Source organism: Cydia amplana, chromosome Z, assembly GCF_948474715.1.
Source record: "Cydia amplana chromosome Z, ilCydAmpl1.1, whole genome shotgun sequence".
Taxonomy (NCBI): domain Eukaryota; kingdom Metazoa; phylum Arthropoda; class Insecta; order Lepidoptera; family Tortricidae; genus Cydia; species Cydia amplana.
Genome location: NC_086096.1, coordinates 13740680 through 13884858, shown reverse-complemented (window position 1 = coordinate 13884858; position 144179 = coordinate 13740680). Strand labels below are relative to the sequence as shown.

At 39.3% G+C, this 144179-nt stretch overlaps 7 protein-coding genes across 9 annotated transcripts in view; 3 read left to right on the top strand and 4 right to left on the bottom strand.

Moving 5' to 3' along the window:
* The window catches only part of LOC134661817 (intraflagellar transport protein 122 homolog), a 25590-nt gene extending 18006 nt beyond the window's left edge, over positions 1-7584 (top strand). The window contains exons 17-23 of the mRNA XM_063518011.1: positions 620-764; positions 1629-1829; positions 2351-2459; positions 4810-4978; positions 5812-5993; positions 6329-6502; positions 7462-7584. Of these exons, the coding sequence (XP_063374081.1) occupies positions 620-764; positions 1629-1829; positions 2351-2459; positions 4810-4978; positions 5812-5993; positions 6329-6502; positions 7462-7584 (1103 nt within the window). The remainder of the gene's footprint in view (positions 1-619; positions 765-1628; positions 1830-2350; positions 2460-4809; positions 4979-5811; positions 5994-6328; positions 6503-7461) is intronic.
* Positions 7585-23460: 15876 nt separating this feature from the next.
* On the top strand, positions 23461-46782 carry LOC134660981 (protein scabrous). Its single transcript, XM_063516869.1, has 6 exons — positions 23461-23741; positions 32367-32532; positions 33879-34046; positions 44898-45359; positions 45443-45643; positions 45932-46782. The coding sequence occupies exons 1-6, from the start codon at positions 23560-23562 to the stop codon at positions 46643-46645; spliced, it is 1893 nt and encodes a 630-aa protein (XP_063372939.1). The 5' UTR covers positions 23461-23559; the 3' UTR covers positions 46646-46782.
* Positions 46783-48751: 1969 nt separating this feature from the next.
* LOC134661073 (trypsin epsilon-like) lies at positions 48752-57928 on the bottom strand. The gene is made up of 8 exons (XM_063516975.1): positions 57826-57928; positions 56430-56557; positions 55719-55852; positions 54622-54783; positions 53488-53620; positions 50548-50676; positions 49623-49825; positions 48752-49196 (listed from the first exon to the last, which is right to left on the bottom strand). Exons 1-8 carry the CDS (start codon positions 57860-57862, stop codon positions 48776-48778), a joined length of 1347 nt encoding a protein of 448 aa, XP_063373045.1. The 5' UTR covers positions 57863-57928; the 3' UTR covers positions 48752-48775.
* Positions 57929-60490: 2562 nt separating this feature from the next.
* LOC134661815 (solute carrier family 15 member 2-like) lies at positions 60491-91436 on the bottom strand. Its single transcript, XM_063518009.1, has 21 exons — positions 91239-91436; positions 89967-90052; positions 89486-89670; positions 87756-87866; positions 87362-87677; positions 87104-87248; positions 86695-86836; positions 85653-85766; positions 84560-84741; positions 74117-74201; positions 73100-73289; positions 71526-71608; positions 70563-70730; positions 65553-65789; positions 64422-64667; positions 64224-64327; positions 63683-63829; positions 62665-62905; positions 61570-61677; positions 60867-61010; positions 60491-60728 (listed from the first exon to the last, which is right to left on the bottom strand). The coding sequence occupies exons 1-21, from the start codon at positions 91394-91396 to the stop codon at positions 60552-60554; spliced, it is 3369 nt and encodes a 1122-aa protein (XP_063374079.1). The 5' UTR covers positions 91397-91436; the 3' UTR covers positions 60491-60551.
* Positions 91431-94792, bottom strand: LOC134661813 (uncharacterized). The gene is made up of 4 exons (XM_063518007.1): positions 94648-94792; positions 92328-92480; positions 91798-91858; positions 91431-91435 (listed from the first exon to the last, which is right to left on the bottom strand). Exons 1-4 carry the CDS (start codon positions 94771-94773, stop codon positions 91431-91433), a joined length of 345 nt encoding a protein of 114 aa, XP_063374077.1. The 5' UTR covers positions 94774-94792.
* Positions 94793-96127: 1335 nt separating this feature from the next.
* On the top strand, positions 96128-111057 carry LOC134661169 (sulfhydryl oxidase 1-like). Of its 2 annotated transcripts, XM_063517127.1 has the most exons (3): positions 96128-98038; positions 107489-107536; positions 110666-111057. In XM_063517127.1, exons 1-2 carry the CDS (start codon positions 96348-96350, stop codon positions 107529-107531), a joined length of 1734 nt encoding a protein of 577 aa, XP_063373197.1. In that variant the 5' UTR covers positions 96128-96347; the 3' UTR covers positions 107532-107536; positions 110666-111057. The 2 variants fall into 2 exon arrangements, with proteins under 2 accessions (XP_063373197.1, XP_063373198.1); XM_063517128.1 differs by lacking the exon at positions 107489-107536 and having other exon boundaries at positions 96129-98038.
* Positions 111058-113934: 2877 nt separating this feature from the next.
* LOC134661176 (flotillin-1) lies at positions 113935-136442 on the bottom strand. Of its 2 annotated transcripts, XM_063517138.1 has the most exons (11): positions 136250-136442; positions 132297-132463; positions 131547-131726; positions 131174-131257; positions 127966-128184; positions 127229-127389; positions 126539-126647; positions 125514-125639; positions 124671-124835; positions 116402-116513; positions 113935-114113 (listed from the first exon to the last, which is right to left on the bottom strand). In XM_063517138.1, exons 1-10 carry the CDS (start codon positions 136299-136301, stop codon positions 116439-116441), a joined length of 1338 nt encoding a protein of 445 aa, XP_063373208.1. In that variant the 5' UTR covers positions 136302-136442; the 3' UTR covers positions 113935-114113; positions 116402-116438. The 2 variants fall into 2 exon arrangements, with proteins under 2 accessions (XP_063373208.1, XP_063373209.1); XM_063517139.1 differs by lacking the exon at positions 116402-116513 and having other exon boundaries at positions 113936-114113.
* Positions 136443-144179: the final 7737 nt, after the last annotated feature.

Genomic DNA, 144179 nt, shown 5'->3' with positions numbered 1-144179 from the left:
GATTACTAGGAAAATATCCTATTGTGTTTTTAGGGTTCCGTAGCCAAATGGCAAAAAACGGAACCCTTATAGATTCGTCATGTCTGTCTGTCTGTCTGTCCGTCTGTCCGTCTGTCTGTCCGTCCGTATGTCACAGCCACTTTTCTCCAAAACTATAAGAACTATACTGTTGAAACTTGGTAAGTAGATGTATTCTGTGAACCGCATTAAGATTTTCAGACAAAAATAGAAAAAAAATAATAAATTTTTGGGGTTCCCCATACTTCGAACTGAAATTCAAAAATTTTTTTTTCATCAAACCCATACGTGTGGGGTATCTGTTGATAGGTCTTCAAAAATGATATTGAGGTTTCTAATATCATTTTTTTCTAAACTGAATAGTTTGCGCGAGAGACACTTCCAAAGTGGTAAAATGTGTGTCCCCCCCCTGTAACTTCTAAAATAAGAGAATGATAAAACTAAAAAAAATATATGATATACATTACCATGTAAACTTCCACCGAAAATTGGTTTCAACGAGATCTAGTAAGTAGTTTTTTTTTATACGTCATAAATCGCCTAAATGCGGAACCCTTCATGGGCGAGTCCGACTCGCACTTGGCCGCTTTTTTTTGTCCAGCGTACCACATGGGCGGCGAACTGGACACGGCGCGACGGGTGTTCTCCATACTGGTGAACAACGCCGTGGCCGAGGAGCGCTTCGGCGACGCGGGCTACCTGCACCGCCTGCTGGCTGCGCAGTGCCTCGAGACCGCCGGCGCCGCGCACGGCAGGTACACACACGTACAGTAGATACATCGCAGTGAACCGCGCCGTCGCCGAGGAGCGCTTCGGCGACGCGGGCTACCTGCACCACCTGCTGGCTGCGCAGTGCCTCGAGACCGCTGGCGCCGCGCACGGCAGGTACACACACGTACAGTAGATACATCGCAGTGAACCGCGCCGTCGCCGAGGAGCGCTTCGGCGACGCGGGCTACCTGCACCACCTGCTGGCTGCGCAGTGCCTCGAGACCGCCGGCGCCGCGCACGGCAGGTACACACACGTACAGTAGATACATCGCAGTGAACCGCGCCGTCGCCGAGGAGCGCTTCGGCGACGCGGGCTACCTGCACCACCTGCTGGCTGCGCAGTGCCTCGAGACCGCCGGCGCCGCGCACGGCAGGTACACACACGTACAGTAGCTACATCGCAGTGAACCGCGCCGTGGCCGAGGAGTGCTTCGGCGACGCGGGCTACCTGCACCACCTGCTGGCTGCGCAGTGCCTCGAGACCGCCGGCGCCGCGCACGGCAGGTACACACACGTACAGTAGATACATCACAGTGAACCGCGCTGTCGCCAAGGAGCGCTTCGGCGACGCGGGCTACCTGCACCACCTGCTGGCTGCGCAGTGCCTCGAGACCGCCGGCGCCGCGCACGGCAGGTACACGGCAGCTACATCGCAGTGAACCACGCCGTGGCCGAGGAGCGCTTCGGCGACGCAGTAGCCCGTATGACACGTTCTCTTTCTCGCTCATTAGACTATTGCTTAATTAGAATAGAATAGAGTGATATATTGATATGGATAGAGTTGGTCATTTGTACGTTGCGGCGCACTGCGTGATTAACGGAGCCGGTAACGATGATAAACCTGTTGACAGGGAGCGGGAGCGCAGCATGCGCGAGTACTCTCACAACTGGCGGCTGGCGCGCGTGTACCACGCGTACGAGGCGGTGCACCGCTGCGTGCACGAGCCGTTCTCGCTGAGCCAGCCCGACGCGCTGCTCAACGCGGCCCGCATGGTGCTCGCGTTCGTCGCCGACCAGCCACCGCCCGGCGTCTCTATGTTGTATCCGAAATTATAGGTGAACCAGGATCTATTGAGGGTGCGCCATGTTGCGGAATTTCACTGGAACTAATTTTTTCATACTACACTGAATTGTCACCCTATACGTGAGAATAACAGCGCCCTCTTGACAATTATCATATATTACTGGTCAGGCTATAAATCACCTTCCCACATTCATTCTATCACATATATGGACAAAAGCTTATAATGACGACGTTTTATGTATAACATGCGATTCACTTGTACAGTAGCCCTATTAGTTACCTTACTTCGATAATTTGGGAATTTCATCTCTTAATCGTCATGTCATCGACTGCAGTTTCTAGTTTTCCTCCTGACAATTCTAGTTTCTAGCCAGGTACGGAATTACTCTTAAGCTGATACCATACTAGGATATAACTATTTTAATTAAAGATATACACTGCCTGCCATAATTATCATACGAACACAGTAGCCCTATTAATACATATTACTAACTATACACAAAAGTGACTGTTTGATATTTTCCTTAATGGAACCAGCTGTTTATATTTATGTCTCGCTAAGCAAGCGAAGACCCTCAACGCCCATTCGCTCGCTCGGCAAATGTTGGACAAGATCTTGGCTCTGCAAATACCACAAAAATTTCAAGTAAGTTATTTATGCTATTGTTATGAGTGCCTTAGTTTTTTTTATATTTATTTACATTGTTCCTTAAAAGATCTATCTATTGCTGCCCGGTTTTATCTCATACAAATTTACTAATTCTTATCTTTGTTAAACGGTGTTTTGTATACTTTTTTCTAATTCAAAATGGCAAGTCACGGCTCACGATCATTGTTTCATTCCCACCGAAAAAAGGCACCAAAATAAAATAAACCTTTGTTTGTTTGGTTTGCTGCACTTTTTTCTTAATTTTTATCGTACATTGCTTACCTTTTTGCATAAGTAAAAAATATATACCTTAGCTAAGTATTCGAGGTCGACAGCTTTCTTCATACCTCTAACCTAAAACAATATTGATACCTATACATGTTGAGAGTTCAAGCACTGCTAACTCTCGCTCACATGGCGCGCCATCTGTTTGGCGACATGTTGACAGATTATTATTAGGTGATGGGATTTTGAATCGCAGATACCGAAGTAATAGCACAGTTGAATATACCCAGCAAGTGTACGTAGAGCGTTACGTATATTTTTAAGAATGATTGATCCCACCAAAAACATTTTCATGTAAAATGTTGCCAAGACGAAACCATAAGGCTCGCACTGACAAAAAGTTATCAGATCTCTTGTAGAGCCAAGCTTCTAACTCTACAAGCCCTAACTTCACAAACTCTACACCTTAGTCAAAATATGTGGCTTGACCGTTTCGCTACTGTCACATGGACGTAAGGTGAAAAATGTATTCACTATTCATTATTTTTTATAATACAATTGTTCTTGGAGTAACGAAACGGCCAAGCCACATATTTTGACTAAGGTGTAGAGTTTGTGAAGTTAGGGCTTGTAGAGTTAGAAGCTTGGCTCTACAAGAGATCTGATAACTTTTTGTCAGTGCGAGCCTTATGGTTTCGTCTTGGCAACATTTTACATGAAAATGTTTTTGGTGGGATTTCACTTCTTTTTGTAAGTTGCTTCCATCCCCTAATTTAAACGGTTGCACGTGTGATTTAAGGTACTATTAAAAATCCTGAAATACGTACCTCGGGGCATCTTTTATATAATGTGCTTTTTACTGATTCCCCATACAAACTTCAACCCACCTTTTCCCCTAACGCCCTTTTTCACCCCATTTTCACCCTTACGGGGTGATTTTGGGGTTGAAAACTATTCAATGCCATTCCCCATTACAAAAACTATCTACATACCAAATTTCAACTAAATCGGTTCAGCGGTTATTGATTTCCCATACAAAATTCCACCCCCCTTTTTCCCCCCTTAGGGGCAAAAAATTTCAAGTTTTTGAATTATTTTGTTGTTTGTGTACTAATACTATCTTACATACCAAATTTCAGCTTCCTAGGACTTCAGGAAGTACCCTAGAGGTTTTGATGATCAACAGTGAGTGAGTGAGTCTGTGACGAAATTGGGTTTTTTTAGATATGAATAAAATCTTAAGTATAAGAGCTATGCAATTGAATTTTTTTATGTTTAATAAGTCCACTATTGACATCATATCCCGAGAATTTTGTTTATCTGGTATAATCCAAACCCAAGTTATGAGGGTTCAAAAAAACGACGAAGCGCTTCGAGAAAAGGTAGGTAGTGCCCTTGCGCTTCGCTTTGCTCGTCTTGGCGGGGGCACTACCGTGCCCCCAGATTGTTATATTTTGAGAGGTAAAGTTTAAGCAAATAAGTGTTCCGTGAACAAAGTCTTGTGCCCCCTCTAGTCTGACAGCCGAATCAGACGGCGCTGTACTGCGCGCTGTACCGAAGTATGTTTTGTTGTCACTGATTAGTCATGGTTCAACTTTTGACAATCAAAGTAACCTTATGATTTACGGAGCCCTGTACGGCTCTCATCGCTATCGGCATCTCGTTTAGAATCATCTCAAATTCTAAACTCGAAATTTAATTGTCTTATTAGAATTTGCACATCTTACACATTCAATTGATCTTTGGTATTTTTAAAAATGTAGTTATATTTTGCACCGATTTTAAATGATTAAATATTACAGAACGTTATTAGGTACACAAATTGACTAAGCCTCAGGAGAAGCTCACTAAGGCCTGTATTGTGGGTACGCCTAGTCATGCCATACATTCTGTCGTCACTCCGTTAGAACAACTATGAATTAATAGTTATTGAATTCACTTTTAAATATTAAATAGAGAAACTAATAATGACCTTCAAAGTTATTTGTTTAAATTTGAACTTGGATAGCTGTCAATAGAGTAGAATTTACAACGGCCATATATGGAACAACATGCGGTAGGGTGAGTCGAGTGAGTAAGATTGCCTTTGAAACATGACAGCATTACTGCGATTGTTGTGCAGGAGAGCGTAGAGCTGTTGATACTGAAGAGCCGAGCGGGCGGGTCGGCGGACCGGCAGGACGACGACGTGGCGCCGCTGTGCTGGCGCTGCCGCCGCCACGCCGCGCCCACGCCCGCGCCGCGCTGTCTCCACTGCAAACACACACCTGCCTATTCGCTGCCTTCGCATGGTTAGCATTATTTACACCATTTGCAGCCCTAACGCCGTGTCGGAGCGCGTGTTCTGTGGCCCGCAGGCTCGTCTACACAATGCCCCAAGATTGGCGAGTACAGGCATGCCCGATTGTGTAGGGAGCATAAGCGTATGTAAGTGGCCATCATTGCCTGTAATCGTGAACAATCGGTGAATTGTTGGTACACCAAAGAAATGCGTGCCGATGATCTACACAGTCTACACAATCGCCAATAATCGGGCATTTTATTCGCCCATAATGGGTCACTGTGTAGACAAGCCAGAGTACCTTCAACTCGCAGGGGGATTTAAGCCGCTAATACGAGCGTATCCATCGAGTTTCATCCTATGTGATGTCTGTGTTTAGTCACTGTAATCAGTTTATTATTGTCAAATACATGGAATAGAAAGAAACGAAGCAAGCTCGGTTCTCCACACAAACGTAGTTACGCTTTCATATTAAAACGACTAGCTAGATTGTTCTTTTGACATACAAAAGGATAGAGTATATAATTAGTTTATGTAGCTTCAGATACCATAGTCAAAAAATACAGCGAATAAGTTTTTCATACAAAACTTGTTTTTGCTCTATTTCGTTTGTTTTATAAGCTGGAACTGTAACAACGAATTACACCTCATGTCATTGTGAAAAGTTTAATTATACCTAATCCAACCCGTACTTATAAATGAGAACGAAACTCTGTATACATCTAAGGGAAGGTGCTGAAATTCGGCCAAGCTTGCTGCGTCTCTTAAGTCATAATACAATATTTCCTGAATCAGAAAGTTCTCACATCATGCACATGGAATGAATGAACCTTGTGTTTGTAGATGTACTGCCCTTGGTGCAGTTCGTGCCCGCGGAAGGCATATCGTATGAAGAGGCTCTGGAGCTAATAGAGCGCACGTCGCTGCCCGATACCGACGCGCGAGAGGACACGGGCGGCGCCGACGTGCTCCGGATAAACCACGACGTCGACGAGTACGACCCGTTTCTTGACAAGTTCGATGAGGTCAGAACAATCGATTTTTGGAGTTAATTGAATATAGATTACTTTTTATAAACAAAAGAAGGGAGTAAAATAACTGATACAAATTCCATTTTTGTCCGCTGTGCCCCTGCCGGGGGCGCGGTGCGCGCAACTAGGCGGAACGAACAAGTACATAACTTATGCCACATTCGCCAAGCCCTAAGTATAAGTCGGCCGAAAGAGGCATTTTCTCACTCGGACGTTTATTTAGGTACCTCGTCAGAAAATGTCTGTCTTTCCATCCCTCGGCAACAATGTACTATTCTGTGTTATCTGCAAGATCTGCTTCCAAACATCGTACACTTTGTGTGTCGCAGGAAGAAGAGGGCGGGCCGGTGGTGTGCTCCCGCAGTGCACTTGTACGGCTCAGCCCGGCGAGCGTGGTGGTGGTGCGGGCCGGCGCGGGCGCGGGCGCGGGCCTGCCGCCGCCGCTACTCTACCGCAACATGCTGCCTGAGCTACCTGTCATACCGTGCCCGTACTGCGGCTCGGTTAGTTCATACTATTAAGCCCTTGCTACACGGTCGCCGACAAGCCCCCAGACCGCGTGGCCTTGGTCCGTCCCGGACCGTGTAGACAGTTGTTTCCAACAAAATTTGACCAAAACTGACCAAGGTCAGACGGTTAGTAGGCTTGTCGGCGACCGTGTAGCAAAGGCTTTATTGTTTAGAGTTTAGTTAGACCTAGAAGTCATTCGCAAGCCATTTTAAGATCACTTGTCATTCGGCATACTTATGCTTATTAGCGAAACTGTTTACGAACTTGGCATTCTTTCACATTTATGTTTTTGGTGGGATTAGAATATAGAACACTAGCGACCCGCCCCGGCTTCGCACGGGTTAACAACTTATACATAAACCTTCCTCTTGTATCACTCTATCTATTTAAAAAAAACCGCATCAAAATCCGTTGCGTAGTTTTAAGATCTAACTAAGCATACATACAGACAGACAGCGGGAAGCGACTTTGTTTTATACTATGTAGTGATGAATTAGATGGCTGTTGAAAGAAAAGTCGATGATTAAAACTTGTAACAAAAATGTAATTAACGAAAAAGTTAATATTGTGTTCGTATGTTTAGTGATAGAAGAAGCGCTGGTGGCCTAGCGGTAAGAGCGTGCGACTTGCAATCCGGAGGTCGCGGGTTCGAACCCCGGCTCGTACCAATGAGTTTTTCGGAACTTATGTACGAAATATCATTTGATATTTACCAGTCGCTTTTCGGTGAAGGAAAACATCGTGAGGAAATCGGACTAATCCCAATACGGGCCTAGTTTACCCTCTGGGTTGGAAGGTCAGATGGCAGTCGCTTTCGTAAAAACTAGTGCCCACGCCAATAACTGGGATTAGTTGCCAAGCGGACCCCAGGCTCCCATGAGCCGTGGCAAAATGCCGGGACAACGCGAGGAAGATGATGATGTTTAGTGATAGCATAATCATTCGCTTGCAGTTGTTCTACCTAGAGGACTATGAGGTGCTGCTGGTGACGAAGGGCCAGTGCCCGTTCTGCCGGCAGGCCGGCGAGCGCGGCGCGCGCGCGCCCGACTCCGCGCCCTCCACGCCGCCGGCCTAGACTCCTGGCGATAACATGCTGTAAACCTAGCTTCCCCCTCCTACTTGCCCCTAACTTACAGGTATTTCCTATTATTTCATCACTTGCCCAGGCCACTAAATCAGCAACGTACATTATTTTAAATGTTCACAGACAGGTACTATATCAATACCAAGTACTTATATAGTTTGTAGCTTTCTAGTAGAGCCCGAAGGCTTATCCTATTGTCTATTGTTCAGTAAAACCGCACGTGCTACTTGCCTGCAAAAAAGGGTCCTAATTATTCTATTTGGCACCTGAGCGCGGGCTAGTCCAACGCTCAAAAAACCAGTGTAGGTGCGCTCTCCGATAACGCGCCTTTGTTACGCATCTCGATGACACATTTTAGACTGGTTCTGTAGCGTTCGACTCGCCGGCACTCAGTAACCGAAGTACCGATTTTTTATGCAGGCGGTTGTGGCACGTGGCACGAGCGGTTTTACTTAACAATAGACAATAGGATTAGCCTTCGGGCTCTATTAGAAAGCTACAAACTATACTCGTATCTCGTCCCCGGATTATGAAAGTATTTCAAATACATTGTGAATTACCATTATTACTTTGGAACCGACATCTTATCTAGACAAAATCACATATGACTTGTGATTTTTTGTGACACGGCGGTCATTTATTCTTAGTCGACACGTTTCAGTTACTTAAGAACGTTTAGACGCATGAAACCTACAAGCTGTGCCCTGGCATATTAAGTTATTTTTTACCACCACATTTACGAGCCGCGATGTCCCATCAGTTTATTCCAGCTACATAGTTAAAAATGAAAACGAAGTGCCCAAAATTACCATAAACAACAAATTACATCTTTGACTGATATAGTAAAAAGGCCATTGCAATCAAGTGGAGTCCCCATCCCCACGTCAGAGGACTTTAGAATGTTGGCATCACTTTGGAGGTTTAATAATTACTCTAATCCGATAATGTGGCGCAGAATTATCAATTAGCATAGAACCAAGAACTTACGCACGAAAATAGAACCACCTTCATAGAAGTTGGTCAAAAACTAACACCCTAGTTTCCTAATACCGTAATTAGTATGCATGTATGACGAACCTATAATTTAATTATATTTATTTGACGTTATGTATGCTTACATTTGAGTTGATTAGACAAAAATAAAATCTAAGTATTTAAACACAAAGACATTAAGTTTCATAATTATGCTATATTTATACATATTTCAAAATGCTCGATTGTAAAGGTGATAATGTTATTGTGACAATACTTTTGTTTTCTTTATATGTATTTATTTCATGCTCATGAAACATACAGTCATACATGGTCTGTAAAGACTATGTTAACTGTGTACCGAAGCCATTTTGATGTAGATACCTGATTTTTTATTATAATTATATATTTTAAGTAAGACAATGTGATTTAGAATCCGTCCTAATTGTTATTTATTGCTCTCTATTTACAAGAGAATAAACAGATTGATGAGTACCTACTACCATATATGTACGAGTAAGTGCTCGATTACATGTGTTAATTTTGTAGCTAGTTGTTTTAGTGAGAAACATCTAGTGTTTACTAATATTACAATATTGATGAATTAAGTTTAGTTAACAAATCGATCAGTTTAGAGGGAATTAAGTGATAATCCCGAAAGGTAATAAATGGATAGCTCTATTGTACATACATGATTCCTCCGAAAATATGTAACTGTGTCCTACCTAAAAGTGCACTTGTCAATTCATAAAACTGTAGATATCTAGATATATACATAATAGGTATAAGTATTTAAGATTTTTATTGTAATTCAATGATCTCTATTTTATTATTAACACAAATAAATGTCCATGTCTGCATAATGCATAGTCTACCCACACTTACGTACAGTGATAAAACCACCGTCCAAACGAGAATGCATAAAATAAAAGTTGAAATCAAGTTTTAGATTTTTATTTGGTTTGTAGGATCTGTTAGTTTGCACCTGTCCCGGCGACTATTAATGATTCCAGCCTCGTCAGAGTGGCGGCGAGGCGAGCGGCGCGGTCGGGCCGCAACTGGCTGCGCCCGGCTTCCGCGTGGCCTTGGCGGGCTGCTGCACCCAACACGCGCATTCCACGCGTTCAAGTGCACTTATAAATAAATAAATAAAATAAATAAATATTATAGGACATTATTACACAAATTGACTAAGCCCCACGGTAAGCTCAAGAAAGCTTGTGTTGTGGGTACTCAGACAACGATATATATAATATACAAATACTTAAATACATAGAAAACAACCATGACTCAGGAACAAATATCTGTGCACATCACACAAATAAATGCCCTTACTGGGATTCGAACCCAGGACCGCGGCTTCACAGGCAGGGTCACTACCCACTAGGCCAGACCGGTCGTCAAACTTCGCGCCATGCCAATATTATCAAAAATACAAATGCCTCTAATTTTTTATTCACGGAAATTCGTAGAAAATTGGTAGAGCACATTGCATATGTCCGTGATACTGTGGGCATGTAGATGTGCTATGTCACGATATGCATAAAACATTGTATAATTGTACCGCAGTCTTGGTTTTTGCTTTGCAACGCGTGCCACCTGTTCAAGTGTTCATGGCCCACGGTCGCAATTATCTTCACACACTTCAAGAAATGGTATCAGTAAAGTGGGACCAAATTACCTGCGGTTTATAACTTGAAAGAAACTGGTGTTCACGGAAACTTTTACAAACGATTGCAACAGCTTTCTTAGTTACTTAGTTGTATAAATATATTTAATGGTAATTATGGAGTTTTAAAAACATGTGTTAAAAAAAAGTGACGGCAGTCTTGAGTCGCAAGTGGAAGGTTCCGTGTTTCTATACTAATAAAATCATACACCGGCCAAGAGCATGTCGGACCATACTCAGTGTAGGTTTCTGTAGTACCCGTCCGTCACAATATAGGCTGCCATAAACGAGGGCTATTTGTATGTAAGTATTATGCTCATAACAAGAAAAAGGGAGCTTCGCAGCGCTTTTAGTACCTACGTTTTTTTTTATTATGAAAGAAGACTGGCGATTCGCTATAGTTTCTGATTACTTTTATGATTAATTATGATTTATTTTTTTATTTTTTGGACCCAGGGTTCAATAGTTAGAGGGGGCTTATATATTTATTTTTCCTTCGGAGCGAATACCTATTTCCTAAAATATGAAATTGAACACCCTTATTCGTTTTGAAATACCTATCTAACGACACCCCACACCATAGGGTTGAAGCGAAAAAAAAAACATCTTCACTTTGTGTGTCACAAAAAAAATCTAGTTTTTTTTAACCGGCTTTTAGCGGTTCTCCGTTTAACTCGTATTTATGTTTGTCCGCGATTATCTCGCCTTAGGCTGAACAGATTTTGATGCGGTTTTCATAAAAGTGTTCGTTACATTCTGGAGGTTTTAGTATAGTTTTTCAAACCAACCATATACCTAATATGGTTGGTTTGAAAAACAATTGGACCCGGTAGGTGGCGCTGCTATCGGTATATCGTCAAACTTGATTTGCTGAAACCGATTTGGATTACATTTTGTATGTTAATACATTCACTGCCAGCGACCTGCTCCTCGGATTCTCTGTTCGTACGCGTTTTACGCTACACAGTGGAAAACCTGTGTTATCGGCTACACTCGTATCGCGTAGCTCGCTCTACCAGTGAATGTGTTGTTGGTTAAACGTATAATATCTTCTTATGGATTGTGGGCTATTCATAAAACGTTTCTTATCCAGTGGTTCGCGATGACATCCCCTCGAGCACTGCCCTCGAGTTCAGCAGTAGGTAAAATAAATAAAAAATAAAATATTTTTATTGACAAAAAACAAGTTACTAAGTGGGTTTTGAAGTCCCTGACTTCTGAGCTAGGTAAAGACCTGTGTTACAGAAGTCAGTGTCCTCTCCTAGACAATAGAAACTATATAAGGAACATCGAATCTAGTATGACTTATTTACTACATTTCCCATTTTGTTTTTATTTTATATTTAAAGCAATTAATTATAGGGCCTGTTTTGATACCAGAAAACAATGCCATTCTAATATGAGTGCATAGCAATTACATTATATATATATACATATTGTGTGTGTGTGTGTGTGTGTGTGTGTGTGTGTGCGTGCGTGCGCGCGCGTGTGTGTGTGTGTGTGTGTGTGTGTGTGTATTCTAATGTAGGATGCTTTCAGTTTGATCATAGTCTAATGCCAGTAACCAGGACTTAAGTTTTCTCTTACACTCATGTTTAGGTAGGTATATTGACAAGTGTATCGCTTTCACAATGGTATCCCAATCATATCACTTAAGCCCTTGTGACTCACAAGTTAGGGCACATCCTAATGAATGCAGGACTTGCAAGTCGATCGCTAAATATTGCAGGAGGTGCGAAAGTATTAAGCACCATCTGTGCATATCTGTGTAAGCACCAGATTAAATATGTACGTCACATATAAACAACCGAGCGTCGGCATCGGGAGGGGCAGGTGATCAATCCGACTCTTCGTTATATGAATCCGGGGACAGCTGAAACTTTTTTGATACAATGTGGAACCACAAACGCGTTTCTGAGCCCACTTAATATTTTAATTTGTAATTTGCATTAAATATGGCAAAACTTTCCAATGATGAAGTGTGAAGCCACTTTACTCGTCCCTCTCCTCTTTATATAGTTTGTCAAAGGACTGTCTCATTTCAAACATAGAGAGAATCATACTATTTTTGTCTTACACTAGTACTAGCAATCGAATTTAGACTGTTGTGAGACATTCTAAAGGCCCCAGTACACAATGGGCCATCGCCGGCCAGTCCAAGGGACGCAGCTATGCGGTAGAATGAGATAGTAATAATATCACTTGCTCCCTCTAACGCATAAATGCGTCCCTTGGAGTGGCCGGCGATGGCCCATTGTGTACTGGGGCCTCATTGAATAATTTTACGGTTTAGACTCACTTGTTTTAAGTCACTCGCGCGACATGTTTTGTTTGTGCTTGAGAAAGGAGACCTAGGCTCTCCGAAACAAGTCGCGCGAGTGACTTAAAAGTTAAAACAACTGAATCTAAACCGTTTATACGACAACGGTTTCACTCACTTGAATTTTTAGTCGCTATTGGCGACATGTTTCGTGCCTGAAGATGGACCCCCGAAGGGCCCGAAACATGTCGCCAATAGCGACTAAAAATTCAAGTGAGTGAAACCGCTGTCGTATAAACAGTTTAAAATATGTCTCACGAAAGTTTAATATCGATGAATCTAAACCGTAAAATTATTCAATACTAGTACTAGCACCCAAAAGAAAAGGAGTATATAGTTCTGGGGGCACGGCAGTGCCCCCGCCAAGTCGAGCGCGAAGCAAACACTGCCGTACCATCCTTTACTGGAACCATTTCGCCGCATTTTCAGGCCCCTATTTGAGAACCTCGGGATAAGACCAGAACGCAGAAATTTTCGTCATCCAGTAAGCTATAATCACATACTTAAAATCCAAAATTTCAAGGCTGTAGGTCATTTAGTTCCTAAGTTCAGCGAAAGCAAAGTTTCGCATTTATGACACTCACTCACTCATGATCATCAGCATACCTCGCAACCGAGCTAGCAAATCTGTAGCAGTTGTACGTCAGGGTTATCACTACTACGCATAAACTAAAGTACAAAAAATATATTTTCTTTGTTTTCAAACACACCAATATTATCAAGCAATAAAAATTCCATGTTAATATTTGAAATAAATGCGAAAAAAAAACGTGATTTTATAAACAAAATAACAGATACATTGAGACGCATCTAATATTGACATTGACCTGTTAATTTATATTATTTGACAGTAAATTGAACCGGGTTATATCGGAAGAGGGTCAACAAGGTTCTCGATCAATTTTATTAATCTTACATACAATAAAGTTAAAGCAAAATGTTTCATCATAATCGCCAACCCTGACACAAAACTGTCATATGCTACGGTTTTGCTAGCTCCGTTGCGGGGTATGATCATCAGAATGGAACTAGTACTCCCCATAAACTCAGAGAGCTGAAATTTGGTACAGAGTTAGGGTTTAATGGCCACATAAAGGGAAAACCTAAAAATATTGCAATATCAGTCACGTTTTAAAGATCTAAGAACTGCATAAGTAAGTTTGTAATCCCATATAAATATATGATATTACAAAGTTACTGTTGCAGTTCCTACAAATAGTAGGTAAAGTAAATTTAAGGTATACTACGATGTACGATGTGAGTATGAATGAAGATGTTTAGTTATGATATGTGTATACATAGTATGGGTATGAGTACCCGAAAAGAAGGACTACCTACAAAAAGAGATGAGATCCCATCAAAAACATTACATGTAAAAAGGTGCAAGTCTCGCAACGCTTTTACTACAAAAAAGTTTTGAGATGTAATGTGAAACCAAGTCGGTTATTTTAATCAGTGCCAGGGGGTGTTAAAACCGTATCAATAAGATATCTTTAATTTGTAATACATATAATGACTTGGCAATCGCACATAATGCTTTACTCGTACCGTACTCGTAAATATGTGTAATGCTCAAACTGCAATTAGCGCTAGCGTTATGTTCAATTAGAATTATTTTTAATAGGTGACGATGATCCTTTTGTCATACATACCTCGCAACCGAGCTAGCAAATCTGTAGCAGTTGTACGTCAGGGTTATCACTACTACGCATAAACTAAAGTACAACAAATATATTTTCTTTGTTTTCAAACACACCAACATTATCAAGCAATAAAAATTCCATGTTAATATTTGAAATAAATGCGAAAAAAAAAACGTGATTTTATAAACAAAATAACAGATACATTGAGACGCATCTAATATTGGCATTGACCTGTTAATTTATATTATTTGACAGTAAATTGAACCGGGTTATATCGGAAGAGGGTCAACAAGGTTCTCGATCAATTTTATTAATCTTACATACAATAAAGTTAAAGCAAAATGTTTCATCATAATCGCCAACCCTGACACAAAACTGTCATATGCTACGGTTTTGCTAGCTCCGTTGCGGGGTATAGTCATTATGCAGCCGTGCGATGGCCAAGTCATTATACGTATTACAAATTAAAGATACCTTATTGATACGGTTTTAACACCCCCTGGCACTGATTAAAATAACCGACTTGGTTTCACATTAGGGCTTGCAATATCGGATGGTTTCCAATTCCGGAAATGATTTTCGATATTGGTTTCCAATTCCGGAATTCTGGAACTGGTTCCGGAATTAGGATATTTTTGTTAGATTTTTTAGTAAAAAACAACAAAAAATGTGAAATTCTCATAATCTGATATTAAAGTTAAGTAGTATTTTAATTTGAAGTAGGTTTTTTTCACCTCTTATTTTACCACCTTATTAAAATGGTTACTTTTATTCGCTTCTATGATACGGGTTATTTATTAGGGGAGATTATAGTTGCTAGCAAACCATTTGATGCATAATTTTATAAAATAGTTAAATATAACAGCTTCCTACTCTTCCTAACCTAGTACGTAGTGGTGTTGTTTAAGAAGTGGAAGGTCTAAGTTTGGCTTTTTCCTTCCTAGTTCCTAATTATGATTCAAAATATCATATATTATATGCTTCTACAGGATCCGAAATCGTTGATAGAGAAAACCTCTTTCTCTCTGAATCGAAGATAAAGAGTCCAAATATTTTTAAATTTAAATCGAAAAATTTGCTTATGTAGGATTCAGAGTTTCAGACTATTCTGACTATCTTAAGCAAGTAAATCGCTTTGCTTTTTATTTTTGTTTATGATTATTATGAGCCCATATTGTCCTACTGCTTTAGCAAACGGAAAAGTAAAATATATCTATACTATAGTTCACTGAATGACTAAGAGGCACGTAATAACGACAAAAAACACCAGTATAATGTAGTTTCAATAACAATTTTCAATAACAAACGTATTAAAACCTAAAAAAAGTACTTAAATCCAATTCCGAAATTTTCGATATTCAGTGGCATCAATTCCGGAATTGTAATATCGGAAAATTTGTCCGAGATTCCGGAATGCAAGCCCTATTTCACATTACATCTCAAAACTTTTTTGTAGTAAAAGCGTTGCGAGACTTGCACCTTTTTACATGTAATGTTTTTGATGGGATTTTTATGTTCTTATTTACTGCCAAATTGGTTTGACCAACTGTATATTATAATTTTTTTTATGGTTCGTGTGATATACATATGTACCTATAGGTTACACCTTTATCTTTAACCGGCGGCTGCCACCTCCTTTTGGAAGTAGGTACATATATGTACAAAGTAAAAGGAACGGATAGGCTGCACCACGGGCGCAGCTGAAGAGGAGTAAGAAACCTCTTGTGCATCTGTGCCTAGAGTTGCAATCCGATCACGGCCTTCGGCCTATCGCGTTTATCGAATACTTTAATTTAAAGAACGTAAATGTCGAATATTATATTTTTTTAATTTTTTATCTATTGGGGTTTTTATTTTTCGTATCACACGAACACTTGAGTGGCCGGACATGCACTTGCCCCGTTTTTGAAGTACTTAATGCCGATAGAGATTGGCGTGATGTTTACATAAACGGGCCTAGATTAGTTGGGTAGTTTAGGTTATCGTATCGATAAACAGGAGTATCGATGCGGCAGGTGGGCGCGCGAGTGTTCGTTTTTGGCGAATCAGGGGCGGCAGGTGTGTGCGCAGGTGTCCTCCGTGATCTCGGCCGATATCGATATACAGCCTGCTTGCGATTGCCTTATAGTCGGACCAATAAGCCAACTCTGCACCTACGGCATTTGCAATGATAAAGCGTAGCAATCTCATCATGAATGCCAAATTTCTATGAAAATATGACGTATATAATGACACTCCTTAATATAATTTTTACGATAAAATTACCTTATGTTTTTGTTCAAGAGCGGACAAACTATATTATTCCAGCTATACCTATAAATTTTAATCTCATAAGTACCTACTTATTTAATGTACCTACCTACTACATGCACCAAAGCTCAAATCGTCAATTTGAAAGAGTATACAATGCCATAATCAACGCGAGACAAAATTTTATAGGTCATGTAATAATGATTATTGTATAAATCATGTACCCAGACCTATTGCAGACATGCATGAATAAAATACTATACCTACCTACCTATTACCTACATCTAGAGAGATATCTACAAACAAAATCTAATTTCCAGCATCATTTTATATTTATAGCCGTCAAGGCCTTAAAATGATTTGGCTATATACATAGATTAATAAATTCGCAACAAATTCAATATGCAGGTTGTAAGTGTTATTCCGTAGTTTCCTAAAGCTAATGATAAAGCACAAGCATATGAACGAAATTATGCAGTGCAATAAAAGGCGTACTATATAATAATATGCCCTTGAGATCAGCCTGTAGGTAGAGTAGGCGAGCACTACTATGTAGCGCGCGCGAGATCGGACAGATGCGCGCGGCACATGCGGCCCCCGGCGCGGTCGCTGCTGCTCCTCTCTCCTGCCTGGCCACACCGCCACATAGGTACATCGTGTTCGTGTGCCTTTGCTTTTCGGTTTCACTCTAGTGTTGTGAATAACGCTCATTTCGAGGCTAAAAGACTCGAACTCTTAAGACTCTCGAGGCTTAACGCCTCAAAGGCGGCAAAGACGATTTCTTACATCCCATACGCGTAAAATAAATAAATAAATACAATTCTCAAATATAGTCGAGTCTTCAAGACTTTACGAGTTACGACTTTAAGCCAAAAAATAAGCATTATTCACAACACTGTTTCACGCACATAATGAGCTTGGTTTTTACCAAATTCGAGGTTCAACAACTATTGATTCGGATCCTGATACAAATACAATTTATACTACCAAGTGGTTCTACATACAGAGCGTGCGACTTGCAATCCGGAGGTCGCGGGTTCAAACCCTGGCGCGAACCAATGAGTTTTTCGGAACTTATTTACGAAATATCATAAGATCTCGCTCCAGTCCAGTCGGACCAGTCGCTTTTCGGTGAAGGAAAACATCGTGAGGAAACCGGACTAATCCCAATAAGGATAAGGCCCAGTTTACCCTCTGGATTGGAAGGTCAGATGGCAGTCGCTTTCGTAAAAACTAGTGACCACGAAAAATTCCTGGGATTAGTTGCCAAGCGGACCCCAGGCTCCCATGTGCCGTGGCAATAATGCCGGGACAACGTGAGGAAGATGATGATGGCTCTGTGAGCTGTAGGTATACCTCGCGATAAGCTTTATAAGCTTAAAAAGTGTGAATAATAAAAAATACTTAATTCGTTGAGTCATTATCAAAGCGAACTCACAGTGGTCTTAAGTACCATAGACATTAATAATATGGCACTTACATTTACTCAAATGCCAATGCAAATGGAAATGATTTCTTTATGCAAATGAAAGTTTGTACGGAACCCTCGGTGCGCGAAATAAACGAACTCGTACTTGACCGGGTTTTTTTTAAACTCGCTTAGGTATAAGTATTTAGGTGCATACAGTTATTTTACAATTGTAGGGTAGGTAACGTGTGTTAAGCGGACGCGTGTTTTCGACCGTACATAAGTATGCGCAGTGCGCACGACTGGTGCCCTATTGACGGTTATATGATTACAGTCTAGGACTAATTAAAATATGAAGGAATGTAATAATTCACTTTAACTTATTTTATTTGGCTTGATAAAAAAAACAATAGGTTCAAAAACATTTTCATAAATATGTACTTTGGTATATATAGAGACATTTATGTGTGCGTACACGCTGCACGCATGTATATTAAGTAGGTACATACGTACCTAAATATATTAACTGGATAAACAGCTAGTTACCTAGTAATTCGCTCTTACCTACACAAATAAGATAGAGACTTACAACTAAATTCACTAAACAGGCCGCCACATAAATATTTATCGTACGATAAGATCAACAGTGGATGATAAAATAACTAATACAGTGAAACTTACTTAAATGTAAAGAAATAATTTTTTAAAGTCTAATTTTACCTTGGAATTGTCAAATTATTAACCAAGAAATTAGAAAAAAAGGCAGGTAGAGGTTTTTAGGGTTCCGTACCCAAAGGGTAAAAACGGGATCCTATTACTAAGACTCCGCTGTCCGTCCGTCCGTCCGTCCGTCTGTCACCAGGCTGTATCTCACGAACCGTGATAGCTAGACAGTTGAAATTTTCACAGATGATGTATTTCTGTTGCCGCTATAACAACAAATACTAAAAACAGAATAAAATAAAGATTTAAGTGGGGCTCCTATACAACAAACGTGATTTTTGACCGAAGTTAAGCAACGTCGGGCGGGGTCAGTACTTGGATGGGTGTCCGTTTTTTTGCTTGTTTTGCTCTATTTTTTGTTGGTGGTGTGGAACCCTCCGTGCGCGAGTCCGACTCGCACTTGGCCGGTTTTTTATATAAAGTTTGGTAGAGGTAGAGGCACATTGCAGCTGCCAGCAATACAATGCGATGGTCCGCAGCCCAAATGGACACGGGATGCACCGGGGGCACGCGCCCGCGCTTGCTTGCATTCCAATGGCTCTGCACGAGCGAGGGGGTGTCAAATTGTTACCAGAACCAGTGTAATTCGACCTAAAGATCCGTAACCACTCTGCGTGATTAAAAAGTTAATTTATACGGATTTCCATCGCGTCCTCGTTTCGCCCGATCTCAGTAAGCATCTGGAAGGACATATTATTGCGGCTGCCTGCGGTGCCGATGCTTGCCCCACCGTCCTAATTTTATTGCACTCACTTGAATAACACGGTACGGTATAATGGTCGGAATTTGCATGCTTCGTGTTTCAAAATAATCTTCAAATAAGTTTACTTTTTTGTCATTTGTATTTTCAGCTACAATTTCAAAGTGGCCAAAATATACGAGCCCTGTAGGGCACTGTCGCGGATACTGGAATTGTTAATGAAAGTTATATAGCTTTAAAAGTTTTTGATAAAACGGCTTGTCTTGCTAATTCATTTGCTAAGCGTTATCTACGTACCCTTATTCATTCTAGCCCCGGTCCCTCCCAATACGTTAATATTTTTTAAGTGTGATGTAGGTACTTACATATTTAATAACAAAATACGCACAAACATTGTTACACTATTGGTAACCTTAAAATACGTTATGTGAAACGGTTCCTTGTTTTCTTTGAATTGAAGTTTACTTAATTTATTTTATTTGTAGTTTTAGGAGAAATTTCATCTAAAACGGTTCAGCGGTTTATGTTTGAAGAGGTAAAAGACAGACAGCCACAGGTACTTTCTCATTTATAATATTACTAGGGATAGAAGGGATTGGTAAGGATTAATTATTTATACATAGAAAATAGCAGAAAGAACCAAATAATAAACCTTGGGTAATCGAAGGAGGAACCGATTAATTTAAATACGAAATTCGTTTATGGTAACAAATATTGACGTTTTTTTCCAAGTAATTTCTAATTGTATACAAAACAGCTTTTAATAATAAATGTATAAATCGAAATATTAAATATTTTTCATAGCCAGATAATTAATAATTATGGCTAAATTAGCATTGAAATATCCCTGACAAAGGTTTATATAATGTTCAAATCGCATGAATAGAGGGAACAGCTAACAACTTTGAGACCAACTCTTACGTATATAAATATTCGTTTCATTGATTGCATCTGCGCTGCTCTTCTAGTACCTACTACAGCCATTGAGTTATTATTAATTTATTACTATAGAGAAGCCATACCACACAATGATATTGTCGCAATCGCAACCTGCGATACCACGCGACCAAAATGTCGTAAGCGCCGTAAAAATACACGGCGCTTATGCGTTTAGGTCGCAAGATTCACGCTCGCATGGCGCAAAATACTTACTGGTTCTCTGTGCTGGTTCTATAAGTAGGTAGTTCAATAGTTCATTGACTACTGAGTAAAGTCTGTGCGAAAAGAGAAGAGTCGTGGAATGATGGTGAATACATTCCACGACTCTTCTGTTTCCGCACAGACTCTAGCTAATTATCAAGTTTAGGACACTTGTATCCGTGGAGTAACTGTAAGTACGTATTAAATTGAAATACTTATTAGTTAAAAGTACTTATTAGATTTTACAATCTATTTAAGACACGTTAACAGCGTTCGGAGATAGGTAGTAGGGTAGTACTCGTAGTCTAATAGTTCAAGCTTTTCTGTGCTTACACCACATCATACCCATGCCGAATTGTCTATGTTTTTCAAATGAATTCTTTTCCGGAGGGTGCTCGAGATTCATCATGGACGAAAACAAAAGGCTCATGACATGTACATATAATATGTGCATGGCTTGGGTTAGGTAAGTGTATGTATAGGTACCTAACCATATGCGAAACTCATCTGGTGAGTGCTGCAAAATCGGCAGCTTACAGTCTAGAACTCAGGTCCCACTAAATTTTACTTTTACAAACCTTGTTCTTTGCAGTATAGAGTTCATATCCAAATGGATGAGAGAAATTGCAAAAAGTAAGCAGTCAGAACACAAGACACGGCAAAGGGTCTTAGTAAGTAGGTCGTGAATATTGGACACACATTAAAGGAACGCTGCTGGCTTTGTTTCACTCCGGCTTGATTGGAAGAAGATTCAACCAATATATGTATAATATTGCTCCGCTTTCCGGTATTCACCCCTAGAAGAAGGAGGAGGTATATAGGTTATTAACTTATTATTCCCTACTAACGACTTCTACGTGGACGGAGTTCCATGCAGTTTTTTTTTAATACCTACTTATCGACTGCATTTTTTGAATTTTCACTTTTTTGCAAAAACGACATACCAAGGTGCTAATCTGTACATACAACTTATTCACAGGTTTTATCTTATTATAAACTTGTTTTTATTTATATAACCAGAAACGCAGTAAGTACATCGATTTATAGATATATTTAGTACTAGATCGATTTATCGCCCTCGAAAACCCCCATATACAGCAAATTTCATCGAAATCATTAGAGCCGAGCCGTTCAAGAATTGCTCATTTAAAGGTATAAGTAGATTTATATGTATTTATGAAACTGCTTTAAAACGGACTACGTTTGTGGGTAGTTTTCGATCTCATTTATTGAGTTAATAATCTTATAGGTGTATGCTGATGTTTGTACCTACCTTGCAGTTTTTTTTTTAAGTAACGATGTCGTGGTCCTTGGCCCATGTGTCATGCGTGTAATTAAGTGAAGTGAATAGAAGCACTCACGTGACTAGCTTCGCTTATGAGGAGAGATCACACGTGAAATCGGTAAAGTATTTAGACACAGTTGGGCCGTTGCTGTTATTTTATCAAAAACTTTAGCTACCACAATGTTTTGAACCCAATCCAACCCAATGTTTTGGCTTACCAATCTTTAAATAATATATTATTTGAATTCATGAATTCTGGATTAAAATATACTTATCTATTAAAGGTATTAGCCTTTAAACGAGCAATTCTTGCATATTTATTTATTTATATGTATATACAGTGTGTAAATCCAATACGGGCGAATATTTAAACGGTGGTTAGCATAGGACCTAAAAAGTATATTGAGATAGATTTTACTTAGAAATGCATTGAAAATTTTAACCATACAAAATAATTCGGCCCGCAATGTTACCACACAAGTTACGGGATACGAGCTTTTTAAAGTAACTGTCAACGCTTGTTGGCAGTGACTATAAAAAGCTCGTATCTAGTAATGTCATGTCATCTTCTGTTTCTTAATGTTTGCAGTACATTGCTGCTCGGTACATGTGGAAAAAATTAATCACGGGGTCATAATTAAGTGTAACTTAAAAAAACATTTTAATTAATGATAAGACGGGTAAATTCTATATGTGGTTTAATTTATTGCCCGTATTAGACTTACACACTGTATATTTCGGGGATCTCGGGAACAACGGCTCTAACGATTTCGGTGAAATTTGCTATATGGGGGTTTTTGGGGGCGAAAAATCGAGCTATGTATGTTTTGCATGTATGCTTTTTGTATGTTTTCCGAGCAAAGCTCGGTCTCCCAGATATTTTAAAATTAATAGAGAACGCCATTTTTACGCCAATGCTCGGGATTAGTTGCCAAGCGGACCCCAGGCTCCTATGAGCTGTGGCAAAGAGTCGGGATAACGCGAGGAAGATGATGAATAGAGAACTTTTATAAAATGGGTTTGTGTTCTCCATTATATATTTATAATTAAAAGTCCTCCATAAAAACTATGTAAGCATCTCGTAATCCACGAGAGCTTGTAACGTTGGAGCTTTTGAAAATACATATGTATTAAAAGTAACTGGACTAAAAGTTCGACCTAAAAGACGCTCGCAATATAACCCATTTTTGCTACTAGTAGCAACTTTGTTGTCAAACACATATGTAAGTACGTACGTTCACATGAAAAAATATTAGCTGCTTATATTAAATATTGGACTTAGACGAAAAGGGTTTCACTGGTTCATGTCGAACTTAAAATGCCGTACCTATCTACTTATTGATTATGTATTATTATCAATTATCAACTAGCGACCCGCCCCCGCTTCGCACGGGTTAACAAATTATACGTAATCTCTCTTGAATCACTCTACCTATTAAACCGCATCAATATCCTTTGCGTAGTTTTAAAGATCTAAGCATACATACAGACAGACAGACAGCGGGAAGCGACTTTGTTTTATACTACATATTACTTAGTGATAATTTTACGCAAAGCACTTGCGTTTATAGGGATTTGACAACGTCGAATCTACATAATCCAGAGCAAAGACGGAAGAGAAAACGTTTTTATTTCCCCAAGTGTCATTAAATAGCACAGAGTGCATGTTGTTTAATAACGTAAAAAACATTAGGTAGACTTATGGGATACAAAACAACTGTTGAACACATCTGCTCCACGCAGGGTGCAAGGTTTATTTAAGGGGATGCGGCGACCCGCGGGCCACTCTCGCGCCAACCGCCGGCCGCGTCGCTCGCTCGTTCAGTCCCGTCGCGCTACGAGAGCAACCACTTACGATGGTGAAAATGAAGTGCTTAACGATGTGTGCGGCTTTGACTTTATGTTGTATGATTGCCGTGGATGCAGCTGAATTTGACATGAAGAATGAAATGAAGGCGATGGCGGAGCAGATCGAGATTTTGAAAACTTTGCACCTAACAGACGTTACGCGACTCAAGCGTGAAATCGAAGAGTTAAAGTGAGTTTTTTTTTTTAAATTTTACTTATTTTATTGTAAACGTAAGTACATAATATATGGTCAACCTCTAAAGTAGCTGAACAACAGCACCATATTCTTTTTTATTGGCATACCTACCTATTAAGTCTGTGTACCATTTTATGCTTTACTGCGACCAAGTACTGAAATGTAGAGCAACTTTTGAGGTTGACTGTAAATTTAACTTTAGGCATTTTACTAACAACGTGGAAGAAGAAAAAATTGCAAAATATTTTGATGAAATGAAGCAAATCGTAACTTATTAACTAGTGTAATTATGTTTAATTACATAAGGTGCGTAATAAAGTAAATAATAATTAAAATATGACATAACACTTTACAGCTTAAAATATGATTTCTCATTACCTACTTATTGAATTTTTTGGGAGAGGTAAGAAATTAGATTTAAGCACTACTCATGTGCAATATGCAAAGTTAGTTTACACAAGTCCGCTTTGTGCGCCTTTTCCTATTTATTATGGGATAATGTACAGCCTCAATACAAACCTCAATAATCATCGTTTGTCTTAATCTGTCATTTTTTTTACTTACCTATGTATTTATATGGGTTTGTAAGAAAGGGATCAAATATAAATTAACCAAGTGAAACTTGTAGCGCGTTTATGAAAACGGGCGTTAGATTGTTGCATTAGTACGATAACGAAAACCCTACCCTACCAATCCTTCACGCTCCGTAGCGAACAAGACGCAACTGAGGGCCTACCGCGAACCACGTTCGACGTGTTGCCTCCCTGTCACACTTACGTACGAACTTACAAGTGCGACAGAGAGGCAACACGTCGAACGTGTTTCGCGGTAAGCCCTCTGCGCTTCGTTGTCGTAGCGCAAGCGATTGTCACCTTGGCTAGACACCCTGATCTGTTCGGCAGTAGGTATCTATATTATCCACGTTTTGAGCTTAGCCGGAGACAGACAAGAGTGCCCGGGGCCGATACCGATAATATTTATACGATTCGAATATTCACAACGAAAAATAGTTTTATAAAGCCAGCCTTGATTCATAAAACTTTAACGCTTTAGCGCACACTATATATATATAACTGAGAATGCTGAGTTATATACGTACTACTCTTGTGTTTTATAGTGTTTTTATACTTATACTTTCGGAAAGAATATTATTACTAACCCAGCTTCAGCACTGCGAATTAATGATTAGGTACTTATAATATGTGAATAAAAGCTCTGCGAATTTTATAAACTCTTAAATTGTAGGTATGCCTCTATTTGCTATACTTAAGTACGATATCTAAGTACCTACCTATTAGTTTCCTATGAACTTTCAGTGTAGCCTACTCGTATGTATTAAAAATGTGCCTTTATCAAATATTGCCAGATCTTGTTCCGACTTCGGTATCTACGACCAAGGCCCGTGGGGTTCCAATAAACAACGATAAGTAGGCTTCGTAACTTTTATTGCAAAAAGGCACCTCAGATATTATAAATCCCAGACACCGCTTACCGTAGGTGCTCAAGACATATCAACAAGTTCAACTACACACAACAGACATATTTAATTACGTAAGATAGAGATATAATTACGTAAGGGCTAAATTTCTTAGATTAGTCGCCCTGTTAATTTCTTTAAAACATATATTTGCCTTACGAGTTCAGTTTGTTTTGCCTGAGGTATCTCCTTGTTGCAAATTCCCTTCAGATTGAAGATTTTGCTTCAAGCTATTATTTACTTGCTAGACCAAGATAAACACAACTTTGCGGTTCGTTCGGTAAAAAGCCGTTAGCTAAAATTGGTCGTTCTTTTTTAAAATTCATTTTGAAAAGGCACGTGAAAAACTCCAAATTTGAACCACGTACACCAGCTGGTGTGGTTAAAACTGGGGACGTTTTTACCCTTTCGGTACGGACCAAAGGGTAAAAACGGGACCCTATTACTAAAACTCCGCTGTCCGTCCGTCCGTCCGTCTGTCACCAGGCTGTATCTGACGAACCGTGATAGCTAGACAGTTGAAATTTCACAGATGATGTATTTCTGTTGCCGCTATAACAACAAATACTAAAAACAGAATAAAATAAAGATTTAAGTGGGGCTGCCATACAACAAACGTGATTTTTGACCGAAGTTAAGCAACGTCGGGCGGCGTCAGTACTTGGATGGGTGACCGTTTTTTTTTGCTTGTTTTGCTCTATTTTTTGTTGATGGTGCGGAACCCTCTGTGCGCGAGTCCGACTCTCACTTGGCCGGTTTTTTGAACTTCGATCGCTCGATTTGGTCACTCGAAAATCGGTTGAAAACAGCGAAATGCTGATTTTTGAAATACGAGCTATAGAAATTGGGAACCTAGTGGTATTGACCACTCGTTTCACATCTATTAGTAGAATTTACATGCCTAGTAGTGGAGATATTACTGAACGAAATACACGAAATCCAGCGGTCGAATTTCAAAAATCGGCCCCCAGGTATCTACCAGGTATCTACACATATTACTTGTTATGTAGTTATATATTTTTATTTTCATCACCTTTTGGCCACCATATTGTAAACAAAAACCCTTGCAATTAGGCTTGAGTGTGCATATATTTAAGTCAAAGAGACGAGCTTAGAATATTATGTAAAGCATTCTTTATTGCCGTCGTCCTTGTTGTAACACTTGTAACTCGATTACCCAATATTGCGTAGCGGCTACGGCGCGCTACGGTGATGCCGGAACACAGAGCAATACATAACCGAGCAACACCTTCATATATTTTAGCTGATAAAGAACACTTTCCTCGTATCTTTTCCAAAATCTGATTTAAAACAAGCCCGATGTGATCCCATAAGTGTACCGCGAACAAAGTTTGTGCGGTACACTAAAAAGAATTAAAATAAATAAACCAAAAAATTTAACGCGAGGTAAATTTAATACTGACTGTAAAACACATAAAAAATCACAGCTTAAAAGTCAATACTACAAGTCAAGTCAATACTCAAAATTAGCATCAATTTAACTTACATCGCCCTTCTTGTGGATAAAATGCAACTTTATCAATTTAGGTGTTTGTTGTTGTTATAGAAAAAATATTGTGTGCAACGGTACATAACTAGGTCTTAAATTTTCGGTCCTATTTTCACAAAACTCGACTACGTAATCACGAGCGAGTCAACAGAGCCGCGCGTAAATGTTAGTGGACTCGCAGTTGTTTGTAGTTGTCGCTCTGTAAATTCCGTTTTCTGTGGCCGAGTGGGGCTACGCTCGTAATTCCGCTAACATCGACTTTCGTGCATTATTCTTTAATTTATGAGTAACAGTGTTTTTTCTTTACTCACGGTGTCAAAGTAAACCTCCATAATTTTCTTGTTTTGTAGACTTAAAGGTTAAGAAATCGAAGTCTCACATCTTTGTTAATCAGGGTTTAATCGCACCTTCGTTTTATGGTTTTGGCCGATCCGGCGGTATTAGTCTATTACATGTACAATAATTTGTTAAAGTGTGATAAAAAAATACATTTTTAAATTGATTATGCCGGTAGGCGTCTGATCACGGTTTAACTAAGTACATAAAAGAAATCAAAAAGACGCATAAATACTTGATTAATAAAAAATAATATAATTAAAAAAAGTTCCGCTATATTTAAGTAAAATGGCAGTACAAAACTAGGACACTTAATCTGGGCAGATTAAGTGTCCTGTATATGTGTGAACCCTGTATATAAAATAAGTACCTAAAGTGTCATTCAATAGAACTTGCGAACTATGTAAACAAAACTTACTAGTAATTTGACATTCAGTGTCAATTTTAGTATGGCGGTTTGTTTACATAGTTAGCAATTTCTATTGAATGACATTTTATGTTTTCAATTTCAAAGTTTGGTAACATCTCTAAATAACTATTCGTCGAAAAGCTTCAAAAAGCTTGCCAACATACATAGTTTCAGCGAATAGATAAATGAAATCGGGCTCGCGTTGAACGTTTCGCTTCGAGTGAGCCGTGAGGGCACGCGAGCGTGATATAAAGTCGTCGAGTGGCGTTCGAGAGCGCTGAAGGGGCACGAACCGGGGCATCAGATCCGCGCGCGCGCTGATGCCACTTAGGTCACCTATACTTACCTACCTACTTGTTACAAAGGTACAAAATACTGAGGCTGTATAGAAACTTTAGTAGGTAGGTATACGTAATGAATTGCAATACGAGTAGATCGTGTCATGGACATTTCTTTTTTTAATGCACAATTTCTCATAATCTAGATTTTTATTGCATAAAATATCGTGACAAAAAATATTACTATCTGTTACTCGTAAGTAGGTAGGTAGTGTAACTAGTGTAAGTTATCTAGGTTTGAGTGTGTGCTTTAGTTTATACAGAAGCTTTTGACTTATTGCAATTATTAATATTTATAATATCAAACAGATGGTCAAGATAATTGCGGTCCGACTTTATAGCAATTATTTGTATTACCGTAACACCCAGTGGGTCGATGCTAAAATAATGAGCCCTGAACCCGGCTACTGTTTGCGAGAATACCGTTTCCTGATGTAAATCCAGTTTCATCACATTACTCTTCTAATTGACACTTGATGATACTTAACAAAGTGTACGCCTATTTGTAATTTTGGAGAAACAATGCACCGAGCGATAACTAACTTTTTAAACTTAAGTAGTTTGTGAACATAGATAATATTTAGACCAGGGATGTTGCGAACATCCGCATCCGCAACCGCGGAACTTCCGCATTATTTTTAACATCCGTATCTGCATCCGCATCCGCATAAAATCGATGTGGAGCATATGCGGATGCGGATGTCGAACAAGTCGGTACAGAAACGTCTTAGCGGCGGCGTAAGTGCTAGGTAATTTCGTCATTACCTATAATGAAATCGTCTAGATCAAGTAAAGTCGGCCAAGTTACTGTTTATTAAATATAAACAGTAACTTGGCCTATATTCTTGCTCAAATACTAAACGGTTCGTTTTTTTTTAATACAAAAATACTAAAAATTTAATATTTGACGTTTTCTCAGTACCTAATCTTGACATCCGCATCCGCATCCGCGGATGTGAGCCTTTAAATATCCGCATCCGCGGATGTCAAAAAATCTGCATCCGCAACATCCCTGATTTAGACATGAAAAATAATTATTATAGCTACGCCGGTGTCCTCGTATGGTCGTGGCAGTAAAGTACAGCATGGTTCCGAGTGTTCAGACTCCGAGTGGGGAGCGCAACAGCGGCGCTGAACCAACTGGAAGTTGTCGTTAATGGCTCCAATAGGGGCAAACATCTGGCCATAACGTGATGTTTATTTATACCCCGTCCGGAAGTGATGGTCTCGAGCCCACATCCGGTATTAGCCAGCGAAATATAGCGCGTGTGTATCGCATACCATAACGCATAATTACGGAAAACAAAACCATCCAACATGTTTATACTTATCTAAAATAGTGGAAAATAATCTACTTATTATATTTTTTCAGATACATTTGCTTATTTTATTTTGTAATTTCGTAAAAACGGTTCGAAATCGAAATCGATCGATGAAATTTACAATATAGGGGCGTATGAAAACGACAGTTGGAACAAACTAGGTTACAAACAGCAACACTCCTAACTCTACATCGGTGGACCTTATTACAAAAGGCATAAGGTCCTGTCTTTAACAGTGTGGGCGATGATACATTTTAAAAATAATTAGTTTGCCTAAGTTTTCGCGGTAGCCCGGTGGGTATTAAATTATAAAGTAATGATTCGATTTAATTTTCAAACCGGAGGCTAACGAGGGTGAAAAATCGATATATACCTACCGTAAAATGGGGTGAGTAGGGTCAAAACTGAAATTCAAACCTCGATAACATTTTATTTTTACATATGAAAACTGAATGGTGTATATAATAAGTGTTCCGGACGTTTGTATTTTACTTTTTATTTTATTTTGGGTAGTACCATTTCATAACTTTGACCATAAAGAGGAAAACCCACCTCACCCCGTAGTGCCTCGTATTTGGGGTGAGAGGGGTTTTCATACAAAGGTGATTTTGGAAGATGGTTGGATCGTTTTTTTTTATTATGCGTATTACTATAGCTCCATTTTAAATTGGAATACATTATTTTTGTAGCAGTAGGCTTAAAATCCCTTCTCACCCCCCTCTCAAACCTTCTCTCCCCATTCATAACCCACCTCTCCCCGCGAAACCTACTCACCCCGTTTTACGGTACCTAGATTTTATTGTTGGTAAGATTCGCTTTTGAGTGTTTTCAAATAAAGAATTCAATACAGCATAAAAACTATGCTGTAAAGAGTGTAAAGTTTTATGAAAATTAATCTAAAGGGATTAATCGTTATGGTCAGCTCAGAAATAATGAAAATAGGGGCTCATGGGGGCAGCCTTCGGTCACTTTTTCGAATCATATTGGGCCCAAACTTCGTACGTGTGCTGGCACGCTAATACATCGTTGCATACTATAGTGTTGTCTATTATGTATCTACGAGGAAAATTTAAGCGGCACCTGCATAAAAATGATAATAAGACAATATAAATTATAAAAATGAAGTAGGTATTATAGCTACCGATAAAAGATGACCATGTGCAACATTGTAAGAGGGTTCGTAAAAAACAAGGCTTTGCTATTGAATTTATTAAAACACGTTTCTATTTAAGAACAAAATGGAATATCATTGTGGCCCACGAGAGTTAATGAGGATAAGGTTTAACATGGTGTATTTTTCTAACGGCCGCTTGGCACATGGCGGGTTTGCACCTGGCGTCGAAAAAAGTTTTAAAAGGCCCGAAACATGTTCAAAAGGCTCAATTTGCTGATAAAAGTTCTATTTGGGCCGGCACGCGGCTCTTTGGGGTGTGGGTGTGCTTAGAGATTAATCGAAGGTAACGTGCCGCCTCCGGCCGGCTGCGCTCCACATCTGTTCATTAATTACGTGTTCTAAACAAAACATTCTAATGCAGGCATAAGTTTTCCCGTACAACTTTATTGCATTCGTCGTGGTCTACGTGAAGTAGATGTTATTTTAATACTTAGCTAGCAGCAACTTAAATATGTTATATACCTAAATGCTACATCGATGGTTTCATTATTAATTTATTACAGAGCTCATCTGTTATATTTAGTCTCTTTGATGTTTGTAACTTATTTGAAAACGAGAACACGAACGTTTCTATACTAAACATTCTTAAATTTTATTCGATAACCCTTATTGTATTAAAAAAACATTTCTAATTAAACACATTAGTAAAAAGTAATTCCAAACTTGTCCCCAAGTTTTTAATTTCAATAATGCTACTGAAATTGGAGTCGCCCTCTCCTGAATTGGGATTATTGCTTCAATAAACCAGGCTGGGCTACCTGCGATTGCCCCCGCCTTATTACGTTCGAGAGCGAACAGGTTTTTGTATTTATTTTACTTAATCCAATGTCAGACAATTAGAATGTTGTTTTTACTCGAATCGAATAATATGGACCTACTTTAATGGAGCAATATTAAATGACGATGGGCTTTTGGCGTGGAGTCACATTTCCCAATTTCTATGTACATACTTAGTTACCGTAAAAAATTATATTGTAATACAAAAAACTTTTTACTTATTTTATCTTTAAAATCGGACTTGTGGTTCCTAACAACAAATTTAACTATCTCATGTGTCTTTAATTAAACCCCAGAAAATAAACGGCTTTTAAATAGATTATGAAATAGGTAAGTACCTACTTAACTATAGTATTAACACACCAAATGATAATTTTTACATTTTACAGCGGAAATAGTTATTTAGGTACTTCAATGTTTAGCTTAGCGGAAGTATTTTGGATATTGATAAACTTGTCTATGAATCGATGTGTGTGGACAATGATAACAATGTTTGGGTCGGCATTTTATTATTCACTTATATATTGTTTTTTTTTTCTTGACTGTACTCATATTACAAGTGAGTTTCGGATTCCTGTAGATATCTTTCTTATCAGTGTTGATAAGTAAGTACCTACGTACCTGTTTGACCAAAGGTTCCAAACGACTCCTATAAAAATTACTTACCGTAATGGTGATTTAATTATTAATTAAGTTCGTCGTGTAAATATACTTATATGTATATGATGGTAAATTAAAACAATAATAATGCGCGTAACGGAAGCGGAAGTCAGAAGCAGGAGACACGCTGGTGCGCGTGCGATGTTGCGGAACTACTGTGTCCTACGGCACCGGCCCGCGCCCGTGGCCATAGGTAAAAATATACGTTAGGACTTTTAGGACGCCCTTATACGCCTAAGCTGGAATACTTTTCTCAATTCAGTTACGACTAAAGTGACTACCCTGCGCTATATATACCACCAGGCGGTCTAGCATGAGCTTTGCGTTCTCGCGCGCGACTCCATACATCTGGCGCGACTTCAAGTATGGAGTCGCGTGCGAGAACGCAACTCATGCTAGACCGTCAGATAGACTAATCCTATATTTAACCAATTTTGGTTATAAATTTGAGTAACTACATAACTAACTATTACCTCACTATTTTTTTACCAAAAAATAATTTTAACAATCTTTAACCTGTAATTTAAGTACTTTGGAGTGACACTCGTACCGGTATTAGATACTTACTGTTTACTAATATTTGGCAACTATGATGTTAACAAATTGCTTCTCACAGGGAAACGTCATCGGCTTCCGCGCCGGGTAGCCAGCTACAGAACGAGCAAACGACTCTCCAGTGGGCGCGCGCGTCGCTGCAAGAGCTGCGCGGGCAGCTGCGCGAGCTGCGCGCTCAGCTCGACAACTCCGCACTGTTGCGACAACTGCACGTCATGCGCAATGAGGTTAGCACGTGTTCAGCTCTACCAAAGTTACAGAACGAACAAGACTCTCTAGTGGGCACGCGCGTCGCTGCAAGAGTTGCGCGGGCAGCTGCGCGCTCAGCTCGACAACTCCGCACTGTTGCGACAACTGCACGTCATGCTCATGCGCAATGAGGTTAGCACGTGTTCAGCTCTACCACAGTTACAGAACGAGCAAGACTCCAGTGGGCGCGCTTCTGCTTCCAAACTTATGTTGTTGATCTAGCGGCTAGATTCTAGCCTACAGTGACTGTGAATGAATGCTGGGGCCTGAGCTACCGCGAATCTCGAACGAAATGTTTGTTTTCGTTCGTTGTTCGAGGTAGGTCCTCTGGACTCTGATCACACTGTTACTTCTAAGCATTGGGTAAGTATTTACAATACGACTACTACAGCTCTGTGGCCTCGGCTACCTATCTAGTACCTACGTAATTTTTGTTAAACCCAAATGTTGAGTAGGTACCTACCTATTTACAAATTTGATATCAATCTATACTTGCCGCAAAACTAATTGTCGACTGAGATCATATATGTATAATGCTATCTCCTTTACCCTTGTTAAGATCAACCAAGACTCGCCACTTAGTTTCGCGGCATAAATTATTAGATTATAGTGCACTTCTTTTCGCATTTTTAAAATCTAAAATACATGTAGGTATGACATATACAGTCTCTTCATCTCTTGCTACTTCTATTTAGTGGTCGTGTAAATTCAATTTTATTTACACGGAATCTGCCAAAGAATGTGGAATGTCGTTTGAATAACGCATGCTCACTCATGTGCCTGTACCTGTACGCTGCCTGGCTACGTGGATGCCGATTTCACGGTGTCGTAGTAGTATTACCTAATAGTACCTAGTGTATATATGTGCAATCTATTAAATTGCGAATAAATGGGTGGTTTCTCGAAGGTCTAGTTGAAATTGAATTAAACACAATATTCAAAGGAGAAACTTTACCGCGCCAGCAGGATAGTTTGCCAAACAAATAGCTCATAACAATTCGCTGTTTTGTAAGTAATTAATTACTTACCTATTAGGTAGGTATAGCTACCTTAGTTAGTTAAAATTTTATTTAAGTACTTTATTTAACCACCTATTTAAGAAGAAGGATGTTGTTGTTTGGAAATTGTACTTAACGTACTTATTTAGGTAGATTATGTTGGTTCTCGTCAACGAATTTGCATCGCAATTTGTAAATGCGACTGAGGCAGTTTTCCAACTTGTTTTTCTATTTGTTCATGCTTGTCTATTTAAATTCAAAAATGCCTACTTATGTGAATCGCAACAAAGATCAGCGGGGTAAACATCGATTTTTTTTTGTTATAGCTGAAGCAAGCTTTGGTGGAGACGTCAGACCTGGGTCAGGTGGCGCGCACGCAGGAGGCGCGCGTGGACAAGCTGGACGGTGCGGTGGGCCGCCTGCAGTACGAGGCGCGCCAGGCGCGCGACGCCCGCGCCGAGCACCGGGCGCTCATCGCCTCCCTGTCCAAGGAGGTGAGTCACCATTCCATTCCTAACTATTCAAGTAATCCTAGCCGTGCCCTGGCATTCAATAGCATAGCATAGCTGTGCATTCAATTCAATATAAGGCCGACATTCGAAGCTGCGACCGAGCGCTTTGGCCTTGGTGTATCATAAGTTATTCTGTTTATTTTCTGACATGGACGGAAATTAATTACAATTTTTGCAAGAAATGGCGTAAGTACTAAAACCAGTCGAGTAACAACATATCAAAAATATATCTTTGTTTCTTTTATCTTAAACCTGACGAATATATTGTACTTATACGAGTATGTATATCATACATACTGCATACTGTGCATGACTTCTTTGGTTTTAAAGTAAGCTTTTAAGTACTTATCGGAAAAAACACCGTTGTACTTATACAAAGCCTTTGTCCGTCTGTTGTAGTGTCGAAACCACACTGCACGACAATGGGCAAAAGTTAATTGATGGCAAAGGATAATACGAATTTATGAATATGTAAATATTAAAGCATTGTGCATTTGTGCGACGTTGCGTTTGGCGTGCAGTCGGCGTGCAGTTCCCATACAAATGGCAATCGGGTTGCAGTCCGTCTGTCTGTATCGGCCCAGACTTGTCAAAAGCCGCACCTAAAATTTCGGGCCCTAGTTATAACGATAAACTTCAACCAGCAATTTAGTTTATTGTAACCCTAATAAAATTGTTTGCATAGTTTTTGACTGACTATTTAAAATTACTATGACGTCTTGTTAAGAGTTACCAATGCCTGTGCATGTGCCTATCGAAATTATATTTACCTATGTTACTTTGCCAACATCATTTATAAAACCATTTATCATAACTGCGAAAGCCTAATGCTCTGACCCTTTTTTAAATGTGTTCTCTAAAGATGAGCTTCAGTTCGTCCGTAGAGGACCCGTTGAACCCTCGTCAGCTTCCAATAGGGAATCGCATCTTATGAAGCGTAAATTGCGGCATGAATTTGATTTTTTACTAAGTAGATAGGTACCAGCTCAATACTAAGTGGTTTTGTCTAGTATAATACATATTTTCTTATTCTCGTGTTTTTATTTAGTTAGATTAAAATCCGTAATTACACTAATTACCTATTTTAATTTATTGTTGGACGGTAGGTTCTTACGCCCTTACCTACTTGTAGTCTCAAGATATCAAAATCAACGAAAGATTGCAACAGCCGCCAGTAGCGTAGGTATGATTGTAGATAGATCAACGACGATACTCATATACGAGAATAAATATTGTATTGCCTATGTTTATGTATATCGCCAAGTCTACTGCTTTCAATAGGATAGGTAAATTGGATGGGCTCTGGTGTAGTTTGTCGAAAATATGAAACGTTATGGAATAACGAAAATGTATAATCGAGCGATATCCTCGCGCGGGCTCGATGGGAGTTTATTTCTACCCTCCACATACATATACCTACTCGTACAGGATTCAGTTTTTCTGAAATTGACTGTGCGCTAAAGCAAATTTGTTTCCTGGCACAAGGGAAGTGGTGAATTTATGCGTGGGTGTAGACAGGCATAACAATTAAAAGTTGTAAAGAATTAGGATATGCCGTTTTGGTTTCTAACTGTCCAATTAAACATTCTAGGTAGTTTTCAGGTTCCGTGGTAAAATTGTTAATCATTCCTACTAAATGCTAATATATATCTCATCTCATGTTGAATTAGGGGTAAATATTTATTATAAAATTTATAAATTACTTAATGAGAATAGTTACTATTTAGGTACGTACTAACTCTTATTTTATTTTTAAAATGTTGAAATTATTTGAACTACATTGAAAGATACATATTTAGGTTTAGGACACTATTTGAATTATTTCCTCACACTTATCTTGGCAATATACTCTTACGTATAGGGAGTTCCTATAGGAACTGCAGTAATGAACTTGTAAAACCTGCTCTTATTACCTTAAACGAGAGTGAATTGTTATTCGCTTTCTGATTGAACGAGCTCAAAGTCACCCCGCCTAGTTCCTATTTACTTACTGTCTTATTAAAATATGCCATACATTATGAGTTCGAGTTTGTTTGATAACCTATAGCAATCATTATGCTACGAATTTAATTTTACTGTATCATGTGTATAAAGTCTATTATTGCTTGTCGAGGAGTTTTAATAACAGGTGTTATCCCTCTTCACGGTCCGTGATCGTAACCGTTGGCGACCGTTGCGTTCGTAATTGAGTACCTATTATAACTTGTTCAGAGTTTGAATATCGCCAAGTTCGTAAGTTCGTAAGGTCGCACGCACTGCGAAGCGGACTCTGGGGCTGGGCAGGCCCGGCCAATTGTTTGATGCAGGGATGTTGCGAACATCCGCATCCGCATCCGCAACCGCGGAACATCCGCGTTATTTTCAACATCCGCATCCGCATCCGCATCCGCATAAAATCGATGCGGAGCTTATGCGGATGCGGATGTCGAACAAGTCGGTACAGGAACGTCTTAGCGGCGGCGTAAGTGCTAGGTAATTTCGTCATTACCTATAACGAAATCGTCAAGATCCAGAAAAGTCGGCGAAGTTACTGTTTATTAAATATAACGCACCTATATTCTTGCTCAAATACTAAACGTTTGGTTTTTTTAATAAAAAAATACTAAAAATGTAATATTTGACGTTTTCTAAGTACCTAATCTTGACATCCGCATCCGCATCCGCATCCGCGGATGTGAGCCCTTAAAAATCCGCATCCGCATCCGCATCCGCATCCGCATCCGCGGATGTCAAAAAATCTGCATCCGCAACATCCCTGGTTTGATGAAGTGATGCGACTGATGCGAGCGTACTGTACTGTCTCCGAGTAATACATACATCGCGCTGCTAAACGCAATTACTGCGGCATGCTCTGTGACCGGTTTCATAATCGGATTAAGATCTTATCTTATCAACCAATGTCTAGAGGTGATTCGTGTATTCAATATACTTACACAAATTGTATAAGTATTTAGGTAGGTATGTACATACATGGCGGCTAACTTAAAAATTGATTGTTACGGATTGTTAAAAATTCCGAAACCGTTTGCTTACTCAGCAAAAACAAAGAAATACATTATCAGCTATAAATTAAATAACCTTGATTTCGCACAGGTGGACAGCTCCTTTCACAGATGGCTATTGAAGCGTCGCGAGAGCGATACAAAACGAAAAATAGGGTCAGCGAACCGGGCAGCGCCCGTCTACCTATATCAATACTCGACGCAATGCAATTACTCACTTTTATATGCGGCTGCTCGGCCCTAAATACACTCAATGGGCCCAAGCACTTACTAAGTAGGTACTACTAACATCCATTACTGCTATTAAAAGCAGGTTCCTGCCAAGTGGCGTAAGAGCTCGATTTAGAAGTAAGTAGGTATGACAATAAAACCATACCTAAGTAGGTACTTCTAAATAATTTAGTCCGCCATTATTAAATATCTTCAAAATCTGAACCGAAAAAGACTTCTTCAAGAAGATTAATAATAATTTAAATTTAATTATTGAAATTGCACACAAAATTCCAAAAAAAATTGTTGAGAAATGCTTGCTGTAGAGGAGAACATCCGGACATTTATGCCCAACTAGAAACGGAGACCTTTGCTTCACTCGGTCAATAAAAAAGTGTCCTAGTAACATAGTCTGACTATGACTATTATAGTCACTTAAATAAAACCAAAAAACAAAATCAAAGTGCAGACCATAAACGGTGATAAAATAAAACCATAAAGTAGGTATGACAATAAAACCATACCTAAGTAGGTACTTCTAAATAATTTAGTCCGCCATTATTAAATATCTTCAAAATCTGAACCGAAAAAGACTTCTTCAAGAAGATTAATAATAATTTAAATTTAATTATTGAAATTGCACACAAAATTCCAAAAAAAATTGTTGAGAAATGCTTGCTGTAGAGGAGAACATCCGGACATTTATGCCCAACTAGAAACGGAGACCTTTGCTTCACTCGGTCAATAAAAAAGTGTCCTAGTAACATAGTCTGACTATGACTATTATAGTCACTTAAATAAAACCAAAAAACAAAATCAAAGTGCAGACCATAAACGGTGATAAAATTATCGGCGCGTGGTAAAAGAGTCGCGATGATATTATCCTCTTTTAGTATATATTACACACTAGTATATAAATAGTATGAGCATGTGCAGGTTAACTCAGTCTCGAAATTGGAGCGTGTGAACGTACCGCCGAACGGCACTGCGAGGATTAAGCGAAGCTTGCATTGTCGGTAAATTAGGTCTATCGGCCCATTTGTGCAAAGTGGGGGGTAAGTAAAATTTTGCTAACGAGGTCTATAGATTCACGACAGCCGCAGGCTAGAGTGGATTATAGACTCGAGTTTGCAATAGTTGTACCCCCAGAGGTACACACAATCAGATTTGCAAAGAAAAAACTAAATTTGAAGCGTAATAATTCCTAAATACATTTTGTAATTTTAGAGGTTAATTGATTTTTAACAAGTATTTTACTTAGAACGTACTTGGTTCGTATGAGTGACATTAAAAAAATCTATAACTCCAGTGGGAGTAAACTGGACTTTATCTCCCGCTGCACATGCGTGAAGTCTTAGCACGCTTACTGTGCAAGTGTGATGAAGTCTTTTTTTCACGCTGTACGATGTTGTCATTTTCACTTGTCCTACCCTTCGGCACATGGCCAAATACAAGTGTTTAATTATGTATTTACTGCTTCACCTGAGCGCTCGACTCGACTGCGCATGCCAGGCGATGGGAACACACTGCCAGCCGGCCGTGTGTGTCTTGCTCTGAGCCTGCAAGAGTCTGCGGCTGGAGTCGTAAGAAAAATCTGATTACCTATCTGTAAGAATGTTGGCATCTTGGGAATTGACATTTGTTAAGCTATCTCATAATTTTTTTAGCCATCGCATAAGTAAACTTTATTTTGATATTGCTCCGCTGAAATACTTACTTCAGACGCAAGCAGATGATGCCAAAAACAAACGTTTATTTGTATTAAAACCACGGGAAATATTGAATAAATATACCGTTTGTTAACAATTTTTTCTCGTGCTACATGTCCTGTTTTCATTCACATGTACAGTGGCGTTTAAAAGTGCATGGATAGATGTAGACCGTAAGTTGAAACAGGTCCATGCACTTTTGAACGCCAGTGTACAATTAATTAATGCAGCCCGCATAGGATTATATTAGTAGTACATATATATAGTAAGTAAAGCAGCATTAATAATAAAACTGTAATTCAAGATTATGAGACAACTAGCTGACCAAGCACCTTTTATTACTATGTACTTTACAAGTCGTAAAGTCGTAGTCGATATACTTAAGTGAACGGGCCGTTTTATTTAAAGTTAACAATGCAATTCTACTTATACATGAGCTCTTTCGATTCTGATAGAAGAAAAAACGTGTAAAACTCAACATTTTATATTAAAGGAAAAAAATGGAAAAAGTTACGCTTCCGGCAGGACTTGAACCCGCATCCTCCACAATCCGTGTGTTTCTCTTAACCAATTGAGCTACGGAAGCAATCAATTGGTTAAGAGCAACACACGGATTGTGGAGGACGCGGGCTCAAGTCCTGCCGGAAGCGTAACTTTTTCCATTTTTTCCTTTAATATAAAATTTTGAATATCGCTCGCAGACGTATCTGCTAGTTAAAAAATTGGTGTAAAACTCAGATGTATAGAAGATAGGTTTACGAAATTCTGGTGTCATCTGACAGCAATGAATTGATACAGCCATATTTGTGTACTTACCATATAAAAACCCTATTTTTGAGGCCTTCGAGTGCCACTTAATCGTACTACATCATATAATCATTAGGTACATATCGATTCTTCAAACGGTAACCTCGTAAATACTTTGCATTTTTGTCTAAAATTAGTCTGAACGTACGTCATGTGACGTAAGTAACTAAATTGAACCAATTTTTATAAATGGGTTTAACGCCGATTGTTAATCATTTCGTTTCTTATAAGGTCACAGCAAAAAGGTTCACGATTATTTAAAAGCCCAATGTTAAGGGCTATCAAATAAAGTCTAATATAAGTATATAAATATATTCAACTCCTACTTTTTTTGTAAACCCGTTTGATAAAATCACTATTGTTCATACGAGTGTCAACTTATATAAATCTGTGTAAGACCCAAATGAGCATAGGTATAAGGGTTTTGTTGCTTTAGTTCTGTTAAAACATTTTGTTAAAGCATATTTTTGTTGACGACTGGTAATTTGTCATTCCAAACATCGTTCTAATCGGTCTCTGGAGTACTCCTCGACGAGATTACACGGTGGAGAGCGTAAAGTTCGCGCGTTATGTGTTTAGCTTAACAAAGTGAACTTTAGTCCCAGTCTTACTGCCACGACATCTCTCGACTTACCGCAAATAAATTCCTAACCAAAACTTACTCTTACTGAAACAATACTGATGTATTTTGAAAATACGTTTGTATTTAACACGAATATAACGATATTAGAAGTAGGTACCTATTTACACAATTTAGTGATTTTTTAAGTAATATGTAACTGCAAACTTAATCAACGTTTAGAATACTTTTGATACACGTATACACATTTTTTATTTAGTTATTTCGAATATGATGTACCTCATTAAGTAAATTCCATAAGTACTTTTCCTTTACCACTATACGTACTTACTTAATAGTTTATTGTTAATTGTCGCTTTTAAAATATGTTTTACCACTTCACAATAAACAGTGTTTAACTATAAAATTATATATGCGTAACTAAGTAAAAGTACTTCGATACAAAGTATAAAAATAGCTTGCATCTGCACTTGCAGCATAGACCCAGAGTGGACTTGCAGAACGTGCACGCAGCGAGCGATGCAGCCTGCGGAACGGGTCGAGCCTCGTGCCGCTGCCGCCATACCGCGGTCATCAACTACATATAGTTCTCGGCGAATCTTGTTAATGTTTTTTAAGGAACAGCAAATTTGTATCACTCTGTATAAGCGTACTCACTTATATTAGAAACTAGTAGTTCTGCCCGCAGCTTCGTGTACCTGGGATTTGATTTGTACTCGTATTAGTCACTTCCTCTTTGGTATTTTAAAAAATAAGGTAAGCATTGACCATCACCAGGGCTTTCTACCAATGCTATATCTCAACATTAGTTTAGTAATTTGCCGTGAAAATGTGACAGAAAAATAGATACAATGTGTATGTATAATTGTGTAAGTAAATAGGGAACACGACTTTACATATATGTATTATAAGTGCGTTGTTCATTCGCGCTAGTGGAATGTGCAGTCGCTGAACACCTGGCGCGAGTCATACGCTCATCGTGTCTTCAAAACAAAAATAAAAAGGTTTAAATTACGTAGGTACAGAGCGTACCAACCAATATAGTTTTAATATTCGGCGGTATAAGATTGAAATTAGCTTGCTGTTTACACCATATTAAAGCACTTTTTACTTAGAATGTTCATGTCCATACAGTATCTGTATGAAGTAAGCAGTGAGATATATAGTTTCCATCGCCATATTGTTGGAAAATAGAATAATAGTTTGGCGGAAGACTTCACTTCACCAGAAATACTGTTTGTGGAACACGTAAATAGTTTCCAGGTATCCCTTTGTGTGATGTACCTACTGCCCATTCATTTGCCATACGGCTACGTAGCTTTGGTAATAAATGAAAGTTTCAATCAAATGGAAACTTATTTACTCATATGCACAAGCGCAGTACATGTAATCTAATTAATTGAGAAATATGAGAGGTATTCTACATTTTATTCTATGTCGTCTGTGCCAATTGGAACAAATAAATCTTAAAACGTTTTCTAGCTGTCAAAAAAATATTGATCGATATTATAAATGACTCCCAAGATGTTTTCGACTGTGCCATGAATACCCTTAAATACTACTTACTCATTAATCGGTCCTCAAACGTTGTTGTTGCAACATGCACTGTATCGTACTGACAGAACGCCGGACGGCGCGCGAGCTGCCGGCGCGGCGCGGCGTGCAATGGAGACGCACGGGAATTGCTCCAGCCCAGCCTCATGCATCTTGGGTGAAACCCGTTCTCGCCGGTCCTAATTGCCGCGCCGGCGATTTAGGGCAGGTGGTCAGCTGGTAACGAACCACTCATTTGATATTATAATGGCGCCGTCAATACGGAACAAAAACTATTTACCTACTTACTTTTTCATTTATCAAGAGAACTAATACAATTAGCAGTAAGCAGTAGGTATTATTTAAATTTGATAATTATTAGTTACCTACTTATTAATTCATTATGAATATTTACCTACACAAAAAACCTGATATATATACATACCTTTTTTTTACAAAATATCTGAAATAGTCATTCAATAATAATAGACTACTGGGGGCCGATTTTTGAAATTCGAACGCTCGATTTCGTGTATTTCGCTCAGTAATACCTCCACTACTAGGCATATAAATTCTACTAAGTAATACAATTGAAAACGAGTGGTCATACCACTCGATTCCAAATTTCTATCACTCTTATTTCAAAAATTATCATTTCGCCGTTTTCCACCGATTTTCGAGTGACGAAATCGAGCGATCGAAATTCAAAAATCGGCCCCCTGTTGGGACACCAACGATGAATTCGGACTAGCTTAATTTGTCACAGGCCAGCACTACTACCACCAGTTTGACACTGTTATATACGCGAGCGTGTGCGTAATTTACTTTCTATGCATCTTGCTCATACACGCATACCTTGTCAGTTTGACACTGCTAAGGCTGCCGTGTTAAGGCTACAGTTGTAGGTAGGTACCTATAAAACGTAGTGGTTATATTGCCTTTGGTTACAGTTACTACCAAATTACTACCTCCACCATTTTCGCGCTTGTCATCTAATATAAGTATTTGTAGACATCATACTGAATGCATTGATACCAAATAAATATACCCATAACCGAGATGACTCGAACGAAACTCGATTTCTAGTAGACTTTTAGACAAAATTACACTCTATTATATGGCAATATACCGATACTCACATTCAATCGACGTATGGTTTTGTTTTTATTAAAAAAATATCGTGAACGCATCTATTTACCTAACACTCGCAGAACCTACCCTACCTAAGTATTCATGTATATGCGCAGCATGGAAATCATTCATGCGAAACATACAAAGCTGAAATTAGTCCGCGGAAATGAAAAGTGGAGCCATGGACGGGATGCATAGTCATTTCCTTGATGACAACTTGCCGTCACCCCTGCCTGTGGCATGCATATTCCCTTCTTGCTTTGTTGTTCGCGGTGTCGCAGTGTTACCACATGGCTTAGATAACGTTCTACGTTTCCATTTTCATATCGGAAAACTTTTCTAAATACCTTTTTTTTTCATTTGCGGAAATCCTTTATTTCATCTGTTTAATTTTATTTTTATATACCTATTACTTTTTATGATTCTTGAACAGTAGGTATACACGTGAGACGAATAGGCTAATTCGAACGTGCACCTGACATCAAATCAAACCAATACATAGGTATTTGAATACCATCAGTTAGGGCGCGTGTACACGGTGCCGCCTCCGCGCCGTTACCGCACCGCCGCCGCACGGGCTCGTGTACACTGTACCACCTCCGCGCCGACACCGCACCGCCGCCGCGGCGGGTTTTACGCTTCTCGTGTACTTACATAGCGCGAAGGTGCAGCGGCGGCGCGGTGGCAGGCTTTACGCGTCTCGTGTAAGTACATAGCGCGAAAGTGCAGCGGCGGCGCGGCGGCGGCACCGTGTACAGGCGCCCTTCGCCATCATTCGCGCGTTCACTTCGCTCAGCGGGTCTAGCATGAGTTGCGTTCTCGCGCGCGACTCATGCTAGACCCGCACAGCTCTCGCGCACGAGAACGCAACTCATGCTAGACCGCCTGACCTGTCTGTATACCTGTATACTTGCAATATGATTCAAATGTCGGTTTGATGTCAGGTGCACGTTCGAATTGGCCTGAAAATCAAGACGGCGAGTAGTGTCGGGTAACCAATTTATAATATAATAATAGGAGGAGATACAATACAAATAATAATAGTAGCACACAGTACGGCGACGGCCTAACAAAGAATAGTGTTTGTACCTACACAAGAGGGTTAACTACCTACCTCATCAGTTTCCATTTTATTGTGTTTCTGGATAAAGGAGTACCTGTAAGGATTAGTGTGTAAACCGTACGATATAGAACGTAGCCAAGTAGGTACTTAAGTTCTGTATTTTATACAGGTACCTATGTAACTTATATACTTAAACTATACTAATTTGATACTTCTCACCAATTAGTTATTTTAGCAAAACAAACCTGAAAATGAAAATGGCTTTCGTACAGTTTAGGTGGGTAGTATATTGTTACCTCTCCTCCTATATTGTTACCTCCTAAACATCGTGCGTTACGCGAGTATGTATAATTATGAGGCCGTTCTATCTCGGGGCGGGGATGCCGTCACCGGCTCGGCTGGCTGAGTGTGCATTATTCAACCTTAAACAGCGTCGCCCCGAAGAGTGCTCGCAGGACGGCGGCTCGGCATCCTGTGCAAACTTTTGTAGTGTACGGCGCTTTGTGCAAAGCGTACCTACTCGAACTACGAGGGAGCAGGCGGTTGAATTGAAAGGATTGCCGTGCCGAGACGATGATCTTTTTTTAAATTTTGTTTATGTAGGACTTTGTTTGTAGGAACTACTTAACTTTGATTGAATGTAAAAATATGGGTATTTGAGTACCTATAATATAATGATAGTTATAGTCATTTACTTACAATATTTTAAATGTTACACTTACAAGTTATTTAAAGCATTACCAAGTTGTATAACAACTATAAAAAAAATGGTTTTTAAAAGATGATGTTTGTTCCCAGATTAAAAGTAAGCAGATGGAGGAACTGAGCACTGCCAATTACAACGATGTGTACGATATCCACGAAGTGAAGGAAGGCGAGCCGAAGCCGGCCCACAGCCACAAGTACCGGCACAACAAGATGGTCCACGCGCAGATCTCTCGCCTGGCGCGCACCCAGGACCAGCTCGACGAGTTCCAGCAGAGCCTGCAGACACAGCTGCTCGACGTGCAGCGCCGCCTCGACCGCTTCGAGGAGCCCAACTGGTACCTTCTCTCTGCAAAAGTCGAATTCCTCGAACTGGACACTAAACACCTTAGGGATGAATTGAATAACATCACTCAAAGCGTATCCGATTTCGACAAAGTACACGCATCGATGTTAGAATTGCGTGAAGATGTTGAAAGCTTCGAGAATAAGGCTGATAAAACTATTCCGGAATTCAGGAAGGAGATTTCGAAACTGGACATTAGTTTTGCACAGGTAAGATCATCATAATAGTCGTCTCACTTATTTCTTGTATCTTGGTGGACTTGGTCGAATTTAATATGTTTTCCGTTGCACAGCTTACCGCTCAGTGTTCGTATCTTAAAGAAGACCAGGAGAACCTGCGACAGTCGGTGAAGGCGATCGCCGTGAGCGTGAGCAATGCCGTGGACCGCGCCGAGCTGGACCGCGTGCTGATCAAGCGCATCAACGACTCCGTCGCTGACCTCACCACCAGATCCAAGGAACATTACTATAGACTAAACGATCACATTCTTAAGGTTAGTAACTATACTTTCCACTTTATTTTACGATTATAATAATTCAAGTAAGTTTAAAATGCCTATCTATCTCCCTTATTCATAAAACTTTACGAGCCCGAATTAGTTCAATTATGTTTTACCCCTTTCTTATAAATAGGTACATAAAGTCAAAATGGCAGATATAGACCAACGGTTCATATTTAATTCAGTCATAGTTTTCCAGAATTCGAAAGTAGCATCACTATCTCACTCATGACAGAGAGCTTGTTTACCTACCTTTTAAATATCAATAACGTGTTGTTGCAGAGTGAGGCCAGCCATGACATGAATATCACCGATACCATTCCTCTGCCTGAACTGATGGGAGAGGTCAAAGAGCTACAGCCCGTACAACGAGAATATGAAGACTTAGTAAGCCAACTGCCAAAGGACTGTTCGAGTATATCCGGCCCGGCCGGCACCTATCTCATCCGCCCGGGCAGCTCGCCTCTGGACACATGGTGCGTTAACGGGAGCACTCTGCTGCAGCGACGATACAACGGCTCGATTGAATTTAACAGAAAATTCACAGAGTACGCCCACGGTTTCGGGGACCCGACTTCGGAATATTGGCTCGGACTTCAATCCATGCACCTGCTCACGGCCGATAATTGCTCCTCTATGAGGATCGACATGACCGATATCTACGGAGGGGTCTGGTATGCCCAGTACGAGCATTTCTCGGTGGGAAGCGCCGACACGGGTTACGTGTTGGAAGTTAGCGGGTTCAAGGGCAACGCGAGCGACGCGTTCGAGTACCAGAACCACATGGAGTTCTCGGCCATAGACCGCGACCGCGACATCTCGAACACGCACTGCGCCGGCAACTACGAGGGCGGCTGGTGGTTCTCGCACTGCCAGCACGTCAACATCAACGGCAAGTACACGCTGGGCCTCACGTGGTTCGACTCCTCGCGGAACGAGTGGATCGCCGTTGCCTCGAGCGAGATGCGGGTGTACCGCCGACCCGGCTGTACTTAAACTCGGCCGCTCCGAAACATAAATTATATTCATATTATTGTTAGACTAGTAAAAATCGCTAAGAATTGATATTGTTTATAATAATTTAAATGTTACCAAAGATAGCGCTAGTAGGAAAACAATGGCACTTACATAATTTCTCATATTCATATTCTCATTTACTTTTACTATATGAAGGCTTACATACATCTGTTTCTTAGCTGTTTTCTTCGTATTTGTGAACTAGAAGTATGGTAGGTACAAATTCTCAGAAGAGCAATGTTGTTATTAGCTTGATAATATTGTTTAGTAAAAATAATGGCATGATACTTAGGTACCAAACATAATCATCCTTTAATACCTAGTATTGTAATAAATTAATGTCTAATTTAAGAAAGTTATTTAAATATTATTAAGCCTTCTTTGTTAGTGCTGTCGCATTTATTATTGATTTAGGACGGGGTGGTCCACAAATTTGGAGGCTATCTGCCGATTCAAAAATATAATTTAGCATTACGCTTTAACGATGACAGACGGTTTGGTACAACCGAGCCTCAGGGGCCCATACCATATTTTGCACTACTTCAATCATCTTAGTACTAGTTAGGACGTGTGCTTCTCGTGAAGCCCAAACTCGTTTTTTAAAGCGCGGCTTATTTGGTCCACTTGACGGCACCAGGCATCATTTGTTTTATGTAAGTAATTTATTTTTCGTAACTGTTTATGTATTATCTATCACTACCTGTTTTTTTTCCTGGTAGTATTCGGGTAATTTTGGAAATTGGGTAATACTGAAAATCATTTTATAAATCACTCATATTCCGTTGTAATAAGGGCCCCTTTTCGGAATAATACACGCCACTTTTTTAGTATTTTTTCAGCTCGATCTCGGAATTAACCGAATAAACCTATTATAAAAATACTATATTATGTACTTAGTTGTTATTCCATTGTTCAGCAGTTGTAAATAATTAATTATGAATACTATCAAGAAAATTTTACTCGCACATAGTGGCGTCGATAGAAGATGGTTAGTACAAACAACTAAACTATGGTCTTTATGCCTTTTGTAATAAGGTTTACGAACGGTCAGTTAACAGTGTGGGCGATATTACAAGGTTAGTATCTACGTAGTCACTGAAATTTCAATGCATTCCATTAGTTGATTGATTTTAAGTAGTAAGTAGTTTAATTACTAAAGATAAAGATAAATTTTGATAGGTCCAAAGATATTGTATACATTTTTAATGTAGGTATATTCTCTAAATGGTAACCATTTCTTTATAAGTAATAAATAGGTACTTAAGTAAATTAGGGTACCTACCTACTAAATGTTGGTTCGAATTACTTTATTAAGGAAGTATGTAACAAGAGTCAAAGACTGCATGTCAAGCTGTCAAAAGATATATATATCGGTTAAAATGAAAGCTAGGCTTTTAATGTAGATAAGTGCAGGTAAAAAACTTAAGTACGAATAAAGCCCTAAAAAATATACGAGTATGCGTCTGTAAACAGTGCATTAATTATAATAAAGTGCAGTGCATAATACTAAACATCTATCCGAAAGCTAGAAGAGTGGTTTTGCTTAACTTTTTTACCTACAATCTATTTAAAGAAAGAAACTATACGTTTCTGAACGTTTCAATTCATTTACAGTACATATGGTGCTACTTTCCCGAACTAGCACCATATGTACTTTCCGTGCGTATGTCGAAAGCTTAAAGTGCCATATGTACTGTAAAACGTTTTACGATACACGTGCGAATAGGTAATTCGCACCTCGTGTCGATTTAAAACAATCCCTTCGGTCGTATTTTAATTTATCGCCACTCGTTCCGAATTTCCTCTTTTCCGCACTTGTATCGTAAATAACTATTTAGCATATACTCTTTCGTACCTATGTTTTTAAAATGCGAATGAACATTATTAATATCTTGACTTACTGAGCGCACGTACGTATTTAATTTTAGCGGATAAATTGATAATATGAATAAGTGTAGTACGAGTAGGTAAAAAAAATTCTGAGCATGTTTTTTGTCTGGACAAATTTTATGTCAATAATATTGAAATAAATAAAATACCAATGTATGTCTGTGTCAATGGCAAAAACCTGATAAAACAGTTAAAAATGGTTTATCTTTTATTTAAATGTTATCGTTTTTTCGTTCCGTTCACTGAAGTAGTATTTGAGTTTTTGATGAAACCGTAAAACTTCTTATTAAGGAATGATCTTAATGGTTCCACTTCTGAATAAAGATCTTCAGATATTTCCTTTAACCGTCGTTTTTCATCCGATTCCGCTCTGAGAGTTCGATACAACTCTGCTTTTTGTTCTCTAAGGACCCCTCCATAAGCATAATCTCTAAAATCAGTGATATTTCCTGTCAACTCAACCAGCTGAGTGTCGATATCTGCAGCTTGCAGCGCCTCCCGGCGGTGTGGGTGCGCCGAATGCTGGTCGCTCGTCTGCACCAGCCACTCTTGCATAAAGTAAGCCTTTGTAGCAATATACAGCTCTGATACTTGATTCGTGTTAAGACGGCCTAATATGTCTAAATTCCATTCTAACCACCTGAAAATAAAAACGTATTTATTAGGACAGGTGGGATAAGTTCGTCGGGGTAATAGTGTCTACTTTTCACAGAGATAAAATTTTTTTGAAAATCTTCAGCTTATTGGAAAGTATATTTTATTCAGTAGGTATCTTGCATTTTACTTGTTCGTCTGAAACAGTGGCACTTGTTCCGTGGTGAGAACTTGCGCCTTCTGGCCATTTAAATACATAATCATAATAACCTTCAAGTTTGAAATAATCTCCAAGTTTAACACGTTCTACTGCCAGGGATGCAATAAATGATTATGATTATGGTAATTCGCGGTGGTGGCGTCACCTAATACCTAATAAAAAAATACACTACCAGTGCATATGAGTTATTAATGTGAACACGAGTGGGGTAAGATTTGCGCTTTATGTAAGGAACACGGTAGGGAAACTGACTGGTCGTAGTATCGCAGGTCAGTGTAGATGAGGGGCAGGTCGTGCGTGTAGCCGCAACCGAAGCCCCAGGACTGCAGGCCGACGAGCGTGGCCAGCACCGTGAGCGGCGCGCCCGGCGCCGCCAGGCACGGCGCCAGCGGCTCCGCCTCGCGCGCATCCCCGAGGCACAGCGTACCTTGCCCACTCTCCGGCCTGATCATATGCTGCAACCGATCACAATACGGTATTTGACTGTATTTAAGAGGCAACAGGAGTGGTTATTCCTCCATACAAACGTACTCGACTGTTTCCTCCGTGGGTTTTGAAGCTAGAGCAATGATTTTTTCAACACAGATTAATATTGTCAATATCTGTGTCGGACCGTTTTGCTTTTTTTGATATTTTTGTTTTTTAAGACGCTAGAGCCCTTCAAAAATGGCCAAAATGGCCTAATTGACTATGCCGCAATGAGAGGCGTGGTATTCAAAACTGATATCAATTAGCCAAAAAACCAAAACGGTCCGACACAGATAATTTCATAATCATTTAGATTTCCAAATTTGGTTACGATTGGTTAAGTTTTGGAGGAGGAAATAGTCGAGTACAAAACCTCGATTTTTGAGATTTTTACGCAGGATTTTTCGCCTTGTCCTTATCGCACTAGTTTTAGGAGACGCTTCCGTTAGCGAGACGGGTATATTTACCTAAAATATTTATATCTCAGCTCCTGTTTCGTCTTAATGTGTAAATAGGCTGTATAGAATGTGAGATAATTCCAAAAACTTTTTAGGTTCAGTATTGAAGAAATAATAAGATACCCAGGCATTGACGTACCTACACACAATCATTTAATAAAAAAAGTATTTACCTGCCTATTGTCTTTAATTTCATGCAGTTTCATACACATATTGGCATAATAATATTAATAATAGGTAGGTACACTTACTTTTTCATAGCCCACACAATAGTGGCTTCCATTAAGATAAGAGTGATTGAAGGAGATAGTCCGCAACATTGGATCTTGCTTCTCGTCCGGAAAGTAGACAGACGACCGCGGCAAGCACAATTCAGTGCCCTGGAATATATTCATGGTGTTGCAATAGAATAGACGTAACGACATTATGATATTGTTATTATTCTTAGGGACTTCAAAATATGATTAGGTCAAACGCGAATTTAGTGTTCACCTTCACATTAAGAGGAAAGGGGAAGGAGAGAAAAATGAGGACTGCCTACGTTTGTATGGAAAGTCGGTTTCGGGGCGGTCGTCCCTTTTCGTCTGATAAACAGCATGTGGTAACACTTTGACTATAGTACCTACTAAATCTAAATTAGAACTATCGCAAGCCCACATTCTTATATCATCAAACGACTAGGGCGGTTAAGTGGTTAAGGGTGATGACGTCAGCTGCCGCTCCGTTGGTAGGTTGAGGAACAACGTTTCGGTCGGGAAGCTAACTATTTTTTTTGTGTGTTTGGATGGCTGCCGTTCCTCAAGCCACCAACAGAGCGGTAGCTGACGTCGACGAGGGCTCATTAAACATCGTCCTTGACTTTACGAGAGTTAAAATTGCCCGAAATGCGATGACAAACGAAATTTACGCCCGAGGGCCGATTTTTGAATTTCGATCGCTCGATTTCGTCACTCAAAAATCGGTGGAATACGGCGAAATGCAGATTTTTGAAATACGAGCGATAGAAATTGGGAATCTAGTGGTATCAGTGGCGTAACTAGGGGGGGGCTGGGGGGGGCACGTGCCCCGGGCGCCGTCCAAGGGGGGGCGCCAAAATGGGCAAAAGACCTCCCATAGAAAATGGACCAGCCAAAATGTAGGAAACAGTCAATTTTTTTTTTCGCGACTTAGGGGTTGTACTCATAGTAAAAATTGCTCAGTATAATCCCAAAACCTCCCTGGCAACGGAAATGCAGTTATTTTTTAGCCATCCTGTATATAGGATGGTCCAAACCTTGACGTCCAAACATTTTTTTTAGAATCCTCGTCGTTGGTTATCAGAATATACCCCATGTATGTTAGCCGATTTTTCGTAGTTTTCGAATTTAATTTTTAACTTTTGTTAAGAAATTCCGGGGTGAAGCTTTGCGTTGCTTTTATGCCTTCTAATAATTGTTCGTGGTATTTGCACTGACAACATGAAATAGCGATGGGGAAGTGACCCCATAAAATAATAGTAGAAATAACAAAAGAGGATTTTTGTAATGAATTACTAATTTGGAAGCTTTGCACCTCAGTTCCTTTGACCGGCGACTCTGACAAATTATGACTATTAAGTATCACTTTTTTGACCTTTTAAAAAAATGTAGGGTCTAGCAGTTTCTAAAATAACCAAAAGTCCCTGAAATCGCTTGTATTTTTTATTTATTTAGGTAAGGGCAACATCTAAGCTTGACATGCTTGAACGTAAAAGTTTGTCTTTTTTTTCCCAACTCAGCCAAGTGAGGATGCTGATTTTTTTTTTTGCAACTCCGCCGTTTGTGAAGGATTATATTACAAATAGAAATATTCAAAAAAGTTCAATAGTTTTTTTTTAATAAAGAATTGCTTCACCCCGGAATTTCTCAACAAAAGTTAAAAGTAATAAAAATAAAAATCATAATTCGAAAACTACGAAAAGTCGGCTAATATACATATTCTGATAGCCCACAGCGTGAGGAATCTAAAAAAAATTTTTGGACGGCAAGGTTTGGACCAACCTGTATAACACATGCCGTGCCAACATCGCTCGTTCTGTGATACTAGAATGCCGTGAAAAACCTGTGTCAGGTATTGAGAGCATTCTATCCAGAGTTTCGGTGTGGGATCGGGAGAATTTAGTCCAATTCAATCCCACCAAGGCTCAATTTTGCGCGATTAATGCTAAGAAAACCTCATTTTTCAAGGCACAACCCTTCCCATGTCAGGGAGTATTGGGAGCCTCGGTGTTGACATCTCCATCAGTGACGTCCAATAATTTCGTAGCCACCTTGCTGGGTAGGCTGCGCTCGTATCCAAAAAAGTCGGTGTGCTCAATAAAGGGAGGCGATACTTTACTCTAGGGCAGACAGATCCATAGGCGTACCCACGGTGGGGCAAGGTGGGGCAGTTGTCCCACCCTGGTCTCTGACCATAAGCTAAGAATCTCTGTTTCAACTGTACCCTGTTACAACGTCCCCAGCCTCCCCTACTTCTGCCCCACCCCTTAAAAAATGCTGCGTACGACCATGGACAGATCCCAGTACTGCTGTCACCTTTGGGCAGGAGCACCTAGATGCCACCTTGGTCCCTTCAAATCAGTCCAAAGACGCGCTATGAATAGTCTACGATCCCAAACTTACAAGCGATATTGAATCTTCAAGTCTAAGGAGATCTCCAAAAAAGAAGTGTATAATTTTTAAAATGGTCGGCAACGCGCAATTAACGCCCGTGGAGTGTAGACGTCCATAGGATGCGGTGACCGCTTACCATCAGGTGAGTCGTAAGCTTGTTAGCCACCGATGGACTAAAAAAACACTTATTTGTCTAAATCAAAAGTAAACTTTAATAAGTAAAAAGTAACCCTTTCGTTAGTTCATTTCCTATGGGGGGGGCGCAAATTTGGTGCTTGCCCCGGGCGCCATATCCTCTAGCTACGCCACTGAGTGGTATTGACGGTATTGACCACTCGTTTTCAATTCTATTAGTAGAATTTACATGACTAGTAGTGGAGATATTACTGACCGAAATATTTACGCGAAATCGAGCGGTCGAATTTTAAAAATCGGCCCCCTGGCCCGCAATCTACAAGTAACGTAGCCACCAAGTACTATGAATCACACCCTTAGTCAGTTCCCAGAAGGTCACTGAGCGCCGGCAAAACGCTGAGCCACCACGTTGACCACGTAACTTACCATCCAGTCACAGCGGCCCCAGCCGGTAACAAAAGCTTTCTGCGGACCTTGTTTTCGTAGATGCGCCATGCTTTTAGCTCTTGGTTCCCTCTCATCAAATTTCTTAAAAAGGGCAATCGGCTTTTGATTGGTCCTGTAAATTCAACATCGTGAATAGTTAAATCAATTAGCATAAATGATATATCAGATTAACTTTAGATAATTTTCAAATTAATTTTCTGTGCCTGTTTGGTACCTAATTATTACATTTATAAAGATCTAACTGGTGAGTTAAAACAACTTCATTTGGCTAAACGAATATGCTGATCGTACAAAATGGTTAGTAGTGGTATGTAGGAGGAGGTAAAGGCATATCTTCGAGTACTAGCCGTTGCCCGCAACATTATAAAAATACGTCTATTTTTTCGAGTTATCAGGCCAAGCAATAAGAAGGTATAGAGGGAAATGCTTGGAACACAATATTTGACTCCATAACTTTATTTGGACTATATATGTAGTTGGGAAGTGAACATATCAAAAGTCCCCGGCCTTAGCCTTTGAGCTGGGAGGGAGAGGGGGGTAAGAAGGTCCCATTTTTCGGTTTTTCACTCTTCTTCTTCGTCTTCGTCTTAGCGACATGACTACTTAGAGTAGGTACTTAGACAAACCGAAAGCTGATTTGCTACAAGTTTAATGTGTCAAGTTTTTCGATATCTTGAATACTTAGTTTTCGGGATATCCTCTCTTGAAAATTAATTTAGGGCTCTCTATTTTATCTTAACTTCTACATCAGTGAAGGTACTAGGCCATGTTAAATCGGGAGTGCCTAATTTATTTATGGTATCACATATACACATGGTTGGTATCACATTGACTACACCTTTAAAATCTTTCTGGTTTTACCAGCATGTTAATATTTCGGTAACACGAAGTGTAGATGTGCTACGACAGCTACGCTGTAGCCTCGTAGCACAGTTCCCTAGTCATTGGGACAATTCTATTTTGCTGGAAAATTCAGTCCCAGGCATATAATACTTAGGTACTAAGCATAGTTTCATTCACAATCCAACAAGCAATGTTCTCCATATCTGTTTTTTTTGTTTCATCATAATTTTGCTAATAGTTTCATTAAAAAAATCGTGATATCAAACATACATACGAAATATGGCCTCGTAAAGCCTCAGCAACGCAAGGTCCGCCTTCAGAGTGTAGGGGTCGAAGTCCTGGTGCGTGACCGCCAGCAGCACGGTCAGGTAGTTCGCGCCGCGGTCGCAGTACGTCTCGCCCGTCACCACGCCCAGCTCCGTCAGCGGGACGCTGGTACATCAATACCACACACGAGATTAATCCGTGACTTACCATGTAATGACCTAATGCAGGGCTCGAACCTAAGGTCAAGCGGGGTTACCTAATATATGTACACAATATATAATATATATAAACAAAAATCTAACCTATACGCTTTTGTATATAAGTACTTATATGTATTGCCGGATTAACACTCTCAGCTGCATATAGAACAAACAAAATTTCTGTTATGAGAGGATTTTTGTGCGATAATTGCGTACCACGTGGCCTGCCGATAAAGTTTACACTTTGATCCGCCGGTCGCCAACATGGCCTGCTGGTAAAGTTAGAGTAAATTATGAAAAATATACTGCCCTGGAACTTTTGTGGACTGCCGGCCGCCTCGTACACGGCCTGCCCGTAAAGTTGCTAAAAAAATGTAGTGATCGGCTGCACTCGAATGTTTTTCTATTGCCGGCGAACGGACGTGCCGCTGCCGCTGAGAGTAAAACATTCAGGGATCGGAGTAAGAAATATATATTATTCGACTCTAGTGTCTCCCAACCGTCTACCTGCCTAAGTTCGTTTTTGAAAAAAAAAACATAGGATTGATATGTAAATAATGAAGTTTTAAACTTCTTTTGTTTTAGAATTATTAGGCGAGGTAAATAATAAGTAGAAACTAGGGAATCTCACGGTCGTTTTTATTTTTTCTAATGTGTGGGTCTACTCACACATTAGAAAAAATGTATCTACACATTTAAAAAAACGACCGTGAAATTCCCTAGTAGACGATAACATTCCTTGCGACTTCAAGGAATGTGATCTGTGCAGTTACATTATTTTATCTTCATACATCACATTCCTTGCATGAATAGGTACAATGCGTTGTTTGAGGATTTGCTCACACTCAAATATTTACTTACTATATGTCTTTATCCTACTTTGACCAATGCCAAACTAACTTGTACAAAGGGTGAGCCACGGTGACGATAGTGTGCACACTCAGGATGGCCCCGACGAGGTAGTGCGCGTGCCACCGACGGATGCTCACCACGTACGGGTGCTCTTCCACCTGCACACGGGTCCCACGGAAAACCTAACACATGGGAAACTGCCATTATCCTCTAGCCGCCCAGAGACCTATAAAAAGGTCTCCTGTTCCATTCTAATTTGAACTTTGTGTGGACAAAATAAAATTTCATTTTGCTTGGCAAGGTTTGACGTATGGGCGGCTAGAGCCTAGAAGTTAATTTAGTGAAAAGGAATTAGAAATGTTTTAATTATGTTAAGGTAGTAATAATTTGGGTCGAAAGTCTATATACCTACACGAGTTCCTAATGTTCCTATTGGATAATTTATCTAAGCAAACTCGACCTATTTAATCAATGAAATGTCAATTACTACTTGCTCTCACATGTAATTATTACTGTAAGGTATACGGCAAATACAAAGGGAAGGATAATTTATGTTTTCTGTCTACTTGTGTATGTTGTGTTCCACCGTAGCATAACAAAACTACCTACCTTTGTAAGCAGAGTTTAATTAATGAGGTGTCATTATCAATCTATTCGTGTTTCTATGACAGCTACAATCTCAACAGACTTGTAAAGTGAAGGTATCTAGAATAAATTAATAGTTCCTATAACGTTATTGAAGTTAGAAAGTGTAAGTACCTTGCGGTTTAGCACAGGAATGTCGCCTAGGTCCGGATACGCTTTTCGGCTAAACACCGCTGCTTGAACGTCGTCAAACTTTTTGTCCGGGAGCGGAAAATCCTGCGCCGAGTCCGACGCGACGCAAACTACTTCAACAACATTTTCTGGATTAGGGTATGTTGGGTAATATATACTGGACTATAATATTACGTTTAGCTGATATAAGTAAACATTAAAGCCTTTATTTTTTTCATCTGGCTGTTGTAAGAAGTTCCCGAATGTTAACAATTCGAACTTGTTAGAAATAGGTAAGTAAGTAAGCATGTAGTGTAGGTATTTTACAAACATACAGGGTGGCCCAAAAATATGTTGTCAAAGTATTTTTGGGCCACCGTGTAAGTACTATGTTTAATTTCATCATACAGCTTTGTATTTTGAATATCTAAGCAGGTTTTTAGCAGGTAGATATGAAGTTTGTAGTGTAAGACCAGACTTGGTTTCAAAATGCAATCGGTCGATCCAGGAAGAAGTGGAGATATTTAATCGTAAGCTAGCTAAGTATTACATGGATGCATCAAAAACATGGACTACATACGCGAAACAAGAACGCAAGCTCAACGCTTTCCACATGCGCTGCCTGAGGACTATACTTGGAGTCACTTGGCAAGATAGGATTAGTAACGAGGTAGTACTCTCAAGAACGCATTGCTGCAGCTTAACTGCTATGTTAAAGCAGAGAAGGCTCCGCTGGCTCGGACACGTATACCGCATGGACCCTGAGAGACTACCACGAAAGGTACTGCTGGGTCAGATAGCGGGCATAAAGAGACAAGTTGGGCGTCCAACTCTACGATTTAAGGACTCCTGTAAGCGGGACATGAACAGTTTTGGTATTCGAACAGACGATTGGGAGAAACGCGCCGAGATGAGACCCGAATGGCGTCACGTCATTAAAGTCGGAACATCAAAACATGACGACGACTGGTTTGAAAACCTGAAGCAGAGAAGCCTTCGTCGTGCTCTACCACCTCCAGCGGACTCGCGTTTTGTGTGCGATCGATGTGACAAGAAATGCCGCGCGGCTATAGGACTCTATAGTCATCGACGGCGTTGCGGAGCCCCGTAAACTCACAAGCGCCGCAACAAACATCTACAACAGATGCTGTGGCCAATGATGATAATATTTTAGCGAACGTTCTCTACATCCCTTCCTACACTCAAGTATAGTTTTAGCTATGCAATTCATGTACCTACATTATCAATATAATTATGTAATTACGTATTAATTAAAATAATACTCTTAATAATTATAGTATTGATCGAACTCAAGAGACGGGGGTACAAATTTCTAATAACGGGGCTTAGCCTAATGGAGCTTTCCCCGAAGCACTGTAGAGTGAAATTGTTTATTTACCTGTAACACATACAATCAATAGGATTACGCTCACCATTTTCTTTAACAAACGCAGTTCAACTACTTACAATAACATCTAGTTGGTTTCACCTTTCGACAGTCGATGAGAAACATAAAAATATGCGTTTCGTTTTCTTATTTAAATTAAAAAAATTAGAGAAGTAGAATACTAACTCAAATATCTTAGATTTATTATTTTCTGACAGTAAAATAAATTAAATACCTACTTAATTAATAATTATCCACCGTACGAAAAGCGCCCGTTCGATTCGGATGCATTAAACATTAAGTAAGCTTTTAATCTGTGGCTGTGTGTGTAAAGTATGATTACATTACATTGAATACAGGTTGGACGAATAGAGTATAGGTACGCACACTGAATTTAAGAAAAACTCATTACTTTATAGTCTGTATTTTTCAATTTCTAGTATTTTTAATTAATGGGTAAAAGGGTATTGTTATTTCTTAACTATTAGGTGCAAAAATCGAGCTCTTCTAAAAACTAGATTAAAAATAATCTTTAATTAAAATCAAACATTGCATTTCACAAAACGCGTGCGTACCTACGCACACTGAATACAAGAAAAACTCATTACTTTATAGTCTGTATTTTTCAATTTCTAGTATTTTTAATTAATGGGTATTGTTTATTGTTTATTAAGTTGACAATTGTACCTTAACAGCTAAAGCCACAGCGGCACAAATTGGGAGACAGTAATACTTATACATAGGGTACACAAGTATTTACATACATAACAACATTATATAATACTACTTACAGGCATCTCTCGCTCTATCACTCTCTTACACTCAATCATCAGTCGTCCAATTGCACTCGCAAACAAATCACACTCCGAGTGTGCCTCGAGCACGGAGTTGAACAGAGCGTGCGCGCGCGCGACCGGCGCCTGCGCGTGCGCCCGCGTGCGCGCGGCGCCCTCCGCCAGCAGCGGGTGGCGCCGCGCGCGAGTGTACTGGTTAGGCACAAATAAACGCATGAAGGCCTCGACAAGGGCTACGCTATCTATTAAGTTTCTAATAATACCGATCGTGAATTTCGCCAACGAGAGCAACCTCCGTAGCTGGAGCGAGTCGTACCCTAGATGTCCCTGCAGAAACAGAGTAGGGTACATATACGGATAATAGGTGTGTATTTTCTTGTATAATGCCCTAAGATACGACTTTTGGACTTGCTCCAGCATAAGTATATATTTGCTTTCATGCGGACTCCACACCACAGCGTTCGTTTCGAGAACGCTGCGCACGAGTGCCGCATACAACACGCGTGTGGCTTCCACAGTCAGGGGCGCTGAATTGCGCAGAACGAAACCCAGTCTTTTGTATGCAGTCTTAGCCACGGCCTGGACATGTTCGCGAAACGTTATATTTGAGTCAAAGAGAACTCCTAAGTCACGTACCTGTTCCGAGCGTGATATGTCGGCGCCGCCAATATTGTAACGAAATATTTGAGGTGTATGGGACCGGGTGAAAGACATCATTTCGCATTTACTTGCATTGAAATAGAGTTCATTTTCAACACTCCAACGATAGACCGCCTCTATGTCCCGTTGCAGCTCCTCGCAATCCCTTTGGCTTTGGGTATTGTGACTTCTTAAGTATTAGGTGCAAAAATCGAGCTCTTCTAAAAACTAGATTATAAATAATCTTTAATTAAAATCAAACATTGCATTTCACAAAACTAAAATGGCTTATTCAGAACCAATCAACAAAGTTCCATCAGCCAGGCTCGACCCAATCAAACTGATTATTACCTACCTCCTACCTACCCTACTTAGGTGTAGCGCGTCTGCGGCTTAATCATGCGCCCGGATAAGCTGGTTATAATTACTTAACCGCTCTGTGCCCGAACTAAATACAAATGATTGGCTTACGATTAAGACCGACGTAAGACCATCATTTACATACCTACGTCGCGTGGGTTCAATAAACGGTAAAAACTACTTCCTCTATTTTTATATATATTTTTAGTTAATTTAGTATTATTTCTGTTTTAGGTATATTTTTATTGCGCAAACCGAAAATAAAACTTATGTATATTCCTGTTTGGACTGGTCACACGTCGGATACTAATTCGAATGAACGTGCGTACAGTCGACATCAAATGTGTTTCCATTTTCCACCTTATTACAAAGGAATAAGGCGCAAACGTATAAAAATATCTTTAACGTCGATCGTGTTGTAAGTACTTATTGACTACAGCACCCCTAGCACATGATTGGCGCGACAGTATGATACCACCTTTCAACACTATACTTAACGTCCACCGAAGGTCGGTTAAGAGTATTGCTGTTAGTAGGACTCCAGCCAACCGAATTACTTATAATAAGACCTACCTTAAAAAATTAAACTTATTTACTCAAATAATGTAAAATGTAACACGTATTTTGGCTAGATATTTAGCTATTTAGTTTTATATTTAGGTATGTACTACTTGTAAACGCTTATATTTAGGTAGTACCTACTCGTAAATGTAAACGTCTTGTATGACGGCAAAGGAAGGAATAATGTCGCTAATTTTGGGAGAATTTTCACAAATTTTCTAATAAAACTAGTTGAGATACATTTTTTACATGTACATTTTTTATTTTTCAGAAAGGCCTTATCTCTACTTACATGACGACTTTTCTTTTTCTCTTTACTACGTCGCTTGCTCGAATCAGCAATAAAAAAATTGTAAACCCAGATCGACAAAGGCCTAGAGTCAGTTAATTCTTAGCCAGCGTGGTGGCGGGCGCGTCGCTGTCGGTGGGCGTGGCGAGGTGCACGCGCGCGTGCGGCGGCCACGCTCCGGGCCGCGCGCGCTCCATGCGCCCCAGGCACGACGCTGCGCTCGTCGCGCCGGTGAACGTGGTCGTCGTGACGGCCGAACGCACTGATATCACCTGATGACAGTCTAGTATTCACATGATTGTAACACTTTCGTGAATAATAAGTTATCGAATCGACTAAATAATTCAGGAATAACGAGGCTAAATAAACATGCTCCGATGTTTACTCAATAAACTACTTTTAGAACGCACCTTAGACAACCCAAGTAACAGTGGGATACTCTCCTCCGAGTAGTCATCGTCGTCGATGCTGCGGGGCTGGTAGTCCTGCGCCATCTTGAGGAAGCAGAGCATCGCTATCGCCAGGATGGTAGCGTATACGAAGAACTCTGTCGACTGGAAACATTTAAATATATGTAATTTAAAATTAGGAATAGTTCTAATGTTCATAAAACTACCTAGATGTAAGATTTATTTCCAATGCCAGGGTGCCATTTACAACTTTTTATTGTAACATAACTACGTACATGTACCTACCATGGTTTCGCAATAAAGAATTCTATTCTATTCTATTCAATTGCCCGTCAATAAAACACAATGCCACTTTATTTATACTCTTACAGCTGTACCTAAACGTTTGAAATGTGACTATGGTGCTTGACATATATATTCTTTTCTATGTACCTAATTTGCTCGAATAAGCTATAAAAAATAAAGCCCTTGCAGCAGGTCTGCCACGAACTCTATTTTTACAAGTTCGTGTATCTCCATCACTCCCCGATATAAGTCAAGTCGGAGATAGAACATAACTTCGATTTTCTAAATTTCGCCATTGTAACTAAAGTGCAGCAAATCCGGTAATTAAATAGGATTCCTTTAGTAACTGATTGTTTTAGTTCATTATTCACCTCGGCTAAGTGAGGTGTGCGCGAAAATGTAGCATAAACGTACTTACCCTGGATTCAAAGATTTTAGTTTGAGCCACCAGAATAACGATAAAATTACCCACGGCCACCGACATGTACCAAGCCGCTATAGTTATCGTTTTCATGCTCTTCGGTGCCTGCATTTGAGCAAATAAAAAAAAAGAGTTATATTCATATTAAGGCACGAAATCATAAAAAGTGACCACTTTATGTGCCCATACCTAAATGTAACATACCCATGAGTTACGCATAAAGTAGCTACATAATGTACCTATATAACTAGGTTAAAATGTAGCATTAGAAAGCTTTCATGAGCTAGTATACGATTTTAATTCTGTGGCGGTAAAGCTAATAATACTAATCCCAATTGCCGTACCTTGTTCACGTGTAAACGGTCATATTTTATAATAGGTTACTTGTGTATTATTGATATTGATTTAATACAAGTACCTAATGACATTCTTTTTAATGGATTTCAATTAAAATAATGCGTCAATTAACTTAAATTGAACTTACCTATATGTGCCTATTTTTTTTAGGCAATTATGACTAGTATATGGAATTTTCGTATTTCAATGGAAATTAACATACACACGTTATATTGTCTCAAATTTCGATTTCGTGATTAGGAGGGCGGACGGGTAAAAAATCATGAAGTTCGTATGACTCAGGTAATTTATGGATGAACCCACAGTTTTGGGTAAATCCTATTAAATAAAGAAGCAGTGCGTATTAAATGTTTGAAAGGTCATACGATAAACTTAGAAACGCTGAAACAAAGTTTTTCAATTCGAAGAAAAAACGTATGACATCGTGCCGTGTGAATTAAACGGAACTACTTATACTACTCGCCACTGCAAACAGAATACGTTAAAGTTCATTCGATTTGCTTGACAAAGTCCGGAGAATATTCGTTAAAAAATGTACATATAGGTACATAGGTTGTATATGTTTTTTTGCAGTACAAATGCCGTGTCAATTGTTCTATATATGCTATGCACAAAGTGCCACTATTTATCCGTTAAGACACTGCAAAACGTGCAGGATATTGCCGTGTGAACTAAGCCTTACTTTATACTGCGCAAACTGATATAGATTCGTTTCACATATTGTTAAACACACACCTGTGTGAATGAGAACTCCAACCCGGAGACGGCGAAAAAGATCTCGGCGCAGGAGATGAGCAGGTACTGGGGCAGCAGCCAAGCGAGGTGCAGCTCGTTGGGCGGGTTGGGCGCGTGCAGCTGCACGCTGTCGAGGCGGCCGCGGCGCGCGCGTGCGCTCAGCACGTACACTCCGCCCGCGTGCAGCGTGCCCGCGCCCGAGCCCAGCTGCCCGCCCGCGTACTCCGCGCGCCACGTGTACCTTGCCGTACAGGCGAAGTAGGTTTAGACTAACCTCAATTTTACCTTACTCTAAACTTAAACTTACTTTTTAGTAGGTGAGCTAAAATTGATTGTTACCAAGTATAATATTTGAGATTGTTTACTCATTTTATTTGACGATAAGTACATATAACAACGCTCGGGTCAGTCTCGGAAAAGTCATAAAATTAATAACCAAAACTACCTACATACATACATATTTAAAATCAAAGTAAATTTAACACCTTCATATTCATTTATCTTAGTAAATTATATTTAGCCCTCCGAAACCGCACGTAAAACGGCTATGTGGTCACGTACTTGGCTAATGAAACCACTAATTAATTTGATTGAAATAATTAATTAAATTAAAATGAGCGAGCATGCAGGTTGTAAGTTGTAAGGCTGCTGTATTTATTCAATTTTATTAAAATACGGGGACGAATAGGTACCCTTACTATATTTTTTCAAACAAATTAATCGGCAGTTAATTTCAGTATCTCGGTTATTTCAGTTTTTTTTTGCATTATATGAAGGATCTGATATTTTTTAACATCAATACCTATTCGTTTTTCAGGACCAAACACTGTTCAAAAGGAAAAAGCTGTTAATTGTGGCATGTACGGATAAGTACGGACAACATGCACGTTTAGATTGGCCTCCGAATCACAAATAGCTACTCCCTGACTTAGTACGTTCAAGCGTAATTAGTAAGAGTTTACCCCTTTAGTAGTTTGCGCGTTTGCAGAAGGTATTTTTTGGAGATGTCGATGCGTACCTGCCCGGCGCCAAGTGCATGTAGGCCGACTCGCCGATGAGGTTGATGGGCGACTCGGCTACGTAGTAGATGTCCGTCAACTGATTGTCGGTCTCAATCGATATTGTCACGTTCTTATTTGGGCCCGTCTCACCCACGTATACCACTCTGAAAAATAAATAAATCACTTAAATCAGATGTTGAATAATATGTCGGTAAAAAATTCCAGTTCAAAGAAAATCAAACCGGAGTAGAATACCAACCAAAGTAGACTACCTACTAGTACTACTAGACTTATAATGACAAACTGTTAACTCATCGGCGTTACATGAACTTTAACATTTCTATCCAAGATTCCGCAAAACTTGTTGGACTCTTTTATATTTTACCGTGTACGTCCACGTCAACGAGACGTTTTATCGTCACAATAAAGTAATGGACGTAGTTAAATGTATAAGATTGTACCTCTATTCAATCGCTTTTAATTTACCGCGGTCGGTAACGGCATATCGTGGACGTTAACGTCCCATTATTCACACAGTCAATGAACATGAACACTTACTTAAGTTTAGGTTTCCCGGATAATGATTTGGAGAATGCATTAGGGTCCATAAAATGAAACGATATGTGGTCATCTGAATCTTGTCCAATCACGACTGGCATGAACTGTAAGAGTTTGGCGGATGTTACGTAAATAAAGCCTGACCAGTTAGATATATATGATCAATAAATTGTCATATTTAGTAGTGATTATAATTACAAGTCCTGCAACAGGTTTGATGCTAGTGGTGAGTTGGTGCCGGCGCATGCGGCGGCCGTCGCACGAGTGCGCGCAGGCGGCGTGCAGCGCGAGCTCCGCGTGCGGCAGCGGCGCCAGCAGCGTGCTGCCGCGCGCCGGCAGCAGCACGCTCGCCGCGCCGCGCACCGTCAGCTCCACCGGACACCCGAGCGTGCTCAGCACCACTAGCCCCGACTGGTGCCGCCCCGGCGCCTGCAGCGTCGACCGCTGATAAGCGAAATTACTGCTTATTATATAACATACAGCTTTTCCCAAATATATCCCCACTAATATTATAAATGCGACAGCTGAACCGCTGAATCAATATTTAGATGAGGTATGGATAGTTTGACGCCCGGTGAAGGACATATGATGAGCAAGGTTGATAAAATTTAAAACTAACTTAAGTTAGTTTTAAATTTTATCAATCTTGCTCATCATTCCACGCAAACATTGTGGCGGGCTCAAGCCAGATTCATGTATTTTAAGTATATTTGAAATTGGAAAAATTTAAACCTTAAATTTAATTTATTTGTACACTAGGCGAGGCAAATATTAAAACCTGGGATTTATTACCTACCTACATCATTAAATCCTAAAAATGAATAGTTACCAACAACATTAAACATTTCGGACGTGTAACTATGGATATTTAAATAAATTATTGCATTTCATTTCATTTATTTATTGATAGAATTTTATTTCCTTCGCCAGAAAATAAGGGATTCAATTAAATTTTCCTAATAACGACATCAATTATGTAAAACATATTACATACATAGGTACTTAACAAGAAATACGTAATTTCACATAAAAAGTTTAATCCGGAATTGTTGAAAAATAATTAATAAGACGTCTAGATTTAAAATCGGTAGGTACCTAAATCCACACTCTGTAGTTTTTTAAGCAGAAACCAGATATAAAGAGAATGAATAAGATAACCTACTCGGTACGGTACATAAGTAAAAAAGAAAGGAAAGGAAGGAAGGTATTAGGAAGTAGTCTTTAGCGATAAGCGACCGCCTGTTGTTACCTGTCTAAACGTATTATGTGTGTCTCTCTGTAAATGTTTTATAAAGAGGATTTGTACTGTATTGTATTGTATATAAGTACCTCGATGCCCACTTGGAGTATGCCTGCCGCAAAGAAAGCCATGGAGGCCAGCATGCCGCCAACGAACATCTTGGTGAGCGGCGGCAGGTCGGGCAGCAGCGGGCACGCGCCGCCTGGGCAGACCGGGATGAGCAGCAGCACCAGCGCCGGGTTCAGCACCTGCAGCTGGTCCGGCAGCAGCGTCACCCCGAACAACTCGCTGCGCAGCCGGGACGCTTGGAACGTCCAGCGAGAACCCTGTAGGTAGTGGCGGAAAGATGCACTCGTAATTAGGGCTCGCGGTCGCGTCCGGATTTCGTGCACCCGCTGCCGGGGCCCCGTTCTCGTGCTACACGAAACCGGATTTGTGGCCCGTTCGGAACGGGTAATTAGGGTCCGTGTAATTAAAGTCCGGGTACCCGTGTTACCCGTGTGTCCGGATCCACGGATATTAATTACACGCGGGTCCGGCCCGTTCTCGACGTACAGTGACGATCGGACGCGTTCTTTTTAAGAGCGAAGAACGAAAATTAGTCTCAAGAACGAAAGATAAATATTTAATACTGCCCGCTGTTGCCCGCGACTTCGTTCGCGTGGATTTGTATGTAGGTGGTAATATATTTTACATGAGAATAGAGCATTATGCAGCAAAAGATAGCAGTCTTCTTCTTTTTAGTAGTAAAGTAGGTACAACAGGCTGACTTAATGCCGCTAATGGACCTAATTTCAAAATTAGTACTTAATTAAACGTTTTTTGCGTTCCTCTAAATTTTTCCATGAGTGGAAAGAAATAAATATTTCATTTTTCACAGTTTATAATGAACAATAACAAGCAAAACGAAAAAAAAACAGAACATCAACAACTAGGTAAAACTATAAATGCAATTCAGATTAAAAACGTTGACCGGCGGTGTGGCAAACTCAAACCTTATTAATGACTAATGACTCTAATGAGTACTTGTGAGTTCAAAATCTGCCCCCTCTAAAATAACTGAATAAATACCACTCTTACCTTGTTAAATAAATAAATAAATGATTTGTAAAACAGCACGGCTAATTCTTCAACTTTCCAAACAAAAGGTATGCCTGGTAAAATACCAGTGTCAAAGGGAATCAGGGAATATTATTAGTAAAAATTGCCACGGGGAACCATTATTCTCTTTATCTGCACGTGCGACGTTAATCCTACTTCTTTACTACAAAACAAAAGGCTGCTGCCCTAATATGTAGATAACGAATAACTCAATAGTTCTTTCACTTAACATGACTTCAAAGACGTTTTATTTATTTTAAGTACCTATCTCTATCAATATTTAGTACAGGTAGTTAGGTACCTAAATACTAAATACCATAAAAATAATTAATAATTATGAAGACGATATCCAGTTGCATCTGTCTGCCTAATCCTGATTATAATAGTAGTAGTCTGGCTATTTGCAACATAATATACTGAGCCTTCTTAAACTTGGTAGTAGACAACCTAGAGAGGAAACCTCATATGATTAAACTTATACAAAAAACACTGTACATAAATAATAGGCGTTAAAGCTGTAACATAATTAAAAAAAACCTTTATTATTCTCTTAGGTAATCTATATATATTAAATAACAATAAAAATCTGTACATGAGTTTTCTAAGTTGTAAGCCATAAAGTTGTACATATTTTTCTTAGTTTTCTTAAAATAAACTGTTTATTTTATTTTTATAAAACTAGTAGTGTGCCGAATTATGGTCTTACAATACAAGAATACTGTAGGTACTAGTTTTGTATTCAATAACGCCCTTACTCGAATATAATCATTATAAATATAACCGATGCAAAAAATATAACTCGACATTGATTCAAATATATTTAAGTACCTAACCCCTATTCGTACGCAATATAACATAATTTTTAACATTTTACAATGAATTAATAAAACTCAAACCGGCCCGCGTGGGTCGGTCCACTCGGTCCGTCGGCGCTGTGTATTCAATACCCGAACGGAGCCGAGATTCGGATCCGAACGCACTACACGGGGGAACGGACTACACGGGGGAACGGACTACACGGGGGAACGGACTACACGGGGGAACGGACTACACGGGAACGGACTTCGACGGGTTCGGGTAGTTCGGACGCTTAGCACCGCCGGGGTTAAGAACACGGGCGCACGGGTTGGCGGGTAGCACGGATATCGGGAGCCCTACTCGTAATAGGCTACATAACTAATTTTCATTTATGGTATCAATCGATCGGGTTTGTTTTTAGGATCATATGTCTATATGGGACCCATTGCATTGAAGTAACACAAAAGTGAGAAATTGTAGTCAAAGGCCGACAGTCGCACTTCACTCGCAAAACGCCCTAAACAAAAGGGAACGTGACGTCAAGGTCTCTAAGAGCCCATCTTGTAGTATGGACAAAACAAGAAAATTACGTATTTGTCGGTGAAATATTGCGTTTATGTATATGTATAGTTGCTATACAATATTTTTTGGATGAAATGTAAGGAATCGAATGTTACCCTTACTTTTATCGTTTTTGGAAGTTAAAAAAAAACTTAAATTTTGAAACTTTCAGGTCCTGTATTTTTGTAACATTTCCATATTTTATTTTAATATCCATATTATTATGATAAATTGCTCGTTTGCTATCTATTTTACTAGATTTTGTTATAAAATTTAACATGTGTCATCATCCCTATTGTAGATGTCTGCAGTTTCAAATATTTGAGACAATCATCTACATATTATCAGAGGGTAAGAATGTATACATAGGTATAGTCGGTAGATTTGAATCTGGCCCCGAACGGCTTATCCTTTGCCTATTGTTAAGTAAATCGGCACGTGCCACTCCCTGCATAAATAAAAAAATTTTCAGTCACTTTAAGTGGTTATTGAATTACATTAATGATAGGTAGGTATAGAAGACAAACGAGCAGACGTAGCCTGATGATGGTAAGCGATTACTGTCGCCCATGGCATAGATAAATATAGTACGACAAGAGTGCTCACTCCATACATCAGTTCAGACTATTAATTTCAGTGTCTACATCTAGCATCGAGTAGCGGAACTATCAGTACTGCTACTTGACAATAGATGTAGCACCGACCGGAATGTCTTATCTCAACAGCATAAGACTTTCCGGTCGGTGCTACATCTATTGTCAAGTAGCAGTACTAATAGTTCCGCTACTCGATGCTAGACGCTAATAGTCTTTTTGGTACTAAAACTGATGTATGGAGTGAGCACTCTATGTATTTTTTTCTCTATGCCCATGGACACCCGCAACAACAGAGGGGTTGTAAGTGCGTTGCCGGCCTATAAGATGGGAGTACGCTCTTTTACTGTTTGAAGGCCGTATCAGTATATAGCAGAACCGGTCGTGAAATTTTAGCTGACCCAAAGAGAATAGTGTATAGAGAGTTACTGTCATGGTAAATTATGTAGGCACAGTACATTTACTGCCATAATCTTTCGACAGATTTTATCAAAAGATGGCATTAAATTTACTGGCTACAAAATTTACTTTTACAATCCGCCTCTATTACAAATTCTCCTTGGCTGTATGTACAAAGTTTAATGTATGAACGTTAGCGTAGTTATCTGTATCGATAAATGTTTACGGACTTTATGTCTAAATCTATGGACTATAATGTCTGACCAAAATTGATTGAAAATGTAAAGTCCAGCAGGAACGACACGAGCACAGCTATCCGTCTCTTAAATTGGACAAAGAGCGGCAAATTAGTCTGTAAGCGATAAGGATAACCTACCTACTTTGTAACAAGATTATACATATAATGTATTGTGTGTAGGGTGTAGGCATAAACTTAGCCGAATTTGTTGTCAACAAAATTAAATATTAACTAGCGTGTGACTTGACTAGATACTGAGCTTAAGTTAAGGTCAATGTCAAGAAGACCGCATATAAAATTCATTGCTGGGAAATTGGAAAAGAATTTCGTATTTGTAGACATACGGCGCTTAGACACGGTCGGAAAGGAAGAGCTTCACTCCTTTTGCTCTACCGACTTTCTGTAAGTGGATCGAGTAGGTATGTACACAAACGCAATAGTTAAAAGCGACGAAAAAGCTTGTTGACGCGGTCTTCTCTACATTAACTTATATATTTATAGACGCATCTTCTTTTACGTTGACTCTGCAAACCACGATACATACGGCTTTTTAGGGTTCCGTAGCCAAATGGCAAAAAACGGAACCCTTATGGATTCGTCATGTCTGTCTTTCTGTCTGTCCGTCCGTATGTCTCAGCCACTTTTTTCCGAAACTATAAGAACTATACTGTTGAAAATTGGTAAGTAGATGTATTCTGTGAACCGCATTAAGATTTTCACACAAACATAGAAAAAAAATAACAATAAATTTTGGGGGTTCCCCATACTTAGAACTGAAACTCAAAAAATATAATATATATAATATAGGGGTATCAGGGATAGGTCTTCAAAAATGATATTGAGGTTTCTAATATATTTTTTTTCTAAACTGAATAGTTTGCGCGAGAGACACTTTCAAAGTGGTAAAATGTGTGTGCCCCCCCCCCCCTGTAACTTCTAAAATAAGAGAATGATAAAACTAAAAAAAATATGATATACATTACCATGCAAACTTCCACCGAAAATTGGTTTGAACGAGATCTAGTAAGTAGTTTTTTTGTAATACGTCATAATTCCCCTAAATACGGAACCCTTCATCAGCGAGTCCGACTCGCACTTGGCCGCTTTTTTAACTACATATCTGGTACAACAGACACAGAAATGGAAATAAAAAGTTAGATAAGGTCAAGCGAGGTAAATGCAACTATGGGATTATTGCGTCTCTCCGTTCTTTCTCGAATACGATTGGTCGAAACGCCCTCTACTTACTATGCAGCGTTTCATTTCCAAGTAGCTCAGGCTTTATTACTAGACGACGGGAGCTTTTGTAATTCACGTTGTTATAAAAAATAAGTTAAATAGACACAATTATCCCATAGTTGCATTTAACCCGGTCGACCTTACCGGTGTTTTACAAAGATATTTTGTACCTGTTGATCAAATAGAGACCAAAAGATAGGCACTGGTAGGTACAAATACAAGATAGAGAAGACGATCTTCATGTCCGATACCAGCTTACTTCCATACTTGTTTATAGAATAGTCGAGCCAATGTGCGGGAGGCGTACCGCCCTCTCGGAGTCGCATCTTCGCAGCATACTGGAATGTCATATTTTTTTTTTCAATTTAAACACGTTACAAACGCCCCCATACAAGAAATGTTTCATTTCAAACAATATACTGTTTGAGATTAGGTTTTAAAGTCTTACCTACCCAACACCTCTTTACAATAGATATACTTACTGAAGCATATCATAAACATTATTATAAGTAATATCTAGATTGCATGTTTGTGCCACATAAATCTGCTAATACATTTAGATTGAAAGGATTTCTGTTCTCAACTCGGAGCCAATGAAGTAACAAGTGTTAAGTGTTTAGTGCATATAGTATAGGTTGTATCTCCAACAGTTGTATCTCGTATTTTATTGAAACGCTTACATAGCAATTGATTTAATTGATGGCCTTGCTTTGGTTTGTCGTGTCTTTGTCTATCTACGAGTATCTTTGATTTATATTTAGAATATTAAACTGCAACAAAAGAACATACCTACATACCCTCGTGCCGCCCCACATACAAAATTATAGCCAAGCAAGTTTGAATCTTGTTGTATTTTCAATTGGGTTGAATTTCCTTTGTTCGAAAATTTTACGAGACAAATGAAATGCTACCTACATTGTTTTTAATTAAGGTTGACATTCCATCGAAACCGAGTGTACATCCTAATGTACATTGGGCGGCACGAGGTTAAATAACTAACGTGATATCCCTTTTTTAGGGTTTTTCTAAAAGTAGAACTGGTAACAGACGCCAATGTGTATGACAATGTGCATATTATGGCGCATATTATCTATATGACTCAACATATAGAAGTACAACATGCAAGGACTCACCCACGCACACGAGACGAATTTCAATGTTACGTTTTCGCGGGGCTGTTTTATTCTGTACCAGCTTCTTCCCGCGGCAAAGATAACTGAAAATAAAATCTAAAGTTGCGCAATGATATTATATGTAGATAGGTTATACTCATACATAAGGAGAATTACTCCTCGCCTCCAATTAACCCCCGTCCACCTGGGGGAGCATACACCTGCCGCGTGTATGGACGTGGGATCCTCTCTCGCATAGGACTATACAGCCACGAACGCAAGTGTCGTCACCAGGATGCTGCTTAAAACATCTGACACAGATGAAAAGGCCTATTATTATTATCATGACTGAAGTCACTGAAGTAGCATGACAAATACTCGTACGAACGTTTCCAAGAAAATACAATGGAAACAATCACGAACTACATCTGTACCTAAGAATGAATCTGTTTTGTTGATATATTTTGTATTTAGTTCATCTTTCTTACGAGTATCTACTCTTGTTGAACATAAGCTTGTCTCTTTCTCTTTTTTCTTCAAGTTAATGGTAAGAATAAACTATGTAACCGATAACAGGGGGCCCATATCGAACAACTGATATGTTAGGATACACTATGTTCTTCCTGTTAAATTTAAATATTAGAAATCTCTGTTCATCTATCATCCATACAGCTGTAACTTAATAAAATGTCACCGCAAATTACCTATCTTGGCAGGATTTAAAACACTTGTTATATCGGTGAAGCTAACAATCCTGCACGTACCTACCTTAACTTATTCTACCGACTAGTTTACTCCCCGCTGAAAGCGCTGAATCAAGCCAATTTGTTTGTAAAATTTACCGACACAGAAAATGAACTTTTATTTAAGTCGACCAAAGATACAATAAAATACAATGGCAAATAAAGCTATTCTTAAACCGTAGTTAATTAACATTAATTGTTAAAAAGTTATTAATGAACATTATGTACATAGCAAATGAAGGATTATATACTTTGACGTTGATTTGATCACTAAATAATTGAGCCGCCCGCCGCTCTAATTAAATCTTTTGTTAGTTTTCCTTCGCAATCATAACTTGTTCCAACATCTCGAATGCTACTCAGAACCGATTACCTATAGATACCTACTCCTTTAATAAATTTGAGTTTGTTTGTCAAATGTGGATGACAGTTGACGATGGTCGATGGGAAGTTATAATTATAACCTATATTATATTAAGTATATATAATCGTACGGACTTTGCAATAAGATCAGGTTATAGGTGTTCCAAAATTGAAGCGCTTAACTTGTGACAAATTGGACAAGTTGCCTTTAGACGCGCCTGGACAAGCGTGAAATGTGCACGTACATACTAACGAGCTCCGGCACACCAAAGGAGGAAAAGACGACCTTATGTTTAACAACGAGTGTGACAAAGATGGATGGAATGAGAAAATTAATCAAAAATAACAGATTTCTTCGTAGGCAGAGAAATAAATATGGAAGTATTTTTTGTGCTCCTCAAGTATGAGTATAACCTATCTATGGTTATATAATATCATTGTTATATTATATATTTATGTATAGAACGTGGAATGGAAGTTGTAGCTCACATATGGAGAGAAGCACTAGGAGGGTGGGGAAGCCGAAGCCGAGCGCGTAGCAGGTGTCGTCGCCGAAGCACATGACGCCGCGGCGCAGCGCCGGCGTCAGCACGCTGCCCATGAACCCGCCCAGGTTCACGGTGCAGTAGAACGTCGAGAAGAACCGCTGCAGCTGACGCTCCTCTTCGGGCATACGGAACTGCGGGTAGTTAACCAATCTGTACGTTGGTATCATGTTTTTGTAAAAAATAAATTTACCTACCTATCTATGATTCATATACTTATTAAAAATTTTGGTAGGTACCTATCTAATAGTTACGAAAATGTATGTAGCGTGATTAAAGATTGCGTTTCACTGAGAAACGCCCATCAAGCGAACACACGTAGAAATCGTTACGCGATTACCCCCGCTGTGAAATTTTCAGGGTTTAATTAGCAATTATTATAATATTCATAATCACGTGTACGAATTACACTAATTTATAATCGATTTGTTGAATCTGCATACACGTGTACGTTACTCGTGTAGCTTATCGTACTGACTGCAATATTATGTTCATTAGGTAATTATTCAGATATTTACGAAATTTTACGTGCCTATTGGTTTCACTAAAACAACAAACTGTTTTACATTTAGGTAAATTAGGTACATTACCTACTTCATTGAATCATTTCTCATTTCATTACAAGTATGTAGGTATGTATGTATGTATAACAAAGACCATCAATGACACTAAGTAGAGTACCTACCAACTTATTGTATATTAAGATGTGTAAGAGTGATAAGGATACCTCGTTATCAATGAAGTCACCCATTGAAAACGTTTGGTTTAATGCTCAATAATGTAGCCATTCCCTTCTTTTTTTTTATTAAAGCATCAGAGGACATAGACAATCATACAATATTTGAAATTATTCCGTGACCATAGAGAGTTTGGTGTTGATTGAATTTCTGATACATAATTTCAGCCCAAGTGTGGTGGGCAGTAATTGGGTAAAAGGTAAAGGAGTAGGGTGTGTGGGTACCTGTTCCCCGCCGAAGGCCGCTACACAGGGCTTCACGCAGCCGGTGCCCGTCGCGATCAGCGCGAGGCCGATCATGGACGTCGTACTGTTTATCAGAACATACAACATTCATTACTTGAAACGAATCGATTTCATACTTATAGGGTAAAAAGAAACATGTGGTCGAACTGATTGTACCAATTGAACTACTTAATTACGTAGGTTAAATTTGAAGTGAATTCCTAATGAGTTGTTATCGCCGGGGCATGGCCCGGCGATAACAACTCATTAGGAATTCGTCATTGACTATCGTATCGACTATCGTAGGGTGGTTTTACCTACCTATTTGTTCGTGGCAGCGTAGATGTTTTGCGCAATCACAAATTAAGCTTCAAAAGCTGCACACAAAAACAAATGTGAGCAAGTGGGTATGTACTGTATATATTAAATTATTAACGGAGCTGTGTATTTACAGTAGGTACTTACCCAAAATTACAGTTAAATTGGCCAATTTACAATAAAACCCAATCATCCTGTTGTACTTTCTTACCTGTCTACTAATTTTGACTCAGATCGGCTGGACAAATTGGGGCCATTGAACTTTCATTTTATTAGTACTTTAGTAGGTATCTCTACCTACATAAGTAGCTACTTACTGAAGTAAAACACATATTAAGTAGAGGACTGTGCTGTTGATTATGTAGGTGGTTTGACTAATGTAAGCCCAAACCTTTCTAATTAATTACGTTCCCAAGTATTAGGTGCTCCAGGTGAAATGAAATACCTTTACTCATTGAACTGGAATTAGACTTATCAAGGAGACATTATACATGAGACATGGAAGCGGATAAAGTATACCTAATGAATTCTAGGTACCTAGGTATTTATTCACCTGTAATCAGGCGAACTTTTGAAAAGATAAGTTTTTTGGAAAACACTTCTTCATGGCTAGACCGATCATTTTAAAAGTAACTTTCGTAGAAAGTATTTATTATTAATTAGAGAAGGAACATTTTTTTCAAAAATTTTGCAGGGCCGGTACAAAAGTTAGATTTTTTTTTATAAATTAAACTTCTAATGGCGACTGTACATACAATGAATTTAGTCGATCGACCAAATAGGTACTACAATGTATTGAATATTGCATGCAATTTCAGTCTAAATGAAGCCTATGTAGCGGCTCACAAAATACACCTAGGTACTTTCCAAATTTCATTAAAACATCGTTTCCGAGTAAAATGGCTCTGACATACAGACATACCAACGGACTGACGGACGGACGGACATGACGAAACTATAAAGATTCCGTTCTTGCCATTTTGGTTGCTGAACCCCAAAAACTGTGTTACTTACGTAGGTGGTAGCTTGAGCAGAGGTATTGCTGAACAACATGCGAGTAAGATTCCGCAGAAATAAATGACGGAGAAATAAAGTATTACTCTGAAACAAGATGCGTAATAGGTTTTTCTATCAATGTATACTTGCAATAAGTTTTACTCTACATAACTTTACGTACCTATCAATCAGTTATAATCAGAGATCGGACAAATTTGCGACATTGCTCGCAATAATGTGGACATGACTCCAAAATTGATTAAATAATTAATCATTTAATTCATTTCTTACCTGAGGTTTAATTTTGATTCCTAATCAATAAAAAACACAAAGATTTCTTATAATGTAAATTTATTAAAGAAACTAATCAGTATGTTTTCCAAATTTTCTGTAGGTACTCATTTTTTTATATCAATAATATATTTAAGTGCTATTTATTGACGAGGGAACAAAATTAAATCTCAAGTAAAAAAATAATTAAAATAATTAAATGATTAATTATTTAATCAATTTTGGAGTCTTGTCCACATTACTGCGAGCAATGACGCCCATCTTTCCGATCTCTGGTTATAATAAGACACGTTGCATCAACGGTAAGAATAAATGAATAACACCCACTTGTATCTTCCTAGGAAGTTATCAGCTAATATAGCTCCTGCTAATGGCATAGTATAGCACAACATTATGAATATGTGATACACCACTGTAGAGGCATTTTCGTGCAGGCACAGGACATTCCTCAGGTAGAGAGAAAGAATAGCTGAAACATAGACGAGTTTAGCTGCCGGAGACAATAACGTTAAAACTCTAGGTAGGTATATGTATTATGGCTCCTTAATATTCAAGCATTGTGCGGGATTTCATCATGTGTAATTGATGCAATGAACCCATACTACTTATTTCTACCTACACCAACTAATAAATAAAAACCGGCCAAGTGCGAGTCGGACTCGCGCAGGGAGGGTTCCGCACCATCAACAAAAAATAGAGCAAAACAAGCAAAAAAAACAAGCAAAAAAACGGTCACCCATCCAAGTACTGACCCCGCCCGACGTTGCTTAACTTCGGTCAAAAATCACGTTTGTTGTATGGGAGCCCCACTTAAATCTTTATTTTATTCTGTTTTTAGTTATTTTTTGTTATAGCGGCAACAGAAATACATCATCTGTGAAAATTTCAACTGTCTAGCTATCACGGTTCGTGAGATACAGCCTGGTGACAGACAGACGGACGGACGGACGGACGGACGGACGGACGGACGGACGGACGGACAGCGGAGTCTTAGTAATAGGGTCCCGTTTTTACCCTTTGGGTACGGAACCCTAAAAAAAGCCGGTCAAGTGCGAGTAGGACTCGCGCACGGAGGGTTCCGCACCATCAACAAAAAATAGAGCAAAACAAGCAAAAAAACGGTCACCCATCCAAGTACTGACCCCGCCCGACGTTGCTTAACTTCGGTCAAAAATCACGTTTGTTGTATGGGAGTGGGAGCCCCACTTAAATCTTTATTTTATTCTGTTTTTAATATTTGTTGTTATAGCGGCAACAGAAATACATCATCTGTGAAAATTTCAACTGTCTAGCTATCACGGTTCGTGAGATACAGCCTGGTGACAGACGGACGGACGGACGGACGGACAGCGGAGTCTTAGTAATAGGGTCCCGTTTATACCCTTTGGGTACGGAACCCTAAAAACTATCAATAATATAAGCAAAATGTTTGAAAAACTAGCCCATTTTAACCCAACTAGGATGTTTTAATATTCCCTTTCTCTTTCAAAGGTGGCGTAAAGCTTGTAAGTTACAAGTTGTAACCCGCATCTACTGACTAGGTACATAATACATTGACTGCATGGGCAAAGAGCAGGAGTTTAGGTACCACAACACATAGATGCAATTTTACTTGTAGGTATATAAAAATTAAAATGCTACTATTCGAGTAGCACAACTGAGTATATAAGTAATCGTACCTTTTTATAATATAACAGCCAAGTTTATTTGGAAATAATTTTAATTCACTTACACGAAAATTACTATGAAAACGCGAGCTGTCAATTTTACCTACATGTTTTTCGAAACTACACAGGCAGTTGGCAAGCTCTTTTGCAGTAATCCAAATGGATCTATATAGATCGCTCTTCTCGTTCCCAAACAAGAAACTAACAGAACCGACTACGAACAAAATAAAAGCAAAACTGTTTGAACACTCTGAAAGCTTTGCTTACTTCGCAAGCCGCAAAATGAAAACCTTTCGCAGAACTCGGTTGCGATGATACAGAAAATTGCTGTCGTATGTCCTGGAAACATTTTTCCTACTAAAATCTACTGTAAATCAATAAAACTTATATTTACTTATCGATGTGACAGACTATTTGTCAAAGAGTAATGTAAGTAGGTACTTATAGCGTATACATACGAACCTCTTTAGTACCCAATTACAATTACCTATACTGTATTTTTTTCTCTATGCCTATACCTACTCTTTAGTAGGTACCTAATATTATATCGGCGTTTGTATATTTAGTTGTAAACGGAGTAGCCATTAACAGGCTTTCCCCTCTGTCGAAAATAGGCGGCCAACGGTCATACACAATGTATGGACTGACGTTTATCTGACATGGCTATTTTTACGTTACGCATACCTACATTTGACGTTCCCCTCCCCCGCAAAAATCGGCAGACTGTTTTGTACAGAAAATTACAGACATGGCGTCTCCGTTTGATTATATCCTCCAAGTTTGTATAATATAGTTTATTACAGCATACAATAACGTTATGTTTACCCAGGTATTGGCTCCTGTAGGTATTTGTATCTGTTGCCATGTTATCATCATGTAAATGTTATATCACTATGTGTAGTAGATAAACTTCTGTATAGGTAAATGTGACTTGTGTAATAAACTTTTGAATTTTAAATTATGAAATATCAACTATCTTTTCTTTCCCATTTATACTTACCTTGTTATTTTATTTTATCCGGTATTTAATAAGCTACTTTATTATAATTTTCTTGTTAAAATCATTCTTGGATATCATTGTATTGTACTTACGTTACCTGTTGGACTTTAAAATATCTGCTTGCCAATATATACCTATAGCAAGCAAATATTATAATAAAGTTGTTGATTAATGGGTAAGAAGAGCAAAACTCTTGATATAACAAATTATATATGACTCTGTTTACACATTGATTAATGTTTAGTGTGAGTTTATACATTTGTAGCAAATGTATGAACTCATATTAAACATTAATCAATGTGTAAACAGGCCCTGTAGGTATGAATATTGACGTTAATATTGTGTGTTCAGATTTACAGATGGCGCTTCATAATGGATACACAAAAGTTCCACGAGAGGGCTCTCTTTCTCATATATATATTATACTACTCTTTGCGTCAGACATCGGATTTCAGTAGGGAGTTCCCATATCGATAAACTCAATTATCAATGATTTTCCCATCTATCTAATACCTTTAAACGAGCAATTCTTGCATATTTATTTATTTATATATTTATTTATTTATACGTATATATATTTCGGGGATCTCGGGAACGGCTCTAACGATTTCGATGAAATTTGCTATATGGGGGTTTTTGGGGGCGAAAAATCGATCTAGCTAAGTTTTATCTCTGGGAAAACGCGCATTTTCGAGTTTTTATGTTTTCCGAGCAAAGCTCGGTCTCCCAGATATTAGATATTATACAAGTTAATCGCTCCTGGTTTTTTAATGTAATTTTTAAATCATAGTAAATTCTACCAGCTAACAACTCAAAATTTGCATTAACCTTTTCGACGCCGTGTCAAACACAAAAGCTGTCACGCTGACGCCACGTCACCGAAGTGTCAAAACTGAAATTGAACTTTATGCATATGCACGAGCGAGTAGCCATTAACAGGCTTTCCCCTCTGCCGAAAATAGGCGGCCAACGGTCATACACAATGTATGGACTGACGTTTATCTGACATGACTATTTTTACGTTACGCATACATTTGACGTTCCCCTCCCCCGCAAAAATCGGCAGACTGTTTTGTACAGAAAATTACAGACATGGCGTCTCCGTTTGATTATATCCTCCAAGATATGCACGTAGGTCTATATGTATGTTGCTCTGTGGTCTGTGACCGATTAATCGGTCTTTGGCGTTGAACCTACGGTGCGGATATATCGATCATTGGCGTCTAAAAGGTTAAATTACTTTGCCTTTCCTGTATAGGTGAACCAGGATCTATTGAGGTTGCGCCATGTTGCGGAATTTCACTGGAACTAATTTTTTCATACTACACTGAATTGTCACCCTATACATGAGAATAACAGCGCCCTCTTGACAATTATCATATATTACTGGTCAGGCTATAGATATATGTAATGCAACTTTCTCATTCGTTTTTGAAGAATAAATAAAGCCTTTACAAGCTGGCGTGGTAATATTTTTTTTTCTGTAACGTTGATGTTCATCAATTCGATAGATTGAAAATAAAAAATGGTTTCTATTCCCTATTTAAATCCTATATTCTATGTAAATCCTTTTGCTCGCATGGTTTTTAGTAGAATATGTTGCTTTTTCATATTATCGTATGAAGGTACACCTGCCTAAGAAACCATCCATTAGGTGGCAAAGAGGGTTTTTGGTTTAGCTAATACTTAGTGTAAGGCCTGAGTAGACGCTCGAGTTGGGCGTGCAGCGGGGCGGGGCGTGCGGCGTGCATGTTAAACAAATGCAAGCGTATAGGAGCGGCCGTAGTGCACGCTGCTCAAATTACTTGTGAGCCCGACGCCACGCTGTACGCCCCGCCGAACGCTCCGCTCCGAGCGTCCACTCAGGCCTTACACTTAAGAGTGAGACACAGGCGAGTACGGTCGTCGAGCTGTAAGGCAATCTTCACGGTGTGCGTTACGCCAGGCGTGGCTCACTTCACGATTTCGTCACTAAAAGTACATCCGTCCCGCCCCAATTTTGGGGAAAGCCATAAGCCGCGCGTGGCGCTGTCGCCACCTAGCGGCCATATCTGTGCTGATCGTAACAGACGCGTTTTGTTAGAGAGTGAGTCTTCTGTACTTAGTACATATTATTTATTATGTATTATGTATGCTCATACTTCGGAGCGATGTGCGAACTGGCGTCAGTGTGAAAACTTCGTAACTCCGCAAACTTACTCGCCCGTCTAGCACCCCCTTAACACTCTAAGGCCCACTTGCACCATCCCACAAACCCAGGGTTAAGCGATTAAAGCGTTAACCTAGTGTCAAATTGTACTCGTAACCATGGTAACTCCAGGTTTAACCGTTTAACCCCGGGTTAGTGACATGGTGCAAGTGGGCCTAAGGCAGCGGTCGGCAAACTGCATGCGGCCCGTGAACCTGTCACTTGTGGCCCGCGAGCCTCCTTGGCTATTTTGTATGTATTATTGGCAAACGACAATGTCTGATAAAGTCATAAATATTAACAAAGTGCGGTCCGCGTCAACTTCGTTAACTACTATGTGGCCCTTGGCTGCTAAAAGGTTGCCGACCGCTGCTCTAAGGTAAAGTTCATGGACAATAATAATTAAATTAATTGACCGAGGATTACTTTATTAATTTAACAGTAAGTTACAACGATTCAACTGTATGATAATATATAAAACGCATTAAAAGTACATATATATATACAATTAACACAACATTGACCCTCGAATCCATTTACATACTTCATTTATTTTATTTTAAATAACCAGATTAGGGCCGGATGAGCAATTTCTTATTTACACCATAGTTTTATGATAGTTTTAACCAAGATCACATTCAAAATTATACACATCAGCAAGGGTGACTTCACACTGGCACCGCAATAGAATGCGACGACGGTGTGAGAGTGAGACAGCGCTATACATCGCTCTCTCGCGTGTACACCGTCGCCGCATACTTACGGTTGCAAAACCGCCTCAGAACAGCAGTAAAATAACTATGTATATTATTAAGTATGCACATATTGTAACGTCCTCAGGATGTCCCAACACAATCACACGTTGCTGAAAAGGGTCTAGCTATTATTTTAACTAAACAGTAACACCACAAAAATATGTGATTAATGAATACACTTAACCCTTAAATGCATGATTTATTCTTTTTGCCCAAAATTAATATAAGTACATATGTATTTATGTATGTAAACACTTTATTGTACATAAGACAGGTTAAGATACAATTAAAAGAAAGTATACAATGTACAAAGGTCTCTCTCAGGTGATCTCTTCCAGTCATATGTGTCACGTAATTGTATTATACTGATTCTGGGAAAATAATAAATAAAATTAAAACATCCATTTTCACAGCTAAATCAGTGTTAGAAGTAACAAAGGGTAAATCATTTTTTATTAAATAGGTATACAATTATTGGTAAGAGATATATGAAAAATCTTACTACCATAAGAAATGTATGTACTTACACTATTTGTGATATACTTATAGTTATTAAATATAAAAATTATTGCAAGCCCCGAAAATACCGCCTAATTCAAATACTAAAAATCATCAACTTGTGGTAGTATTCAAATTTTCAAAATGTAAAAAACAAATGTAATTTTTTAAACTATAAAATCGGAAAATATATGAATTGACTATCAAAATAATTGTACAGGAACAAATCGATTTTATCTAATAATGCATAAAATTATGTTTTTTATCCATCACTATGCATTGAAGGGTTAAGAGCAATGCTACACGTGTCAGTGTCACTGTATTTGGAGACTGTCCGTCTCCGTTGCCCTTGAGAGTATCTAGTATTCGTTTCCGAACCCTATAATAACGTAATGAACATAATTCGGGCCTGCTATTTCTTCTGTCTGGTAAAGTTTTCGGTTTAATAAATAGTATAGATTTAAGCGTATTGCAACAAACGTGTATGATTTCATATGAGTGCCAGACTGTAGCGTTTATGAAGTGACACATTTTGATAAATTTGCTATTTAGGTATCGCTAACGGCACGTACCCACTCGCGGTTACAGCCGCGGCGGCGAGCCGCTATTCCATATTGTAAGTAAGTGGTTAAGTTTAGTGTTCGTGGCGATGCGGTATATTAAGAGGCCGGTATCGATTTTAGTCGCAAAAATGTAAAATTGATAGATTTAGTCGATGAAATTGTACACCTTTTGTTACGTAATAGAAATAACAAGTACTGGTATCTATTAGCACGTCTTCTTATCTTGAATTTGTACAGATCATTTTTTTGAAAACTGACTCACTAAATTAGTAGTGATTTTTTTTCTGATGGACGTTTAGGTAAACGCGCGCAAAACACTGATTTAGTCGATCTTATTTGTAAATTTCGTAAAGTTTGGACTGCTAAAAATGGTAATTTTGTATTACACATATCCTAAACTCCAACTTGCATAGACTACATTTTTGTTATATGATACTGAACGAGAGTAAATGAAAGTTATACGAAATCAATTTTCACCAGAAATTACTTCAAAACAAGTGAACATTTTTCGTGAACTTCGACTTAATTTCAACGTAACATTGATACTTAAACAATCTACAACATTTCCTGAAACTGTTCTTATACATCATTTTTTATAATTCATAACTATAATTTTATGATGAATTTTTAAAAACTGCCCCTTCTCGTCACATATTGCCGGTGACGTACGCTCGGGACCTTATTATTAAAAGGCAAGATGAGAAGACGTGTTAATAGAAACCAATACTTGTTATTTAGATATTACGTAACAAAAGGAGTACAATTTCAACGACTAAATCTATCAATTTTACATTTTGGCTCTAAAATCGTTAACGGAGCCTTAAAAACGGTCGCGCCGCCGCAGTCGCGACCGCGAGTACCATAAGTTGTTGAGCACGGAGCACGCGCCCAGACAGGACGTCACCGCCGGACAGCGGCCAGCAGCTATAGTTTGTTGCTTTCTAATAGAGCCCGAAGGCTAATCCTATTGTCTATTGTTAAGTAAAACCGCTCGTGCCACGTGCCACAACCACCTGCATAAAAAATCGGTACTTCGGTCACTGAGTGCCGGCGAGTCGAACGCTACAGAACCAGTCTAAAATGTGTCATCGAGATGCGTAACAAAGGCGCGTTATCGGAGAGCGCACCTACACTGGTTTTTTGAGCGTTGGACTAGCCCGCGCTCAGGTGCCAAATAGAATAATTAGGACCCTTTTTTGCAGGTAAGTAGCACGTGCGGTTTTACTGAACAATAGACAATAGGATAAGCCTTCGGGCTCTACTAGAAAGCTACAAACTATACCACGGGTGGTCGCGGTGCCACACGCCGGTCTCGCAGACCCACTCCCAACTTCCCCGCTCCTCCTCTTCTCTTTCGCCCCCATCCTCCTCAGGTCATTCCCACCTACAAAATTTACATTAAATGATATAATCATAGTGATTACGCACAATGACAATTGAAACTCATTCAATTTCAAGCAGTGCAGCAAGAGAAATAAACGTGTTAGGTAATTTTACAATAAAATACGGTACCCGGAGATAAGCAATGCACAAATTGCACACCGGTCTTTGGAAAGAGACTCTGCTAATTTCGGCTTCGTAGATTATCACACACTATGCGACGTTAGTGAAGTTTTTCATAAGAAGTTTACATGTCACCGATTTGACGTAACTAGTAAAGCCCAAAGTGCAGTATTTATTTTATATGAAACGACACATAATAAATACGATGATTGCTGGACAGTCTCCAATGCACGGAAATCGTATTTTTATAAACACCTGTGCTTTATTTATCGCCGCGTACTGTAATTATCGGCGCCATTCGAATTTTCTGTTTTAAAGTCATGGAGTAATAAACTTGGAGTGTTCCAAACACTTAGGTATTTATTAAGAGTAAATCCATCGAGACGAAGTCGTGGGCAAAATCTAGTTTTATCATAAAAAAGCGTTCCCAAATCTCACTTAGAACTCATTATAAAACGGTTTTTAGTTTTTACCATGTATGGAATGAGCACTTAAGCTTTATATCTCTATGGCGTCGCGAAGTGGCAGCGACATGTCCGCCGAACTATTTGGTTATTTGCCTCCCTATCTTTTGCATTTTAAAGCGACAGAGGGGCAGATAAAGAAATTTCTATTGTCGCGGTAGACCCTCACTTCTTAGGTATCGGTAGTGTTGTCTAGTCACTCCGGCTGGTGCGGCGCGAAGTCGGCATACGTGGGCAGCAGGGCGGCAAACAGCAGGCGCAGGTCGGAGTGCGCGGCGCTGGCGGCGGGCGGCCCGAACGTGTACCCGTAGCGGTTGACGCCGGGTACACGCGGCGGCGGCGACGGGTCCGCAGACACCAGGCTCCGCACCTGCGGCACCGCCTGCAATACCATATTTGACTACTTGGAGGATACAACTAAACGGAGTAGCCATTAACAGGCTTTCCCCTCTGTCGAAAATAGGCGGCCAACGGTCATACACAATGTATGGACTGACGTTTATCTGACATGGCTATTTTTACGCTACGCATACATTTGACGTTCCCCTCCCCCGCAAAAATCGGCAGACTGTTTTGTACAGAAAATTACAGACATGGCGTCTCCGTTTGATTATATCCTCCAAGTTTGACTTCTAATCAAATCAGTTTCTTTTTTCGAACTGTCAAAACGATTTTTGACAGTTCGAAAATCGTCATGATGGCGTCGATAGTTTGGTGAACGTTTTATTAGATAGCGGTGAAGCCATTTTGAATAAATGACACGAGATTTCAATAAATAATCTTCCGTACTACGATTATTTTCCCCTTCTGATGATATTTCATCCTCCAAGTAAATTATAGATGGTCAAGCAAATCTTGTCAGTAGAAAAAGGCGCGAAATTCAAATGTTTTTCAAATTTGCCGCTTTGACCTTGGTGGCTGACGGTGTGTTATGACGCCGTGGTACTTTCCACATGTTGTCACCGTGAAGACGGCCGCCATTCAGCGGCCGCTATATGACGGCACCGCTTTCGGAGGAATCCAAAGCTTAAGGCCGTCTCTGGGTGTCAGTATGGCCACTTTATCAGCGGCGTTAAGCTGCGCTAGTTCACTTTCAAGTGACTATATGACGTCAGTGCAGTGTGCATCTAATATCATTCATAAATGCATTGTAATATAAAGATTTTTTACGTAACGCCTTTTTTTTACTATAGAAATAGAGATGTGTCCCGATATATTTGGCCATTTTTTCCGTCATTATCCATTTGATGCTGAGTGTGGTTTAGTTTGGGCGACTTGTATGTAAGCACTCACCCCGTCGACGAGGAGGTTGGCCATGGGTTTGATGACGCACAGGTGGCGGATGACCTCGTCGGGCCAGCTGCGGAACAGGTTCAGCTGCTCGTTCGCCAGCGCCTTGGCTCGCTCCTGCCGACAAAACATACGCACAATCACAACACTGGCAAATCCCGCCGCGAGAATCCTCATTTTTGTAAATATAGTTCGTTTTTTTTAGCATTAGAAATAAGGTAAACAATCTTGATGTGTCTTTTAATTGAAAAACACATTTTAAAAATAAGTTACGGTAAATATGTAACAATTATGAATCTAATACGATCTTTTATAGTCTTCTGCTTTCATAAGTAATAGTTATTGATTTTTAAAAAGTATTTTTCAATTAATAGACATGTGAAAATCGCTTACCTTCTTTCAAGTTCTTTCTAATGCTAAAAAAACGAACTATAGCGGTTGTTTTTTTTTATTTACGTATGAAAACTGTCACTGTCAATAGCAGTTATTACTTATTAAGCAGTAAGCTATTTATAATTTCAAACGAAAAATTTAGCTTGTCTGACCGCTGTCATAGACACAAAAGCAAATTAAAATAATATAAATAAAAGCATTTGGCATATTATTTACCGACTAAGCGCGTAGCGCGGACTAAGCCTATCCGGTTTAGCTTGACCATAACGGCTTTTCTTTGTCACCCAGTTCTCTTCTACGTGTGGTGTAGTATATACTTAGTACGTAAGCATTGCATATAAAAACATGTATCTTGCCCAATTAGATCAGAATAAACCATGATCTTCATCGAAGCTGTTGTTTGATTAACGCCGTCCGTACATACGAGTCGCATTTCTTAACAGATTCGCGTGAACTTTAGAAAATAGATTCATGTTTTCTAAAGTTCACGCGAAAAATTCAAACACTGATACGACCAATATCCATACGTATATTTAATATATATATGATAGAAATGGCAGGGCCAAGGGAGTTCGCGAGGTCTACAGCTCACGGAGCTGCTAGTTATTTAATGGCGACAGTTGTTGTAAACCTTTTGTAAGGTCCCCCGTACCTGCGTGGCGGGCTCCTGGTCGTATTTCTCGGCGAGCTCGCTGGCGTTGCGCTGCAGCCACTCGAACACGGCCGGCTCGCGCCACTTCGACCAAGTCAGTTTCGCGTACAACAGTATCAACTCCTTTAGGTTCTTCGTGATTCTGCAACACGAACACATGATACACCCTCACTGGAGATTTGCAGTGAAAAAGCCTCCAAAGTTGACCAGTTCTGATGCTCTTAGGCGAAGTTATTGATACTCTGCAAGCACCAAGTGTCTAATATGATGTTTTTCATAAGCAGCTGATACCAAACAAACTTATAAGTAGATAATTAAGTACATACAGTGATAACAAGAATATGAAAACATTTGTTAGTGCTGCCTGCATATGTTCAGCCTTAAGCAGTATAATGGGGTAACGTCTCACTTGGTCTCGGCTATGCACGTGAAGAGCGCGCAGGCCTGCAGGCGCGCGCCGGGCGGCACGGACGCGCACTCCAGCAGCCGCAACACAACCGCCGGGAACCGCAGCATGGCCGCTTGCAGCAGCTCGTCCGCCTTGCTCGTCTCCTCTGTACATACATATTAGGTTGAATAACGAAACGCCCCGAGCGAATTGAGGCTACCAGCGTCGGCCGCTGACACATTGTAGAAAAAACATCGTATAGCGTAAACCTAACCTTACCTTTATTTTTAGTAGCAACATGGAAATGCGCCATAGCATACGAGTACTGTATGCTAAAAAGGAACCCGGCATCCCTCTCCTTGGCCCAGTGGTCGACGGCGTCGATCAGCCACTGATGCTCGCGCGCCCGCAGCGCCAGCGTGTCGATGACCAGCAACACCGCTAGCGGGTCCGACGGGTCGAGATTCAGTAGCATTTTAGCTAATTCTAAAGCAGTGCGGTGGCAAGCTCGATTCGTCAGCAAGTGGATATATTTTAATACAGCGACGTGGAATGTTCTGTTTTCCATATATGCGTATAGCAGCCGCGTTCGGGGCTGAAAAACAAAATAAGAATGTTTTTGTGTAAATTTATTTTGACTTTTAGAATCTGATCTGAATGAATTTGAACTCACATCTGCAAGCTGAAATGAGGGGTGAGCTACAAACTGCATGTAGGCTATAGCACGCTCGACCAGTATGTTGGCTGCTGTATATTCTTCTATTTGGAAGAACATGTCTACACTCTGCAAATGATACTTTTATTATTACTTATGTGGTATACATGTACGAGGGGCGTTCAATATATAATGAGAATGAGATGTAAACTCTTTAAATATTAGGAAAGTAAATACTGGCCGGTAAAGCTAATCTACCTAGCTGATTGCCATGAAAAAAAAAACTAACTGTTTTTAGTTTAAAAAAAAATACGGCGATTTCTTTGCGATGCTATTGAGTACGTTAGCGAAAATGGAGAAAATTGAACTGCGCGCCGTTATCAAATACTTGTGTTTGAAAAATTTTTCTACGGACCAAGTCGATTTAGATTTACGGGACACTTTAAGGTCTAATGCTCCTCCGTATTCGACAGTCGCACGTTGGTGCGCCGAATTTAGACGTGGAAGAACATCGACCATGGATGACCCCCGCTCCGGACGCCCTACTACAGCAGTAACTGAAGAAATTGTGAAAAAAGTCGAAAACTTAGTTTTGGCGGATCGTCGTGTCACGGTTCGTTTTATTGCTGAAAATGTAAAGATTTCAACTGGGAGCATGCATAATATTTTATATGAACGCTTGGGTATGAAAAAGGTATCAGCGCGTTGGGTACCCAGAATGCTTACTGACACGCAAAAACAAACTAGAGTCGAGATTTGCCAAGAAGGTTTGGACCTGATACAGCAACACAGGGAACTTTTTTTGGCGCGATTTATAACAATGGACGAAACATGGCTCCATCATTACGACCCTGAAACGAAACCGCAGTCTATGACATGGAAAAGGCCATCATCTCCAACTCCGAAGAAATTCAAGGTGGGCCCATCTGCCGGTAAGGTCATGGGCTCTGTTTTTTGGAATGGTAAAGGGGTCGTAATGATTGAGTATCTCGAGCATGGAGCCACTATTACGGGCACTTTATATGCCAAACAAATAGCAACATTGCGCAATGAGATCCGTGAAGGTAAACTCTCGAAAATTGTGTTGTTCCATCAGGACAATGCACCGGCACACAAGTCCGCCGTTGCAATAGCTGCAATACGTGATGCTGGGTTCGATATCCTTAAGCATCCTCCGTATTCACCAGACCTCGCCCCTAGTGATTTCTACCTATTTCCGAGATTGAAGGAATACCCGAGAGGCAAGAAATTTGAAGACGACGACGCGGTAGTCGCTCCAGTACAGGTTTTTTTAAGTACTCAAGATGAAACCTTTTTGTAGAAATGGAATTTTAAGTTTAGAAAAAAGATATACTAAGTGTATTATGCTAAAAGGTGACTATGTCGAAAAATAAAATAATATTTAATAAAAGTTGTATATAACATACTCATTCTCACTTTTTATTGAACGCCCCTCGTATTCTTAATAACAATTCGTAGATTATACATAGAACAGGCAAGCCGAAAATAGCAATGTATCTGTAGAATATAGTAAAACAGCCCTATTTACTTTTAATGGATGCAACAATTTTGGACAGTTGCAATGTCTAAAACCAAGTGCATTAACTAGTAAACTTATCTTTCTCTTTGCCTCTGAAGCTTGGACGTAGACACCCCGAAAACGATAGAAAACTTATAGATGCATTCGAGATGAGACTGACACAGAATATTGGTCATAATTTCTGTATGTGCAGAGTAGGTGAGTGTACCTCGAGCATGGCTTCGACGTGCATATGGCGCTGCGCCTGCTCGATGGCAGCCTGCGGCCAGCCCTCGCGGCGGTCCACGGAGGCCAGGTGTAGCAGCCGCTGATGCATGTGCCGATACTCCTTGCTGTGATCGAACGTGAAGTGCGCGCACCCGTCCGCGTTGCGCGTCATCGACATAGATAGCCCTGGAGATATAATTAGGGTTTGCACGACGGATCCGAAATGTATGGGAAGATCCGCGGATCCGGATCCAGATAATTTCATACATTTCGGATCCGGATTGCAAACCCTAGATATAATCAATGAAAATTCTACAACAATACTGAGCCACTCAATGTCCTTTCAATCTGCAAAGGTGCATGCCTGCCCAAAAATAACGCTAGTGTGTTAAGATAATGAATGCGCATAGGCCAATTAAACGTTAAGATATATTTGGAGACAATAAGATGTAAGAAGTTATAGTTTTCACTGTTTAACTTACCAAATTTCTTGAAATCGGCTGTGTATTCGACTGATGGTACAATGATAGTTTTCTTTTGAATTCGGAGTTGTGCCTGCCGGTTACCCCTGATTAGAAATAAAATAACCAATATAATAAATTGTGTTGGATCGATATGTAAGTTAACAAGACCGGCCAAGTGTGAGTCGGAAACGCGCACGAAGGGTTCCGTACCATTACGCAAAAAACGGCAAAAACATCACATTTCTTGTATGGGAGCCCAACTTAAATATTTGTTTTTTTTTTTAGTATTTCTTGTTATAGCGGCAACATAAATACATCGTCTGTGAAAATTTCAACTGTCTAGCTATCACGATTCATGAGATACAGCCTGGTGACAGACAGACAGACCGACGGACAGACGGACAGTGGATCTTAGTAATAGGGTCCCGTTTTTACCCTTTGGCTACGGAACCCTAAAAATGAAGTTACAATAGTATAGAGATGAAATGGTAGAGCTGGGAGATGACCGAATGAGATGCTCTTATGGAACTGTCAGTAGGAGTAGCAGAGAAAGCGTTATTATTGTCTCTCGCGGGCGCATGCATACCTATAGCACATCACATCTATATAAAATATACTAGATCTATGAAAGTAACCCGTTATTACTATACATCTACAACCCTCAAAAAAGCGGCAAGTGCGAGTCGGACTCGCCCATGAAGGGTTCCGTATTTAGGCGATTTATGACGTATTAAAAAAAAACTACTTACTAGATCTAGTTCAAACCAATTTTCGGTGGAAGTTTACATGGTAATGTACATCGTATATTTTTTTTAGTTTTATCATTCTCTTATTTTAGAAGTTACAGGGGGGGGGGACACACATTTTACCACTTTAGAAGTGTCTCTCGCGCAAACTATTCAGTTTAGAAAAAAATGATATTAGAAACCTCAATATCATTTTTGAAGACCTATCCATAGATACGCCACACGTATGGGTTTGATGAAAAAAAATTTTTTGAGTTTCAGTATGGGGAACCCCAAAAAATTATTGTTTTTTTTTTTCTATTTTTGTGTGAAAATCTTAATGCGGTTCACAGAATACATCTACTTACCAAGTTTCAACAGTATAGTTCTTATAGTTTCGGAGAAAAGTGGCTGTGACATACGGACGGACAGACAGACGGACAGACAGACAGACAGACATGACGAATCTATAAGGGTTCCGTTTTTTGCCATTTGGCTACGGAACCCTAAAAACGGCAACTAATCGTTTGTATATCAAGTTAATAAAGAGGAGGAGTGCACTAACCGTTTGTTTCTTTCTTCAGTCGGCTCAGCTCCGAACATTTTTCTCATTTCATTGGCGACGTTCAAGTGCTTCTGTTGCACCAGCAGCACGTCGGGGACGAGCGCCAGCGCCGGCAACGGCTGCGACGAGGCTGGCGCCGCGGCCGGCGGAGCGCCCATCAACGCATTGATCTCCTTCAGGGACTTGTCTATTTCATCCTAAAAATAATACCAGAATAAGCTTCCTTATCACATTAAATTGGGGGTCATGAATCATGAAACCAAATTTACGGAATAGGTACAGCGGAAAAAACATATTTTTAATTAATCAAATGAAGGTATGTCTATTGCGATGTCACTGTCTTCGTTTCTCATACTAACTTCATAGTAACAACAACCCCTTTTGACCCCATAATGTACAGTAGGTACCGAACAAAATATATCACCAATCACCATCATGCTTCTACTGCCAAAAATTTTCAAGGTTTGCCGTAAAAACCCGAAGGTGATATAGTTTTGGTCGGTACTGTATATTATGTAACTACATACATAAACTAGTTTCAGACCCAAAATGCAGCTACCTTCTACTAGAAAATCACCATGCAACTTCTTTAAATCACTTGAGAAAAGTGGTAAATAGACCTATAATATATACGAAACGATTTAATATAGTTTCACAAAAGTTCACTTCATTGAAAAGGCTCAACTAAAGGTAAAAAAAAAATGTTAGTTTAATTAGCTTACTTTACTTTCCAAAAGGGCTCCAAATTCTTATGTGCCCAGGGGCCCCAGCATAGTTTAAGACGGCCCTGGCTCCACCCCTTCCACAGAGAACTTTTCATTTCCCAAATCGCAAACAATTGTTTATTCATTTGATAGACGCATTAAAAATAGGTACATTCATGTGGAAACTAGTAAATTTTAAATACATAGTACCTAACTATGTATATGGGATATCTTACAAAAGCTACCATGTTTTTTGATTAACCAAATTATAGTAACTATGTATATGGAATGTCTTACAAAAGCTACCATGTTTTTTGACTAACCAAATTAATGTTGCAAGTGTTTCACCAATCATGTTTGCTATAATGTAATAAAAAATACGGACCTCTCCATCTTCAACTGCCTCTTTAGCTTTCTTTAGTTTTTTCTTTTTTCGTTTATTTTTCTTCTTGCTTGTTTCTGGCTGGGGTTCAACCTCTTCAACTGATTCCGATTCTGAGGGCTCCTGCTCTTTTTCAGAGTGAGAGCTCAACTCAAGCTGTCAAAAGAAAATGGTTGGTTTTAGTTTTATTTATATCAACTTTATTGCACAATACACGAAAATACAAATGGAAGGCAGACTTTATTATATCTGTTGTCTGTCTATTGTCAATCAATCCACCAGTTTTATTTATTTCTTTAAGTTTGATTGCACAACATTCAAAATCTTACAATTAGCCAAATGCTTTAATAATACCTAATGCCAGTCAGTTTCTGAAGTTCAAAGCAAAGAAAAATGAAGCCAACATACAATTTAAGCGCTTACTATGGCTAATAGGAAGACAGTCCCCTGTGACACTAAGCAACAAACTTTTGGTATACAAATGCATCATAAAACCTATCTGGACGTATGTTATACAACTCTGGGGATCAGCCAGCAACTCTAACCTTGAGATCCTTCAAAGATTCCAGAATATTGTTCTCAGAACAATATCTTGAAGAATAAAATATAAAGAAAGGCTAACAAATCATGAGAACGAACTTGCCAGAGACCTATTAAACAACACCAATAACATCACAAGACTCAAAAGGTGGCAGATCTTGGAACTAGACCAGAGAGAATAACTCACCCCCTCTCTTCACATAAAAGGAATGGTGGTTAATGGACCACCACCTTGAAAAAAGAAATGTATAGATACATACAATCTGATTATGGCTATGAAAGCCGATGGCAGATGAAAGTAATAAAAAAAATTAAAAAGTTTCTGAAGTTGGGATAGGTTTAAAATCGTAGTCTAGTTGATTACAAAATGGAAGTATCAATATGTTAGACACTGATATGACACGCAGGTACAATATTAGGTTTTTAGGTTTAAGATTCTTTATTCTCATTAAGAATTTGACATTCACTTATATGAGAACTTAAAACTACACAAATACATTTATTTTGCATGAAATTAGCGAAAGCACTAATAACATGGAGGGTATTTAAACATACAGTAAAATAAAATAAAATCTGCCGACATATGTACTGTAAAACGTTGTACAATACAAATAGGTAATTCGCAACTTGTGTTGATTTAAAAATTTCCTCTTTTCCGCACTTCTATCATAAATAACTATTATTGCACACCTCATTACAGAAAACAATACAAAGAATACTGAAAATAAGAGGTTAAACAACACATGGTCCTATTGCTAAAAAGTTCCAGACAACCTTTAGGTAGCGGAAATTAATAAATTTATGTAATGTCAGTATTAGGTGTTTCACATGCAATAAAAGAAGTCTAGGGCAGAAATAAATCAAAACAATATACCATAAAAAAAATACATATTATAGGATACATCCATAGAGAAATATAGTAAGACAAGAGTGCTCACTCCATACATCAGTTCAGACTATTAATTTCAGTGTCTACATCTAGCATCGAGTAGCGGAACTATCAGTACTGCTATTTGACAATAGATGTAGCAGTACTGATAGTTCCGCTACTCGATGCTAGATGCTAATAGTCTTTTTGGTACTAAAACTGATGTATGGAGTGAGCACTCTATGTATTTTTTTCTCTATGATACATCTTATGTAGGTACCATACAAGGTAGAACAAAACTAAGGAACAGGGAAATATATCTAAACATATTATACTACATTGGTTGCATATACAGCGTAAACCATATTTATCATCAAGTCTTTTTAAACCTCAAACTTAATCACTTGGCTTGGCTTAATTACCACAAAATATGGCTTTGCATTGTTTAGTCTGATACCTAGGCAAGGGCTATATATATGGGTTAACATTGTGCAATAATGTTTCTCGCTTTGCAATGAATTATAACTATATATTTATAACTGATAGGGTTAGCCGTAACATTAGTTATGTAAAACGAATACCATTAAATCACATAAACAACAGTAAAACCTTGAAAAAAAGACCAGTCCCTAAAATGTATACATGGATGAATCAACTCTATCTTGTCATGTCATTCCAGGTTTTATGACATTAGAATTAACCAAACATACATTTTTGCAGTATTTTTGCTTTTCCACATAAAACAAATTTGGTACAAGTTCTTCTAACAAACTGTCTTTATTGTTGCCTGGCTAATGGGACAGAATAACAACAAGAAAGCTGCGCTTCAGAAGACAGGAACACAATATTCATTTAAATCCAGTAAGGTACCTACATGATTTTATAAATATTTTACTTCACTTATTATGTACTCACCCCTTCATAAGTGAACTTAGAAGCTGTATTCTTTGCATATAGAGGTTCGTAATCATCATCGGAATCATCACAGGGCTCTGGCAGACGGTTATCACCAAATACTTTACGTACATTTCTACTGGACATCTTAAATGTGGCTTGTATTCTGTAATTCATAACGTTACCATTAAAAACCTGCAGACTTCACAGTATTTCAACAGTATAAAACTGCGAAATTTGCATCACAACATACTCGGGAGATGTTTGATATCGTATTAAGATTTAGGTATTATTATTTTATCGATAAACATTCATCGGTCAGATATAATGTGCATAAAAATTATATAAGAAGGCAGCGGGTAACGAAATAGTGCAATAAAAATATTATACATGCCGAACTGGGAAGTTGACTTAATACAGTTATTTAGTGTATTATGCTGGTGTTTAAATCCGTATTGTACTTACTGTTTTCCTTACCTCTAGCACATAAATTCTGCAAACAGTAGAAACTAAAAAGTAAAAATTACATTACCCTTACGCGCAAGTATATAAACCGCAACATGTGAAATAAAATAATTAAAATAAGCAAATGAGTGAATGGAATATGGAAAGAATGATATAATATGTCAATCCGCCTATTTAGACTCTCGCGCGAGCCACGAGACGAGCCGCGAGCCGCGCCACGAGACGCGAGTGAAATAGGTAGAAATTTAGACTCTCGCGCGAGCCACGAGACGAGTCGCGAGCCGCGCCACGAGACGCGAGTCCACCGCTTACCCTCGCGTTCGGCTTGTCATTCGGTTATAAACCTTATGCCGTGACGTTAGTGTTTAAATTATATTAGCTCGACGAGCTTGCGAGCCACGAGACGAGCCGCGAGCCCACCGCTTATAAGCGAATTAGACTCTCGCGAGAGCCACGAGACGAGCCGCGAGCCGCGCCACGAGACGCGAGTGTAAGCGGTGGGCTCGCAGCTCGTCTCGTGGCTCGCAAGCTCGTCGAGCTAATATAATTTAAACACTAACCGGCACGGCATAAGGTTTATAATCGAATGACAAGCTGAACGCGAGTGTAAGCGGTGGACTCGCGTCTCGTGGCTCGCGCGAGAGTCTAACCCCCAGTTTACACTCGCGTCTCGTGGCGCGGCTCGCGGCTCGTCTCGTGGCTCGCGCGAGAGTCTAATCTGCCTATTAAGGGTGGTCGTTTGGTGGTCAGTGTGGTCACTGGTCGTCCTCTTGGATTGTATTCTTTGCTCAACATTAATAAAATAATAATAACTAAAGCTGGTCAATCAAATCTTGTCAGTAAAAAAAGGCGCGAAATTCAAATTTTCTATGGGACGATATCCCTTCGCGCCTACATTTTTCAAATTTGCCGCCTTTTTCTACTGTCAAGATCTGTTTGACCAAGTATACATTTGCTTGTATCTAGGCCAATCATGTTTAAAAAAAGTATGTCAGTGCAGTTTGACGTTTGACGTAATCAAACTAAACGAAGTTTCGCCTTGCTCTTGCTTGACGAATTGACCGTCGAAAGCGCTGAACATTTTCCTTTCCTGTACCTAAATCGAACCATGACGTATTTAAATTTGCACAGATGAAGCCTATGAAATAGGACATTTCATTTACGGAGAGCTTAGTTGCTTGCCGGCTCGGCTGGTATCGGTTACTTGCCGGACAATTATGTTTATTGACTTTTTAGTGCAAATATAGGAAGTCAAAATGAACATCAGGCAATTACTTGTCGTATATTTCGCTGTTTTCGTAGGTTTAGTGAGTGGTGCAGTTATCGCTAATGACGACGATGTGGAAGAGCAGGGCCTGTATCGTAAGTCGGACAAAGTTGTTATACTAACTCAACGTAACTTCGAAAGAAAAGTGTACGGCCAAAACAGAGCGCAAGTAGTGCAGTTCTATAATAGTTATTGCGGGCATTGTAGAGCTTTCTCGCCAAAGTACAAAAGTTTGGCTGCCGAGATACAACCTTGGGAAAACATATTTAAATTAGCAGTTATAGATTGTTCTGAGGAGGAGAACAATGAAATATGCAGGCAATTTGAGATCACGGCGTATCCGTCCCTTCGATATATTCATGAAAATTATATTAAGGGCAATGCTAATGTTGGTGAGAAGCTAAATGCCATTGATACAGCTGAAAAACTTAAATCTGAAATTGTACACAAAATGCAGCTGGAGCAAGCAACGGGACGTTTATCTTTTGCTCCTACTCTCAGCATAGCCTCATACTCCAGTTTCACTACAGCCCTTTCTGATGTGCCAAACTCTATCATATACACATTCTTAGTGTTTGAGTCTGAGAACAGTACTGTTGGGTCCGAGCTGGCTCTGGATGTAAATGACTACAGCAGTATCAGAGTGAAGAGAGTGTATGATACCAGTGAGCTGGTTAGACTGGCAGGAGTAACTCATTTCCCAGGTCTCGTTGCAGTAAGAACTAATACATTAGAAGTTACCCCTCTAACACCTAAAAATCCTACTAAAGCTAATTTATTGAAGGCTGTCAATACATTTTTACTATCTAAAAATTATGTTCTTCCAATTCACAAGACACATACCAATAATGTTGATCTGGACCGTAATGCCAACCAAATCATACATGACAGCTCTGACACAGTCTACTATAGTGACTTAGAGAAAACAATTAAAACATCTTTACACACAGAAATTACGAGACACAAAATATTGAGTGGAGAGCCGCTACAAGCTCTGTTAAATTATTTGGATGTATTGCTCAGTTCATTTCCCTTCAGAGGTAATCTGCAGGAATACATTCAGGACTTGAGGAACAAACTTGCAACTAGAACTGAATGGGATGGTGCAGATATATTTGAAATGGTGAAGAATTTGGAAACAGTCCATGCACCCGTGTACATTACTAACTTGGAATATGTCGGCTGTCGCGGCAGCCAATCAACATACCGCGGCTACACTTGTGGGCTGTGGACCTTGTTCCACACGCTCACTGTCAATGCTGCCCTCAGGCCTGGCAAGGAGGGACCCAAGGTACTGCAAGCTCTTTATGGTTATGTAAAACATTTCTTTGGATGCACAGAATGTGCACAGCATTTTCAAGCCATGGCAGCCAGGAATAAATTATTTGATATGAAAGAAAATGAGAAAGCTGTTTTGTGGTTGTGGATTTCCCATAATGAAGTGAATTTGAGATTGGCCGGTGATGTCACTGAGGACCCTGAGCATCCCAAAATACAGTTCCCAAGTGTAAGCAAGTGTCGTGAGTGCCGGCTCGCACGTGGCGCCTGGAACCTGCCTGCGGTGTACCAGTACCTGCAGTCGGTGTACAGCTCTGGCAACATCAAGGACATCGCCAGGAGGTCGGCCCTTGCTGCGCCGAGCCCGTTCTCCAACCTGGACCTTGGAATGCTAAGCCTCCTGTACATATTATCTTTTATTCTTCTTATTCTAGTAGTAAAATTTTTCCTTACTAAGCATTTTTACAGAAAACGTGCATACAGGCATGGAAGGGGTAAAGTTTATATTATAACACAATGACTAGGTATTATATTAGTTACTTGTTTTTTAATAATATTGTTATCAAGTTAGTGAATGACACTTGTCATCACTTGTGACTGGTTGTGTGTTATGTTTTCACATAAACATGATAATGGTGATTGAACTATTGCTTTGACACCAACCATCATCCATGTTACCTATTATGTCACACGGCATGTTGCATTATGTCACGTGTTTTTGTAAAACTACTTACATACCTCTGACTTATTAATTACTGTTTCAGCTATAACCACATTTAGATTTGCGCAGATCATTTATTGTCCTGAGTGTTAACAGTGCAGTAAGTTACCATCAGCATCACTAACTTCACTAAAAATGCATTTTAATTGGTCACATTTTACTTTAGAGCTTGGAACTTCTCAATTCTTTCCTTATTTTTTTTTATTTACTTCTCATAAGGTAAGACCCGTTAATAAAACTTCTCTGAGAACCTACCGCGAAAGATGTTTTGCTCCTTTGTCGCACTTGTAAATTCGTACGTAAGCACTACGTAAGTGTGAAAAAGAGGCAAAACTTCGTTCCTGGTTCGCGGTAGGCCCTCTGAATACTTTCACAAAAGTACCACCATTTAAGCACTGACTAATTCGTGCTTACGTACTTATTGCTTATTAAATGAGTGTACGTATGTACTTTTTGATTCTTTCAGTGCGAATTCACATATAAAATACGATCAATTCTTTATAAAAGGGCTCATTTCTACTGCTAAGAAAATTATATACTTAACTGACATTCAAATTTTTTTTCCAATAATGTCTAATATCATTCCACTATATTTAGGTACTTGATTATAAATGTTACTAATCTGGAATGTTGGATTAATTATTAGACTAATTGATGCCAATAATTAACTTGCATTAGTGTAGTATATGGTATGTAACAGAGTATTTTGGTCTTCCAAATAGTCAGTCATTCTAATACATGCTTAGATTTTTTTTTAATCTATAACAGTTTTACTGTAGCTGAATAGTCGTACAAATGTCATGATTTACGTGCAGTAGTTAAGTAGGTGTACTCGTATGTATAACTACATTTTTATGCAAACAAATGTTTGAAAGCATCAACATCAACACAAACGCTTGACAAAACGAAAGTTGTGTTCGGTTAACCTTTCATTTCACCATTGATTATTGTCAGTATTGGTTGCTTTTGATGGCTCGACTTCGGCGACTTCCTACATTGACTGATTAGCATTAATTAACGAGCAGTGAGAGTGGTACGGGTGGAGTACCTACTATGATAGCGTATCGACGGTATCAATACCGAGCTCTTATATTCATCAACATCTATAATACTTTCAGAAAATGTCATGTTAATTTCATTTCATTATACCTACATAAAGATTCCGTATGAATTCCGTTGAGAGTAGTACTTTTTAGAAAGGAATAGAGTACGAGTAGGCATGTCTTGGTGGAATTTGAGGCTAGTGAGACGTTTGTGAATGGGGGGTTGTGGGGGGGTTTCGGGGCCCTACCACCATCCTTTGGGCCCAAGTCAACCTCACCTGCTCGCGGTCCCCCTGCTGACAGACGGACGAGGCTATGGCGAAACGGCTTTCCCCGGCTCTGCCCGGGTTGCGCGGGTCTGATGGTAGTCGCCGCGTGTAAAAAGCCAAAACACCAAACAAAAATGGAAGGTCGAAGAAGAAAACGCACCACGGATAGGGCGCCGCCGCATAACGGCGCGCAGGGGGATCGCCCTACCCCTGCGATAAGTGGGCGAGGGCTACCGGGCCAAGGGCGGGCCCGGCCAAAGACGTTAGCCCGAAAGGTCCGCTTTGCCACGTGGAACCTTGGCACGCTGTCCGGGCGTTCCCGCGAGCTAGCCGACGTACTCGCCAGGCGGAGGGTGGCAGTGGCATTCCTGCAGGAGACTCGATGGAAAGGCACAGGTCCCGGAACATCGGGAACGGATACAAGCTGATGTACACGGGCTCTCCGAGGGGGGACAACGGCGTGGGGGTGGTGCTCTCTGAGGAGTTCAGGGATAGCGTTTTGGACGTAAAGCGTATAAGCGACCGCCTTATGGTTGTGGAGATGCTTATCGAAGGGGTCGTGACCAATTTGATAAGTGCCTACGCCCCACAGGCCGGTTGTAGCGATGCGGACAAGGCGATGTTCTGGGAGCAACTCGGGGAACTGCTGCGTAGCATCCCGCTGTCGCAGAGTGTTGTTGTGGGTGGCGATCTGAACGGTCATGTTGGTGAGAAGTGTGAGGAGTTTGGGCGTGTTCACGGTGGTTTTGGTTTCGGGAGCCGTAACCCCGAAGGGGAAGAAATTCTCCGGACGTGTGCGGCTGCTGATCTAGCCGTCGTGAACACGTTTTTCAAGAAGAAATCCGAGCATCTGATCACCTACAGGAGTGGGAGGAGCGCCACTCAGATCGATTACTTTCTCACTCGGAGAGACTATATCGGCAAAGTAGCCACCTGTAAAGTCATACCGGGAGAGAGTCTCACTACCCAACACCGAGTCCTTGTGATGGAACTGCTCGTCAAGCCCCGAGGCACATACCAGGAGCAGTGCCGTCCCCAAACCCGGTGGTGGCTGCTCGAAGGAACCAAGTCCCATGACTTTGCTGCCGCTGTCAACGACCTCAGTGTTGTGACGGATGGCCATTCCGTACAGCAAATCTGGGATAGAACTCAGGCAGCCATCACACGGGCGGCGAAGGCGGTGCTGGGAGTGTCTAAAGGGGGTCGCAGGCTTGACAAGGAGACTTGGTGGTGGGACGCCACAGTCCAGAGGGAGACTAGGGAGAAAAAAGCCCTCTTTAAAAAGTGGCAAGCGTGCAGATCTCCAGAAGACCACGCGGCATACAGGGATGCCAAAGGTGCCACTAAACGAGCTGTAGCCAGAGCCAGACGAAACCACTTGCGCCCTCTGTACGATAAGTTGGAGTCGTCTGAGGGGCAGAAGTTCATTTATAAGTTGGCACGATCGAGGGTCAAAGCGGCGCAGGACATCTCCATGTGCCGCTGCGTAAATGACCCTCACGGTAACCTGCTATGCGAGGATCGCGCGGTAAAGGAGAGATGGCGCTCTTACTTCCACAACCTGCTGAATAACCAGCACAAAGAGGTGCAACCTCCGGATCTCCCTCCGAATCAAGGGCTAGTGCCACCGATAACGCCAGAGGAAGTCGAGGCGGCCCTTCGCCGCATGAAGAATCGGAAAGCTGTCGGAGCCGACGGAATCGCTATAGAGGCGTGGAAGTCGATGGGCTCTCGGGGTGTGAGCATACTCACGGACATTTATAACCGCATACTCCTCACCGGGAAGATACCCAACCAGTGGAGGCTGAGTATCATTACTCCAGTATTCAAAGGTAAGGGCTCGGTGCGGGAGTGTAGCAAGTATCGCGGTATAAAGGTTATGCCTCACACCATGAAGCTCTTTGAGCGCATAATCGATGCTCGGCTCCGACAGGAGTGTACAGTCTCGGGGTGTCAATATGGGTTTCGGCCAGGGTGCGGAACGATGGACCCTGTATTTGCTCTGAGGATCCTCATGGAGGGATACAGAGCAAAGAACACGCCTCTACATTTCCTGTTTCTGGATATGGAAAAGGCCTTTGACTGTGTCCCTCGTGAGATGATCTGGTGGGCGCTGCGGTCCAAGGCTGTACCGGAGGCCTATATTGACACTATCCGGGACATGTACCGCGATTCCGATTCAATAGTCAGGACCGCTGTTGGTGACACCAACCCCTTCTCTGTCACCGTTGGAGTACATCAGGGCTCTGTGCTCAGCCCGTTTCTGTTTAGCGTGATATTAGACGCCCTGTCAGCCAGCATCCGAGACTACCATGAGCAGCCACCGTGGCTATTCATGTATGCTGATGATATCGCGCTGACAGACTCTGATAAGGGCCGACTTGTCCAGCGGGTGAACAGATGGAGGGGGTCACTAGAGAACGGCGGTCTTAAACTAAATGTGGCGAAGACAGAGTACATGGCCTGCAATAGTACAGATCCTCTACCCGTCCGCATAGGCGGGGACATGGTCAAGCGCACGGATCAAGTTAAGTACCTAGGATCTGTACTTAGCACTACCGGGGACATCGACAGCGACGTCAAAGCCCGAATATCCGCTGCCTGGGCCAAATGGCGGGAGATGACTGGGGTTATTTGTGACCCCAAAATGCCGATTAAATTGAAGGGACAGGTCTATAAGACCATCATTAGACCTGCCCTTTTGTACGGCAGCGAGACTTGGCCTTTACTAGAGCGGCACAAGCAGGAACTGCGTGTCACGGAAATGAAGATGCTGCGGTGGATGTGCGGAGTTTCACGCAAGGATCGCGTCCGAAACGCCCACATTCGGGGTAGTCTTGGCGTCCGTGACATCGGTGACAAACTGCAAGAGTGCCGCCTTCGTTGGTATGGCCACGTCTCGCGCAGACCGGCAAGTTACGTGGGTAACAAATGCCTGGCCATGCCGCCTCCTCCCGGTACGGGAAGAAAAGGCCGGCCCAGGAAGCGATGGCTTGATGTCGTTAAGGAGGACATGCGTGCCAACGGACTCGCCACCAGGGACGCCGAAGATCGGGCAAAGTGGACACGAAGGAGTTGGAAGGCGGACCCCGGGTCCTCGCGCCCCGCGCGGGGGCACAGCTGGGATTGACGCCAGGATGATGATGATGATGATGAGACGTTTGTGAATAACGGCAAAGGATTCTTTCGTGCGTTTCTCGACATTCATTTCGACGGTTTTTTAAGCACATCCGAATTCAAATCCTATCGCATACATATTATGGTGCATTACAGAAAAAAGGAACCCATTGCATTGCCACTTCTATTCAAGGTTCCTTGCCGGGCTCGTTTGCCTAAACTTGTAATACCTACTAACGGAAAAGCGACTTCCGCTTGTTTTACAAGGAAAGACCCTGTAGATGCTTATGCGTAGATTAATTTACACATGACCGTTACTTTTTAGACAACTAGGTACAACAGTGGTCAGCTAATAAGTGTGTAAATAATTGATCCAAAATGTTACAAGACTGGTTTTTATAGAGAGAAATGTATAAAATATAAATAGGTATTAGGTAATAAGAGGTCTTACGGTCTCTTATACTAACCCATAATTGTATACATTAAACAAGCCTCTGCGTACATCACATGCTTTTAGTTTTATAACAAAGCTAAATTATTTATAATGAATATTTGCATTACCTTTTTGAAACACCTACAACACTTTGTATTTAGGCTAACTACGAGTAAGTAATACCGGTCCCGGGTCCGTCACCGTTCACTTAATATTAATAGGTTTCCAAATAACTCCGAATACTCCAATCAACGCCACCTGACCAGGAATCATCCCTTACGAGTGCTGTTGCAGGCATTGACTTATATCTCAGGACTGGCCTTATGTGCACTAAAAATGGTACTAGTTCTAGCTCACGAATTCGAGCCAATCCTGTAGTCTAACGCAACTAGTTGCGACCAACCGCGCGGCCGCGCGGGCGTGATGCAAACTCATCAACCAATCGCGTTGCAGCGTTTTCATACCGCTGTACTGGCCCCATTCATGCTCCATTCTTATTACCCGTAAGGCTAGTCATGAGATATATATATATGTCACCGTAAAATTGTAAACACTCGTCATATTATAATCTCACTAGTTACATTATAAACTGACGGTAGGGAGATTATAATCTAACCTAACCTAACCTACGTTAGATTTTAAACTAATGGGTTCACAATCTTACGGTGTCATATGTCAATGGTTGCAGGTACTCTTGTTTGAAGGGCGGTATTTTGTACTTTCATTCGGTTATCGAAATGTTCCTAGAGTCGGACCGAGAAAAGTCTGCAGCGATTTTGATAGCCCACGCAGTGCAAGTGTCATTTTAAACGTCAACTTCTATGAATTTATGACGTGTAAATAACACTTGCACTGCGTGGGCTATCAAAATCGCTGCAGACTTTTCTTGGTCCAACTCTACCTATCGAAAAAATCGGCCAAGTGCGTGTCCCACCAAGCGCAATATAGGGCTAATTATATTTCTTCTTTATGAAATGAAAATGCTATACATAAAAGCTGACTGAATTTCCGTTGTTCTACTTTCATTGTTCTCAAATGTATACCTATATACATACATATGTATGTACATGTTAAAAGATAGTCTTCATTACCTATTTCTGTTATTATATAGCGGTAGATATTAACTTGTCTCAATTGCTACTGGCCTTATCAAATACCTCGGGGTTTTGGGTGCGCAAATGATTTCGTGCATTTTTACTTTGTGTTAAATAGTTACCAAACTGTGAATTAAAAAAGTTTTTGGCAAAAAATATTTTTTTTGGTACAAGCTTTTATCGCTGACTGTACTTTTCTTCCCACAGGAAACTAATACTCATTGAGACAAGTCTAAAAATCCTAAACACAATTGGTTGTTGTTTTATCGTCAGATCAGCTCAATTGTACCATAATATTGCATTTGCATTGTCACCCGACTTACATAAATATGTAAGCAAATTTTCAGCTTCATCGGAAACCGGGTAGTGGGTTAATAGGCCGGTATCGATTTTAGTCTCAAAAAGGTAAAATTGATAGATTTAGTCGATGAAATTGTACACCTTTTGTTACGTAATAGAAATAACAAGTACTGGTATCTATTAGCACGTCTTCTTATCTTGCATTTGTACAGATCATTTTTTGAAAACTGACTCACTAAATTAGTAGGTGATGATGACTAACGATTTTTTTTCTGATGGACGTTTAGGTAAACGCGCGTAAAGCACTGATTTAGTCGATCTTATTTGTAAATTTCGTAGTTTGGACTGCTAAAAATAGTAATTTTGTATTACACATATCCTGTACTCCAACTTGCATAGACTACATTTTTGTTATATGATATGGAACAAGAGTAAATGAAAGTTAGACGAAATCAATTTTCACCAGAAATTACTTCAAAACAAGTGAACATTTTTCGTGAAAATCGACTTAATTTCAACGTAATTTTGATACTTAAATAATCTACAACATTTCCTGAATCTGTTCTTATACATAATTTTGTATAATTTATAACTATAATTTTTTGATGAATTTTTAAAAACTGCCCCTTCTCGTCATATATTGCCGGTGACTCACGCTCGGGACCTTATTATTAAACTGCAAGATGAGAAGACGTGTTAATAGAAACCAATACTTGTTATTTAGATATTACGTAACAAAAGGAGTACAATTTCAACGACTAATAATAAAAAATAATAATAATAATTCAGCCTTTATATTACGTCCCACTGCTGGGCACGACGAGGTTCAACGACTAAATCTATCAATTTTACATTTTGGCTCTAATTGTTAACGGAGCCTTAAATTTAACTTGCAAGATTTGATTACAGATAGGGCTGCCATCCGTCCGTCTATTACAGACCCACACACAGACAGACAACGGGACAGGTGAAACTAAATAATAGGTAGTAAGCTCCAAGTGTGCTTAAATACAATGTTCAAATCGTTGAATTGTTTGCATTTTTTTACCTATTGTTACCTGTTGTTGTTGTGTGTGTGTGTGTGTGTGTGTGACTGACTTACGCCTCTGGCGCAGCGACCCAGTGTGTCTTGGCTTCCAACACGACGCTCGCCATCGATCCCGGTCCTGTGCAGTTTCTCGCCAGTCTTCGACATACATAGAGCTCGCGCAGATGTTTATTGGCTACTATAAAATATTCTCGCACCCAAACAAACCCTGGGGGTATACTTATCGTGTAATCTAAAATGCTTACATGTCGCATATTGTCTTTTCAAGCTGCTGGTTGTTATTTACTAGTATCCAGCTATCCACAGTTGTTTGCCATTTCAACTCGGCAAAGTATATTGTTTGTCATGACCCTGCAGGTGTCGATGATCAAATAAATTACGACGCCATTGTTCTTGTTCATGGGCGTGGGCGCCCATTCTATTATATGGTGAGTTGGTGACGTCAGCCACACTTTTCTCCAAGATTAATTATCATCGATAAATACCTGATTCACTCCATCGTGACTTGTCGCCATAAAGGGACTTTAGGCGAATACAGACGAAAAATTCTGAAAGTTTGTCGCAGTCCCCTCCCTTACAATTAACGATTAACTGACCCTACGATAACATCAACTATCTCGATCCATGTTCTACGATAATCAATTAATCATTTATGTTTTTCGCAAACATAGCATAGGTAGGTTCCTACTTAACTGTGTGAAAGATCTGAGATATCAATGGGATTAATATTCTTTCACTGTTTTTATTCCTAATCCTGTAAATCCCGGGTGTGCCTATGTATTTGATTCTACGTTTCGTTACCCAATATCGCGGGACGTAGAGTGGGGCCACACTGGCGATTTGCAAGCGAGTTGAAAGCGAGTCTCGTACGGTTACCATCAGTTTGTCACTGACATAAACGCCGTCGAGAACGTAATTTACTTTCTATACATCTCGCTCGCACTCGCATATTAGTGCAAACGGGATGTATAGAAAGTAAATTACGTTCTCGACGGCGTTTATGTCAGTGACAAACTGATGGTAACCGTACAGCGCGCAGCAAGTTCGCCGCGAGCGCGCAACGATATGTGTATATTTTGGTCCATATATCTTATTTCCGTACATACATAAGTTACTCTACAATACTCTCTGTTATCATATAGTTGATATAGTCCACTAATACGTATAAAATGTTATATTTAACTGAAACATATCAATTGCTAGTTTAAGGCTAGGTTAGCGCGTAAGTTAAGGGAAATAATTATAGATTTACTTATTACATTATAGTAATATATTCGTAAATAAAGATTAATATTATAAAATAACAAATATTTTGTATTAACTTAGAGATTGCGGATCGGTTGCCGGACATTAGTTACCATGGGTGAGTTTTACTGTATGTAAGCATCTTACCTATAAAATGACCGACGTTACGCTGTGGGTGAATATTCAACAAATCATTATTTTATTGACTACGCGTGAAAAGTCCCATAATACAATTTAAATATGTACCTATGGTAAACTAGACAACCATTGGTGTTAATAAAATACGTAATATTGTTTTATAGAAGGGTTAATTCCCAAAAAATGCAAATACAAGAGTTCATAACCACAGTAACATATTTTTTTTTTAAATATAGGTATATAACTAATAACATTATTAATTTCATCGTCATTCCATCTACAAAAATAAAACGTTTTTCCTTTGATATTTGTTACAATAGCATGATTAGCATGTCGGCCGTTTTGAAAATCTGATTATTAAACAGTGGTCAATTTGCATACGTTGTTTTGTTTAGAAGTTTGATCTCCCTGTGTTTGTATAGTAACTAGAATTTTTGTATACAGCATGATTGTTCGAGTGTTGGTGGAAAGAGGGCTGATAAGCTAGTGCAGGTCAGTTGAAGGATTCCGTTGTAGGTACCTGTGTGTATCGTGGTGGCGGTTGGTGGCGGTGGCATTAACTTAATTTTACTTTGTCACTTTGGATATAAAATTTCCATATTTTCAGAAGTTAATGTAATTTAAATTAAGCTCTTTGAAATGAATTAGGCTACTACATCTTAATCCTACATAAAACACACGTTCGTAAGACATACCAGAGTTATAACTATGTACTTATATCTGTATGCCAGGACATTATTTCATCGACTGTGCTGCAGTTTTTGTGACGGAGTTTCAAACATCTAGACATTGAAATATCCAAACGTATTATTTTACTATAGGATTTTCACGCAAACGAATCATTCGCTAAGTTATTTTTATTTATAATACCTTATTATATCTACTTATGTAGGTACCTTCAGCATACCTAAGTATTAATTATGCAATTTCGTTTAGGTACCTACATACTGTCGCATCCAATTAACTGTGCGGGATACCTACCTACTGGGTTAAATTTGGTGAAAGGAATAATTAGCGTAGGTATTTATTTGTTATCAGCTTAAACATACATATAATTACATACTTTGACAAATAATTTACTTTAAAATACAAACTGTAACTTCTAATTGAAATAAACTTTTATTTTATACGGCGCAAGGTTACTGTTATCTACTAGGACCGTAGCAGTGTTGGGCATTCAAGATTAAAATAAAATCATTATTTGAATAAGAATTCGTAGGAATAAAATCATCTCGATTTTATTCCCGTCAAAAATATTCAAATAATTTTGTTCGGGAATAATTCGTATGAGAAAAAATTTAATGAGAATAACTTATTCTTAATCAAATAAATATAATCATGATTTTTATTCAAAATAATATTCCACGAATAAAAATGAAGTCTGGGTATCGTATAGGTACTAATTACGTATAGTTAGGTAAATGTAATATAGTAGTTAGTCTCTTGTCTAATTTATACCTATTTTATGGAATAAAATCTTACAAATTTGACTGTCGCATAGTTTCAATAACCGTATTATTTCTAATTTAATAACCAAATTATTAGGTTCAATTTAGCTGGTCTAGGGGCCTAGCCAAGATGCCAATCGCTTGCGCTCCGACAACGAAGCGCTTTATGTCTCTATCACTCTTACATATTAGTGCGATAGAGTGACACGAGATAGTGTTTCGTTTCGTAGCGCAAACCCAAGGTGCCTAGCCAAGATGCCAATTTTTGTTTTTTTTAATAACCAAATCTTTGGTTACAATTTAGCTGTTTAGGGGGCTTAGCCAATTTGCCAATCTTTTGCGCTCCGACGACAAAGCGCTTTCTGTCTCGATCACTCTTACATATTAGTGCGATAGAGAGACAGATACCGTTTCGTTGTAGTAGTGCAAACGATTGGCATGTTGGCTAGGCTCCCAGAACAGCCACATTGTACCTAATGATTTGGTTATTAAATTAAAAACAAAAATTGTCATCTTGGCTAGGCACCTTGGGTGCGTAGCCAACATGCCAATCGGTTGCGCTACGACAACGAAACGCTATCTCTGTCTCTCTATCGCTCGTGATAGAGAGAGACTACGCAACTCTACGGAGCGTTAACGTTTGGCATGTTGGCTAAGCACGCTGATCGGATGATAGAACTAGATAGACAGTGTATAGCGGAATTCTTTAATGGGTACTGTACCTAAACTAAAGTAACAAATATCAAATCAATCAGACTTTTAAATAGAAGGTTGAAAATCAACTTACAAAATATAACCGATTTTACTACAAAGTTAACTTAATTCTAAATAACATTTTAATTGAATAAAACCTTATTTAAAATAGTCCCACTTCTAGAATAATTATTCTGTTTTTTATTCCGCATTTAAAATAAAAGTCACATGTTTATTCAACTTAATTCTATTCTAAAATAACTAGTGCAAGAACTATTTTAATTCAAATCGATTTAAATTAGAATAAAATTTCTGTTTTTATTCTTATTCAAGTTAATTTTTGCCCAACTCTGGACCGTAGTCATTAAGGTTTGGTGCTTACTGCTTATTTATCAAAATTCTTGACATTTTCCTGTCTCGAATCGTGTTGGTACCTACTTCATGTTTCGGAACATGACAGGGGCTGATAATCGGACCTCTCGAAAAATTCTGGACATGTGGACATCCAAGTTTAAATGCCAAACAGCTTAAGTTTCAGCATTCTGGGGTGATTTAGCTAAAGCCCCTTGGTTAGGTAATGAAATTAAGTCTTGTACAACATTTACCTATATAAACCAACAAAAAAAACTTCGAAGTAATTACCTATGTTCAAAATAATAAGACACGGATAATGGTCATTCATGGATTATTAAAATTCGCTTTCCCCCTAATTGTCCACCGCTAAGTCTGTATAAGTATACATATATGTTACTAATGATCAATATCTAACGCTTAATTACGGCTACAGAACAAATGCTTGACGTGCATTACGAAAGAACTTAATTAGTTCCAAAATGCGAATTTATTATGAGGTTCATGTTTATAAATAAAACATTCCTCGAACAGTATCTGATTGGTCCTACATGAAACAAACTCGTTAAATCTTGGATCCATTCAATTGGAACATATACCTATAGGTACATTCTATCAGAGACATGGTAGGTGATGTAACATGAACCTTAGTATTTATTCCACCAAATAAAAAACATTTCAGGTTTAATGAAAAAACCATAACAAATTACATTTTATTTGGTCGATATTCCAATGTTACTTTTAGAGGTTTAAGTATTTACTTACTTAAATTATGCTGATCAAGCCTCTGGAATTTTGGTGAAGTGTAGGTGTTGGATCCGTTAATGACATCGACTGTACTTTTTTATTGCTTAGCTACACCGGTACGCTTACGCTCGAACTAACCCGGGTGCTTCGTTGCCATAACTATATATTAGCTTTGCAGATTGATGACAGGATAGTAGGTCGATTTATGTAAGATTATTCCAGAATATTTATTCATAGCTATTATTTATCTGTCCATCGCAATAGGCCCAACAGCATAAAAAAAACTGAAAGTTCTTGAACAGGAACTAAAAGCGATTAAGTTTTTTTTAAGAATCTACTTATCTAACTTCATGTAATAATTAATATCCTCTTTAATTTCCAGGTACTTGCCATAATAAATCGGATCTCGAAGATGACGTAGCACAAACATCACTAGATACGCCCAGTTTTAGTCTCATTCCAATTAGGTACATAATAGGCAAATAATACCTATTTAATACTAAGTATCATGAAACAAATAAATTGCTAATGTGAATTCGTATTTTAAGATAAGTTAGGTACCTAATTAATGCGGCTTCGTTGATAGGCAGAATATATGATAGCTGTATAGTTAAATTTAAAGTAGGTCTACCTATTAAATTAACTTTTTATTAGTATCATTACCTACAATGGCATTCTGTTTATTTTTGCATGTCAAAGGAAAGTGATTTATTTCTAAGTCGTACTAATAGCGTAACCATTTGTGCATGTCGTTAAATAAATGTATAACTATTACATACAGTTGTTTTTTTTTTAAGTTGGAAAATATGGGAAAAGGAAATATGGTAACAGGGATACACGCCATTAAACCAAACGCACTGTAGTCTGTAAAGTGTGGCCCTACAAGAAGCGCCGTCTACAACAAAAGTGTTATAAGGGGTCACGAGTTTTTTGACTACCTATAAGATAGGTTCACACGGCTCTTTCTAAATTCACGTGGGTTTGCATGTTTTGGCTGCTGCCGCTGTCGCGGTCTTTGGTTCTCCCGCTTTCGTCCTGCGGGCCGGATAGGGAGGGGTTCGATACCTCTGACGTGGATAAAGTCGCGGGCTGGGGACTAGACAGTAAATAAATCAAATACCTACGTCATCTTCAATTTTTAATGAATATACACGAATAAAAACCACTTTACACATAGTTTTTGTTATTTTTATCCACACCAAACATAACTCGATCTCTATTGTGCCATTGCCACTCAAAGTGCCTTCATATACTTTTGAAATATTTTTGAATATTTCTATCTGTTTTTTAAGCATACATTATTTCATTACATCACACTGAAACAAAGAACATCGTAGTGAGGTATTACAGACATACGACAAATGTGTTAGTTAATTAATGTACTTATCCGTCTGTCTTAGTGACAAAAATGTATGAAATATATCTACCTCCATATATTATGTTATGTGTCTATAACCAAATATTATACGTAAATATTACTTAGGCAAAAATTTAATAATATCATGAAATAACTTTGTATTTTTTTTAATATAACATATCAGTGTGATGTCTGCTTTACATTTAATAGGTAATAGTTATTAAGTAATAAAATGTTACAACATAATATTAATTGAAGTTAAAATATAAATGCAAAGTTTTGTGCCGTAGGTAGGTACTTTGGTTTCAAACGATTTCGAACTCATAATGCAACATCAATGTCATCTCACATTTAATATATTTAGAATCATGTCACGCTTAAAATCTAATTAAGAATTAAAACATTTTTAATATTAAAAACAATACAAAAAATATGGCACCGGCATCAAAAAAAGTTCGAAAACCGGCTTAGAGGTAAATAAAATCTTCATAAAGAAAATATTTTACAAAGTAGGTACTATATAAAGTTAACACGTGAACCTACGTACTTAAGCCTGATACCGGTATCAAGTTGCGACATTTTAATACCTAAAAATATCTCAATACGAGGATTTCAAAAGTATTACTCAGATCTCTCTATACATACGTAGACTAGTATAATGCCAAAATTAATCCACATACAAATATGCGTCCCTCCAGAGCTTCTACGCTCACATCTAATAGTAGGTACATTACGATACAAGTGCGAAAAATAGAAAATCCGCAACGAGTGGCGACGTAAATTAAAACACGACCGAAGGGAGTGTTTTAAGTCGACACAAGTTGCGAATTTCCTATTCGCACATGTTTCGTACAACGTTTTACAGTACATATGGCCCTTTAAATTTTCAACGTAGTTGCGTAATGAGCTAATTATCGCACTAGTGCGGTAAAGTAGCACCTTATGTACTTTAAAGTATCTAATAGACACAAACACAACAAAAGTCGATACTTGTTCTGGAGGAGCGCGTATTTCAAAAGTGGTTTATCTCTACAAGACGCGCTTCAACGAAGATAGTTTTCCGTATCCTTCAGGTTCCCAAGCTCGTTACTCGAGAGCGCCCAAGTGGTCGTGAGCCGCACATGCCCAGTAAGGGTACAGTAACAGTCTTAACAACTACTTAATTGCAGGTTCGTTAACTATAAATTTAAATCTGCCATCAGAAGTTTCACAAGATTAGTGAATTGGTATTGGACTGAAGCACCTCAATATGTGATTTTCAATTAATAAAAAGTAGTTCCCGATCACAGATTTAAATTTTACAGTACAATTCTCGCAAAAATACAGCAAAATAAAGTTGACAAAAGTGATGCTTAATGCTTATATATAACAATATACAAATTTAATATACTAGGTGAGGCCGAATCAGGTAATACGTTGACGCAAAAAATATTACATGAATTCAAGCCGAACGCAGGTTTGCATTATCGATTTCCGTGTAGAAAATATTGATTAATATTAAAAAAGTACATCAATGTCTACTAGTGTACTAAATTACAGCTAGGACTTCTAAACTCCTCTTTGTTGAACACGAAATTTAGATATACCTTAACGACAGTTTTAGCTAAATAAAAAAATATAGGTTTAGTTCTTTGTATAACAATCATTATTATGTAATTTTCTACTTTGGGAAAATTTAGGCGATTGGTCAAACATTTAAAGTTACGCTAAGACAAACAGCTCGTGGGGCTTCTAGAGAGTCTAGATTCTAGAAGCAAACCTGTTCTATGTCTCCCGGCCCCGCCGCTCCGCCACCCCTCACGCCGCACGCATCATACATCGCGAACACCAGAGAACACGCCCAATTATCAGATCGATCCTTTATCTATACTGACCATATATAAACATATATTTATAACTACGTACGTCTCTCACTTGGGATCAAAGTTACAATTTTTTTGAATTAGCTATATTTTATATTTCAGTTTTTATGAGACAGTCATCATAGATATAGATAACAATACAACATTGTATACCAGAATAGAATACATATAATTTTTTAGAGCACGTCAGCAATGTGCCCTTATTGCCGCCTATTGTAATAATATAGCCCAGCCATACTCTAAGTGTGTTCCGCGGCACACCTGCAGGGGTTCCGCAAGAATTTAGAACACTATGCTTTAGTCGCCTCGAAAAATTTTACAATGCCGCCACCGTATTGTAGGGTTCCATCAAGTATTTCGCTTTCCAAAAGGGTTCCGTCAGAAAAAAAGATTGAGAACCGCTGACAAAACGGTAACAATGAGTTACTCAAATATTAAAAAAACAAGACAGTGGCACTTAGGTACAATAAATTCTCTGATCCTTCATTAGTAAAATACAAGGTATGAATCATGAAACAATTAGAAAACATAAAACATATAAGATTGCCGAAACTACTTCTGCCTGTTGTTGCTGTGCGGCGACTCTTGCGCCCTTACATAGCGCGCACACCCTGTAAACAATTATTAAAATTAAACCGTTTGCATGTGGCTATGTCATTATTTGAACTCAATCAAAATATAGCCCAATATATGCAAACTACGTAGGTACCTAGTTGGCTACCGGGCCAAAATTAATTTCGTTGTTCAGAATCTTAATACAGAGTATTTTAATCTTAATTAAACGAGTATTTCTCTACTAACTGCATGTTATTCTTTTTTCAACTCTCCGGTTCGGAAAGTTCACTCGTCATAATAGGTATATAACATTATATGTGTAGATTAAAAATCGTTTCTTTGACCATAGGGACTTTAGGTAATACAATTTTTTTTCTTTAAAGTGTGACGAGAGTGTGACCAAGAAAAAAACGTATTAATTTATATTAATTTAAATTACATTTTGCAACTAAATTACATCCAGCACCATAAGTAGCGCCAATATCAGTTAGGTATGTACTAGGTACTAATTAAAACATACGCTACTAAGAGGTAGAGGGGCACACAACGAAATCTCGGTAGACCCTCAGGCCGGAGGGCGTGCCCCATAGATTTGTTTAGCGTTTTCAATTCTGATACTTGACTCGTGATTCTATATACCTACCCTTGGTTATAATCTGTTAAATGCTGTTGTGCCTGTTGGTTTATTAAGGTAGGTTGTAAATGCTTTAAACAACGTACCTACAGTCGCCATCAAATATATCGGAGCGGCTAATGTGTTCACAAACGTCTGAATACGCCTCTATTGTCAAGGCGTGTTTAGATATTTTTGAGCACCTTGGCAGCTCCGATATATCTGATGGCGACTGTACCTACGAAACTTTGGTGTCAATGCAACACATATCAACGGGTAGTATATTAAGAGTAAAGAGAGACCTCGTTATATTGCCTGGACGAGTAAGTGTAAGGCCTGATTGAACGCTCGAAGCGGAGCGTTCGGCGGGGCGTGCAGCGTGGAGTCGGGCTCACAAGTAATTTGAGCAGCGTGTACTAAGGCCGCTCGTATACGTTTGCATTTGTTTAACATGCACGCCGCACGCCCCGCCCCGCTGCACGCCCAACTCGAGCGTCCACTCAGGCCTTACACTAACTTTACTGTTGGTTGTGATTTCCATGCGCCGAAAATAATGTTGACCCCAAGTTTTGTATGATAGAGGGCGGACACTAGACATCACTAGACATCTTCGAACTCAACAAAGCACTCCAAATGTTGACGATGTTTGTGGTCATCAAATTGATCATCATTGTAATATTTCATATATAAAACGTTTAATTTTAGCCTTCTAAAGTTATACATTTAGCAATACCTATATAATAATATCTACACACACACACACACACATATATATAAATAAATAAGGATAATAGGTACATATTATATGGTTATTCCCACCTGTTTAAACCAAGTAAAAATTGCCAAAAATTGTTTCCAGTAAGTAGTTATCGCCAAAATTTCAGTTCAATACTAATAAAAATACGCAGATAAATAAAAAGTGGGTGGTTAAATAAGTCGACCGGTGATCAAGTACTTCAACAGTCAACCTACCATAAATGTATTGTTTTTCTAAGTTAGTGTTAGATATTCATGTATTAGAAAATAACAGAGTTCATTTATAAATAAAAACAAGCTACTCTAACTACATTCGGAAGGAAAAATATTTGTAGAATAAATACAGAACCATGCATTAACACTCCTGAGGTTGTGATACCATTTGTTAATGTGTTTATTACTATTAAATAAATAAAACTACAAGACATGCAAACTATAGCTTTATGAGATGAAACGTAATATAAGTAAACAAACGACGAAACGCTTATAAATGTCCTTTTCTTCGTTCCGACAAATGAGAGGAGAAACAATATCTATAATATAATCATGACGCTTCACCATTAGCAGGTACCTATGTACGATCGAGTTCACAAACATCTTTACAAGTCAACGTTTCAAAAATTTATATACACGACCTTATTGTCAGTGTGTAAATATATTTTTGGAACGTTGGATAGTAAAGACGTTTGTGAACTCGACAGTACATTGTGCAAGCATTCTTGAAAATATTGAGCACTCTTGTCATTTGGAAACAAGATTTTCGCTTTGGCTAATGCCATAGATAGTTTTATAAACTCAAAATGTGGGGTAATATGCTCAATGTTTGTCATATGTGGACCGAAGGAAAGTATAAAGCCCCGTCTCCATATCGCGCGGCAAGCTATCGAACATTGGCTCGCGCGGCTGCCGCGCGAGCCAATGTTCGATGGTTTGGCGCGCACTATGAAGACGAGGCTTAATGGGTGCATGCCTTACCTCGATGAGCATACAAAGGTTGCGTGGAGAGTGCCAGTTATCGTGCCTTCCGCGCGGAGTCTCCGCGCTGCGACGGGGTCGGCGTGGGCGCCGCCGGGGGCTCCGCGACCGCCTACCGCCACCCCACATCGGGTTAGTCACAGAAGCGACAGTTAGTGCCAAACACAGACAATCCAACCTCTAGACATAGCATAGTCGCGCTACCCCCTCTGCCACACATACGGTAGCGTTACTCCATCTTCGAGTCAATCCCGTGCCGTGATTGGTCCGTGTCTTTGAACGGACCAATCACGGCACGGGATTCGCTCACCTCGTCCCCCCGCACCCCCGTATTTTTGGCAGCATCGGTTTCATGAAAGAATTGGTCTTAGCTCAGTCTAGAGGTTGGATTGTCAGTGGTGCCAAATGATTAAGTGCTCGCTTTAACCTTTGCTGTTGTCTGATTCATTACAATATTGCAACTATTGCAAGTTATTTGTTTGATGTTTCGCGGCTTGGCTTTACATTGAAATGCGACAAAAGCACTCATTGAATGTGTGGAATAAAGAACTTCGCTAAACACATCTTCACTTTTATCTTTTAAAAATAAAGTCACGTTTATACATTTCAAGTTATACAATTGCATGATGAATAATGTAATCACCTAAGATATGCTTAGCGCGATAGTATTGGTAAGTAGTCGCTCTTGTTGTTTCCAACTTTCGTTGAAGCTCTTTGGCAACGCCCCAAGGTAAAGCCCAGCTTATACAGTAGTTCAGTCTACTTATAGCGAGCACTTAAATGAATAGAAAAAAGCAGTAAAGGCATGGAAACGGACAGTAACATGATTTTTTATCAAAAACTATTTAAAATACGTAGAAGAATCAAATTACAAGGTGAGCCATTGACAGATAACGTAAACCCGACACGGAAGAAAATATTTAGGTAAAATCCTAATTAATAAAACTTGAATCCCAGCGTGAGGGCTATAACCCAATCTCTCTGCATAAGAGAAAGCCTGTGCCCAGCAGTGGGACGTAAATAGGCTGAATCATATTATATGATTCTGTTTCAACTTCACTTAATTTAAATACAAACAGATAACATTTTCCACTTTTGGGAATACTTGAGTATAAAAAGTCGATGCAGATAAATAATTGTGTTTCAATCCACGAATATCATAAGCGCAGACTAGGTGGCTTGATTCGTCGATCATACAAGCATTGTAGCATAATCACGTGTAATGCTAAATCCGTATATGAATCTACACCTTAACTGAACTGAATTTAGCTTCAGCACGGAGCCAATAAATATTAACATATCACGTGCCATAGGAGTCAATAGCGGCTTACACTGATGTTGTTTCCATGCCTAACAATCCTAACATGCCTTTAAATGGAAATGAAAGCAACGAATACGGAACCACCATATTATCTCCCCATCTGGGTGGGTCTAACCGCCAAAAATTGTACCTTAACGAAAAGGAAAACTAGAAATCTCACAATGAATTTTGAATATTGATAGAGTTACACCAAGACAAGCCTGCATCAATTTTGATAGCACACATATTGCAAGTGTTATTTACACGTCATTGTTTCATAGAAGTTTGACGTTTAAAATAACACTTGCACTGCGTGTGCTATTTTAAACCGTTGCAGACTTATCTTGGTCTAGCTCTATGTTACATTCTGTTCGTGACAGTAAAATTGTTAGCGGCCAGATCCAACTGTAGGATGAAAATGAAAGTGACAGTTGTGCGCCCGACTACCACCTAGTTAGTTAGTTTGTTACACGTAGCGGCGGTGCACATATTATACATATACAAGTAATACAACATATGTACAGCTATTTTGTTAAGACTTAAGAACCACTAAGTTAGGGTAGTAAAGTTATTAGTGACAATTTATTGATAGCAATTAGTGCGGTAGTTCGTGCTCGACTTGTAGTTTTTTTCTAAACTAGATCTAGATCAAACAGCTAGAAGAGTGTAAAATCAAAACCGTACAACTAAAGTAGCGCTTGCGGTTTAGTAATGTGGAAAAAAATAGAATCCACGAGAAAACAGATAGTATTAAATTAATGCGATGTGATAAGGAATGTATGACGTAATGGAGTGAAAACATGTAGATGAGGTACATAAACATTTGCATAATGAGGTCAAGACACAAATAAGTATTCATAAACATAGTTACGTGATAAGAGGTTTGGTCGCGTATTAAGTAAGGACATAAGATCCATTTGGAATAAAAGTATCACGAAGTGAATAATTATAATTCCGTGGTGTGAAAATTAATTGGCATAGAAAACTCATTCAGCACAGTTTAATTAAACGCATTTCAACCGTCTGGTGTCGTGTGATACAGTAACGCAATAATGAATTACAGGGCCTTGCACGGCTGTTCAATGCGATTAGGTAAACCGATAAGGAAAACGCAGACAGCGCTATTCTTAACATTTAAAAACTAAGTGAAACATGAATGCAAGTAAATCACACCACACTCATGGTGCTCAAGCGATTTAAACTTTAATATACATATTTTATTACGTCTGACCATACTTTTAAAGGTGCAAGACATACGAAAAACTATTATTATGTGATTAACATCGAAAACTCGATGTTTTCTATAGAAATGGTGGCCCAAATGTTGACTAGATATGGTTTTCTAAGTGCGACGGCGATGTGGTTTGGTTTATGTTACTCAGGCGATCTAGCATGAGTTGCGTTCTCGCGCGCGAGGCCATACTTGAAGTCGCGCAAGATGTATGGAGTCGCGCGCGAGAACGCAACTCATGCTAGACCGCCAGGTTGCCCGTACAATGTATGGGCGTACAACTGCACAATGGGGCACAAAGGTGAGAAAAGCTTGGGAAATATCCACTTGACAAGTTGCTTCCCCTCCTTTTTTTCACCTACACAAGTTCCTGATACTAGTCCCGTACTGAGGGGCTGTACTTTGAGCATACGAGTCGGACTTAATTGGAAAGACAGGAATTTAGATTTTTAGGAGTTCCTACTACGTAGTTCGTCTGTATCGGCCCTTAAGGGGACGGTATATGACGTTTTCGATTTAGACCTCACTTTGTGCAATCAATTTGTTCAATGAATGATTAATAACTGCATTAAATTATACGCCAATCTGTTCACGAAGAAGCCGTGTACCGGCTCTTCACGCCATATTTTTTTTTATTTCCTGTAATTCTCTACAAATCGACACTAAAAGTGTCCAAAAATCAAAATATGGAGTTCCGTTTGAGCAAGACGCATTACAGTTTTGTCTTTGACAGTAATTGAGTTGTTGTGGGATTTTGAAGGCTAGATAACTAAACTACCAGATTATTATCTACTTATATTTTTACTCACAAATACAACACAGAAATTCAATCCCAAATGTAAACTTTCGTATAATTTCCATACATTGACGACATCACTCAAAACTCTTCTTCGAGTCAGATGGCCGTTGGCCTTGCATCGAAGCAGACGTGTACATCGTCATAGCTCGTTTTTGACATTAATAAAGACATTTCATCATATACGCATACGAAAATGTATACCAGTAGATAAATTGTATTTCATAAAATAGGGTAAATAAATATAATCACGTCGAGCTCCAGTCAAATTTTAAATGTGAGTTGTTGTTATTTACGGGTCGTAACGGTCGAAAACAGCAGTAAATTATCCTAAAACAATACGATTACAATCGAATTTAAGTAACTTGTTCCTTCAAAACCCGCTTAAAATGAAAAAAGTTTAAAGACTCGTTTTACTGATTGGGATTGATTTTCATTATGCTGGTATCAATTTTGCGTCATTATAAAAATGTATATGACTTCTGTACGTCAATGACTTTGGATTTCAATTAATTGTAATCTTGTATTTATGTTAGAGAATATTATATGTTCATTTAAATATTACTCATCTATTAATACGAAGCGTAATTCGTTTAATACCTAAAGACTTGCAGTGTCTACACCTACTTTGTTGACGTTCGTTCCGTCTATGTATGCGATTACGTAACGTGCTGTTCTGATAATCTTCAAGAATCAAGATAATTAATAACGGCAAGACCAGCATTTAGTACCAGCGAGTTTTGCGGATTTGGAGACCGAGATGAAGCTTACAGGCCAATATCGCTGCGGCCTGGCCTGCTTATTGTTATGTGTATAAATCGAATGTTATATTAATTTACTATAAAAAACAATGTTTTATTTCAATGACATTCTGTGCGTAGAGGTATGTATGTTTCGGTGATTATAAGAATTATGTCCACACAATAATCGTGCAAAGCAGAGACTGCATTATTTCTTTACGGTATAAGCGGTAAGGAAAAACTCATTGGTATCCTGGCTCGTACCAATGAGTTTTTCGGAACTTATGTACGAAATATCATTTGATATTTACCACTAGCTTTTCGGTGAAGGAGGAAACATCGTGAGGAAACCTGCATACTCGTAGTGCATACATTTGCGAAGAAATTCAAAGCTGTGTGTGAAGTCCCCAATCCGCATTGGGCTAGCGTTGAGATTATTGTCTATACAGGGTGGTCCAAACCGTGACGTCCAAAAATCGTGGGCTATCATAATGTACCCCATATGTATGTTAGCCGATTTTTCGTAGTTTTCAAGTTATGATTTTTTAAGCTTTTAACTTTTCCTTATGATTTTTAGCTTTAAGCTTTTTAATATTCTCCGACCGTCCTTAGTCTGGGACCGGTCTGAAAACCAGCGCCGGGCACCTAGGCCCGGCACACGCTGAGACTGGAACCCTGTGCCTAATACAAAGATCTTCTCACTTTTGTTTTGTATATGATAACAACTGTTTTATTTTATTATGTAAGTAATTCTAACTCTATTTTATGTTCATGTATGTGGCAATAAACAATTCTTATTCTTATTCTATTCTTATTCTTATTCCTATGAAATTCCGGGGTTCCCATACAGAGTGGCTGAAAAATAACTGCATTCCGTTGCCAGGGAGGTGTTGGGATTATACTGAGCAACTTTTATTATGGGACCAACCCCGAAACCGCGAAAAAAAAATTGGCTTTTTATACATTTTGGCTAGTCCATTTTCTATGGAAGGGTAATTTTTTTTCGCGGTTTCGGGGTTGGCCCCATTGTAAAAGTTGCTCAGTATAATCCCAAAACCTCCCTGGCAACGGAAATGCAGTTATTTTTTAGCCACTCTGTATGGGAACCCCGGAATTTCATATGAAAAGTTAAAAGTAAAAAAAAATCATAACTCGATAACTACGAAAAATCGGCTAACATACATGGGGTATATTCTGATAGCCCACGACGTGAGGAATCTAAAAAAAAATTTTTGGACGTCAAGGTTTGGACCACCCTGTATATAGGCTGAATTATTATTATTATTTATAGGCGGTACGGTACCGTTATTATTTATCAATACCGCTTCGTTTTGAAGGTACTATACCTGTTGAAATATAAAGTACGGTACCGGTATAAAATTGCAGCAAGTACAACAATTTTTTATAGGTGTACAGTCAGCTGCAGAGAAAAGGTACCACCCCTGCATACAATCTTCTATGCAGGGGTGACCTGCAGCTGACTGTACCTAAACCATCACTGACCGAGCGTAGGCGAAGGTCTCCGTTTCAGCTTGGGCAAAAATACTTTCGTTTGTTCGAATGTTCTCCTTTGCATATCACATTTCTCAAATATCTCGAGAAAATTTGTAAGCAGGTTCGGTAGTTGGATATAATTACTCGGTTTCTTTTTTTTTTATAAGTTCTAATAGGCAGAGATTGGCATAAAGGACTTAAGCGACAGTAGGGTCTGTGGTACTTAAGACCATTGTGATTATTCGTAGTGTCCGACCGAAGATTCGGTTTCGGCCATAAAATCATGTTTCGGCCGTAGTTTCGGTTTCGGCCAAAAAACGGCCGAATCTTTCGGCCTGGCCGAAACATACGAAATAGTACTTCGTATTATGAAACTAAACTATGTGACAAAGACCAAAAGTTGGCGAGCAAGTAGGACAACAATATTTATATATACAGAAATTTGTGTTTCGGTCGGGCACTAATTATTAGGTACTTACTGATTACGCTGCGCCGCGTGGAACGTGAGGTGCGTTGGGGTAAGTACATACAAATCATTCAAGAAAAAAATCCCTTTTAAGATCACTCGTGTGTCTGCCCCTAATAGACTAATTCAATTGAAATTTGGTACACATTTTTCACATATGACAAAGAGTCGGTGATCCAAAGATGGACTAGTAACGTAAATAAATAAACTTTTAACTTTGCGGCCATTTTTTTGTATCGTGTGATATATCAGATATTAAATTGTAAGATATTTACTAATAATAAGCATTGGTCACGTAAATTATTTTTAGTCTTTTTTTGCAAGTATGAATGATATAGAACATTATTTCAATTATTTTTAAAATTAAGCCTATCCAAAGGCGACTTGGAAGATGTGTCATGGGGATCTATATTCGTTGGGTGAAAAACAAGTTTTTTTGTCTAATTATCGTTTAAAACACAATCGATCGGCAATAACGCGGGCACATAAAACAAAAAACTTCTTTTTTCACTCATAAAACTCCTTAAACCTAATAAGAGCTAAACAAAAACAAGTGCGAGTCGGACTCGCATTCTAAGGGTTCCGTATATTAAGTCCGTCTCACGCTTGACTGCACATTTCTTATAGATTTTCCTGACATATATAGGTAAAGAACTACTTTGTGTATTTTTTTCAAAATTTTAGATCCAGTTGTTTCGGAGAAAGTGGGCGGAGAATGATCATTTTTTGCCTATTTTCATGAATAACTGCTGAACTATTAATCCTAAAATTATAAAAAAAGTTATGTTTGAGATTCTTACAATGAGCTCTTTTATTTGATATGTAACACTATATAGTTTAAAAAACATATTTTTTAATTTTTTCATTTACCCCCCCCAAAAATGGCTACCGTATTTCAAATCCTCTAAAATACATTTTATTTACGTTACACGTCCATCTTTGGGTCACAAATTTACATTTGTGTGCCAAATTTACATATGTGTGCCAAATTTCAACTGAATTGGTCCAGTAGTTTCGGAGAAAATAGACTGTGACAGACGGACGGACAGACAGACAGACGCACGAAGAATTATATGTATATGCACTTATCCCAACGCACCTCTCGTTCTACGCTGCGCGGGGTTCATTGCCGCTCCTACCGCCGTAAGTGTAAGTACAACTACATCATCAAGGCTACGATCGAAGATAATCAGTTCAGCACTGAAATAATAGCGGTGGAATGCCAGTATAATATTTAATTATTTATTTTAATTTTATAAATTTAATAGCAAAATAAATAGCGAATATAGGATACTCGTACAAGTAAATCTGTAAAGATCTTAGGGGTACATCAGCCGACATATATTATTAAATTTTATTTTGTCGGCCTTAATTAAATTTCCACCCTGCCGAAACTTTATTTATTTAAATTTTTAATTGAATTGATTTTTCGCCTTATGAATAACCGTATAGAGTAGTAAATAACATTTTACATCTGACTTAATGACATCTGGGTTTATTCGGTTTAACTTTACAAAACGCGTATCTCGACAAAGCCATAATATGCAGAAAATAGTTAACAATCAAATGAATTATAGTGTGTCAAAGGTCTGTTTGATTTCAAACATAGACAGAGAGAATCATACTATCTTTGTCTTACACTAGTACTAGCACCGAAAAGAAAAGGATGAGTATAGTTTTTTTTGTCCCTATTTACTGACAAGATTTGGTTGACCCAGTATAAATTAGAATTTAAATACGTCACGTGTGACATGAACAGACAAGGAGAGCAAGATTTAATGTATTGTTTCTCTTTCTTCTTTCAATGGAACGTTTTTACAGTTTCTGTTCCTCAAAAGAGGTCAGTGGTTAACACTAAACTCAAAACGCAATCTTAAAAAAACTTGATGGGTCAATGACCTGTCCCAGTAAAGTGAGGTAGTGTGCGTGAAGTGCGCTTGTGTGTGAAATGGGGTAAATTGACAGAATCTGAAAATTTACCCACCTCTACAGTCACCTTAAGTGGGCTTACGTTAAAACCATTTGGGCAATTTTATTTTAAAGCAACAAAATCATCACGAATCATGCGACACGGCCAGCGTTGATGTGTTTGTGCACCTCGCTTGCACCAATGTCTGCATTGTGAGTGCAGTCGCTAGCGAATATGGTCGTGTGAGGCGTGTCACTGTGAACTCGTGATAAGGGTGCTTGTAAACGCTTCATAATCTGGTGTCCGCGGCCGTTGGCTGGTGTGAAGACTGACCTTGGAGATGTCGACGCCGGTGACGCCCTTGACGAGCTCGGGGATGCACTGCACGATGCTGAGCACCTCGCCCGTGAGCTTGGCCGCGCCCACCTCGCCGCCGCCGCACGACACCATGGTCACCTTACGCGCCTGCGACAGTGGCGCCGCCACCTCCGCTGCCACCTACACACGCAAACACGATCATTCGTGTGGGAAATAAATTTTGACAGAAAAGAATCCAGGATAGATGTTACCTTTACTTTTAAGATTGTGATATGTATCGATCGTTTCTTTTTTTCTCTCCATCATACTGTGTCGCTGTTGTTTACTTTACATTTTATAACTTACGCCTTTATAAGGCTGAGATTATATATGTCACCGTAAAATTGTAAACACTCGTCAGATTATAATCTTGCTAGTTAAATTATAAACTGACGGTAGGGTTCACAATCTTACGGTGTCATATATACCACTAGATTTTGGGGTTGGTCTCGGACTGTCTAGAACACGAAATGACTAGTGTAATATTTTGCCTATATCCCTTTTAGTCTACATCGCAAACGGTCTAGAACACAAAATGACTACAATTATTTAGACCTTTATTTACCTACATTTCCTCGGTTTATCTTTACGTTAGCGATGTCGACGGAGCCCCGCTGCGCGGGGCTCCTATTTCTGTGCGGTTTGGCCTTCGGCCATTTGAAGATACCTAACCAACCTAACCTACCTATATGTGGTCATTTTGTGTTCTAGACCGTTTGCGATGTAGACTAAAAGAGATATAGGCAAAATATTACACCAGTCATTTTGTGTTCTAGACAGTCCGAGATCAAAGCAAATAAAGCATCTGGCGCGTCTCACCTTGGGCAATGTCTCGAGCATCATGTCGACCATGGCGGCGGATCCGTACTCCTTCCAGGCCTCGGCCTTCTTGGCCATCTGCTCCGCGTCAGCCGCCGCCTTCGCTTTGATGGCGTATGCTTCGGCCTACAATATTAACATATGCTGACATTATCGTTTCTAAAACCAGGCTCGTGTCACAGCTGTACCGCAATATGCAACAGTAGACTGTTAACCAAGGGATAAAAGGCGCCCATTTGTGACGACACATTTGGGCGTTCGAACGAAAGGAGAGTTACATTAGTTCAAGTCAATTCACGAGAGCATCGGGCCTTGACAACAGAAAACTACATCTGTAACTAAAACGTAAAAGATTGGTTGGACTCTTTCCTTGCCCCGTGAATCGCTTATGTTATTAGTGTTATTGTTAGCGTCTTCAAGGAAAAATTAATTGTTCTTCAGTGTATATAAAAAAGGACACAATTTTAACTCGGCCCAGAAATTTGCAATATTACGTTACCAGAGGCTACCGACGAGCTGCTGCTGGAATAAGTGACCCCCAACATACAAAGTGTGACTGAGGAGTGCATACCCGTATGTAACATAAAATATATAATGGCAATGTACAGTCAGCAAAACAATTAGCTTAGCACCCCAGCATGTAACAATGTGTGCAGGAGTGCTAAGCTAATAGTTTAGGCACAGAACAAGTTAGAATGGCGATGCGAGCAGGGTACGTGTCGCCGCCGGTTTTGAGCAAACGCTCACATGCTACTCGCCCGCGCTGACCTAAAAACGAAGTAAACATGCCTTTTGCGCCACAATAACCTTCAGATTAAGAAGCCAGACATCAAATCTGTCTAAAGGAGGTGTATCCATTCACCACGCACACAAGTTTTTACTACCGTTGCGCGAGTGTTAGTAAATGTGGAGAGGAACGAGCGGCGACACCGATTCCGATACATACTGCGCGCGATAGCCATTCTAACCTCTTTAATATGTTCTGTGAGTTTAGGTAACTGTACAAGAGCGGCAGCGACACAGACCTCTCCCCGAACTTTGACGGCCTCCGCAGCGGCCTCGGCCTCCAGCACGGTCTTCAGCCTGTGCGCCTCCGCCAGTTTCTCCAGCTTGAACTTCTCCGCTTCGGCGGGCCTGAAACAACGGAACGGTTTAGCCTTTCGTCAGGGTTACAATGCATTTACCCATTTCTTTTTAGAGTTAAAGTAAACCAAATTAGGAATTTTATAGTTTAAATGAATAATGGTGTTGGGAGACACGAGACCTCTATTAACACATTCATTGCCAGACAAAAAACGACACACTACCCCAGAAACCGGTCGTCTATAGCTGTGTATATAAAACAACCCGCCCAAAGCAAGCAAGCAATCTGAGCAAAGTTCACGAGCGCCCACCAGGTGGGTTCCTGGCAGTGAATGTGTTAAGGAAAAAAGGGTTACAGGCGTAAAAGATGTTCAAAATTTAAGTAACAACAAAATTGTATGTATTTAACATTTTCGACGCCGTGTCAAACACAAAAGCTGTCACGCAGACGCCACGTCACCGAATTAAAACTGAAAATGAACTTTATGCATATGCACGTAGGTCTATGTTGCTCTGTGGTCTTTGGCGTTGAACCTACGGTGCGAATATATCGGTCATTGGCGTCCAAAAGGTTAATATTACGAAATACATACTTTATTTTCAAATTAATAATTTTTTAAAACATCACCGACCTGCGGACGGTAGCCTCGAGTTCTTTCTCGCGCCTCTGCACCTCCCACTTCTGAACGGCGATCTCTTGCGTACGTTCCACCACCGCGATCTGCATTTGCTCCTCTTTGATTCTCTGCTTCGTTTTGGCTGCTTGTAGTTCGTAGGCCATTTCAGCCTCGGCCTACAATTAAATAAAATATTGACCAAATATTGCTAATATACGAGTAAATAACATGTTGCGGAGGGAAAAATAATGACATGCATATCATTGTGACAATGATCTCCTAAATGTGTCAGTTTTCGCATTAATGATGAATGATCTTTCAAAGAAGAAGAAGCGCTGGTGGCCTAGCGGTAAGAGCGTGCGACTTGCAATCCAGAGGTCGCGGGTTCGAACCCCGGCTCGTACCAATGAGTTTTTCGGAACTTATGTACGAAATATCATTTGATATTTACCAGTCGCTTTTCGGTGAAGGAAAACATTGTGAGGAAACCGGACTAATCCTAATACGGGCCTAGTTTACCCTCTGGGTTGGAAGGTCAGATGGCAGTCGCTTTCGTAAAAACTAGTGCCCACGTCAATTACTAGGATTAGTTGCCAAGCGGACCCCAGGCTCCCATGAGCCGTGGCAAAATGCCGGGACAACGCGAGGAAGATGATGATGAATGATCTTTCAAAATGTGATAAAAATGGAAGAGTGCAGAAAAAAATGTATATATAAAAAAGAACGTGGGAGTAAGTTTCGCAATCTCGTACCTTTTTAGTTTGAACTTCAACGTCGTAAGCTGCCTTTTTGAGTTCGAAGTCACGCTGCGCCTTTGCTATTTCGGTGTCATTTAAGAAGCGCGAGGCCATTCGCTGCTCCTCGGCCATGGCCTCCTTGATCTTGGCCTCGGCCTGCGCCTCCGCCTCGCCGATGCGCGCGTCGCGCTTCACCTCCGCCGTCCGCGCCATGCCCAGCGCTTTCAAGTAGCCCTGGGTGCCGTAAAACATAGTCAGTTTGCTACTAACACTTGATAACAAATCTGTTGCTATTATTTAAAACCTCGAATGTCAGCGGTCAATGGCGACTGACGAAGCATCAAACATATTCGTTGAGCAAGCAGGAACTACATAATTCTATCTACATTTTATTTGATACCTCTTATATAGGTTAACGCATTCACTGCCAGGGAGCGTGGCCTAGGAACAAACTTGTATGACGGTCGAGTGGCAGTGAATGTGTTAAGGTACCTAGTTCGAGTTCCATGGACGCCCCGCCACCGGTACTGATTCGATAGTAGTAGGTACACGAATTTAAAATTGTTACACTGATATAAACATATTTGGTTATTTGTTACCTAGTGGTATTTGTCCTTGGTGGCACGTGGGGTCATAATAAAGTGGCACCTGAAAGCGGGACACCCCCCACGTCCCACGTGTTATTGCTCCACGTGCAGTGAAGGTACAATTAATTAATTAATTATGACTTATTTAAATATTTGAGCGTAATATTAGTACTAGCACAGTAATTTGAATATAAAAGTATTTCAGACATGGGTTTAACAAGTTTTTTTATATCTTGGAGTTTGGTGTTTACAATTAGGTGGCCACGTTATATTATGAATGGATTACCGGCCAAACAAGATTGAAACAAAGAATTACCAACAAAAAAGTTTTGACAGACAGAACTATTTACTATACATATATTTATTATATTCTGACATGACAGTCCTGCACGCCATAAAAGTTGCATTATTTACGTTAAAAAATCCTTATTTTGATTGAACGTATAACACAATCACTTTTAGCTACGCTTAAGATAACCAACAACCTTGTAATGATTATTGAAATAATAACTTAAAGCTTTGTCGTATTTTATTTTACGAGATTCAATTATAAAGAACATTTCAATCAATGTTACATCACTGATTAATCAGTAAATTCAATCAAACTCAAATTTATGAAACACACCACACTTGTGTGCTCAGTTTTGGTCAGTGCAGTGTACAGTCACCTGCAATGTTATGTTACTCTTCGAAGGCCGCAAAAATATGTGACACGCTCTTATGGCTCTACAAATAAGATCCTGTCAGATAGTTTTGCGGCCTTTGTTGTATAACATTTATTGCAGGTGACTGTAGGACAATCAAACCCTACAACAAATTAAAGCTTATCCCAGGAAAAGTGGGATTTGTGTGTGCAGCATAATAAACTCAATTAATAACTCCACTCTCTCTCAAAAAGTTCATTATCCCTGCAACTCAGTTTAGTATTTACTAAATATTATTCGGAGTTTTTTCCTGGGAATTTCTGTGATGAATAGTGAGAAACGGCCATGCTTTTCACTCTATAACCATAAAACAATTAATTATTCACTCATCTAAGCCATATGTAATAAATACTATATAAATCTATTATAGGTATATACAATAAAATACATATCTCATGTAATACCATCTAGAAGCGAAGTTGCAAATTATCTCTTAAACTAAACCAGTGAATGTAATGTTAAATAAAGATATACAGGGAGTATGCGGCCTGATCCAAAAGCAACGGATACTACTTTGGATACAAACGGAGAGATATAGTATTTATGGATTATTTTTGTCTAGACGGTAAACAAAACTAGTTCACAGAGCGTTAGATTTTTTAATGGGTCAGTCAGGGTCAAATCCCGTACCACTATGTAGAACTTTTTTTCTCCATAATTCGTTATTTCACTTTTCTATTGCTCTAATTTAGCGAGACACAAAAAGAGACAAAAACAAATCCAATAGGGCTCGCAACAACTCTGGCGTCTTGACAGTTGTGTTTTCATGGTAACCCATGCGGATAATATTAGTCCAATACCTACAGTTAGAGAAATGGGCACCTGCAGTACTAACAGCAACACTCTTGACGGACCATAGGTGGTGTCTTTGCAATAAGATTTACGAATTGACAGTTAACTGGTAATGGGGTGCTATTCTAAACGAAAGATCTCTCACAATGGTGTCAATCTATCAATAGTATTGGTATCTCAAACCCATAGCAATTAAATATGTATACAACAAATACATAGGCACTTAATGCTCCCATTATGGCATTGATGTGTGCCTATTAGCTCTTGAGTGTATAGATTTGTCCACAGTCGTATGTTGACTTTATAGGAAAATATTTATTTTTATTTTCTACGCATATATCTATCGGCATTAATTTACCACTAAAGTATTCAACTCAATACTCACACGTTCAACCTGTCTTGTACCTATATTATATTATTTATATAAAACCTCCATTATGTTTTGTCTATTGTATCTTGAATTTAAAATCCTATGTTGAAGTTCATTATTGGTAGTATTTTTTTCTGTAACCTTAGGAAGGTAGGTAACCTATTGGTATTTTTGTAGTAGCATACATACACAATTTATTGCTTATCATATTGATAGTAAAATAGCATTAAAAATGATTATCCATAGCATTTGAAATAAATTCAATGAATGGAAACATGTATACGTATGCGATATATAATTATAGAAGCTCAATACCATACATATATATATGAATTATGAACACATTACAAATATCCAAATAATGCGCCAATATCACTTGCAACTCGACATACCTTAGCTTCCTTTAGCCACGATGAAATAGAAAAACATGCTACTCAATTGTTTCTAGTGTTACTAATTTTACATATTACACGGCGCACAGCGCTGAGCGGAGAATGAAACTACAAATATCGTCGAATCAAACTCAATGTACTCTATACTCTAGAGATACTATTAATAATTATTTGCGGTACACCGCGACCAGCGGTGTAGCCGAATAGAGATGTAGCAAAGGTATATATCTTACACTAAGGTTTATTTTGTAATTAATGTCACTTAAACGAGAAGACTTACATGTATTGAGACAAATTTGGGGTCCGTTTAATAGCATGGTAACAGTTGAAATTACTAAATTATCGAAATGAACTTTTAATGTATTGTGTAAAACATACCTCTTCGTCTCTTATGTCTTTAAGGGTGTAGGAAACCACTGTGATGCCCATGTTGATTAAATCACTTGAAGCCACTTCAAAAACCTGAAAATCATTGTTACACATTTTAAATAATAATTAAATATCTTATAATGTATTTATCAATCTACTTAATGAAATAAATAACATACCTACCATATGAGGGTTTGTATGCCTGTTGCGATCTTAACACAAAAACAATAATACCTATCTTATAATATAATTGTAATGTACCTAATATCAACTAAACCTCAATGAAAATATTTTTTTTCTTGTTCACATAGCGAAAGAGCTACCCATTGATCGTCCCAATTATTCTGATTTGTAGCAATGCAGCTAAATAAAATCGAATAACCTTTTTGGAGAACATTTTTCTGTCCTTATAGATCTCCTCGACTGTCATGGAGCCCATAATAGCACGCTGGTGACCTTCCAGGGTCACGAGGGCTATATGCTGTATCTCCTGCTCCGACTTCCCCAGGAACTGCTCGCATGCTGACAGCAGCATCTCGGCGTTCTGACCTTGTATCTTAACCTGAAACGTAACGATCATTCTTTTAGCAAGGATAGGTACGTCTTTTTGTGTTTTAGGGTAAGTTTTTCTTGAGTATTTATAATTTAAATTTCATTGAGGTAATGGTTCCTATTCGAAACGGCAATACCTACAATAATATTTTTGTAGTCTAGTCTATTTTTTCAAGTCCAGTCCAGATAACATTTAAAAATGCATATTTAGTGAATGAATAATCACGTTCTTCAATGTCATACGATAATGTTACATAGCTTAAGTATGCCGACAAAAAGCTACGCGGGTAATAGTAATGGATACAAATTACTACAACTAAATTTTACGACGCCTTGGCTCTTTAATAATTTCTAGCTCCGTTATTGATGGTTACGACTTATGATATTATTTTATAAATGTTGTTATGTTCTAAAGTACTATTTATAAAGAAATACGCATTAAATAGGCATAATAGGTGAATAGGCTATTACTGAACCGGTGAGCTCCATCTTAGGCTCTGTCTTCACTTTCCATCAGGTGTGACTAGAGCCAATCGCCGATCTATTTATTATAAAAAAAAATGTAAATAATCCTAATGACCTGCGCTATTCCTGTGACAGATATCGGCACGCCTTGGCTCGTGTAGACGGTGGGCGATTCCACCTGCAGCGTCATGGTGTTCAGCGATATCCGCTGCACGCGCTGGATGGAGGGCCACACGAACGCGCGGCCCCCCGGCACCAGCAGGGGCTTCGAGTAACAGCATCCTGCAAATTTACAGACATACATACATACATATAATCACGCCTATTTCCCGGAGGGGTAGGCAGAGACCACGGATTTCCATTTGCTACGATCCTGACATACCTCTTTCGCTTCCGTACAACAACACAACATATTTGATAGTAAATAGTTTGAAATAGTGTAACGAGCTATGTGATCACTCTGGATGCGAGAGGTCACGTTCATATTGAACTCATGTTTAATTTGCGTGTTAATTTTGTAAAAAAAGTCTGCTAGGGAAAATTAAATCTTATCGAAGATGTGTTTAATTTTGCATTCACCTGCATGATTAAAAATAAACCTCTAACCGCCTTAATTCACCAAATGTATTTTTATAGCGCTAGCTGCACCCCTAGCACATGATTAGCGCGACAGTATCTCGCGGCGAGATAGACTACCCGTCTTTTTCTATCTATGTTAATAAAAGAGGGACGGGTACGGGTAGTCTATCTTGCCGCGAGATACTGTCGCGCTAATCATGTGCTAGCCCGGCTGTTGTAATATAATGCTAGTTTCTGCGTTAATATAACGGTTACGTCATTCGTTATTCGGCAATTAGGCCAATCACATCAACTTGGCGCATAAAAGTAGATCCACCACAGTTTATTGAGTACTGACCTCGAGCATCTGTCCACCCCACTAATGAATAAAACGCAAAGCACATTAAATAATGACATTGGTCCCTTTAACACCTGTATTAGAAAGAATATCATAGTTTTAACCATGTTAAAGATGACTAATACATATATCAAGCACATTTAAGAGTCAAATTTCTTATCTTGCCTTTATAACTTGAGAAATAAACAATAGGCAAGCGATAAAATTGTAACAGACAACCATGATTCATATAAAGGATTGCATGATTCGTTTATAAAGGTCATAGTGTACAAAACACACTTCTAATACTATGTTATGTAAGTACAAAATTCTTCAATGCCAATTCACAGCATGGATAGAGCATAATTATCTACTTAAAGTCTATAGTTTAGGTACTTACTATTATTATATGTGTGATTGAGAGAGAAGTCAAACAACGGAATTGGATCCTGTTTTGTTTAGGGGACAATGTTATTTCCAGAGCCCGGAATTCTCGTAGCATTTTTGAGCTGTCATAGGGACTTCTCGTTTATCGACTTCCGATTATACATAGTATATCGATAAATACAGAATACAATATTTAAAATATGATTACGAGTAGAAGTAAACAACATGGAGTCTTATCGCGAATGAGCGATTTCTTCGAGATAACCTTTGGATACCAACTTTTAGGAAATTGGTAAAAAGTTGGTATCCAAAGTTTATTAGTCGATAAACGAGAAGGATGACGGCTCAAAAATGCTACGAGAATTCCGGGCTCTGGTTATTTCACAATTGTCAATGTTGACCCAGCAGTTTAATATATTGAATACTAGCGAGCCGCCCCGGCTTCGCACGGGTTAACAAATTACACACAAACCTTCCTCAAGAATCACTCTATCAATAGGTGAAAACCGTATGAAAATCCGTTCAGTAGTTTTTGAGGTTATCGCGAACATACAAACACACAAACAGACAGACGCGGCGGGAAACTTTGTTTTATAAGGTGTAGTGATGAGTAGCTAGATCAGTTCGAGAGAGTTTTATTCCGTTCACAACTTAACTAGACATCAGGAGCCCCACGTCCTATTTCTGGGCGGTTTGACCTTCGGGCATCTGAATAAGCTACCTAACGAACCTAACCTACCTACCTATTGATTTAGTGTGACTACCGTTAAAACATTACACGTTGGGGAAAAAAATAAACGATTGGTTAAAACATAAAATGGGGGAAATTGCGACTGGGACTTTGGCAACGCGGAACTAACGCGTTTGGGGGTATAGATTGAGCTTTTCGTAGTGATGTCAGTGTCTCACAAAAATTATGTTAAGTAAGTATTAAAATAGTCAATGTGACAATAAGTCAATATTGCAACTATGTAAGAGAAAGACAGTTTTTGGGTTTGATGCTGTAATCAAGCTGCTTTCTCTAGTCTTTTATAATCAACTATCACACTCGGGGATAGGGTTCAAATTTGGTTTGCTATAAAGTAACTCTACAATGTGGTTTAGGTGTACAGTCAGCACTAATAGTAGCGGTATAAACAACATGTTAAAAAGTCTCTTATCTCCACCTTGGAATACTGTTCTAAATAGAGATATATCTCTGCAGTTACTGTTAAAAAGTATCTGCTACAGTGTAATTGTTCTTCATATAGTGACATATCTCTTTTTGTTACGTTATTTGAGAATGGGAGATACTATGGTTTATAGCTAACTAGCGACCCGCCTGGCTTCGCATGGGTAGTTCAACTAATTTACACAAAACCTTTCCAAATTATACACCTAAACCTTCCTCAAGAATCACTCTATTGATAGGTGAAAACCGCATGAAAATCCGTTCAGTAGTTTTTGAGTTTATCGCGAACATACAGACAGATGCGGAAGGGGACTTTGTTTTATAATATGTATTGTTATTGAAGCTAAAAGGGGGACCTATAAAGATGGTCCAATCTGACACTTTAGGCACTTCTGCAGTCTGTATATCAACTGCATTTAAAAAAAAATTGAAAATTACTAGTTGCTTTAATATTGTCAAACTACAAATATAAAAACATAGTGTACTTGAATGTCAATGATAGGTTGGGTGGGGCAGTTGTGTGTGTGACTCACATGTATTCAAATGCGGACTAAATGAGAATTATGCACCTTGTAGTGTAATAATAGGTAAGTCTTATTGGACTATTGAATTAGTTTTAGTTAGGCAATGATTACTAAGGATGGTTATCATGAGTGTGTATGTTGTTATTCTGTCCCATTGTCCAAGTTTGTTAGAAGAAATGCTGTATCACATTCTAGTAATCTGCTTAGTAAATGGCACAATATGGAAATGGCTTATACTTACTACCACAAGAACTAAATTTAAATACCATAAAACCAGGTTTTAAGAGTTGTACCTAGTAGTAGTAAAACACTTTATTGTACAAAAATCAGAACAAAACAGGAAAAATAACATTCGTCATTAGTACAAAGGCGAACTTATCCCTTTAAGGGATCTCTTCCAGTTAACCTTTGAGCAATCCTTTGAGTTGTCCAGGGTAAAGTAAACTTGTCAACAAGTGACACTATAAAGTTGATTCACCCAGATACCATTGCCTAACCATTGGGATTTTTGTGCTAGTTAAGGATGATTAATAATAGTAGAAAAAGGGCTAAAACTTTAAAATAATACTTATAACCTATATCACTGCAATACCAAATTAATATGATCTTATTGTGAAGGAGAATACATTCAATTCTAAAGGTTCAAGTTCGATTTGTGTAGGTTCTACACTCTTAAAGTATATATATTTATTAAAAATATATGATAAGCTGCTTATATTTAAAACAGTATTTTATTCATTGAGTTATTGGTAAATACGATATTTCGCATATGAACAGAAAGTGGTTACTCAGAGTTCCAGAACCAGAATGTCAGACTTTGCTAGTTCAAAGATGTAATAACGAAAAATATTCATGCACATTTAAACGCATCTGAATCAATAAATAAGCAGAAATATCGTTCGCAATGCTGACTGATTATTTAGACTAAAAAAAATTATGAAATTCATCGTTTTCACATTACGTTTGCAGGGCTTACAATTAGACTCTTAAATAGCTAAGGGATTGCAGATTGGTGTGTTTTACGAATCTTATTTGAAAAATAGTGAACCAAACAGGAAAACTGTAGCGTGCGTTGATAAGTAGGTACTCACCAGACACTACGAGAGCCTCGTTAGGGCCACAAGTGACGAATCCCCAGGTCATTGTTTTAGTTAGTTGCAAACTAATATAAATGTAAGTACTATTTCTACTTTAATAAAGCGATTTATTAAACTTATAAACACATAAAGAGCTTTCTAATTATAGCCAGAGGCGGCCGCAAACGATGAGACATTTATGTCAGAGTAAGAGTTGCCAGAGCTTTACTGTAAACTAACCACAGGCAAAAAAAAATGTGTTGACAGTTGGCGTTTAGTTACCTAAGTTTTGCTCAAAGAGTAGTATAATAACGCTTTTGTAGAGGTTTAAGAAGTATAGTTATAAATATAGCTGGTCAACCAAATCTTGTCAGTAAAAAAAACGCGAAATTCTAATTTTCTTCTTCTTCCTTCTTTCCTCGCGTTGTCCCGGCATTTTGCCACGGCTCATGGGAGCCTGGGGTCCGCTTGGCAACTAAATTCAAATTTTCTATGGGACGATATCCATTCTCGCCTACATTTTTCAAATTTGCCGCCTTTTTCTACTGTCAAGATCGGGTTGACCAAGTATGAAACATATTATAATAGCCTTAGCACACCACCGCACCGCACCAAGGTCGCTGTGCGATGCGGTAGTGTGTTACGGCTAGAGTCTGGCTCAAAGAGTAGTATAAAAATTGTTGACAGATATTTCCTTATTGTATCACCAATTGTCTATGATTAAAAAATAATTAAAAAATTAAAAATAAACAAAAATAAAACCAAAATAAAATAACTTAATATAATATCTTTTTAAAAAAAAGGGAACCGCCTTCAAAAAACCAACCCACTGAAAAGTACAAAATAATTTTTATATGGCACCCCTTTACGTGTCCAGTCCCTATCCCACGGCGTAACGCAATTTTTTGCCAAAAAGTAATTAATACCTAATAATAAGAAAATTAATAATCATCCGGGTAATTACTTAGTTTTTGAAGTCGGTGCCAAACCAAAATGTTTGAGAACCGATATTTTAGACAACGAAGAACGCTGTACTTACTTGCATTATAAAGACATACTTAGTTTACTCATTAATTTAGTTCTTGTAGGTACTACGTACTCGTATTGTTTTTCTGATTGATAGTAAAGACTGTTTTTGTTGGTTTGGCACCGCCTTCAAAAACTAAGTAATTACCCGGATGATTATTAATTTTCTTATTATTAGGTATTAATTACTTTTTGGCAAAAAATTGCTTTACGCCGTGGGATAGGGACTGGACACGTAAAGGGGTGCCATATAAAAATTATTTTGTACTTTTCAGTGGGTTGGTTTTTTGAAGGCGGTTCCCTTTTTTTTAAAAAGATATTATATTAAGTTATTTTATTTTGGTTTTATTTTTGTTTATTTTTAATTTTTTAATTATTTTTTGTTTATTTTATTTTATTTTTTACTTTTTAGTGATAGGTAGATATATACTTCATTTATTTTAGGTTTTGGGCTAAAATACTAGTTTGTTAGGCTCTCCATTTAGTCTACTAATGTTGGTGATGGCCTAACTTGATGATAATCGCGACACAACATAATATGACGTTTTGGAGCTAAACGATTTGTATGTATATTCCTCCCACTCCCATTCCCAGTCCCAGTCCGAGTCCGACTCCCACTCCCACTATTTTATCTAAATCGGTTTTAGCAACATAAATTTGTTTGTAGGTATACCGATAGCATGGCCACCTACCGGGTCCAATTGGTTTTTCAAACCATCCATGTACTGTACACTAAAACCTTCTCCAGAATGTAACAAACACTTTTCTGAAAACCGCATCAAAATCGGTTCAGCCAAACGCGAGATAATCACGAACAAACATACACACATACATACGTACATACATACGGGTCAAACTGAGAACGTCCTTTTTTTAAAGGCAGTTAGAAAAAAGTTCATCGACCCACCTAGTGGAACTCCGCAACATAGGCACACGACGACAAGTCGGTTAACCAAAACAAAGTGTGCCTATGTTGCACCAAACCTAAGTTCCACTAGGTACAGCAAGGGTTCAGCATCAGCTCTATCTTGGGTACTGCTCTCCCAAGTGCTCATCAAGATGTGACAGATTACCAAAATAGCGTGGGCCTATGTTGCACCAAACCTGAGTTCCACTAGGTACAGCAAGGGTTCAGCATCAGCTCTATTTTGGGTACTGCTCTCCCAAGTGCTCATCAAGATGTGACGGATGACCAAAATAGCGTGGGCCTATGTTGCACCAAACCTGAGTTCCACTAGGTACAGCCAGGGTTCAGCATCAGCTCTATCTTGGGTACTGCTCTCCCAAGTGCTCATCATGATGTGATGGATGACCAAAATAGCGTGGGCCTATGTTGCACCAAACCTGAGTTCCACTAAGTACAGCCAGGGTTCAGCATCAGCTCTGTCTTGGATACTGCTCTCCCAAGTGCTCATCAAGATGTGACGGATGACCAAACTAGCGTGGGCCTATGTTGCACCAAACTTGAGTTCCACTAGGTACAGCCAGGGTGAACCCTGCCAACCAGGGTGGTTTGGTGCATCAGCTCTATCTTGGGTACTGCTCTCCCAAGTGCTCATCAAGATGTGACGGATGGCCAAAATAGCGTTGGCCTATGTTGCACCAAACCTGAGTTCCACTAGGTACAGCCAAGGTTTAGCATCAGCTCTATCTTGGGTACTGCTCTCCCAAGTGCTCATCAAGATGAGACGGATGACCAAAACAGCGTGGGCCTATGTTGCACCAAACCTGAGTTCCACTAGGTACATCCCGAGTTCCACTAGATACAGCCAGGGTTCAGCATCAGCTCTATCTTGGGTACTGCTCTCCCAAGTGCTCATCAAGGCGTGTCGGATGGCCAAAACAGCGTGGGCCTATGTTGCACCAAACCTGAGTTCCCCTAAGTACAGCCAGGGTTCAGCATCAGCTCTGTCTTGGATACTGCTCTCCCAAGTGCTCCTCAAGATGTGACGGATGACCAAAATAGCGTGGGCCTATGTTGCACCAAACTTGAGTTCCACTAGGCACAGCCAGGGTTAACCCTGCCAGCCAGGGTGGTTTGGTGCATCAGCTCTATCTTGGGTACTGCTCTCCCAAGTGCTCATCAAGATGTGACAGATGGCGAAAATAGCGTTGGCCTATGTTGCACCAAACCTGAGTTCCACTAGGTACAGCCAGGGTTCAGCATCAGCTCTATCTTGGGTACTGCTCTCCCAAGTGCTCATCAAGATGAGACGGATGACCAAAACAGCGTGGGCCTATGTTGCACCAAACCTGAGTTCCACTAGGTACATCCCGAGTTCCACTAGGTACAGCCAGGGTTCAGCATCAGCTCTATCTTGGGTACTTGCTCTCCCAAGTGCTCATCAAGGCGTGTCGGATGACCAAAACAGCGTGAGCCTATGTTGCACCAAACCTGAGTTCCACTAGGTACAGCCAGGGTTCAGCATCAGCTCAGATCTATGTATACTAAAACCTTCTCCAGAATGTAAGAAACACTTTTCTGAAAACCGCATCAAAATCGGTTCAGCCAAACGCGAGATAATCGCGAACAAATATACATACATACATACATACATACATACATACATACATACATACGGGTCAAACTGAGAACCTCCTTTTTTTTTTGAAGGCGGTTAAAAAAAAGCTAAAAGTCAGTTGTCAATTTATGTCATTCATTCAAATTGTTCGGGTTTATTTTAAATAATATTAATAATGTCTATACTGAGTGAGGTCCGCCAACTATTATTTATGCTCGTAAATAATTTCGACAATGTGCGAAGTCGACGTGTAGCGTTGTATAACGAAAAACTGCAATGTTTACAAGTAGGTCGTAACCAAATGTAAACAAATTAGGAGGTTGGTGCTCTATAAATATTTTGATACTTAGCATTTAGCATATTTGGCATAGTACTTATGTAAATTTTTTGGTGATGGATTAATATTACGGTATTATCGAGCTAGGTCTTATTTACACTACATTTAATTTTTCGCCTTGTTACAATGGTATATGGTGAGAAAGTGTAAAAGTGTTTATCGTTGACTGGACTTTACATAGTGGTAGAAATTATGTGAGCTGACTTTGAGTGCACGTCAACGTATATACTTGGTCAACCAGATCTTGACAGTAGAAAAAGGCGGCAAATTTGAAAAATGTAGGCGCGAAGGGATATCGTCCCATAGAAAATTTGGATTTCGCGCCTTTTTTTACTGACAAGCTCTGGTTGACCAGCTATATTTAACTTATTTCCTTATCAGGTACAGTCGACGTCAAAGATATGTTTACACTTTTGCACCTTACTCCTTTGTAATAAGGCGAAAAATGTAAATATATCTTTGACGTCGACTGTACCTTGCGTGTGCACAGAATATCAAAAATATTTTCTAGTATCAAAACTATAATTCCTACTACACAAAGTGTGAACAGCCCAAGATATTTTGAATTTCCCGGCAAAAATGTGTGTAATATTTCAGTAGCCAGACTCTAGTCGTCAAATTTGATTTGCTGAAACAGTGTTCGATTTAATTTTGTGTGTACATTTCAACGGGTTCCTGGATGGTATGAGAACACCATTGGACCAGGTAGGTGGCGCTGCTGAACCGATGTAGTTGAAATTGGGGAAGGATATAGGATAGTTTAAATCCTAGAAATCATCCCGTAAGGGGATTGGAGAAGAAAAGAGAAGTGAGTTGGAGTGTGCGTGTGCGTATGCGTATGGAAGTGGCAGTGGGGTGTTACGGTTCTACGGCAGCTATGAAAAGTAAGTACCAAGAGTAGTTGTGTGTGCTCCGGTTTTGTTGACGCCGTAATTATGACCAGATTATTCTGGACGAGTTAGTAGATATTGAAAGGCGAAATGTGTTTAATACGATTCAAGAAATACAATATCGCTAACGCCTGTTTTTAATTTCCATGCAATCTAGAGTAGGTACATTAGATACTTACTATATACTTACCTATATTAAATTTATTAATAAGCGCGTAAGTAGAAACTTATTAATATTAATTAGGTACTACTTTAAGTATTAGTACCTACTATAGCTTTTCTTATGCAAAGGTACTTACCTTAATATATTACCTCTAAGTCAAATTCGATCCTATCATGATTTCTATTGTTTTTTGGATATCGCACGTGTATCGTACAACGTTTTACAGTACCTACATATGGCCCTTTAATTTTTTTGACGCAGTTATGTAATATGCTTATTATAGCACAGGGCCCCTATTCGATATGCACAACTGTGATTTCGCGTCCACATCAATTCAACAGTTGAATGAATCGCATGTTCATCAAGTGCGGATACTATCATTTGATACAACCAATAATTCAACAAAAATCTACTTTGTTTTATTACTACTTTAAGGTTTATAATTGTTTGGTTTGGTTGTCACTTAACTGTGGATCGCTAATGTCAAATTTTGACACAGGATTGTTCAGATTCAACATGCGCTTGTCGAATGAGGCCCCAGCATGAATCTAGTATTAAACTGGACGGGGCAAGAGTGGTGAGGATAACTGACAGAACGGGATAGACATATGTATCTTTCAGTAGGAGTAGCAGCGAAAGCGCTATTATTGTTTGTCCTTGTCACAGTCTCACATTTTTTTTAATTCATCATCATCTTCCTCGCGTTGTCCCGGCATTTTGCCACGGCTCATGGGAGCCTGGGGTCCGCTTGGCAACTAATCCCAGTAATTAGCGTGGGCACTAGTTTTTACGAAAGCGACTACCATCTGACCTTCCAACCCAGAGGGTAAACTAGGCCCGTATTGGGATTAGAAGAAGAAGAAGAAGAAGAAAAAGAAATACATTTATTTAGCATCAGGTACAAGTAACACACAATACAAGTAACACAAACAACTTAGATGCTAAACAGGATCCCCACTCAGCATAATGCCACGGCAAGCCATGACGCTGATTTTCAGTGGGTACCTGACTTAAAACTAATCTACATCTAAACTAAGACTCCGGATTAGTCCGGTTTCCTCACGATCCTCACGACGACGAAAAGCGACTGGTAAATTATCAATTGATATTTCGTACATAAGTTCCGAAAAACTCATTGGTACGAGCCGGGGTTCGACCCCGCGATCTCGATCCCGAAATTACGGACCCACCGTAAATTAGAACGGTGATTTGTCGAATTTATATGTTTTGTCTTTGTCCCTCACGGAGGCACGCGTAGACCACTTCTATAGGATGCTACCTTCTATGGGCCCCAGGGTGTCGTAAAGGCTTCGTCACACAGGCGCGTTTTCCGGGCGGCACGTGAGCGGGGCGCGCCGCTTTAAAGCTAGTAACAGACTATCGGATCGGACCGCGACCTTGGAGTGTCGCACCCATAAGTGAGAGCGAGAAACATATAGGTATCTCTTTCTCGCTCTCATTAATGGGTGCGATGCTCATCAAGGTCGCGGTCCGGTCCGATAGTTTGTTATCACTATTACATACAAAACGCTCACGCCCCGCTCTCGCCCCGCCTGGAAAACGCGTCTGTGTGCCGAAGGCTTTATTATTATGTAATCGAAATGAAGCACCAGATGTACTGTAAATTCAATTAATTACTAATAAAATATTGATTGGGCGTCTTTATTAAATAATAAAAAATCACGAGGAAGAAAATAGATAGGTTCTTTCTTACCCACGGACATCATCTGGATCTGGAATGACATTTGAATTCATGTGATATTACACTTACACTTGCAAAATATGTCGCATATTTACACTTGCAAAATATGATTTTCCGCATTCTAATATTCCCTGCTATGGTAAAAACATAACATGCTATATATTCGCGATTCATGACAACATCCCTATTATACATAGTGCTGCAGACATTTTGGACTAGTCATTGAGTTTTGACTTCTGTCGGCACTCCCGGAGTGCAACCCGTTTTTATAGTTACCTACTTAATACCAGTAATAGTGTCTAATAAGACTAATAACTACACAATTCGCAGTAAGTAATATTTGCTCAATCACGGCTTGATGGCATCTCATATTTTTGCTGCATCTCTTTCTTTACTAAGCTTAGGTACTTACGTGTAAGTAGGTAATACTTAAGAAATAACAAGAACGATATCGGGCCATGCTCAGTGTAGGATTCCGTAGTTAGACCAGTCATAAGAATTGAATATAAGTACAAAATTCCTAATTTAACTATATTTTGTTATGTAGGTAGAAACTTAATAGTTTACGAGCTAACCTATGGATCAACTATTGAATACTCTTCAATTAAGTTCTACGAGTAGCATGTGGTGTCAGCTTTATTTTCTGAGGCAGCAGTTTAATAAACAATCGTGCGATGCGACGGAACCCTCGACGGCTTTTATGGGGCACGTCTTTCAGGGACATGGTGAAAGAACCTCCATGAGTGTAATGAAATGATAAACTTTTGCGACTAACGCCTAATAATCAAGAGCGCGAATCGATGTGAGTTGTCGCGGGGGGTTCGAAGACAGGCAGGGGGAGGCGCGAGGGAGGCAGGGGGCGCCGCAAGCACGGCGCAAGTCGCCGCTCGTATCGACCGCCCCGGATGTGCATTGCAATACCGAAGGAGAGATCAGACTCGACAAGCGCGCAACATGCCGCGGATTCAGATCGACCGTTTAGATCGAATGCTATCCTCGACTGCTTCGATCCGTACTGCGATCAACTTTTTCCTCCACTTTTATACACAATTTTTGCATGCCTCCCCGATTTGATTGCCGAACTGATTTTCTTCATCTGACTCTTTGACAATGTCAACCACTTATACTATTTTTCCTTTGCTGCACACAGAGAGGTAGGTAACTAATAAAGTGGGTACGGTACACCGTTGTTAATTGAATTAGTTAATTATTAAGAGCCTTTTTAAATTTTAAAGTGGTGGTGGTGGTGGAATGGAATTAAAATAAAGGTAGCCCGGGTCCGGGTTTTCATGAAAGTGATATTTT

What these genes read in the sequence shown, in the direction of transcription:
- LOC134660981 (XM_063516869.1), top strand. Translation starts at nt 23,560, where the DNA reads ATGGTGAAAATGAAGTGCTTAACGATGTGTGCGGCTTTGACTTTATGT. An exon ending in CGTGAAATCGAAGAGTTAAA is followed by an intron (nt 23,742 to 32,366) that starts GTGAGTTTTTTT and finishes TGCTTCTCACAG; the next exon opens with GGAAACGTCATCGGCTTCCG. An exon ending in TGGACATTAGTTTTGCACAG is followed by an intron (nt 45,360 to 45,442) that starts GTAAGATCATCA and finishes TCCGTTGCACAG; the next exon opens with CTTACCGCTCAGTGTTCGTA.
- LOC134661073 (XM_063516975.1), bottom strand. Translation starts at nt 57,862, where the DNA reads ATGGTGAGCGTAATCCTATTGATTGTATGTGTTACAG. An exon ending in ATTGTGTGGGCTATGAAAAA is followed by an intron (nt 49,826 to 50,547) that starts GTAAGTGTACCT and finishes GATCGGTTGCAG; the next exon opens with CATATGATCAGGCCGGAGAG. An exon ending in GACCTGCGATACTACGACCA is followed by an intron (nt 49,197 to 49,622) that starts GTCAGTTTCCCT and finishes TTTTATTTTCAG; the next exon opens with GTGGTTAGAATGGAATTTAG.
- LOC134661815 (XM_063518009.1), bottom strand. Translation starts at nt 91,396, where the DNA reads ATGGGCGCTCCGCCGGCCGCGGCGCCAGCCTCGTCGCAGCCGTTGCCG. An exon ending in CCTAGTGCTTCTCTCCATAT is followed by an intron (nt 71,609 to 73,099) that starts GTGAGCTACAAC and finishes TTTTATTTTCAG; the next exon opens with TTATCTTTGCCGCGGGAAGA. An exon ending in TCCGGGAAACCTAAACTTAA is followed by an intron (nt 63,830 to 64,223) that starts GTAAGTGTTCAT and finishes TTTATTTTTCAG; the next exon opens with AGTGGTATACGTGGGTGAGA.
- LOC134661813 (XM_063518007.1), bottom strand. Translation starts at nt 94,773, where the DNA reads ATGTCCAGTAGAAATGTACGTAAAGTATTTGGTGATAACCGTCTGCCA. An exon ending in CTAAGTTCACTTATGAAGGG is followed by an intron (nt 92,481 to 94,647) that starts GTGAGTACATAA and finishes TTCTTTTGACAG; the next exon opens with CTTGAGTTGAGCTCTCACTC. An exon ending in AGGCAGTTGAAGATGGAGAG is followed by an intron (nt 91,859 to 92,327) that starts GTCCGTATTTTT and finishes TATATATTATAG; the next exon opens with GTCTATTTACCACTTTTCTC.
- LOC134661169 (XM_063517127.1), top strand. Translation starts at nt 96,348, where the DNA reads ATGAACATCAGGCAATTACTTGTCGTATATTTCGCTGTTTTCGTAGGT. An exon ending in CTTGGAATGCTAAGCCTCCT is followed by an intron (nt 98,039 to 107,488) that starts GTACATATTATC and finishes TTTTGTATACAG; the next exon opens with CATGATTGTTCGAGTGTTGG.
- LOC134661176 (XM_063517138.1), bottom strand. Translation starts at nt 136,301, where the DNA reads ATGACCTGGGGATTCGTCACTTGTGGCCCTAACGAGGCTCTCGTAGTG. An exon ending in CTGTCACAGGAATAGCGCAG is followed by an intron (nt 131,727 to 132,296) that starts GTCATTAGGATT and finishes GTTACGTTTCAG; the next exon opens with GTTAAGATACAAGGTCAGAA. An exon ending in CCGTCAAAGTTCGGGGAGAG is followed by an intron (nt 125,640 to 126,538) that starts GTCTGTGTCGCT and finishes TTAATATTGTAG; the next exon opens with GCCGAAGCATACGCCATCAA.